We start from the raw sequence: 125,882 nt of genomic DNA on the forward strand, positions 1-125,882 counted from the left end.
CCAGTCAGGAGACCGTGTGAGGGCACGGAGAGAAAATTGGGGGGGCGAGGCCCGAAATTGTAAGGACACCAACACAGGCGACGGGAATCTGGGTTTATAGAACCAATAGTTTAAGCGAGAGGCGCTTGTTGAAAGCCACGGGGTAGTTTAACAGTTAAATGGTTAGGGTAGATTAGGAGATGTACCCCTCCGCACCATCCATCCCCTCGCTGTCGTTGTGGGCCGCTGGACCCACTTGGTGTTAAGATCGCCGAACTCTGGGGAGGCCATTCTGAGGCTTCGTTGGGCCTCGACACAGGACGTTAGCTCTCCCTTGTTCCCCTCTGAGAAGGGAACGTAGGGGTTGGGAGTAGGCTAGGTGACAGGATAGGTTAGCCGAACAAGGACGATAAAGGGGGTTAGGGGACGATTTATAGTGGGGGAGTAAAAATAAAAACAACAAAAAAATAAGTTGGGGCTAAATTGGGGTTTGACAAATTAAGGGAGTGGGTATGTACAGTGACAGGCAAAGGCGATAGGTTGGGAGGGAGACAGGTAGGTAGGTCCGAGCCCGCCTTCCGAGTGGCCAGCACCACCGCACTCCCTCCACCAACCTCCACTGAAGGGCAAGAGCTGGCCAACTTCATCGGCTGGCCGTGTTTTGCTTCAAGGCGGAGGCCGGCCAACTTCATCGGCAGCTGTGTGCTGCAAGGCCTGTGCCGGCCTGTTCATCTGCTGGCTGTTTTTCTTCGAGGCCTGTGCCGGCCAGTTCTTCTGCGGGCTGTGTTTGCCTGCAGCGGCCTTCTTCTGCGGGCTGTGTTTGCCTGCTGCCTTTGCCATGCCATGCCCACTGCCCCTGTTCACCAGCCCCCGTTCAATTTTTGCTTTGCCCCCCCTGTTCGTTTCCATGTGCGCCAGGATCTGAAAGCAACAGTTTCCAAGCTGCAAGAACTGCCCTGTTGGCAGCTACAACACGGGCCTGCAGTGGCGGCCCGTGCACCGTGTTTGTGTTCATGCATCCATTCGTTGTGCTCATTGCGTGTGCCACTTGAGCTGGCACGGAGACTGCGTTTGTGCAGCCCATGCACCGTTGTGGTTCACTGCGTTCAGTTCAAAAGGGAAGGCCTTGGACTGCGTGTGAGCAGCCAGCCACGTTCCCTGTCACCTGCATTGTTTTGAGCCAGAGACTGCATGTGGGCAGCCTGGCTCCCTGCTAACTGCTTTCTTTTTGCAGAGTTCAGTGATCCTGGGCCATGGTTTAGTGTAAAATTTGTAAGTTAAGGGTAAGATGTACTGTAAATATGAGTGCGCCCCCCGGCATGTATGTCTTAGCGCCGGCAATTTTATTTAAGTCGTCCGTGTGAGTGAGTTTGTTTAGGTAGTTACGCAGCCCTCAGGTTATTTATTTTGGGGACACGAATCCCATGAATGTCGCACTCAGGGATCCGTAGGTAAAGTGTACTAGGGGAAAACTACACATGATGGCACACGAAAATTTGACGACTCGGGACGAGTCTGTAAAAAGGGAAGGGGGTAGTGTTGTGGTTACCAGATTCGCAAACCACCATTCAGGTCCCTTAGGTGAGGTATCTCGGTAAGTGCATGTGTAGTTAGGCCCAAACCCGTTGTCTAGTGGGAATACATGTCATTTATACGTGCTGCGACTCTTCAGGATAGCCGTTTTTCTTTTACTATCTTTATTTTGGACCAATCGCCACCATCACAACCACAACAACAACCACCAACCACAACGCCGCTTCACCACAACCGCCATGACCTTTACCGTCACAACTCGCCACCATCGCATCACCGTCATCTCGCGCCACTCATGGGCACCGATGCTGGACTCGTTTAGGGCGCACGTTGAACAGCGTGTACAAAATCACGGATTTTCTGCTTCAAAAACGGATCAAAAACGACACACGCCCACTTTTTTGCCGTCCAATCGGTGAGCGAGGGGCGATTTGGCCCCACCTCCAGAACGATCGATATATGCAAATTTGTGGATCAAAAAGCCTTCACGCCCACTTTTTCTCGGGCCAATGGGGAGCGAGGTGAAAGGTCAAAGGGAGGGGGTCAAAGGCGAAGTTACGGGGGGATAAAAGGACGGTGTTCGTCAGTCAGAATGAGGGAGAGTCGCAAACGAGAGTCAGCAAGAAAGAGTCAGCAGAACGAGAAAGAAGAGTCCAGGGTCGGAGAGTCAAGAAGAGGAGAGTCGGAAGCAGAGGGTCAAGACTTCGCGGGCGGTGGAGCTGCTCGTCGTGTGCGTTGGAGTCGGAACGGAGGGGACGAGCTGTGGAGAGGCGGCGAGGGCGGACGAGGGGGTGCTCGCGTCGTGCAGGGAGCTGCACCCCTGGGAGGCCGACAGCGCGACCTGGCCGAGGTGGAGACGCTCGTCGCGGGATAATAAAGATCCTCTATACCCCGAGCATCAGCAACCCCCTCCTGTTTCCCCCCGCGCTGAGATAGTGCGACCAAGGGGGCCCCGTTCCCCCCCCCCCGCCAGGCACTGTCCACGAGGCCCGCGGGTTGCGGGGCCATCGCCGCTCCGCGTCTCATCACCAGACGGGTAGGCCCGACCCGGTCTCGGCCTCAGGCCTGCCCCATTCTTGGGGGATTTCTTTTCCTTGGTTTTGGGTATGTGTTGTCGGCGCCGTCTGTGAAGTAGAATTGTATAAGTGTTGCCGTGTGCTCGGTAGTCGGTATTAGCTCTGCACTGTGTTTTCACTTTTATGTTTGCTTTTTGTGTAAATGGAATTGTGTTTTCTTTTTTGTGTGCATTTGGTGGAATTGTATTTGTGTGCTTTCCGTTCGTCGCGAATAAATGTGCTTTATTGTTGAACTGTTCTCCCGCTTCGCTCGTCTTTTCCTCCATTGAATCCCCATCTTGCTTCACGTAAAGGGTTGGTAGTGGGCTGAATACGCCCGATAATTAATCGAACCGTCGAGGTCGACGATAACACCGCTCGGTTATTCTGATAGTACGGAACGGGTCGCTTAAGTGGCCCGTGTCCGAAGTCGACCTGCGGCGAGGTGCGATCGCCCGGTCTACCCTCCGCGTGGGTACTTAGGTAGTTCGAATTTGGCGAGCAACCCTATCCCACGCGGGGGCTGATTGGCTCGATCGCGGTGAGACCGAAAGGTCCACCCGTGACTGGTTCCCGGCGTTAGTCCGAGAGGGTCACGACTGGATTGTCCGTCCGGTGGGCGACGTGCCGCGATTCGAGTTACGTGGCCGTCCGCACGCCGGCGGGCGCGAATACCGCAACAATATATATTGGGCGTATAAAAAATAGTGTGGTAGAGAAAAACATTAGAAAGGAAACTAGAGGGGGAGCACTCGGGAGAGTGCAAAACCTTCGCCGCTAATACTACTGGGTCACTCAAGTGAACCTTATATCTTATTCATTAAATATGATGTCAACAGTGCTGACAGAGTTATAGTTCTTTTCTCCAACATTTTTTTTTTGGGGGGGGAGGGGTTGGAAATCACTTAAAACATGTAGAAATGCAAAAAAGAGAAATCGAAATTTTGTTGAAAAAAAAGTTGCAAAAAAATTGTGTGATAAAGAACCGTTGCTATGGACCCCTCCGTTGCTTAGCAACGGCCGACTACCCATGTCCACCTACCGGCTTGTCTGTCTGTATGTCTGTCCCGAGCATAGCTCCGTGGGTTTTGATCCGATCCTGATAAAATTTGGGTGGGAGGTTTATATCATGATCTCGTTGTGTTTTCCTGAGAATGGGCGTGCTGCGCCAATTATGGGCAGAGCCACGCCCCAAAAACGTGTTTTTAGGGGGAAGCCGATTTCAAGTTACATCTTCTCCGAGGGGGTTTATCGAATCTGGCAGGGGTTTCAGTGTTTGGTTAGCCCAATGGCACCTGCATAGCCCCATGGAGCTCGATTTTTCATTTTCGTCCCAAGGTCAAAAACTTAGAAAATTGCGAATTTTGACATAAAAATCATACGACCGCCCAAAGTTTGAGAGCTCGGATGACAATATTTTTTATGCATAATGTTGAGGTCATTCCCCACCTAAAGTCTTGAAATTATTTTGCTCTATCTCGAACACTTTGCCCGTGGCGCCCCCTTCAAGTTTGTTTTTACGCTGATTTCATCAAAGTATGGATAATCCGAGAAGTGCGAAATGCCATAAACCCTATATGACGTTATATTGTTCCTGGAATGTTCCAGAGGAAGTTTTGCACCAAAGGTCATAACCCTTGACCTTTGACCTTTAAAGTTCACAAAGGTCAAATTTTCAAAGTGGTGGGAATCGAACCGGGTTTTCGACCTTCTTCGACGAACCAACTCCAATAAGCTATAGCACGTATCCTGTTTCCTTATTTTAATGTCCAAAACATTGTTTTGTGACCTTTAAAGGTGATGCAAAGGTCGAATTTTGAAAGTTGTTGAACGAAACCGGGTTTTCGACATTTTGCAGCTAATAACCTGTCACTCGCACCACATCATGTTGATCATTTTTATAACTTGGTCAAACATTATCACATTGTCTTATCCTTGACTTCTGAAACAATCTACATCGTCAAATACCACTCGTGAACCATTGTCGTCTTCAGACTTGTTCGAATTATTGCCATTTTATGCAATGAATAAGTGGTTTTTGAAGTCAACCATTGCCTGATAATGCACCTCATCTACACGCATCGTCCATGTTTTCAGACCTGCTGGTTTCGGAGACATCCAATCTACCAAATACCTTGGACTCACCCACCCCCGAACCACACGCTATTGATCCACCTGCTCAATTCATGGAATTAGGAATTGTACCATGTGTTGTAATTGTATTGCTCTCACTGATTAGTTGCTGGTACTGGCCTAACTGTAACTTCAGTAAAAGGCCTCCATATTTTGTGGAAAGACAAACAAAAAGAACAAATAAGAATCATATCTCGTACAGAAGACATTAGCATGTGAAATGAATGTTAAGTAGGTCAGAGTGTAAGGATTATATTATTGAAAATGGTGCAATGATGCCACAAGCCAATAAAAATATTACCTATTTTATTTGTTTTCTGATTAAATGGACAGGTGCGTGATTTTTGATTAAGTGGTACTTCTTGTATGTTTACGTAAGTAAGTTGAGGCATTTCTAACAATGATTTCACCATCTTTCCTCAGCACGGAAGTGCAAAGTTAGCTGAAAATAAATAAATAAATAAATAATGGCAGCTGCTTTGGAACAGCTTGTGAATGAAAAATGAAGAAGAAGCAGCTAACTTTCATAATTATTACACCGATGATGGAACATTTTTCTTGACGAGAAGGGATCTTTGGAGGATGGTGAAAAGAACTGATTGCAAATTGGAACCCTGATAAATATTGCTGCCCTTTCTACATGGAAATAGCAAATGAGATGATTGTTTTTGAGTGTACATTCAACTGAGATTTCTTTATATTTCAGCATGTCATTCAGGTGTGAAGAAAAAAAAAAGGAAAGGAAAGGGTAAAATTTTGATATAACATGTAATGTATGTTATATGCTTAACCTTGATTTTGTTTCGGAGTGTTGAGAGCAGTTGAACTATGCTGTATACAATTTCGTCTAATGAAGCTTTGGAACAACTTCCACCAAAAGATGGGACGATGGGGAGAACCAAGATTTGGGTGATTGGGCATTCAACACGTGATCATGACATGACCCCCTTCCTGAGGAGATAAGATGAGCATGTTAAAGAAAAGAAAAAAAAGAAGAAAAAACTACTGAAGATAAGGTTGGACAAGCCAAACCCCGGCAAGGTAAAGATTTAACATCGCCGTTGCATGGTGTGTGCCTCGGGGAACGACCCTGACCACAATCACAAATTGCTGTCCTGCAGATGCATCATGAACAAGCTGTGGTCGCACAATGAAGGCCCTGAAGATCCATACGGCGAATCATCTGCAACGTGTGTTCAATGGTGCGGGTGGGGCTCGTGCAGCCATCACAGCTGCCTCCAACGTGCACAGGTCGCTTGGTGAATCAAATCTGATTGCATGAACCGTTGCTACGAGGACCCAAATTCTGGTTGGGCTGGGATCTCTGGGTCATATCCCGAGTCCTCTTCGTCTCCTTCAACCCAATATCATCTGCAACCAATATAATCTGACTCAAGCTCATACCTGCCAAGATCTACCTTCTCTGCAGCTCAAGGAGCGCCGAGACTGTGTTTCCCGTTGGGTGCTGCTCTATCTATACCCTGACCCGCTTATCTTCTGGCCTCGGCTAGCACGTCTTTTCGATTTGTGACACCTGCTGATAAATAGGCCATGAATTAAATGGAAGTACGCTCACTAACCTGGCTGGGATACTTTTGAAAGGGTCGTCGTGCAGCTTTCTTCTCCTATGAGCGCTTGCTGCCATTATTTGTTGAACTTGTGTGTGTGATATCTTTTCTCCTCTTGGAATGGAGTATGGTGATCATGTGTAATATAGTTTTTCTAATTTTTCCTGATAGGGGGAAAAAGGGGGGGAATGTGGAAGAAAAATAATTATAATTATGTATTTTCAATTATAATTGTTGCTGATACTTTATAAATTAAATTTTTGTATTGTAGTCGAATTGTCTGTCAGTAATGTTTCCCTTTTCCTGAGAGTCTTTTGACCTACATATTGATAAAAGGAATATCTTACTATGAAAAAAGGTCTTGCTCGCTGCATAGAAACAGGGTGACCTAGATGATAACACTGCAAACTTTTGCCATGATTGTGTCATTCCCTCCCTCCCACCCAAAGTGGTCATGCATTGCAGTTTTGAGTTCTTTTGCCAAATGCTTATCAGCTCATCCCATAGTCGTATTACCAAATGTCTCACCCTCCCATTTTTGGATGTCAAATTGTGTATAAGAGGAATTACTTTGGGCTTCTGTTTCAGTGAAGTCCATTCGAATGTTTCAGTGAATCAATGAATGTTCTTCCTCCGTAGATACGAAATTAAAGATTCTCCTTGAGAATGCTGATACAATGTGGAAATTGAGTTATTTTCCAGCACACCTTTCCAGCAGTAGTTCGGGCAGGAATTTGTAATTTGTTCATGGTGTCAGCGATAGCTCACCGACTCTTCGCGAAAGACATCGTGGGATCGTTAACATCCACAAACTAATGTCTGCAGATAGGATGCCCAGTTTTATGCCCATTTGAGGAACGGCACACACACTGATGAATCATCCTCGCTGTGAAACACTGGAATGGCAGTTTATAGCTCGGTGGAGATTCAAACCCAGGCGAGACAGCTTAGAGACGAGTGTACGTACATCTAGCCCATCCTGCCAGCCCAATGCCTGCTTGAAGCCCTTTTTACTTGCAAAATCGAAGATTTTTCAAGTGCAATATATTGGTCAGTCGATTTTGTTATTCTGTCTGTCTATCAATCACCTGCAGGTCATAATTTTAAACTGATCTTCATGAAACTTCACCACATGGTAGAGTTTGTCAGAAGGAAGAAGTCTGAGGTCAAAAGGTCAACAAATGTCATTTCTGAAATCCTCAATTTTCATCTGATTGACTTGAAATTTGAAGAGGATTTATATTTCAGGTCACTGAATTCAACCAGCCAATTATTTGAGGTCAACATAGAGCAAAAGGTCCACGTAGGCCAAAAGTCAACAAGTAAGCTGGAACTTCTAAAATCCTCAATTTTCATCCCATTGACTTGAAATTTGAAGAGGATTTGCATATCAGGTCACTGAATTCAACCACCAATTATTTTTGAGGTTGCATTTAGATTCCAATAGGCTGCATTTCTAAAATTGACAATTTTCATCCCATTGATCTGAAATTTGAAGAGGAGTTGCATATTTGGTCACTGAATTAAACCACCCATTATTTTTGAGGTCAAATTAGTATTATAGATCTTGCAAGTACTAGTACGGGCCCGTAGGGGCGGGCCCGTAGGTGAGTGCCAGTATGTGCAGCCCTCTCTCGCCCCTCTCTCTCACCCCCTCTCTCTCACCCGCCTCTCTCGCCCCCCACTCTCATCCCCCCTCTCTCGCCCCCCACTCTCACCCCCCTATATCGCCCCCTCTCTCTTGCCCCCCTCTATCCCCCTAGTATCGCCCTTCCTCTCTCCCCCTCCTCTATTGCCCCCACTCTGATCCCCCCCTCTCCCGTCCCCCTCTCTCGCAGATATTGGTCGACAGATAAATGGCCGTAACTTGGGAACTGCTCGTCCGATTAATATCAAACCTCGAAAAGGTACATCCGCGGGTTCCCAGCAATATTCCTGGCAAGTTTCAATCAGATCGGACCGTCAATCGTGCAAATAAATAAATATCAATTGTGACGTCATTCGTGATGTCGTAGCACCGTGTCTTGTCATTGGTCGACAGATAAATGGCCGTAACTTGGGAACCGATTGTCCGATTAATATCAAACCTTGAAAAGGCACATCAGCCAGTCCCCAGCAATATTCCTGGCAAGTTTCAATGAGATCGGACCATCAATCGTGCAAAATAATAATAATAATAAATAAATATTAATTGTGACGTCCTCCGTGATGTCATAGCACCGTGTCTTGTCATTGGTCGACAGATAAATGGCCGTAACTTGGGAACCGCTCGTCCGATTGATATCAAACCTCGAAAAGGCACATCCGCGGGTCCCCGGCAATATTCCTGGCAAGTTTCAATCCGATCAGACTGGCGATCGTCCGGTTATTAATAATTTGGGAAAAAAATGGCATGATAAGGTGAGAAGGTGGAACGACACTTTCAGCTGCCATATATACACCTTTTCAACACTGAAAAAGCAGTAAAATGGCCATAACTTGGGAACCGCTTGTCCGATCGATATCAAACCTCGAAAAGGCACATCCACGGGTCCCCGGCAATATTCCTGGCAAGTTTCAATCAGATCAGACCGACGGTCGTCGAGAAACGGCGGTCGCAGACAGACAGACAGACAGACAGACACACAGACAGACAGACAGACAGACAGACAGACAGACAGACAGACAGACACAAACACACACACACACACACACACACATTGCTGGAATTATAGATAGATTGTGCTCTGCACGTCGTCATCTTCTTGTTTTTTTTAGGTCATATCTCGATTCTCAGAGATGACCTTATAAAATGGGTCGTGATTTCCAGATGTCTGTTTGTCAACTTGTTGTTACTCCTCCCATTTCACCACACTGATTGTTCCGATTGACTTTTCACCCCCCCCCCCCGCCAATGGGCTGACCACATACCTCCTGAAGAGTGGTGGAGCGCCTTCAAGACCACCTACTTTGATGTTGCCGGTGGATGTCTTGGAACTTACCGGAGGGTGAAGAAGAATTTTGTCTCTCAAGGGATACTGGATACCATTGACCAGAGTCGCAAGGAAGGCTGAATGGCAGAGCTGAGCTGTTCAGTGAGATGAGGTGAAAAACTGTACGTGCACCAATGTACGAGGAATCTGTGAGGGGGTAGAGCATCACCTGTGGTCAAGTGATTCTCGTCCTGCTTACAGGGGAATTCTCGCATTTCGTTCATCCAAGCCCATCCCTCGGTGAGCTGCAATTAGAGCAGAGGATGGTGGACTCTTGACAGAGGAGTCTGAAGTGAAGGTGTGTTGAGCGGCTGTACCAGGCTGATCCAGCAGCTGAAAAGTTAGACATCAGAGGTGTTACTGCCCCTATTGCTGACCCTCCAATCAACTGTAATCCATCTTGGTTTGTGGAAACACAGGCTGCGGTGAACTGGTTGAGATGGGGTGAAGCTCCTCGGATCTGTGGCATCCATGCTGAACTTCTCGAGGTCCCCCTCCCTCCCCCCCCCACTTTTCAGTGCTTGTGTGGATTGGATTATACGGAGAAATTCTAGGAGGTCAAACTGCGGTGCATCATTTGGGAATGTTAAGATCTCTGACCTTCATTTTGCAGATGATGGAGTCATCTTTCCAGAGACTCTAGATATCTTTTTGGGGGCCCTTCAGGTGCTGAATGAGTCATCGGAATCATGGGTTTACGGGTTTCCTGGGTCAAAACTAAGATCCAGGTTTTCAATGACATCTTGGATGCTGCTATCTTGTCTGTAGCTGTTTGTGGTGAGGATGTTGAGGTCATGGAGAGATTCACTTACCTTGGCAGTGAGATTCACGTCTCTGCTGGCTGTGAGCCAGAGGTCAATAGACATCTGGGTCAGGCCTGCGGAGTCATGGATTCACTGGATCATGGGGTGTGGCACTCTCTTTACCTGTGCAGGACGACAAACGTCCGAGTCTTCAGGTCCTTGGTGCTTCCATTCTTGCTCTACAGATGTGAAACTTGGACTCTTTCCAGGGATCAGAGATGGAGACATAATTCCTTTGGTACCAGGTCTCTTCGGAGAATGCTTGGCTATCACTGGTCGGACTTTGTGTCCAACGAGTGGTTGCTGAGAGAGACACAAAAGAGATTTGTTACCTGCATAGTCTGTGAGTGTTCGCTGTAGCTGTATGGACATGTGGCTCGTTTTCCTGACGCTGATACTGCTCACCAGGTTCTCTCAACGAGGGAACCTCGTGAGTGAAAGAGTCCAATGGGCCGACCATGTGCCTCGTGGTTGTAGCAGGTTGATTGGCATCTCAAGGAGATGGGGATGGAACAGGCAACTGCCCTGGGGATGGCCAGACGAAGGCCCCTGGCATACCGGCGGAAAGTGGACGCAGTGACGTGCTGCTCCGGCACATGCTCCCATACCTGACCTGACAATGGCAAAATCAGTGAAGCGATTAAGACACGCACTGTACAAAGTTCGGTTTATTGTTGCTTTCCGTAAACAAACAAACAAACAAACAACGTATAAAATTGTTTTGTGAATTGTGTGTTTACATGTTCACAAACCAAGGCAACAGATTTTTAAAGGGCAAAAAAAAGAAAAATTACAATCACACATGGCAATGCTTGGCTGAGATATGGAGGTGTGTTTGCCATTCACAAATCTGTCCATCTGACGTCTGACTCAAGCTTCTTCACAAGTGAAGTCCCTGAGGCCTTTCTTTCCCATAAGTGAAGTCTTCCAGGTCTTGTGTACCAACATAAGATGTTTTGCGCATCAACACCCTCTGTTCCTTTTTTAAAATATCTCTTCCAAACATTATAATTCTGAAGCAAGTTAGTTGGAGTGTTTCAAGTCATTGCTGGCCAAGAAGAGTTGCATCCTTTGCCCTTTCCCATGCTCTGTCTATCCCCCAGGTTTCTGTAGGACACATGTGATCTGTAAGTAACCCACTTCAGATGAATCTCCCAAAATCTATGCTCTGCTCTCCCCCACTAATTTGTTCCTCTTCCCACTCCCACCCCCCACCTGTGGAACCAATTTCCTTAGACTGTTTAATGTCATTCCATGCAAGGTTTCAAGATAGCCATTCACCTTCTCAGTCAATCCCCCATCCATACACATTCGTTTTTGCCCTCATTAACCCTCCCGAGGCCCACCCCTTCATTTCCAAGTGATTGTGTTTTCTCATCTCTCCCTCCTTTTCGATTTTGTCCTATTGCTGTTTCTTCCTCGGTTCTCCCTTCCTCTTCTTTCAGTCCCCTTCTTGCTGTGTTTGAGCTTGTTCAATCCCAGTGTCCTTCTTCCCCATCCGCTTACTGTCCTTCTTCCCCTACGCCTAACCCATTCCCCTTCAAAATATCTCTCTACCTTACTGTTGGTGTGGTTCCCCCTTTACAATATTCTAGCCATTCCATTCAGTTGTTGTTCTAGTTCTTGTATGAGCCTCGATGTTGTGTGCAAAAAAAGAAGACACTTGGATCAGGAGACTTGGAGCACCTTTTCTTTTTAACTGTGATTGTCCACATGATATCAATCTGTGATCACGGATGCTGTTGTCAAATTACAAAACCCATAATCTCTTCCAACCGAGCTTGCCAAGAGGGAATGAAAGAGTATTGGAAGCTCTACAGATCAATTTTATTCGGAGTGATGGCTGCTGGATCGATGATGACAAATCAGATGGCTGATGAGCACCTCAACATGGGGATCTTCAATATGAACCTGAATTTATGCGGGCATGCTCCTGGCTATAAGGTCAGCACAAGTCTCAGATTTGCCTGGGTGCATGCCTTCAGATTCAAACAGCAGTTCGATGTGACCTTCATAAAGTTTCAAAGTTAAACTACGAAATTAAACAGTTTCTTAAATGGTATGGATTTCTCCTGAAGATACCAAAAATTTTGAAAAAAAACCAACACCACAAAGACACTCAATGACTGAAAACTCTCCTTTGGAAGCAAACAAACACCCAATATACTCAACAAGTCTCAGACCAAGGTCGACTGAGGAAGATCAATATCATCGAATAGGAATAGTAAGCAATAGTTATTTGGTTTCATTCAACAACCAGTACTTGGGATAATCCTTGGTGTTAACACGAACAACTAATTTTCAACTGCCACAAGGAATCAAACAAAGCAGCCTGGTCCATCAAATCCAATGATCTAGCATGCTCCAAAACGACCGAAATACACACAATAAAATCACCCGTCTGCATGAAAATAGATGCCATGTTCTTCTCACAAGCTGAAGAGTGTCGTCGATCACTGCGATGAAACCATATCTTGGGGTTGATGCCAAATGAATGAAAAGTATCCTGAGAAGGTCACTGGGACCTATATTTAATTCCTAAAGATGAGAAGGGGATTGTGAAACATTTCCTTCAAAAGGGAGTCGCACGAATCGATGGAACGCATAGGGTGGGTGCTTCAGCGGCCTCAAGCGTATCCCGAGTGTCCTACAGCACCCCGTGCTTAAAGTTGAGACTTCATTGGTGAAATTTTATTGGAATTCATGGAGACACTGTCCGTTTTTGAACTTCTGACGTCCACCACTGTCAATGGTCAGCCGGGCTGTGCAAAATAAATCTTAAAATCACGGATGAGAAGCGTCGACCTTTTCGTCGTCAAGCTGGCCATGAGACCGGGAGTACGCTGCTTAGGTGGTACCCAATATTGTTAGGTGGAAGGCACATTGGCATGAATGCAAACATCCACGTATACATTTCGCACTCGCTCTCAAACGCACGCACGCACACGAAAATTTCACTCCTTGAACACCAAAGCCCAAAAGATCACCGGTAACTGAGCAGCATGAAAAGCAGCCCTCATGGCTTGTACGTGTTCACTCGTGGTGTTATGTTTAGTATATATATGTACACACAAAACCTTACACATATAAATCTTTAAGTTATCACAAGTAAACTCTCCACTAAATCAGCACGACAACCAACCAAGCCAAAGGAGCCTTCGGAGACAGAAACGGCCAATTGTATTCAAGAAACCTCGTTTCCCTGGAAAATAACTTGCTTGTGGTCATGCTGAATCACACATGAAGATTTTATGGTCATCCAGCAGAACTTAGCACGACCCATGATAACTGGATCTCTGTGGTTATCTTCATGTCCATCTATCTCGTGTTGTTGAAAGGTAACAAACTCCCATTTCCTGGCCCTACTGTCATACTACGTATAAAGTTCAAATCCTTTTATCTTCAAAACAACTACCTTCCTGCCTGTTATACATTGACCTTTTGCATCCATATTTAATTTCCATTACATCAGCATCATATCGTGCAGCCTTTCTGGTTCCAATATCCTCCTGCTTATTTCTCCATCTCTGAGACGCATAACTTCCATCTTTAATTTATCCGAGCCTGAAGATATTTCACTTCCTCCCAAATTCACACTCCATTATTTTTTTCTCTCTTAATGTTCAGGATTCACTTGATGCACAAGAAACCACGGACGTCACACAAAAAGTGATCCAAATTGCGCAGAAAATTTGCTTTCTGCTTCCGGTCAGGCCCAGGTGTACCCAAGATGCCACTTGTGAGATTGGTGAATGCTTGGGCTAGGCGCTGTGTGGCCAGCCCCTCTGGCTGCTGGGAAAGCAAGACCTCCACCAGGGTTGAGTACTCTGTCTGGAATGCACGAAACACCAAAGAGGAACATACGTGCATCCAAAGTGAAATAGAAACAAGGAATGACTGATGGCATCAAGTATGTGTGTGAGACTTATGGCATCAACATACAAACTGTCATTTATCCATTAGAGAAAAGTATCTGCAGCCATTACCTTGAAGCCAAAATCTCTGATCGCTCTCACTGACACAATAAATTAATTAACCCATTGGACGTACTATCCCAATAGAGAGTGAAGAAGGCAGATGCCTCTGCTTTTCGGAGAACTGTTCGACCCGAGTTTACGTTGGGGATGTGTTCCTGAAAAGTGCGATGAATATCGAAATGACGGAAATCAAGGCAATTTTTATGGTTCCCAAAGAGAGGCATTGTGTTTAGTCTTGGTGTCCATGGTGTCCCGCTTTTTGGAGAATAATATTTTCAAATAATAAAATTTAAATTTTCAATTATTTAGTAATTTTTTCTTCCAATTTTCAATTATCCATAATTTAATTTTTCCATTTTATTAATTTTTCAATCATTTATTAAAGCAGTGTCCTGCTTTTTGTAAAAAAAAAACAAAAAAAAGATGTTGTTTTCATCATGAGGCAGAATTTCAAGTGCTATCAAATGGCTATGATTACAAGTTGGCTGTACCGGGAACCATCAGTGATCTCCAATCGCAGCCCTTTAGTTCTCATAAGAATAAATGGAAAAAGGGGGGACACATTCCCAACGTCACCAATTTACCAATGTCAGGTCAGATATGGGAGCATGTGCCAGAGCAGCACATCACTACGTCCACTTTCCGCCGGTACTCCAGGGGCCTCCGTCTGGCCATCCCCCAGGCAGATGGCTGGTCCATCCCCATCTCCTTGAGATGCTGATCAACCTGCTGCAACTACGAGGAACGTGGTCGGCCCATTGGCATCCTCCACTTACGAGATTCCCTTGCTGAGGGAAACTGGTGAGCAGGATCAGCGTCAGGAAAATGAGCCACATGTCCATACAGCAGCAGCTGATGCTCACGGACTATGCAGGTAACAAATCTCATTTGAGTCTCTCTCAGCAAACGCTCGTTGGACACAAAGTCCGACCAGCGATAGCTAAGGATTCTCTAAAGAGACCCTGGCACCAAAGGAATTAAGTCTCCGTCTCAGATCCCTGGTCAGATTCCAAGTCTCACATCCTGAGAGCAAGACTGGAAGCACCAAGGACCTGAAGACTTGGACTTTCGTCTTCCTGCACAGGTACTGACAGCCCCACACCCCATGATCCAGCGAATCCATGACTCCCCAGTCCCAACGCAGATGTCTGTTGACCTCTGGATCTCAGCCAGCAGAGACATGAATATCACTGCCAATGGAAGTGAATCTCTCTGTGACCTCAATATCCTCACCACAATCAGGTACAGACAAGATAGCAGAATCCAATATGTCATTGAAAGCCTGGTTCTTAGTTATGACCCAGGTAACCCGAAATCCCAGTGGCTCAGCCTCCTCATTCAGCACCTCGAGGGCCCCCAAAAGGATCTCCAGAGTTTCTGTAAAGCCGACTGCATCATCTGCGAAATCAAGGTCAGGGATCTTGACATTCCCAAACGACACACCGCAGTTTTATCTCTCTGACATCCTCCTGACAATCGGGATGCCCTCTGGAGGATTCTTCATCTTCGTGGGGTGCCACCAAAACTGATCAATCTGATGTCTGAACTCTACTCTGGTACTGAGAGTGCTGTAAAGTGTGGTGGTACCATCTCTGACTTATTTCCAGTTGTTACTGGAGTTAGTCAGGTGTGTGTACTGGCCCCACACTTTTCAGTACTTGTATGGACTGGATTCTCGGGAGGATGTCGGAGAGATCAAGCTGCGGTGCATTGTTTGGGAATGTCAAGATCTTGGACATTGATTTTGCAGATGATGCAGTCATCTTTGCGGAGACTTTAGATATCCTTTTGGGGGCCCTCGAGCTGCTGAATGAGTAGTCTGAGCTACTGGGATTATGGGTTTCTTGGGTCAAAACTAAGATCCAGGCTTTCAATGACATCTTGGATGCTGCTGTCCTGTCTGTCTCTGTTTGTGGTGAGGATGTTAAGGTCGTGGAGAGATTCACTTACCTTGGCAGTGATATTCATGTCTCTGCTGGCTGAGTCAGAGGTCAATAGACGTCTAGGGAGTCATGGATTCACTGGACCATGGGGTGTGGCGCTGCCGGTACCTGTGCGGGAGGATGAAAGTCCGAGTCTTCAGGTCCTTGGTGCTTCCAGTCTTGTTCTATGGATGCGAGACTTGGACTCTGCCCAAGGATCTGAGACGGAGACTTAATTCCTTTGGTACTGGGTCTCTTCGAAGAATCCTTGGCTATCGCTGGTCGAATTTTGTGTCCAACGAGCGGTTGCTGAGACTCGGATAAGATTTGTTACCTGCATGGTCCGTGAGCGTCAGTTGCGGCTGTATGGACATGCGGCTCGTTTTCCTGACGCTGATCCTGCTCACCAGATTCTCTCAGCAAGGGAGTCTCGTGAGTGGAGGAGGCCAATGGGCCGACCACGTGTCTCGTGGTTGCAGCAGGTTGATCGGCATCTCAAGGAGATGGGGATGGGCCTGGCTTCTGCCTGGGGGATGGCCAGGCGGAGGCCCTGGAGTACCAGTGGAAAGTAGACACAGCGACGCGTTGTACTGCCACATGCTCCCATACCTGACCTGACCTGACATCCTCCCCAGAATCCAGTTCATACAAGCGCTGAAAAGTGTGGGGGCCAGTACACCCCCCCTGATGAACTCCAGTAACAACTGGAAATAAGTTGGAGATGGTATCACCACATCTCACAGCACTCTCAGTACCAGAGTACAGTTCAGACATCAGATCGATCAGTTTTGGTGGCACCCCACGAAGACCAAGAATCCTCCAGAGGGAATCCCGATTCACTGAATCGAACGTTTTACAGAGATCAACATAGGCTGCAAGCAGCCCCTGCCGAAACTCTCATCTGCATTCGGTGAGGACCCGAAGGGCAAGGATACAGTCAATCGTTAACCTCTTTGGTGTAAAGCTTGACTGCTCTACGCGCTTGTGATCAAGCAGATGGTGGCGATCCCAATGAAGAATTATCTGAGCAAAGACCTTGCCCGGCAGTTGTTTTTTACATTGCAGGAAGTGGTTTGGGGAATATCTGGTGAAGTGTGCCAGTGCTCTGCTATTTGAGCTGTCTGGGTAACCCAACAGCGAAGCATGCAATTCTCCCACATATAGAAATTCCGCTCTCCTTCCACCACTGCTTCCGGAACACTCACTGCCATCCATAGGAGTAGCGACGGCCTGTACATGAGAGGGTGTTCCCCGCATGGGGAACGACAAATTCATGTCCGCTATTATTTCACCACAGGGGGTGTAGTAATACAATTATAACTGAACAGGCAAACACATAATATGTATTTGTGGAAAAACTACACACCTTGACCGGGAATCAAACCCAGATCCTCTGGTGAACCGTACCAGTGCTCTGCCATCTGAGCTACCTGGGCGACCCAGCAGCTGAGCACGCAATTCTCCTTCATATAGAAATGCCACTCTATGTCTGCCACTGCTTCCTGGACACTCACTGCCAACCATAGGAGTAGCGACGGCCTGTCTACGAGAGGGTAACTCTTCTTCTTCTTCCACCTCCTTCTTCAATGACCGTCAGCGTCTTTATAAATAGTACGCACCGTAGTCAGAGGAAAACTTAATAACCCGGCAACATCAACGGCATGTTCACCAGCATCCATTTAACGAATAACATCGAATTTCACTTCTAAGGTAAGACTTTTACAATGCCTCTTAGCCAATATACATTACAGTACATTACATTTCTTTATGTGCGATGCAAAGTTCTTTCGGCGATTTTGCAATCTCCCGATTTGGTACTTCAGTGATGTATTCTGTCATCTTTATCAGTCGATTAAGACTGAAAATGCTTGAAAATAAAAGGTATGGCTTTTAAGGTGACATAAAGTGCGAGTTGAGGCGATGCATGTCGGGTAGTGGTATTAATAATGTGTCGACATATTTGCGAAATGATGTAAAAAGGGGAGACGGAAATCGGTGTATTACTGTACTGGCATAAATAGCTTCTTCTTCATGAGCACCCTGACTCATTCATAAGCAGGCAACCCCCATAAACACCAACAGTAGAAACATTCATGTGACAGCACCAATGTGTACAAATAGGCGTCTGGCCACAACTACTACCTGGTGTAGGCAAATGAGTGAGTACAGAGCTTCTCCAGCGGCGGTGGCAAGGTCAGTGTCAAACTTGCTGAGCAGGACCATGTCGAACACGACCTAGCAGTGAGAGCACATAGGGGATGCCGTAAGGTCACGAGATTATGAGTAACAAAAAGTGATGGAAGTTGACATGAGCATAATGAAGATTGAGATAACAGAGGAGATCAACATTATGGGCATTATTACAGAAAAAGTGGAAACCATAATAATACCAAAGGTGAGTGAATATGGCCATACTTCAGACTCTCAAACCTTGAGGAAATGACGTGTTGCCAAGTGCAGCTGTGTGTCTTTGTCCACCATTCTACAGGCCTGATCGGCGAGGGGTGCCAGTGCCTCCAAGCAAAGTTGGGCGACGTCACTGCCGAATCTGTGTCCCTTCAATGTGAAAGATGCCAACGAATGTTTGAAGTGCGTGCAATATATTCCCCTCTCAACTCCCCCGACTCAGAAATGGCCGACCCACTTGCAATGCACAATATGACTGGATGGACTGGGTGAGCTGAACAGTTTTCTGCAAACAAGAGCCTGGATGGATGCCTTATGGTGACTATTGTATTCCAGAATTTTACTTGCAGAAAAATATTCAGCACACATGGTTAGCATCTGGAAAGTAAAAAAAAAAAAAAAATATATATATATATATATATAAATTTTTTAAAAGGTCACAAAATTAAACCTGCATCAAATCCAAATTTCAAAAATTAAAAATAATTACATCTCATCATTTAAACTAGAACAACACTTGGCAGAGTGCATACCATACACACGTCTGCCAGGCTGAACAGTTTATGTTTTGTAGCCCACTGATAGGCCGGATCTGGATCAGGACCTTAACCAAAATCTAATCGGCTTGTTCTTGTCACCTCCCCAACTCATACACCAATTTTTGTCACAACGCATCCATAACGCTTTGAGATATCATGCTATATATCGATTTTGGCCCTATCTCTCAATTGTGAAGAATCACTTCACGAAATTGAAAAATTCTTGGATCCGGAACCGGATCTTCACCAAAATTGAATCAGTTCGTCCTCGTCGCAAACCCAACTTGTCCACCAAGTTTCGTCCAAATCCATCCCTAATTTTTTTGAGATATCGTGCGTACAGTCACGCAGAGGTTGATGGAAGTAATACTTTCACATGCATGTCCTTATATAAGTAAATAAATAAATAAATCATTCATAAAGCAGGAAATGCATTGCTGAGCAATTACGTGGATGCAGCCATGTCCGATTTCATTTGGTCCCTGACTGGCTGTGCAAAGCATGTTGCATTTCCGAGCCAATCGTGAACCCACAGATGTAAGACATGGATGTTCCCAAGGAAATGGATGTGGTTCTCTTAAAATTGCAATGTCTAACCAAAGATGTTTTGTATTTTTTTGTAAAAAGATGTAAAGTGAGAAAAAACAAATTAATCATGATCAGAGCTAGCAATTCGTCGACCGAGAATTAACAGGGTCTATCTGCCATTTCATTCAAATTTAGAAGAAGTCCATGTAGAAGGGCAACAGAGGAAACTAAGTAAGATTATTTTATGTAACCTTTATATGTACCTGTTATGTAGCACACGATATGAAAATAAAATGTTATGAGATAGCGGCAATTCCACTTTGAATTTTCGATTTCATTTTTCTCAAACTTTAAAAAAGTGTAGTTGGACCCTGTTAATTCTCAGTCGACGAATTCTCAGTCTCACCAAAATCTCAAGTCGTCAACACAAACTCAAAACAAAGTCAGAAAAGGATACGTTGTCAGGCCAAGCTCCAGAGACACCATAAAACTTTTGAAGAGTTCTTCTGGCAGGCTGGCGATCTTTTCTGGGAAAAGCTCACACATGAAGGTGATGAGCTTAAAGAATTGACTGCAGAGGGAAGGGAACTGGAAACAGGTAAAATGGCAGGAGAAGAAAATGGATTTCAGTCGATCAGGCAATTGGATAACCGAGTATTACGTTAAAATATTTCTAAAACAGCTGGAGTTGAAGAAAGTGGGTTACCATGAAAAAAAAAAGAGAACGCTGGAAGATTATGCCAGGGTCAGGTGTGAAGGGTAAATGAAGTCACCTTGAGGAGGTTGTGGGTCATAAGGGGCAAAATGAGGTCTAAGCCAAAGAGGACCACGTCAGCAGCAGAAAGCTGTCCCTCTTCACTCCGCACTTGCACCTCTGCATGCAAGGTCTCCTCTTGGGAACACAACAAGGAGGGGGGTGGGGATGGCAGCAGGAAAGTATAAAAAGTCCTTTATCAGACAATCAGGGACAAATATATAATCGTAAACTATGGGGGAGGGGAGGTTTTATTGCAGCCTCTTTGTTCTTGGACGTTGATTCTGCATTACTGAAGAAGGCAGTCATCAATCTTTTTTTGCAGCTGAACCTCAATTCCATCCCTACTGCCGAAAAAAAAGTATAAGTACCCTCAAACAATTGAGGAACAAGCCGATCTGACTTCCGCTCACAATGAATTAAAGAAGTGGATTTCCTCTGAGTAATTTTGGAATCAATCTCAATTAATACAGGCACTAATAAGAACTATAATCTCAAATAATCTTACTATCCACTGAATATTAATTGAAACTAGTGCAATGGCCAAAAGAGAACCCATCGGAAGTATAATCATCCATGTCTTTCTACATTTTTGTTCCCATAAAAACATGTGCTTTCTGTTTTCTTGCTTATGATTTTAACATATTGTTATGGATTTGGAAGCCATTTGCACACAAACAGACAGCAGTCCCTAAGCTTAGTTATTTCGATAAGTACGTGTTTATAGTTAGGGTCCCGTCCTTCTGTCTAATGGGTTAATTTCATGTGTGCTGCGGGTTTCTTTTATAGTCAGGTTTTTTACATCTTTAAATCTTCCTCCCCAACAAATCAATCCTCCACCTCTCCGCACCACCGACTCCATTGCCCACATGTTTTTGGATGAAGGCCTGGGCGGAGCCTCCATCGCCTCAGATCAAGGCTCCGCTCCGAAGAAGGGCATGTAGCGTTTCCTCCAGCCAATGGGAAGCCAGAATGCCAGAAACTACAGAGTCTCTTCGGGGGGCGGGCCACTGAGATGCCCAGACACGTCCCCGTCCAATGAGGAGGCGAGTTACCTCAGGACGGACCCCTCCCACCTGACGTGAGGAATGAATAATAGTGGGGGCGATCCGGCTGGCAAGAAGAAGAAGCCTCGTTTGCCCTCGTTTTAGCTGCTGGGATCGTCTCGCTTTGCCTGCTGGCGTTCTCGTCTTGCCCGCAAGTACTCGTCTCATCTCATCCGTTCTCGTGCTGGCTGGCGTCTGTTGCGTCATTCCCGGTCCCTGGTGCTTGGTGCGGCGACGAAGGTGTGGGTTTGATTCCCCCCCCCGAACCAGCTCGTCTCGACCAGACCGCACGAGGTGGAAAGGTGCCCAACCGAACTCTTACCCTCAGCTCGCCTTCCCTCGTGAGCTGAAGGGTCAAATAAAGGCCAACCGCCCCATTTCTTTTGTGTGTGTGTGTGTGTGTGTGTGTGTGTGTGTGTGTGTGTGTGTGTGTGTGTGTGTGTGTGTGTGTGTGTGTGTGTGTGTGTGTGTGTGTGTGTGTGTGTGTGTGTGTGTGTGTGTGTGTGTGTGTGTGTGTGTGTGTGTGTGTGTGTGTGTGTGTGGCACCAGTCCTGTAAGTAGAAATTGTTAAGTGTTGATTGCTCATTGTACATAGCATTATATTTGTGATCAAGTCTGTACTGCGTCTTATTATTGTAAATAAATATCTGTTAAATGTTCCAGTTCTTTGCCTGTCATTTCTTTCATTGGCCCAGTATGGTGCGGGCTTGAGAAGTAGTAAGGCCGTTTGGGCATGTGGTGTGGCAGCCATGTTGGACTGCAACAACTACCGAGAGGTGATGCTGCTCTCAGTGCCGGGCAAAGTCTTTGATCAGATAATTATTGATAGGGTTCACCACCATCTGCTTGAGCACCAGTGCCCAAAGCAGTCAGGCTTTACACCAAAGAGGTCAACGATTGACCACATCCTTGCCCCTTCGTGTCATCACCAAACGCAAACGGGAGTTTTGGCAGGTGCTGCTTGCAGCCTTTGTTGATCTCTGCAAAGCGTGCGATGCAGTGAATCGGGTTGCCATCTGGAGGATTCTTGTTCTTCATGGGGTGCCACCAAAACTAATCAATCTGATGTCTGAACTATACTCTGGTACTGAGAGTGCTGTGAGATGTGGTGGTACCATCTCCGACTTATTTCCAGTTGTTACTGGAGTTTGTCAGGGGTGTGTACTGGCCCCTACACTTTAAAGTGCTTGGATGGACTGGATTCTGTGGGGATTTTGGAGAGATCAAGCTGTGGTGATCATGGGAAATCGCATGTCCATCGTTTAGGAATGTCAAGATCTCTGACCTTGATTTCGCAGATGATGCAGTCATTTTTGCGGAGAATCTGGATATCCTATTGGGGGCCCTTGAGGTGCTGAATGAGGAGTCGGAGCTGCTGGGATTACGGGTTTCCTGGGTCAAAATTTAGATCCAGGCTTTCAACGACATCATGGATGCTGCGATCTTGTCTGTACCTGTTTGTGGTGAGGATGTTGAGATTCACTTATCTCGGCAGTGATATTCATGTCTTTGCTGGCTGTGGGCCAGAGGTCAATAGACATCTGGGTCAGGCCTGGGGAGTCATGGATTCACTGGATCATGGGGTGTGGCACTGTCGGTACCTGTGCAGGACGACAAAAGCACGAGTCTTCAAGTCCTTGGTGTTTCCATTCTTGCTCTACGGATGTGAGACTTGGACTTTGACCAGGGATCTGAGATGGAGACTTAATTCCTTTGATACCAGGTCTCTTCGGAGAATCCTTGGCTATCGCTGTTCGGACTTTGTGTCCAACGAGCGGTTGCTGAGAGAGACTCAAATTAAATTTGTTACCTGCATAGTCCGTGAGTGTCAGCTGCGACTAAATGGACATGTGACTTGTTGTCCTAATGCTGATCCTGCTCACCAGATTCTCTCAGTGATGGAGTCTCATGAGTGGAGGAGGCCAATGGGTCTACCTCGTGTCTTGTGGTTGCAACAGGTTGAGCGGCATCTCAAGGAGATTTGGATGGGCCAGGCATCTGCCTGGGGGATGGCCAGATGGAGGCCCCTGGAGTACCGGCGGAAAGTGTATGCAGCGACAGCTGCTCGGGCGCATGCTCCATACCTGACCTGACCTGATCTGGGTTCCTTCTGATTATTCCAATGCAGGACTATACCTATTTTGTCTTCCATTTGATTTGAATTGAATTTATTTTAATCCCATTCTAAAATCAATTAAAGTCATAAAAAAACGTCATAGGTCAGGGTCAGTTGGCCAATCAAAGCGGGATTGCATCATAGTGGGACATCTTGATACCTGGTCATCACTGCCAACAATTATAAAGTGGCAGTTCTAACAAGTTCTCGCAAGGGTCTGCAATCTGATTGCTCTTTCTAGTTGTTTCTTGAAATCCCATGTCAAATTCTGAGAAGAGTGAGCACTTGGATTTGTCGATTGGGAAGGACCTCTGTCGATCTGGCACAATTACAGAGTGGAAACTCCTGAAACACATTTTATTGTGTCTGACAGTCAGACATATGTAGAGAAGTAAACAACTTACAACCCTCCTCAGTCAACTTGGAAACTGTGAGACGTATGATTTTGGTGTTGAGCTGGAAACAGCTTTGGAAAAAGTGCGAGACAAGTCATCCACTCTGCTCACTCCACAGATTGAGGGGGGTGAAAGCAACGGTTTCTTCCATTCGGAGTGGGGCAATTATAATCAACTGCTGATTGGTGTTCACAGGAACCCATATGTCAATTCATCAGCTCGGATCATGATGCCGGAGTAAAGATGACATTGAACTGCCACAAACCCAGACCTTCCCAACCATTCCAAGGAGCATCGTCTTAAACCAGATGATTGTCATCTCGAGCCTCCCTTGTCGAATGGGCCGGCCTTGCCTCCAAGTGTCGTGGACATTCTGTCCAGAGGTGATTAAAAAGAGGATGATAAGGTGGAGGATTAAGAAGATGTTGTGAATGACTGAGGAATTATTAACCTATCTTGACTGTGAAAATGACAGTGATGATGATGATGACTGAAGATCTAGTAGATATCGGTGAAACGAATAGTTTTATAAGAGCTTGATAATTTAATATTTCAGAGTGTTTATTCATTTTCATCTTCATTTCTTGTGACCTTGCAAAAGATTTATAACAAGCAATCATGATCAGCAATATTGATATTATTTTGACATTGGTGACGTAAGTCATGCAAGACAAAACAGGGACGTGAAAAATCATAAAATTGTCAAATTTTGAAGGTCTTTCTCAATTTTGATTTTGAAAATGGCCTTTAAATGTTAAAATAATGTTTCTAAACGATTTACCATAACATAATGAACTCAAAAAGTGGTATCATTTATGTTTCTACGACAACTGGTTAAAAACTTATGATTTTTAAAAATTTTCGCCGTCTCTCATGCCGAAATACAAGATGGCCACCGAATGGGCCATTTGAGGGACTTTTTTTTTCTTGGGAACATGTCAAATCTGTTAGTGGCCACCCCTTGGCAGTTTTTTTTTTAAACTGCTCTTAAATCCATGAGGGGTGCATGGGAAGCTTTCTCTCCTGCCCAACTATATATAGCATCTTATATATTATTTCCGAGTTTGTGGTTTCGTGTCGCGCTATCTTCGACTTTGTTCTGCGCTCGAGTAACGTGATATTCGGCTTACATTATCTCAAATATCATATGAGGTGCATGGTACAAAAAAAAGTAAATAAAATAGTTCTGAAACAGTGAAATCGTATTCCACTTTCTGCATTAAAGTAAAATTACTACTGATACTCTGCATCAGTTCCTTTCTCAAACACACCCACCCCAACATGTCACGCAGAGCGCGAGTTATGCTAGTGTTATGTTATACCACAGAACCATTCCAAGATGTACCTTTTGCAGCATAAATCACCAGCTTCAGTCACATGGATTGCTTACATGGAGTAAACTACAATTAATAATTATCGTCATTTTCATAAAAATTTAAAGTCAACAAATGTGTGCTGCAGTAAACCCTTGTTTTCCACGGGCGGTTACGTTTCCTCTCACCTATAAACTCATGGGTCATGAATACGGTGGCCATTCGTCCGGTTTTATGCTCCTTTGTCCATTTGTCCTCTTTGATACAAAACCGGACACCTTTATGTCCTCCATTTTCCTTTTGAGCTACCCAAGTTTTTGACATCCAATTTAACTTTTGATGGTTTGTTTTCATTGATTAAAATATTTCGCGTTTGTATTGGTCTTACAAATGCCATCAAATCTAATATTTGTCACGTTTCTTTGTGATGTCTTTAATTTAAGGTTACGGACGTTGTGTGATGCTGTTAAACACTTGCCATTTCCTAATCACGTCTTTACGTTATGACTGTTGCTTGATGCTGTTAAACGTTTGTCTTTCCAAAAAATTAGGCATTGTGGAAACTATTATGTGCTCTTGTGAAATGAAAGACTGCAGACGAGTGAGGCAAGGTATCTGAAACTTTTCAGCAAAGCCCAGATACTGTACGTGCTGCAAGCAGTACTGTACCTCCTACACCGCAGCAGCCATGCTGATTTACAAGTGCATCTTTTAAGTCGAAACTAGCAGTAAAGTCCCGGGGGGGGGGGGGGGGGGGTTAACCAATATTTTTGGTCTGAATGGATAAATGCCAGAGGCCATTAACACATAATTAGGGGCAGATAATAGAACGTTAGAGGGGATTAACCTCAGGAATAATTTAGCATGGAATTAATAATTCCAACCAGGGCCTGGCAGATTATTTATATTTGCACATTTTTAATCGGGACTTTTTAGTAAGCACTTGCTTAATGTATGCACGACCTGACATCATGTCTTAAAACTATTCAGTCACATGTAAAATGATTCAGTCACTCCACATACGGCATGCTGAGGTCAGTCCCTGGCAGCCCGACAACGTAATGCTGCTTCGCTGTGGACTGAAGACATGTTCATGGTGGAGTATTTTTTGATCTCCGGTGCCGCTATCTTTGAAAAGACCTTGCAGGGCACCCTTTATTGTGTGCTCATTGCCATTTCGATTAGATTTTATTTCCTGTATTGTGCATTTTCATTAAATCGGATCAGGAATGTGCTTCATTTATTTATTTCTCTGTCAGCTTTTGCGTCTGTCAATCTTTCGTCCCGGGATTCTCAGTTTTCGTCGTCATGTGTCTTCTTTAAATAAACTACACTAAGACCCTGCTTGAAGTCGCCCCGATTAACGTCGTTTTGTTAGAGCGTCGTTTGAAAATCATCACCGTCTCCAGTATAAAACCTGTTTTTCCTACATGCGTCATGACTGCTTTTAAATTGTATCTCTTAAGTTTTACATGCACCACATGACCTGAGGGCAAAAGCAGTGTGACCACTCCTCATTTTCATAAATGCCAAGGTGAGCCAATGAAAACAGCCAAGAATTCACAAGGTTTCGGAAAAGCGATGATAATAGAAAACCTATATGCCAAGAAAACCTATAGAAAACCAAGACGCCAAGGTGAACAACGAATAGCCAAGATCTTGTGAAAAAAGTCAAGGAGTGGTCACACCGGGCAAAAGTATATGCACTGCAAATCAAATTGCTTGTTATCGGTTCCCTCAAGTCATATTTTATAATGAATATGTAAAGCAGCAGAGTCCAACTCTCGGGGCAAGATACACTCTTCAGGAATGTTACTTCTGGGATATTTAACGATTGGCTTTTAACGAAAATAAAAAAGGTGCACAAATACATCTCAGTAAAGCAAACACATCTCAGCGACATGAATACATCATGCAATGCAAAATTTAAAAAAACTTCAAAAAAAAACACATCGCATAATTTGAGTGACGCTACATCCGGCGTTCTATTTCCCTTCATCTCCCAGCACCCCTCGCTGTCATGGTGTTATCGTGCTTGCTTTTTATCTGTTGCAAAGCGATTGCAGTGATAAATACGGTGTCAAAACGCCCAGCTGTATCTGTGTCTCATAAAAGCACAACACTGGAGCTAAAAATGAAGTTGATAAGGCGCTTTAATTCAGGTGATCGGGCCGTGGATATTGCACGTGATATGGCACTTGCTCCGACCACCGTGAGAGCGATTTTTAAACTTGCTGACAAAATTAGAGCTCGTGGACAAAATGTGACGCATTGACTGCAACTAAGGCGACATGTAGTAGAAGCAGTGCGATGGGAGAGACTGTTGTCTGTGTGGATTGAGAACCAAAACGAGCGGAATATGCCCTGAGCTAGCTGGTTATTATGGAAAAGGCTAAAAGTTTGTTTGAAAAATTAAACAACAAGAAGGTGATAGTTCGACGGTGGAGAATTTTACAGCAAGCAGAGGTTGGTTCGAGCGTTTTAAGCGTCGCAGAAACCTGCACAGTGTCAAGATTACTGGCGAGACTGCGAGTGCTGACATGCAGACAGCAGATGACTTCTCTCCCAACCTGCAGGTGATAACAGAACGCCACAATTACACCACACAGTTTGTTTTCAACGTAGATGAAACGGGGCTTTTCTGGAAGCGGATGCCATCCCGCACCTTTATTGCAAGTGAAGAAAAGAGTGCTTCAGGATTTAAGGCCGCCAAAGATCGCCCTACACTCTTGCTTGGAGGTAATGCGGAAAGAGATTTTAAATTAAAGCCCTTGCTCGTTTACCATTCTAAAACACCACGAGCAATGAAGGGTTTCTGCAAGACTACCATGCCTGTAATGTGGCGGTCAAACCGCAAGGCTTGGATGACTAGGGACATTTTACAGACCTGGTTTGTGCATGATTTTTCTCCAGGAGTGAAAACTTATTGTGAAAAACATAACTTTGAAGAGAAAGTGCCATTACTGTTGGACAATGCACCTGGTCACCCAGTCGACCTCGACTCCTCATCAACTGGAATCAAAGTTGAAGTTGTGTTTCTTCCTCCAAACACAACTTCTCTCCTACAGCCGATGGATCAGGGCACCATCGCAGCATTCAAAGCTTACTACCTGCGACACACCTTTTCTCAGCTAATCCGTGACACCGGTAGCAAAGACAGCCGATTAATTTGAGGCTTCTGGCAGTCTTTTAACATCATGAAAGCCACTGAAAATATCGCTGAGGCCTGGAGAGAAGTCACAGACCACTGCATGAATGGTGTTTGGAGGAAGGTTTGGCTGGAGTGCATCAAGGACTTCATAGGATTCAAACCCGAGCTACCCACACTGCACAATGAAATAGTCGAGACGGCCAATGAAGTGGGATTCCATGAAGTCACCGCAGGAGATGTCGAGGAGTTGCTGAACTCTCGTGGGGAGAATTTGACCAATGAGGACCTGATAGAGCTCGACCAACAACAGACTGAAGAAGCAACAGAAGAGGACCAATCAGAGAGGGTTTTAATGTGTAAAATTATTTCAAACATCCTGAATAAAGTTAATGAGGCTCTAGATCTTGCATATAAAAATGATCCTGACTGAGCGCAGCACTGCAGTGAAAAGAATGGCGTTGAATGCTTTTTCATGCTACAATGAGCTCTACAAGGAGAAGAAGAAGATGACCAGACAACTTTCTCTTGATTCATTCCTCAAAACAGCCTGAACCTGCACCAGACTCTGAGGGTGACATGGATAACCCCACTACCTCTCCCTCCCCCGAGCATCTCCGACCGACCACACTGATAACACATCAGAGCAAAGGCATTCAGTGGCATCAACACGACTGACATTAGCTCTGAGATAAGACCAGTGAGTGTTAAATTAACTTTGTTTTTGTTCATTTATTTACGACCTGTGGAATGTTTTTCAGATACAGTATGTATTATTTTAGCATCTATATACTGGATATTCATCGGCATTATGTTTTCGACGATGCGAACGGAAGTTATAATTGCAATTATAACGTTGACAGAACGCATCACCCCCCATTAATACATGCAAGTCCATGAGAAATGAGACCCCGCTTAACATCGTGTTCTTCTGGAACGCATCTACAACGCTAAGTGAGGTATACCTGTATTCCACAAAAGCTGTCATTGTGGTGACCTGTCTTTGCAGATTTTGCACATGAGAAACCATTTCAGCATGGCTCAAATGGTAAATCTTTGTGGGAGGTTATAAATGGTGACGTTCTCTTCAAGGGGCCGACATAATGAACAATTCTGACCAAGGGTTGCTTGCTGGCAGATTCTTTCTTTTCGTGAAATTTTCTCGATTTTCCACAAGTTTCAAGGACTTGGCCAAGTGTTTTAGGACTTTCAAGTACTGGAAATGCTTTTTTTTATTTTTCCAGGGATTTCAAATATTTTCCATGACTGTGCTAACTCTGTTATCAACGTTACATGACATACTCATGATATTAAACTTCAATCAGGGTTCACGGAAGAAAAAAGAAAAAAAAAAAATCAAAAAATTCAAGAAACAAGCTGTGCAGCAAGTAATTAATTATACCATGATAAATTAAAGGCTATGTGTCTTGGCCCACAACTCCACCACAACGGCTCGTCGTCCTTTCCTCACCAGCAGTGTCACTGAAGTCGATGAACTCCTTCGACAGGAGGTTTGTGAGAAGCTCAAGAATGAGAAGCAAATCTTGATGCCTTTCCTCCTCTTCCTGCTGTTCTTGTGGCATGGCCCCACGTACGCAGCTACGGCCATGGGCCGCAAAAACTCTCAACAGGTGAAGGCAACTCTCGTACAGTTTCAAGGCACGTGACTTTGGAGGATCAAAAAGTCGAAGTACAAAAATCAGAGAAAGGATAAAGAAAAAACAAAAAAAAAAATCAGTTTGAGACTGCACACAAGCCAAATAAAGCAACGCATCGTTGGTATTTAGTCTGAATTTTGCTGAAACAACAACAAAACAAGTAATAACGGTCACAAAAGACAAACCAAGAAGAACATGCAAAGCTCGCCCACATCCTCTTTGTATTAGGGATTCTTCTTCTTCTTCCGTATGCTAAACATAATGAAAACGGCTTCAAAAAATTTTTAACAATGTTAGGTGACCTTGACCTTTTGATCAAAAAATATATATATATATATATATATATATATATATATATATATATATATATATATATATATATATATATCAGTTTCTAGCTTTTGATTGATGAATCAATTAAGTGACGCAATATGTAAATTCTGAAAATTTCAGGTCAATCGGATGAAAAGTGACAATTTTATGTGACGTTGACTTTTTGACAAAAATATTAATGTCTTCTCCATATTTTCAGAATAAGACTTCGTTGAAAAAAAATTTATGACAAAAGCTCAAATGGTGAAAAGTTAGAGCCTGGACACACACACACACACACACACACACACACACACACACACACACACACACACACACACACGCACACACACACACACACACACACACACACGCAGACACACACACACACACACACACACACACACACACACACACAATTGCAAAAGCACGTCCCCTGCGCAAAAAAGGGGGAACAAAAAAAAGAAAGTAGAATTTGACACGAATGCTTCAATGGATATGCCCTCCACCCACGTTGGATGTTAACCCACCGTTATTGTTAATTGAATCCAAAATCGAATCGGTTCATCTTTGTGAAAATTTTGGTTGAAATCCATTCTGTGGTTCACAAGTTGTTGTGGAAACAAAGATTTTCAATTAAAAGTCACATGACCATATTATACATTGGACCTTTTGAACCCCAAATCTAATCAGTTCATCTTTGTATTATCATTCATACTTTTGCCAAATTTTGGAGGAATCCATTCAGTTGTTCAAAAGTTATTGCGGTAATGGAAATGTGCCACGCGTGCATGCACAGACGGATGCATAGCCGGACGAACAATCCAAAAACAAAACGCCTCCGGCGCCTTTGGCTGCAGAAGCATAAACAAGGAAAGATTAAGACTCTAAACCTCACCTCATTTAGATAACAGAGCTGCCGATGAGCAACCTCAACAAACAATTCCAAAATGAGGTTGGAAATGGCCGGCCAGGAGAGTCCCAAAGACTCCAGGAAGAGAGGCCCATTTTGGAGCCAGCCAAGTACCATGTTGAAGAGTTGTCCTGCCGACTCTGTGGTTGAGGCCTCCGCGAGACCGCATGTGCACTCCAGTGCCAGCGAGAGGCGGGAGCGCACCCTTTCGTCTGTGCAAAGTTGTGAGCGAGAGGCTGACAAGTCTTGTCGCTCGTGATCCAAGGGTTCCAAAACCTGGTGGGGTTAGACAGACTTTAGAATAAAGCGTTACGGATGGAGAAGCTCGGCTCCTTTTATACATAAATGATGAGTATACGTGGCCAAAATACTGACACCACTGCACTTCTCTCAAATAATTCACCATTTCTTCCAGAAAATTGTTGAAAATAACAAAATGTTTTCGTGTCCACATATGTATTTCTTTGGTTAACAGTGGATGAAAACAAAAAAAAAGATGAAAAATTACTAAATCTTAGCTTATTCCACACAGAAATTCTAAAATGGCCCGGACAATATTATTGGCACCCTTTGGAAGTTGTTGAAAATCATTAAATTTCAAGCAGGTGATTCTCCTATACTTTGGAAGTGAACTCACCTGTGGTGAGTTGCAGGTGCCTGCAATATAAAAAAAAAAAATCACTCATCCAACGAGTTGGAATAAAGAAAAGGAGTCACTCTGCTGTTTTGGGTCACTGTGTGTTCCGCAATGAGCATGGAAAAAAGAAAGAAAACCAGATAAATGTCTGAGGAGGTCAGACACATGATTTTAGCCAAGCATGGACAATTTCAAGGCCACAAATCCATCTCCAGAAAACTTGATGTTCCTGTGTACACCGTACGGAATGTTATCAGGAAGTTTAAGGCCCATGGCACTGTAGCCAAACCTCCCAGGACGTGGCCGCAAGAGAAAACTTGATCGAAGATTGCAGCGAAGGATTGTTTGAATGGTGGAGAAAGCACCTCGATCAACTGCTAAGCAGATTCAAGCTGATCTTCAGACACAAGGCAGGACAGTTTCAGCTCGCACCATCCGTCGTCAACTCAATGAAAGGGGGTTCTATGGTAGGAGACTCAGGAGGACCCCACTGCTGAAAGAGAGACAAAAGAACCCTGACTGGAGTTTGGCAAAGCACACCTGAACAAGCCAAAATCCTTTTGAGAGAATGTCCTGTGGACAGATGAGACCAAATTAGAGTTTTTGGTAAAGCACATCCTCTGTTTACAGAAAACAAAATGAAGCCTTCAAAGACAAGAACAGCTTCCCAAAAGTCAAACATGGAGGAGGTTCAGTGATATCTTGGTGTTGCTGTGCTGCCTCTGGCACTGGGTGACTTGAATGTGTGCATGGCATCGTGAAATCAGGAGATCACCAAGGCATTTTGGAGCGCAATGTTCAACCCAGTGTCAGAAAGCTGGGTCGCAGTCAAAAGTCATGGGTCTTGCAGCAGGACGATGACCCCAAACGCACTTCAAAAAGCACTCAGGAATGGTTCAAGACAAAATGCTGGCCTGCTCTGAAGTGGCCAGCAATGAGTCCAGATCTAAATCCCATTGAACACCTGTGGGGAGATCTGAAAACAGCAGTTGGGACAAGGTACCTTTCAAATCCCAGAGAACTGAAGCAGTTTGCACAAGAAGAATGGGCCGCACTGCCAGTAGAGAGGGTTCGGAAGCTCATCCATGGCTACAGGAAGTGATTGACTGCAGTTATTTTGTCAAAAGGCTGTGCTTCCAAATATCAAGTCCAGCGTGTCAATAAGTTTGTCAATGCCATTTATTTTATATTTTCTGATTCAAAAGGACATATTAAGCTCTGAATCAAAAACAAAGGTTCTGTAAAATTAACACTTAAATAAAGAATTGTGGAGACCAAATACTTTTGTCAATTGCAACTTATTTTTAGAGAAAATTGTAACTTATTTGAAAAAAGAGTAAGGGTGTCAAAACTTTTGGCCACGACTGCACATTCACGATACGTGCATTGCTTTAAGGTAATTTTCAGCTTGGACACAAACCTATCCCAAAGGAGTGGTAGGTCAAGCTCAAGATCATGTTGTGGTACAATGGGCACAGCCTCACTCTCCCTGCTCTGCCTCACTCCCCCTGGTCTCCTCTCCAGCCTCACTCTCCCTGCTCTGTCTGCGATCTGCCCAATGCTGCCCATATTTCCACAGGGTGCTCAAAGTCTGCCAGCAACCCCTTTCTGGTAAAACTACCAAAATCAAGAATCACTGCTCACCTTCATTCTTTCATTCCTCTTTTCTCCCACCTTTGCAACAAACTCCCACACTCTCTTCAATCCCACTCTTCCTGCCAGGTCTTCAAAACAGCTGTTCTCCACCATCTTATCTTTCCCCATTAAAAACCAAGATCTTTTCAACCTCCGTTTATGCAACCCAAACCCATCTCCTTCAAATTCCCTGCTTTCCTTCCAAAAAGTCCCTGAAGTCTGAGAACCTGAAAATCACTGTTGTGTCCATCTTGTTTACCCTGTGTACCCCACCCCATCCCTCTCCCTTCCACAGATCTCCTAATGTCTCTGTTCCCCACTGATTCGTGCTTCCCTCTCCCACCCATCTTGTCTCCTGCTCCCCCTTGTTATACGTTCTGTGTTGGCTCTGCTCCCGAGCCTCGATATTGTGTATAATTTTACAAAACCATCAGTATAACATTGTTCCCTTTGTTGGATTTGGCCTGAGAGAGTGTAAAGAGAAAGCGCAGACAGAGTACCAAGGTCCAGTAGCGCTGAGAAGCATTTTGATCCATGGGAGCAAAGCCAGCAAGGGCAAGACCTTTGAAAAGGCTGCGCTGAGCACCAGCAGGTAGCGACAGAGACTTGTAGCTCTCTGCCAACCGCCAAATCACATTGCTTTCAACTAGAAGGGATGCCCTGCCGGGGGAGAGGAGGAATATTTGAACAAAAGGAGTGAGAAGGTTGAGAAATCATTGAAAGAATGAAAAAGGATGAATAAAAACGATGTAAATATTCAGGAGACATAGGAAAATGAAGGGGCAGGATGGGAGATGTGCGTAGAATAAGAGGATAAATAAGACACAGAGAAGACAGAGAAGAAGAAGAATAAGAAGAAGAAGAAGAAGAAGAAACAAGAAGAAAGAAAGAAGAAGAAGAAACAAGAAGAAAGAAGAAGAAGAAACAAGAAGAAAGAAGAAGAAGAAACAAGAGAGAGAAGAAGAAGAAGAAGAAACAAGAAGAAGAAGAAGAAACAAGAAGAAGAAATAAAAAACAAGAAGAAAGAAGAATAATAAACAAGAAGAAGAAGAATAAGAAACAAGAAGAAACAAGAAGAAACAAGAAGAAACAAGAAGAAAGAAGAAGCAGAAGAAACTGAAGAAACAGAAGAAGAAGAAACAGAAGAAACAGAAGAAGAAGAAACAGACGAAGACGAAGACGAAGACGAAGAAGAAAAAGAAAAAGAAAAAGAAAAAGAAAAAGAAAAAGAAAAAGAAAAAGAAAAAGAAGAGGAAGAGGAAGAGGAAGAGGAAGAGGAAGAGGAAGAGGAAGAGGAAGAGGAAGAGGAAGAGGAAGAGGAAGAGGAAGAGGAAGAGGAAGAGGAAGAGGAAGAGGAAGAGGAAGAGGAAGAAGAAGAAGAACACAAAGAAGAATATTCATCAAAAGAAAAACTGTTTGTAGTTTTGTGAATAATGAATATAATCTGAAATGCAGAATGTATCAGGTTAAACTCCTGCAAGGCCCCAGTGACAGCAAAAGTTAGGAGAAGCACGATTATGTCACAAAGAGGGATAAGGAAGCAAATCCATATGAATATTAGGAGGGCACTCGGTAGAGTACATACCTCCGTCACACAATGCCTGATCCACGAGAACATATCGGACTAAATAAATTTTTGAACTAGAGGGGGAGCACTCGGGAGAGTGCAAAACCTCCGCCGCCAATACTGCTGAGTCACTCAAGTGAACCTTATATCTTATTCATTAAATATGTCAACAGTGCTGACAGAGTTATCGTTCTTTTCTCCATTTTTTTTTGGGGGGGGGGGGGGTGTTGGAAATCACTTAAAACATGTAGAAATGCAAAAAAAAGAAATCCAAATTTTGTTGAAAAAAAAGTTGCAAAAATTTTTTTTTTGGGGGGGGGAGTTTGGAAATCACTTAAAATATGTAGAAATGCAAAAAAAAAAATTTTCTCTAACAATTTTTTTTTTTGGGGGGGTTGGAAATCACTTAAAACATGTAGAAATGCAAAAAAAACATTCTCTAACAATTTTTTTTTGGGGGGGGGGACCAAGTCCAAAATTTAATGGCATGATCCTTGGACCATACCTAACCCCCCCCACCAAGTTTCGTCGAAATCCGTCGAGGAGTTTTTCCGTAATACTTTTCACAAACAAACAAACAAACAAGCAGTCATAGACTGGTACTTACGAAATCGTCAACTTGACCTCTGACCTTGTCTAATAAATGCTGTCTCTAGAGAAGGTAGCGACGCAAACCAGAAGTTTCTACGATGATTCTGTACCAAACCATCAAAAATCGTAACGTTGACCGAAGCAAAAATCTCCATTTCTCCACACAATTATTTTATATTATTTTATCAAAGTCACAAAACCGTAATATATTCGGCCATCCACCAATAATCTTTACATAATCTGACGGCTTTGCGAGTCAGGCATGTGACGATAACCTTTCTTGGGATAAAAAATGACTTTTAAACACCATCTTTATCGAAAACACTGTCAGCGCGCACACACAAAACCTTTATGTGATCAACGCCGCCTGTGATCAAGTGCACTGCACCACGTGACGACCTGTGACGCGCGAGTGAAATATTTTTTATACAATCTTAAAACGTCTCCAAAACATCCGATTTTTATCAGAATTTCGACAACCGAGTTTTAAGCGTCCTAAGCGATCGCAAAAACCGAAGACAAAATTAAAATCGGAGTTAAAACGAACTCGTAACGTCGAGCAAAGCAAAAATCTCCATTTCTCCACGCAATTATTCAATATTATTTTATCAAAGTCACCAAACCGTAATATTCGGCCATCCACCAACAATCTTTCCATAATCTGATGGTTCAGCGAGTCAGACATGCGACCATAACCTTTATTGGGATAAAAAATGACTTTTAAACACCATCTTTATCAAAAACACAGTCAGCGCGCACACGCAAAACCTGTACGTGACTCAACGATGCGTCTGCTCGAGCGCACTGCATCATGGGATGACCCGTGATGCGTCGAGTGAAATATTTTTTATACAATCTTAAAATGTCTCCAAAACATCCGATTTTTACCAGAATTTTGACAACGGAGTTTTAAGCGTCCTAAGCGATCGCAAAAACCGAAGACAAAATTAAAATTGAAGTTAAAACGAACTCGTAACGTCGAGCGAAGCAAAAATACTCCATTTCTCCACATTAATTTACGGAATTATGTTTGACCTCACTGTGACCTTGACCTTTGACCGATTTTGACCAAAATCTAATCAGCGCTTGCCATCACCCTCCTGAATCACGTGGTGTAATTTGACCTTGGTAGCTTCTTCCGTTCTCGAGTTGTCGTGCCTACAAACAAACAAACAAACACACGAACAAACAAACAAGCAGACATAGACTGGTACTTACGAAATCGTCAACTTGACATCTGACCTTGTCGAATAAAAGCTGTCTCTAGAGAAGGTAGCGACGCAAACCAGAAGTTTCTATGATGATTCTGTACCAAACCATCAAAAATCGAATGTTTTGGATGTTTGACCTCACTGTGACCTTGACCTTTGACGGATTTTGACCAAAATCTAATCAGCGCTAGCCATCACCCTCCTGAAATTTTTTTTAAAAATGACCGTTTTTACAGCCATTTTTCCCTGCTGTGCAGGGGTTTGGCTTTTTTTCTTGAGGCAATGTTTTATGGCCGGATGTCCTTCCTGACGCCAACCCTGGTCGCCTCTTACGACACACAGGGATATGGTACACCTATTCTAACCGGGGCATACACCGGGACCAGTACACTGGCACTCATTTCGCCGACCTCGGAAGGATGACAGGCTGAGTCAACCCCCTGGTGTATTAATTCAGTGGCTCAACGGGGTTTGAACTCAGGAGCTTTTGGATCCCAAGCCGCTGCCCTAACCACTGCGCCAACACCAGGCTCATCACCCTCCTGAATCACGTGGTGTAATTTGACATTGGTAGCTTATTGTGTTCTCGAGTTATCGTGCCTACAAACAAACACACAAACAGACACACACACACACACACACACACACACACACACACCCACACACACACACACACACACACACACACACACACACACACACACACACACACACACACACACACACACACACACACACACACACACACACACACACACAAACAAACACACAAACAGAGGATGGAAGTCATCAATATACTTACGAAATCTTTAGATTTCGTAAGTAACAAGCAGTCATAGACTGGTACTTACGAAATCGTCAACTTGACCTCTGACCTTTTCTAATAAAAGCTGTCTCTTGAGAAGGTAGCAACGCAAACCAGAAGTTTCTACGGTGATTCTGTACCAAACCATCAAAAATCGAATGTTTTGGATCTTTGACCTCACTTTGACCTTTGACCGATTTTGACCAAAATCTAATCAGCGCTAGCCACCACCCTCCTGAATCACGTGGTGTAATTTGACATTGGAAGCTTCTTCCGTTCTCGAGTTATCATTTTTTGGATGTTTGACCTCACTGTGACCTTGACCTTTGACCGATTTTGACCAAAATCTAATCAGCACGAGCCATCACCCTCCTGAATCACGTGGTGTAATTTGACATTGGTAGCTTCTTCCGTTCTCGAGTTATCGTGCCTACAAACAAACAAACAAACAAACAGAAATGGAAGTCATCAATATACTTACGAAATCTTTAGATTTCGTAAGTAACAAACAAACAGAAAGGGGTGAAAACAGTAACCTCCATCCATCTTTGAAGATGGCGGAGGTTAAATATCATGCTACACATAATTTTGGCCCAATCTCCCAATGGTGAAGAATCACTTTAAAAATCAAATAATTCTCGTATTCATATCTGGATTCAGATCTTCACCCAAATCAAATACATTTGTCGTGGTCACACACTCAACCTGTCCACTAAGTTTTATTCTGAATCCGTCCACAACTTTTTGAGCTATCGTGCTGTATATTGTTTTTGGCCCGATCTCTCAATGGTGAAGATTCACTCAAAAAAATTCTATTCATCGGATCCGGATCTTGATCTTCACCAAAATCTAATCAGTTTGTCCTTGTCACACAACCAACCTGCCCACCAAATTTCATCCGGATCCGTCCACAACTTTTTGAGATAACCTGCACACAAACAGACAGACAGGCAGACAGGGGTGAAAACAAAATCTCCTTCCACCTTCAGTGACAGAGGTGGTGATGATGTAAAATAGGATTATGATGCATTTGTTGCCTTAATGAAGAGTGCAGAATGCACATCCTGCCAGGTTACCTTCATTCCTGGATTTCAGACGACCTTCATTCCTTCACTCACACAGTCAATATGATGCTTTCAATGGAACCATCTACAAGTTCTCCAAGGCAGTCTTTGACACAGTCTTGTTACTCATCTTCAAAACCGACCTCTCTGATGCTCTGGAAAACCCTTTATTCCTTTTTGCAGACATCTCCACATTGTGTGGTACAGAACGTCTCTGTCTGTCTCTGTCTGTCTCTCTCTCCCAATCTGGGGTCGATTACATGGCGGTCTGACAAGTGGAACATGTCTTCAATCCTGGCCAATTTCACAATCTCACCCTATTGCTCAGAAAGATTGTCAAGCTAACCAACCTGTCTACTTTCATGGTCAGCCACTGGAACAGGTTCTGTCTCTTGAACTTCTAGGCCTCACCATAAGCCATGACCTCTCCTGGTCAAACCATAGACCAAAGCTGGCGTCCAAAATGAGCCGCAGAGTGGGCATCCTCCATCGATCCAAGTCTGCACTTGGAAAATTAGAACTACTCACAGCACACAAGCACTTTATATATAGCTCAATGGAGTACTGCTCTCCACCATGGTCTGGGACCACAACATCACATCTTTCTTTCCTGGATTACGTGAAATCTAAAGCTTTCAACATGATTGGAATCTCCTGCGATGATGGCAGGATTTGCACTCCGGCCAACGTAAAACCCTCAATTCCACAAAACGTACTAAAAGCACAGAGAAATCTAAAAACCCACTCCGTGGGAGTACCTCCTGTGCAGCTTCCCTCCGCAAGGAAGCTCATCAGATGGTGGGATTGGGGCAAAGCCTTCGGGAACCCCACTCTTTGATGACAGGAAGAAAACCATGGGGGCAACCTTCCTGGGTCAGATTGCGGTAGTGTGTGTCGGGGTGATGCTGAGGTGTCGTCCACCATGCGGCGGTCTCCTTGGGTTAACCTGAGGCGATCCCTTCGGGTGGGTGCCTGGAATGTCCTATCATGAAGACAGGATGATCACCTGTCTCTGTTATCATCTGAGCTCAAGAGTTTGGACATCGGTATTGCAACACTCTCTGAGGTTCGGAGACTGTATTACGGCGAGATCATGGCCAGTGGTTACACCTACTATTGGTCTGGTTGCTCTGATGGCTAGCATGCTCAAGAAGTTGCTGTAGCTGTGTCCAATAAGCTGACTCCAACAATAATTGAGGTAACACCAGTCAACGAGCGTATTATGAGACAAAGGATTCGTCACTCCTTGGGTGTCATTTCCATGGTCTCTGTATAATCTCCGACTGAGGCGAGTGATCTCACCATGAAGGACGCATTCTACGCCACGCTCGAGTCTGTGATTGATCAGTGCCCCAGGCGAAACACTCTTCTCCTCTTGAGGGATTTCAATGCATCGACTGGAACCGATAGGGATGGTTATAAGACATGTGTTAGTCCCCATGGGTCTGGAACTGTGAACCTGAATAGCACTAACTTCCTTAACTTTCCAAGAAGTCATGGACATAGGGTGGCTAGTTCATGTTTTCAGCACCCACTGGCTCATTGCTGGACTTGGTATTCCAACGCTGGTGGTGCGGCAAAGGAGAATGACTATGTGCTCGGTGATGGTCACTGGAGGATAATCCAGAACTGCAGGGTATACCAGAGTTCTCATTTCCTCAATACCGACCACAGGCTTGTAGTAGCAACTCTGAAGTTTCAGCTTAAATCCAGAAGAATGGTACCATCCAAGCCAAGGCTGGATGTTGGCAAGCTCAAGGATGAGAGGGTAGCTGAGGAGTTTGTGAACAAGCTGAGTGGAGATTTTGGGGGTCTGGGTGCTTTCAGGAATCCTAAAAAGTTGTGGAGTGCCTTCAAGACCACCATGCTTGATGTTGCCGTTGAATGTCTTGGAACTCATCGGAGGGCGAAGAAGAATTTTATCGTGCAAGGGACACTAGATACCAATGAACAGGGTTACAGGACTAGGCTGAATAGCAGTGCAGAGCTGTTCAGGGAGCTGAGGCATAAAACTGGACGTGCACTAAGGGTTGACAAGGAGGCCCATGTGCGAGGAATCTGTGAGGGGGTAGAGCATCACCTGTGTTCAAGTGATTCTTGTCTGGCTTACAGGGGAATTCACACATTGCGGTCTTCCAAGCCCATCCCTTGGTGCGAGACAGTGAGAGTGGAGGGTCATAGGCTCTTGACAGTGGAGTTTGAGGTGAAGGCCCACTGGGCGGGTTACTTTGAGTGGCTGTACCGAGCTAATCCACCAGCTGTTGAGTTGGATGTCACGGGTGTTACTATCTCGATTGCTGACCCTCAAATCAACTGTGATCCACTTTCGTTTGGGGAAACACAGGCTGCGATGAACCGGTTGAAATATGGTAATGCTCCTGGGGACTGTGGCATCCATGCTGAACTTCTCAAGGTGGAAATGCTGTCCTGGTGTCGTTGCATCAAGTTCTGTGCTCTGCCTGGAACACAGGCATCATCCCAACTGACTAGAAGAGGAGCCTTGTTGTCCCTCTCTGGAAAGGGAAGGATGATCGCCATGAATGCAACACCAACCGAGGGTGAGACGCTACTCTCGGTGCAGGTAAGGTCTTTGCTCGGATAATTCTTGATAGGGTTCGCTACCATCGGCTTGAGCATCAGCATCCAGAGCAGACAGGCTTTACACCAAAGACATCAACGATTGACCGTTTCCTTGCTTTTCGGGTCTTCACCGAAAGCAGTCAAGAGTTTTGGCAGGGGCTGCTTGCACCCAGTGTTGATCTCTGCAAAGCATTCGATTCAGTGAATCGGGATGCCCTCTGGAGGATTCTTCGTCTTCGTGCGGTGCCACCAAGACTGATCAATCTGATGTCTGAACTACACTCTGGCACTGAGAGTGCTGTGAGATGTGGTGAAACCATCTCTGACTTATTTGCAGTTGTTACTGGAGTTCATCAAGGGGTGTCTACTGGCCCCCACACTTTTCAACACTTGTATGGACTGGTTTCTGGGGAGGATGTTGGAGAGATTAAGCTGTGATGCATTGGTTGGAAATGTCAAGATCACCGACTTGATTTCGCAGATGATGCAGTCATCTTTGCGGAGACTCCAGATATGATTTTGGTGGCCCTCAAGGTGCTGAATGAAGAGTCGGAGCTGCTGGGATTATAGGTTTCCTGGGTAAAAACTAAGATCCAGGCTTTCAATAACATCTTGGATGCTGCTGTCTTGTCTGTACCTGATTGTGGTGAGGAGGTTGAGGTCACAGAGAGATTCACTAACCTTGGCATTGATATTCATGTCTCTGCTGGCTGTGAGTCAGAAGTCAATAGACGCCTCGCTCAGGCCTGGGGAGTCATGGATATACTGGTTCATGGGGTGTGGTGTGGCGGGTACCTGTGCAGGACGACGAAAGTCTGAGTCTTTCGGTCCTTGGTGTTTCCAGTCTTGCTCTACGGATGTGAGACTTTGTCTCTGACCAGGGATCTGAGACTGCCATCTGAGATCTCAGACTGATCTGAGACTCTGACCAGGGATCTGAGATTCGGAGAATCCTTGGCTATCGCTGGTCAGTCTTTGTGTCCAACCAGCGGTTGCTGAGAGAGACTCAAATGAGATTTGCTACCTGTATAGTCCATGAGCATCAACTGTGGCTGTATGGACATGTGGCTCATTTTCCTGACGCTGATCCTGCTCACCAGATTCTCTCAGCAAGGGAGCGTCATTCGTGGAGGAGGCCAATGAGCTGACCACATGCCTCAGGGTTGCAGCAGCTTGATCACCATCTCAAGGAGATGGGGATGGGCCTGGCATCTGCCTGGGGGATGGCCAGACGGAGGCCCCTGGATTACCGGCGGAAAGTGGACGCAGTGACGCGCTACTCTGGCGGATGCTCCCATACTTGATCTGACCTGCGATGAGGCTGAAGCACAATTATATGTTACTTTCATATTGCAGGCAGGATGGTGGTCTGTTTAAAAAAAATTTTTTTTAACCGCCTCTTCTCGCTCTGTTCTCTCCTCCAACCCTCCCAATCTAATCTAAAATGCACATGTTCTTCCAGTCAACCAATCCTGGTTAAACTTTGAAAACCTCGGTTGACTGCTCACGTCAATTCTTTGTTTCTTGCTTCCCCCATCGATGGAACCGCTTTCCAAAGAAAGGCAGTTCTTTCCCACTCTTCCCTGCAGAGCTTCAAACAGGAAGTGCACTGCCACATTGTCATCCCCCCTCCTGTAGAATGATCTTTCTTACCCCAATGAATGCTTCTTGGTCGAACCCTCTTGCCAATTGGTTTCAGTGTTTACTCTCATCCCCTACTTTCTTCTTGTTCATTAACTTGGGGATTGTGCCCAATTGTTGCCCTGCTAACCCATTATATCAGTTCAACCTTGCTCTTCCATAAGCCTCCCTCTTGTAAAGAGAGAGAAAGAGAAAGAGATAGAGAATATCGTGTAAAGATGAAACCAGTGAGGGTGTTGTACAATTCCTTCCAGCATTTCTCCCGTTTTAATGGGGGTTAAGGCTCAGGGAGGAACTACATAGCACAGGATGAGAAGCCAACACACTGACAATGGTGCAAGGGAACAGGAAGACAAAGAGAACTGCTGCATTTGAAGATTGGGTGGGACTCAGTGTGGAAGTGATGCTGCAGAGATTGTGCTGACAAGTGGTTCACTTCTGGTTCTGAGTTTTGAGATGACGACTGGCTCTTTCAGGGGTCTCTGCAGACTTTCTCAAAGTTGAGTTTCCGATCGTTATGTGTCGTGTTTTGACTTTATTTTGTTCCCTTCATGTTTACTGTGTGTTCCCCAGTTCGGTTTTGTTTCAAAATTTGTGATATTTTGTGAGTTTTCGTCGATCTTGTCATATCGGGTTTCCTTGATGCCTCCCCATCTTTCCTGTCTCGGTGGACAATCAAATTTATTTGTATTTTCTCCCTAATACCATCAGTTCATATTTTCTCAACTTTTCTAACCACCCCCTTCTATCCCTCCCAACTCCACCCTCTGTTTCTTGCCTTAAAATAAAATAAAAATGTAAAGATAAAAAACAAAACCGTTTTCCCCTCCATACCTTTCCCCCACATATCCAGAAGTACCGCCTCTCCTTACTCCTTCTGCAATCATACCATCTTCCTTCCATTTCAGCCGACCCACATTCACCATATACCTTCACGATTTCTTTCTTACCCATTACCTAATCTTCCCTGATCTTCAAAAATCCATAAAAATAAAAAAATAATTTTCTTCATGATATCCTTTCTAACTGTACAACTCCTGCAACCATGTGTTTCTCTACTCCTTCCTGTAACTTTTCATGGACCCACCAGTTTTCCTCTGCCTTTGCCAATCAAAATTCACCATTCACTTCACGATTTTTATTCAACCTTTCCTTTACCTAATTTTATGCAATTTTTATCAAAAATAATAATAATAATAATAATAATCTATCTATAATTCCAGCAATCTGTGTGTGTGTGTGTATGTGTGTGTGTGTGGGTGTGTGTCTGTGACTGTGACGGCTGTTTCTCGACAACCACTGGTCCGATCTGATTGAAACTTGCCAGGTATATTGCTAGGGACCTGGGGATGTGCCTTTTCAAGGTTTGATATTAATCGGACAAGTGCTTCCCAAGTTATGGCCATTTATTTACCAAACCAATGACAAGACACGTTGTTGCGTGGGCGTGGCCGATGGGGGAAGGGAAGCTCAGCCGCATTCCCCATTACAGGTTACAACGTACGGGCTTCCGGAGAGTGATGACTTCGTGTATTCTAATAATTTCTCGATTTCTTATGCGCATTTATAGATAAGCACAATGCCCCAAGTTATGATCGTTTTCATATTAGACGGTGCATAAATTTCGGTAACATCAGAGTGAGCTGGTGTGCTCCGAACCAGGAAGTAATTTTTTTTTTGTTCCTCTCTTCTCTTCTCTTTTTGTTTTTCCTTGTGACGACATTGCGAAAAGGCAAAATACGTTGGCGCTAATTGAATAATTGGCCATTAAAACTAAATTGCGAATAATCATAACTGCGATATGCGAACTTCCGGGCAACGCACGTACGGGCACGCGAGAGCGAAGAAACGGCCTGTGTGGTTGTTGTTTCTTGCTCACGGTTTGAATATTTATTTATTAATTTTTTTATAAAAAAATTTAAATTTTTTACAGGCACGTACTATTGATAATAATAATAGTAGTAAAAACAAATAAAAACGGTCTCTTATCATGCTTCAACTTCCTCTTTCACACAACATGTGGTCCTCATTACTGTATCATAATTCACTACTCTTTTTCCATTTCAACAGACTGCTTTCAATTCCACCCTTCCTTCATCTCGTGTCTAAAAAGTCCAACTGTTTCAACGTTTCTTTTCTCCATTCTCTTAATTCTCCAGTATTGCATTCCTCACATAATCTCTGACCGAAAAAAAACAAAAAACAAACCCAGTTTGTAATGCATGTTCGTTTTCCATCAATCGTCCTCTTTTTTTTTTTTTCCAACTTCGGTGCCAATTCACCACACTTACTTAAATCTACCAACTCCTAACCCCTCACCTGTTATCTTCTTACCCCTCCCATCTTGCCCCTTATTCTACCTCCGCTCTAAGCACCTCTTCACTGTCTTCTGCTTCAGTATCAGCTCCTCCTCTGTTGTCCCAAACTGTGTGGTGTTCTCACATCTGTGGGCTCCATTCTAACCCAACAGATATCTCCCTCTCTCAATCAGTACACTCATCACAACAAACATGCTCCTCCTTTCCTCTCATCTCACCTCTCCCTCTTCCCAACCCATCAAATCTTGTACCTCCCCCTGCCCACTCCCTTCTTCACCATACCACCACAAAGTCTCATCTTACCCCTCTCCCTACCTCTCCCATCACCTTCCTGTTTCCTTGGCCGTGCATGTTCTTATCGTCTCAGCACCCTCTCAAAGCAACCTTCACAATCTCCTCCCCTCCAAGCTTCCCTTTCACCTTTCTCAACCCCCCCCACCTCACCTTCTCCCTCAACTCTCCCCCTTCAATCACCCCCTCACTCCCCCTTTTCAAAGTCCCCCCCTCACATGCACAAAGCTGCCTCCTTCTCCTGCCCTCTCTCCTCCATCTTATCATTCTACCTCCTTGAATCGTCAACTGCCTTCCACCCCCTCTCTTATAACTCCCCACTGTACCTCAACCCAGCACCATTGAGCCTTTTCTCCTCCTCATCCAGCCCTCTCCTCAAGATCTTCAGCAATCCCCCACACTCTCTTTCAACAACTCTCCTTACCTTCGCACCTCCTCCCTCATCCTACCCCCCCTTCCCCTCCCATGCACCCAAAGCCTCCTCTCCTCCCCCTTCATTAACAGTGTGGTACTCAAATACCCGGGGCCTTCGTTCAACCTGACATCTTTCCATACAGGTTGCCACTGACAAACCAGACATGATCGACTTAACAGAAACTTTCCTCCTTGAAGACGTCTCTGACACCCTCGTATATCTCCCTGGTTACTCCCTCCTCCGGTATGATAAATCCAAGCCTCGTCCTGATGGAGGAGTTGCTCTCTTCATGAAAGACTATTCCTCACTCTCCATAAACTACTCTTACTCCCCGACACCTCCAGGAATACCTCTGGCTACTGCTTCCCCTCCAGTCCCACCTCAGGTTTATGTGTGTTGTCCTGTCCATCAAACAGTGATGACTCCATTTACACCGCGCTTGCCAAAAACATGGACCAACTTTGATCTTCTCATCCCAACTCTCTCTTCCTCATATGTGGTGACTTCAATTGCCATCATGCCAGTTGGTTGGGTGTGGTACCTCCCTCACCTGCCATGGCACTTCAGCAAAAGACTTCTGCGACTCATTGGGACTGACACAATTGGTCAACTTCCCGACCCGGATCTCAACCAATGGTACTCCATCTGTTCTGGATATGATTTTGACCAATTTCCCTGAAAATATATTTTGTTCTTCCTCTGTTCCAATCGGTTCATCTGACCACGTCCTTGTCAAAGTGGACATCTCTCTGGCTGTTATTAGAGAAACATCTCAGCGCCGTTGAGTCTGGCATTTCACTCTGGCTGACTGGCAGGGTATTGAAGCAGCCACCAAACCTTGAGACTGGTCTCCAATCTCTACTTTCTCCAACAGCAACTTGTCCTGGGAATTCTTTCAAAGAAACTTGCTCTCCCTCATGCACAGATTTATCCCCTCTCATCTTCAGTTGTCCTACCCTTCCTCCCACCCATGGTACACTGAAGCTTGTGGTGAGGCAGTTGTCCTGAAACAACTTGCCTTTGCCTTATGGAAAGCAAGTCCAACTGAGGGTAATCTCAGTTCCTTCCATAAAGTGTGTCTACCCTCAAAGACAGCCAGAAAAGAACATCTTTCTAATCTCAAGTCTGAATTCTCAAATCTCTCTCCCACCACCAAATCCTGGTGGCATCTAGTTAAGTCTGTTTCTGGTGTTTGTTCCCCCTCCATTCCCTCCCTTACTTGAAATGGCCGCACAGCTAACACTGCAGGTGAAAAGGCTGAATGCGTAAACTCCGTGTTTGCTTCTAAATCTTGTGTCCCAAACCCATCGCTTTCTGTACCCACCTAACCCAGTGGCACCCACCTGTCCATAGACTCTGTGTCCTTTTCTCCTGACAAAGTGTGGAGCTTGCTGTCAAACCTTGACTCAGATTCTGCAACCGGTACAGACGGCATCAGCCCACGTGTCCTAAAAATCTGCTCTTCTGCTCTTGCTCACTCACACTCACACTCACACTCACACTCACACTCACACTCACACTCACACTCACACTCACACTCACACTCACACTCACACTCACACTCTCTCTCTCTCTCTCTCTCTCTCTCTCTCTCTCTCTTATATTCACCCTCATTTGCTCAAGGACATCTGCCATCTGCTTGACAATCAGCAAATATTACCGCTCTGCATAAAAAAGGTGCAAAAACAGAACCCTGCAACTACAGAGCAATCAGCCTTCCCACAATCATCAGCAAGGTGATGGAATCCACCATCGCTTCAGACTTTAAATCCTTCCTCTTATTCAATGGCTTGATTTCCAGTCATCAATTTGGATTCAGACCAGGTCACTCTACCCTGGATATGCTGCTTCTGCTCTCCCAACAATGGATAGAGGTCCTCAATGCCACATATGAAATCAAAGCAGTCTTCCTCAACAAATCGAGTGCTTTTGATACGGTCTGGCACCCTGCCCTGCTCACCAAACTCTCTTCCTACGGTCTGCAAGGCCATCTCCACTCATGGCTTGCAGACTTCCTCTCCTGATGCAGTCAACGTGTGGCCCTAAATGGAGTTCTTTCATCCCCTCTTCCTGTCCAGGGTCGAGTTCCACAAGGCAGCATTCTGGGCCGTGTTCTTTCTCTGGTTTTCATCAATGATCTCTCTGACTCTGGAAAATCCTCTTTATCTCCTCGTTGATGACTCCACCCTCTGCTGTACCATCTTTCATCCCTCAGATTGGCAAGCAGCAGCTTCTTCGCTCGCTACAGATCTGGATCAAATCACAAACAGGTCCAACATGTCGTTCAATCCTGACAAATCACACTCTCACTATGTCTCTCCGAAAGGACCGTGTGGAACTCCCCTCCACCCCCCCCACCCCACCATCTACTTTCTCAACAATCCTGTTGAAGAAGTCCTTTCATTGAAGCTTCTGTGTCTCACTATCTGCCATGATCTTTCCTGGCAAAGTCATATTTCCAGACTGGTCTTCAAAGCCAGTCGCAAACTGGGCATCCTCCATTGTGTAAAGTCCTTCCTCAACCCACCTGAGCTCCTGACCACATACAAAGCTTTCGTCTGCAGCCTGATGGAGTACTGCTCTCCGCTCTGGGCTGGTCTTCCTGCTTCTCATCTTTCTCGGCTTCACGCTGTAGAAACCAAGGCATTTCGGATCATTGGCATCTCTCACGGTGAGAATGAGTCTTTGGGCCTCTCATTCTCTCACCGCAGGCAGGTTGGTGGTCTTTCTGCCTTCTACCGTCTCCCCTCCAGTCTCGCCCCCCCCTCTTCTGTCTGCGATATCCCCCCCCCCCCATATTTCCGCACGGCACTCAAGGTCCGCCAGCAACCCCCTTCTGGGAAAACTACCAAAATCACGAATCACTGCTCAACTTCACTCTCTCATTCCTCTTTTTTCCCACCTTTGGAACAAACTCCCACACTCTCTCCAATCCCACTCTTCCCTCCAGGCCTTCAAAACAGCTGTTCACCACCACCTCGTATCTTTCCCCATCCAAAACCATGATCTTTTCTACCACCGTTAATCCACCCCAAACTCAACTCCTTCAAATTCCCTGCTTTCCTTCCCAAAACTTCCCTGTCATGTAAGGTCCTGAAAGTCCCTATGGTGTCCATCTTGTTTACCCCGTGTACCCTGCACCATCCCTCTCCCTTCCACAGATCTCCTAATGTCTGTTCCCCACTGTTTTGTCCTTCCCTCTCCCACCCCTCTCATCTCCTGCTCTCCTGCCCCCCTTGTTGTGCGTTCTGTGTGTTAGCTCTCACATGAGCCTCGACATTTCCAAAAAAAAGACGCAGAAAAGAAAACGGGGGGGGGGGGGTCACAGTGACAAATATCAACAAGCACATTAGATCTCTTTGAAGCTTCCTCTGAGGAATTAAACCATCCAGGCCTGTCTCAAAGTCATACATATCAACTATGTTCTGCTCACTGGGCCTAACCTGCCATGGTGCTCTGCCAGAACAACGAGCAATTTTGCAGAGTCAAAGGCAAGGTCAGCCTCAGAAGCCCAGGCCTCGAGATTGCACACCACCTTTTCAACCAGGAAGTGAACCAGCCATCGTGCAGCCTCTGCACCAGCACCAAATGCACTCGAGAGTGCAATGCTCACCTACACAGAAACAAGCATTCACTATTCGGTGCACCATGACTCAGTATTCCACAGGACCTGCAATCTCAATCAATTGGCACTCACAAAGACAAATCGTCAATGCAAATGATAAGATCACATGCCTGGTGGTAATTCTTCTCCTCGAGCAACAGGTAGGCCTTTGCCCAACGCTGGCAGCACCATACAGCATCACGTGCCACCTGCGGACTCAGCATAGCAGTGAGTCCTCCTCGAACCGCTCTGCTCTGCACTTCTGCCACCCTCAGAATCACTGCCAAAAGCCTGAGTGTCAGAATGGTAGTGGGGTGGGGAAGCGAGGGAGGATGAAGAGAGAGAATAACAAAGACCATTAACATTAGCAACCTCATATCTCATTGACACCTTCTCACCAGTACCTTCACTCTGTTCTACTACTCCAATTTCCAACTGTATGTTCCTAACCTGTCTTGTCTATTTCTATTTTTATATCTATTTCTACTCAACCATGCTCATTCATCTTTAAAGTACAAAGCAATTTAAATCCCAAAGTCACATCTAAATGACCATCTCCACTCTAATTGCACGATTCTCCCACTTGTGGAATCAAATGTCTTCTGTGCCAACTTCTCCAATGCCTTAAAGCAAATCTTAATCTTTCACCCTCTGTGCCCACCCTGCACATTCACGGCATGGCAAGACAAGTTGAGGCTGTCAAGCCACACCATGGGAGGGGGTCTCCGCTGGGGGAGGGGGCACGGGGAAAGGGGAGTTTTCAACTCATAGTCCAGTTCAGCCATTGTGCACTTTATGATACAAGTACGAAACTTGGCACAATTATATTAGACCTCGTGTGGATTATTTTGAGGATTAGAGGCAATCAAAATTTGGCTCTTGTCAGCCTTAGTGGCCATATTTCCTTTATGGAAATAGTGGCCTTAGTGACTCAAATTTGACCAATGGCTCCCTATTAACCCTAGTCCGGCAGATATGGGAATGGATTGTGCCTTTGATGATACAAGCATGAGCTTTGGCACACTGTTAGAGCATGCCCTGAGGAAGATATTTAGCTGCAGGGCCATCGCAGAATTGTCCTGTGGCCAAAATGGCGGCCATTTTCCAAAATGGCCACCACCGGTTGTTATTTTACCAGTAGCTCAGGTTCTAGACTACCGAGGATATTGATTCTGGTGGCTAATCGTAAATTTTCAAGGATGAGGAATGCAGTGGTACTATTTACATGCTATAACTACTTCAACAACTACCTAACTACATATATCTAGCTTTCAGGGAAATAAATATAGTAATATTATAAACGCATTTAATATTGGTGGAGTTATACATGTACATGTTTTGAAACTGTGACATATTCATGAGAGTACAATGCAGTCTTCACAATGTTTCCTTTATAATATTTGGTAGTTTATTTATATGAGCACACAGTTCACGAGATTATGCTGTATCTTGCAAAACAATAGTGCATGTCCCATTGTTGTTTGGCATGTCAGTGGTGAGGGCAAGTCGACGACAGTCCTTCCATTATTAACCAGGCAAGGCCTTCCATGGTAATATTACAGGTTTTCAATGAAATGTAATATTAGTTTTGAGAACACAGTCCACCACAGTGGCAAAGGGCAGTGCACTGAAGTGCTGCCTTGACACATTTGCATTGTCCTCTGCACCCCTTTTTGCATCCACAGCGTATGAGTTCTCGACAGGCCTGGGTCACTTCTGGCAGTGTGGTCCAGTGAACTTCCCATCCACCTGTGTCCTTCTTCTTCCACCTCCAGTCACCTGGGGATGGGAGTTCTGGGACTGCAACCATCATCTGTCCCCAGCAGTGACCAGCTTGGTAGGCAGCCCTCTTTGTGTGCTGAATCAGTGCTGCTTGTGTTGGAGGGAGTCCTTCAATGTCTCTACCTTTCTGGGTGAACAGCTGATTGCATGCCTGATTGACTGATTCCAGGCTGCTAGTGCGATCATAGAGCAATACCCCAAATCGCTCCAGAAACTCCATCCAGTTGTCCATGGTGTCTGGGGTGGCAGCCAAGGCACAGAAGGCTCCAGTGACATCATCAAAGGCTAGATGATCAAAGCTCTGGCTTGATGAACTGCATCATTGTCAGCATCGTGCTCACATGCTTTCCCTAATGCAGCACCAACATCCTCATCGCACACGAGCACAACATCACAACCTTGCTTGTGAGCATCCATGTCTGGGAAGTAACCCAGTATTCTGTTCTTGAGTTTAGTGGAGTGTACACGCCCTGTCACATGTGTCCCCAGTTGTTCCAGTCTGGTACTGTACAGATTCACCAAGTCTGTTAGCTTGAACACTGGTGCAACCATATTGTCCATACGCACTTCCTCAATAAAGGCGACAAGTCCAGCGAATGCAATTCCATGGTTAACAGTCTACATTAGATTCTAGTGCCTTTGTGTCCCTCGCTTTATTGTACAGAGAGGCAAGACACTGAGCATGGTACTTAGCCTGTTGGGCAATGAGATCTCCAACACTGAGTTTTGATAGGAGGTGTTTGTCCTTTAGTTTGAGGGCACATTGCCTCACACGAATGTCAAGTTCGAATGTTGATGCATTACGCAAAGCATCTCTTAATGCAGATTTGCCACAGAAGAAGCATGTCTCTGTTGAATGAGTTTCACGGTCAATGCTCTGACGGGTGAACTTGTGGGTTTCTGGGTCATCATCGTGGTGTGTTTTCCTCTTTCCAGCCCTCTGAAGTTTTGTTTTGTTATACTGCAGTCTGCAGGAGTCATGCCATTTGGCTTTTTGAACCCGGAATGCTGCCTCGATGCCCTGACCCTCATCCAGTTGTGAGTTTTAGTGTTCTTGGCAGGCAACTGATCTTGTCGAATGCTACAAGATGCTCAGCTATGGTCCTGTATCCTGCCCCATCTGTGCCACGTGCTGAATTATATGGACATGTCAGCATCTCATCTGTGTCTTCCTGACACAAAACACATTTGTTCCAGTCAGTGGTCGGGCACTGTTTACCTGATGAGCTTGGCTCATCAGGGTCCACCACCTTGTTTAGTTTGGCCATTGTCCCTATGCACTATGCTACTTTAGAACAGTATCTACTCGTTATAATATGAGAACAATATGTACTAGTTATACCACCACCACTCTACCATAAGCTGAAATCTCCAGGAAAATATGTTGGCTGCTACCATAGTCACAGTCCAGGTCAACTGAAAGCATACAGATATACATGAAGATTAGGCGTTGTTAGTAGGTGTACACAAGTACACAAAAGCTGTACTAACAACATAGATGATATTATCATTGTGACGTTATTATGATGTTCTGTGTGAATATGCAGCAAAATATATGAATACACATAAACATAATTATGAGGTCAGCACACAACTCATGGGCTGATTCTGAAATTCCGGAAAATGTGCATAACTCCGCTAATATTTGATGGTTTTACTATTATTTAATCCCCTGATTGTTAGATATATGTAGTTTGGTAGTTGCTAGCATGTTATAAATAGTACCACTGCATTCCTCATCCTTGAAAATGTACGATTAGCCACCAGAATCAATATCCTAGCTGGTCGAGAACCTGAGAAACTGGTAAAATAACAACCGGTGGCAGCCATTTTGGCCAAAGGACAATTCTGCGATGGGCCTACAGCTAAATATCTTCCTTAGGGCATGATCTAACAATGTGCCAAAGTTCATGCTTGTATCATCAAAGGCACAATTCCCCCAAATATTTCACTTATCTGCCCGACTACCCAGAGTATTGCAGAAGTGACCTCAGTGCTGAATTTGATAACCTCCTCAAGTCCAACATTCATGCACCAGCTGTCGTCCATTAAGAAATTTATCATAATCGGAAGACCTCTATCCACAAAAAAAAAATGTTAGCACCAAATTTTGAGCAATATGTAGTCAAACACCATGAAATATATTATGAACATAAACACAAGCTAGTTTCTTGCAAAAGAGAACCAATCTGTGACCGACAGTGGTACTTTTGGGGATCAAAACCATGAAAATTGACCAAAACTCAATTTCGAGAAATTCATTAAAATTTTAATACGACAAGAATTTCAAGATACTGTATTCATTGGAACTCTCTGGCTTACAGAACATAAATGAGCTATATCACATGACCCACAGTTAACACCCTTAACTGGTCACATTTATCAAGTTGTACAAACACACAATGACAAACCTCACTTTTCTCGCTCGCAGTGGGTAGACTACAGTGAATACAGTCATTTACACGTCTTTGTCAGAACCGCCACATTTGCAGAGCGTTGTGCAGCGCAGCTGTTCTTTGGCCCATCGGCACTGTTCTCTGCAGCCTTTGGTACAGCCACACTCAATCACAGCATGGCAAGCTGTACCAGCGGGCAGTCGTGTCATCCAGTTGATCCGCCACTCAATCAGATCCGTCTTATTACTCCAGATGATGTCTGTTGGGCTGGACAGGTGTGGTGCCTTTCCTGGAGATTAATGTCTACCTTCAGAACAAGCTGCCAGAAATAGAAGTTGGGACTCTCTTCTGCTCTCTGTTTGCACCACTCTTCAAAAGGAATTACAGCATCTGGTAGAGAGATTTGGTACTCAGAGTAAGCTTGTTGTCAGAGCTTGTACACTGCGCAGGCCATCACTTGATGTGCTCGAGTTGTCCTTTTCACATGGGCTGCTTTCAAGAATGAGTCAGCGGTTCCTGATGTGGTTACGTCAGCTTGTGGGAGTACCGGCGTCCAGCCGGTCATCCCAACATGACTACAAAGGAGTGCTTTATGCAAAGTGATCCTGATGTGCAGACTGCCCAACATGACTACAAAGGAGTTTTTGTAGTATGTTTCTGACCAGGTCCCTTGAATTTCTTTCGCAAGTTTCAGCAATGGCTGATCATATGCAATCACGGGAACTTGTCCGGGATTGAGAACTGCTACTGCCATTTTTTTGCCACATCCATGGAGTGCCGAATCATTGCAACTGATTGAGTCATCAGGGAATAGAGGCAGTAGCGCAGTGACAGCGATGGGAGTGCGCTGCATGTTCTCTTCTGGTTCATTTTTGTTGGCATAAGCCACCCATGATATGTGCAATTCCTTGTCTGCTTCTGAGTCCTCATCAACGGCATGTCCAACATAATCACACCACCTATTCCCTTCTGCAACTGTTTCGATCATCAGACTACAGGACGACTGAACTAGACCAGGTAGTTCTGGGACAGGAAGGTCCTTCTTACAGCTGGGGGTACACGTGTATAACTGTTGGGCAGTTTATCGACCTTCTTACTTGATCTACTGAGAACCACATGCGTTTGTTGTTGAGTCTCCAGGTTCCAAGAATCAGGATGTTGTAACAATGATATACCAGTCCCATGAAATGCTCCATGTGCACTCGTTGCTGTGATATCATGGTCAATGTTAGTGACAGCTGATGTAAATACATCGATGTTGATTCTCTCTCTCAAAGTGGTTGACTGTTAGGGTTAGGGTTAGGGACTCTCTCTCTCTCACTCTCTCTCTCTCACTCTCTCTCTCTCACTCTCACTCTCTCACTCTCACTCTCTCTCACTCTCTCTCTCTCACTCTCTCTCTCTCACACTCTCTCTCTCTCACACTCTCTCTCACACTCACTCACTCTCTCTCACACTCTCTCTCACACTCTCTCTCTCTCTCTCTCTCTCTCTCTCTCTCTCTCTCTCTCTCTCTCACACTCACTCACTCTCTCTCACACTCTCTCTCACACTCACTCACTCTCTCACACTCTCTCTCTCTCTCTCTCTCTCTCTCTCTCTCTCTCTCTCTCTCTCTCTCTCTCTCTCTCTCTCTCATTCCAACACTCTCAAAGTGGTTGACAGCAGCATTACCGAGGTCAGCAGATATGGCAAGCACACGATCATAGGATGCGGCCAGTCCTAGCCTGCAGTGTGTGTTCACGAGATATTTGGATCATATCTTAGAGTGTACCAATGTCCCAAGGAAAAGTGGCAGTGGAGTCTCCCGCTGTTCTGCGTGTCTGGTGTCAGAAGATGTTTGATGGCGCCTCACACAACTGTTATACGTCAGTAACTGTGACAGGAATAAGCTTGCCTGAGACAAGTAATTAGCTTGATTTTTGACGTTTGTTCTGTACAAGATCATAGTGATGAGCGCAAGCAGTGAGTGAGCCACAGATTTCTCCAGACAGTCCTCTGTGAAAGAGCCATTAAAAGGTGATGGTTTCATCTGACATATCTCTACATATGACCGAACCACAGCTTCGCTATCATCATCCAGCTGACATGCTCTGCTGAAAGATTTGCCAACATTTGGAGTATTCACTAGTAGCACGCCGCTACCCTCTCTGTGCATTTTATTCTGGGTTTTAATACATACAATGGAATATTTTTCGAGTCAAACCTGCATCCGCATCATCTCCCGAATAACATCGTCGTATATTAACTTTCACTCTTCATTATCTTGACCTCAAAATGATCTCTAAATGACCTCCAAGGTTCACAAAGGTCAATATTGATGTTATACCCATAGTCCTTGGGTTTAATTCGTGGTGATTTCTACTTTAAATAATCAATAAAATACTATTGTAAGTGACTGCTCATATTCTCAGAAGAATAAGGTCTTCATGGTGGCCATTTCGAAAATATAACAGCCAAAGCCGACAACGCAACTGAGGAGTGCCTTCAATCACCAAACTGGTCTCCATGATGTGTAGAATGTGTGTGCCAAGTTTCATGCTTGCATCATAAAATGTATGATCCTATGCTATAAGTGATCTGCTGGACGATCAGCTTTTAAAAAGCATCAGTCTTGGACAGAACTTTTTGCCTCAATGATGGCTTAATTAACAAGACAAGGAGAGGAAATTTGGACCATACTCTGTGGAGAGTGTTGGGGCTGCTTAAGCAGTCTCCTTGGCTATTGGGCACAATCCTGGATGGGTCGCCACTCCGACACAGGATACCAGTATGCTGACATTTATTTTGCCGACATCGGAAGGATGACAGGCCGAGTTAACCCCACCTGGAGTGGTATTAATTCAACAGCTGAGCGGGATTTGAACTCAGGACCCGAGGATCCAAAGCCCACCACCCGAACCATTAAGCCAACACCAGGCATAACAAGACAAGAGTCAAGGCAAAACTGTTAAAATAATAGTTTAATTAACCTTTAAAAGGCAAGATTGCTGACCACCTGGATACTATTTGACTCCACAATGCATGAATGGTACTTCGACAAAAGTTTGGAGTGTGTGCGTCTGTGCATGTGCGTGTGTGTGGGAATGTGGTGTGGTTGTGCATAAGGTGGGGGGAAGGCAGTGTCAGAAGATAAGGAGTAAGAGATGTCTTCTCCTCATCCTATTTTTGGCTGCTCTTAGAGCACCCTTATTCTGGACATTTCCATCTGTCTGTCTGTCCGCAAAACTTTGGTCAAGCCTAGGGGCTAAACCACTCAACCGATTCCAATGAAATTTGGTAGGTAGGACCAATATTTCTGGAAATCGTGTGCTTTCGAATATGGGACCCCGGGCCCTAGCAACGGCCCTTTAAAGTGGTCAAAAAATCGAAAAAAAAAAATCGAAAAATCGAAGCTTAGAGTTCTGTGTGCAATCTATCGAGCTCCCTTCATGCCAAGTTGCAGCCCTAACAAAAAATATTTGTAGGAGGAGATAGGTTTTGGGCGAGTACATGTCGAACATTTCAGAAATGGTTAATTGCGAATATCTTAAAGAGAAAGAGTCTGAGTTTGATGAAACTTGGGTGAAATGTGTACAATGTGGCTAGCATGTACACAAAAATGAATGGTTGCTATGCACACCTCCGTTGCTTAAGGCCCAGTCACACCTTCACGTTTTAGCCAGCTTATGCCGATTTTTGAAAAATTTGTCTGAAACGCTGGCACACGTCGAATACGTTATGGGTAAGTTTTGGAAACATTGAGAGCACGCTGAAAAACACTGCCATACGTCGTAGTACGCTGGCTTTCATCGTTGTACTTTGTGGTTGTCCTCAAATTTTAGCATGCTTTAAATTTTACGACTGATGCCAGCGTATGACTCACAAGTTCCGCTACACTGGCCATAAGTTGTAGGCACGTTATGCGATCGTTGACACACGCCGACACACGTTAATTGTAAGTTAATCATAAGTCGAAACACGTCGAGGTAATGTTTAGCGTACCCGAAACTTATTTCTAACCTATGAGTAACGTGTTGTAGGCACGTTACGCGATCGTTGACACACGTCGACACATGTTACTTGTAAGGTACTCATAAGTCGAAACACGTCAATGTAATGGTTAGCGTCAGTGTTCCAGACTCCCTGGTTTTTTTTTTTGTTGTTCATCGGTATGATGGTGATGTTGGCACTTCGATTTCTAGTGCGGTTATGATTTAAATCGTTGAGCGGCAGCCTATTAATTATATTATATTATAACCTCACTAGAAATCGAAGTGTCAACATCACCGTTATACCGAAGAAAAAAAAACCGGGGAGTCTGGAACACTGACGCTAACCATTACATTGACGTGCTTCGACTTATGAGTAACTTACAAGTAACTTTTGTCGACGTGTACCAACGATCGCATATCGTGTGTACAACTTATTCCCATCGCATGCGGAACATGTGAGGCATACGGCAAGTACGTCGTAAAGTTTAACATGTTTAAAAGTACAAGACGTACTCCACTTACTACGACGTATGATAGCGTACTTTAGCGTTCTATTCATGTATACCAAACTTACCCATACCGTATTCGACGTGCACCAGCGTTTTAGACGCATTTTTCAGAGGTCGGCATATGCTGGCAAGATCGCCAAGGTGTGACTGCGATGTTGACACTTCCATTTCTCCGGCGATTATGATTTGAATCATTGTGCGGCAGCCTTTTAATAGGCTACGCCACGTGATCGTCGGCGATACGTGCAGCGCGCTATGCATAAGTTAGACCATCGTTGGGCATAGGTTGTGAACGCCGACAACAGGCTAAGCATTCATTGGTATAAGTTATCTATAAGACAACGAAACGTTCTGTGTCCGTTACTAATATGTTATGCATACAACCAACTCGTCATGAATACGTCCGAATCTTTAAAAAAAACATCAAAAATTCAGCGTAAGCCAGCGTTTTACATACATTTTGATACGTTGCCATTGCTGGCTAAAACGTCAAGGTGTGACTGTGCCTTTAGCAACAGCTAAAATACTTTATCGTACATCGTACACTTATTGTGGACTGTACAAAAAAATCAATACCTGCGAAACTGGACCTCCGAGGGACCTGTTTTTTTTGTGCCCAAGGAGAATGTCTTACAGCATCATATAAAAAAAATAAAATCTTTCGCAAATAGATAAATGGAATTACCAGGGCTGCCATTTGTTAGAGTCTCTTTCGAAACATGCCTGAAATTTCACAAGGCGGGTTTCTTGGCGTAAACTAAGAGGGCTGTGATAATCATATTTATTGTGCTAAATTGATTGATAGCATGTACATGAATATCGGCTAGTCGCGTCGGCCAGCTTTCCATCTAGAACGAGCAGCCATGTCGCCTACTGGCTTGTTTTCATATTATCCTCTTCCATTCAATTACATTCCTTCCCCTTGCCCCACCGTCATCCCTCCTCCCCATTCTACTCATCCACCGCTCATCACTCAAGGGGTGAACTGAGAGGCCGGTGTGTGTGTGAGGGGCTTTGGCTCAGTTGACGGCTATAGTATGCTTTAAATATTTGCACTTCTGAAGCTTTGTAATTCGACAAAATCTCCAGTTGGTTGTAATTTCATGGTTATTTTTCTTCTTCAAATTATTGCAGTCCTTGTACGTTCTGAACAAAGACGTACGGAGACACAGAGATCCTCACCTGATAATACCATCAGCATTCTCATAGCCTGGTATATCCTTTAGATCCTGAGCTGGTGATCCCAGAAGTCTGAGACTTGCTGACATGTCAATGTTTTCCTGGGATATCGAGAACTCCATCATCTCCCGTGGGATTGTAGCTGTCTCACCCTCCACCTCATTCGTCAGCACATGTCCTGCTCACAGGCATAGCACAAATACGTCATTTTTAGACTCATAAAGGCATTAAGTGAGCCACTTCCCATTCATCTGCTTCAATAATAACACTTACAAGGGTAGATCTTAGTGCTAGGAATGTTACCAAACTCAAATGTCACTGTACCATGTCATTTCCAAAGGAGGTTAACCAGAAATTATCAAAATCTCGTGTCAAGTATTCTCATAATGGCCAAAAGAGCTGTTTGTTGACCTGAGCCCACGATGGCCACTTCAAATGCAAGTTGTGGGATGGTTTGAACAATCCTGCATCCGCATGCCCTGTTTCAAGAGATTATACTTTTAATTAAATTCCAACAATAAATTATGATTAATATTACATGTGTGATGGTTAATTGAATAGACATGAACCTCAGACATAAAATAAATAACTTCACCGAACATGATAAATGCAAACAAGACAAAGATTAAATTCTGTTCCACTTCTGATAAATGTAATGCTGAAATACAAGAACAGCTTTTAGAAAGTTTATTTACCCGTAATTACCATACGTGGGTAACGTGGTCAAAACTTTCACCATTAAAGTCAACCAAACTTCCTGATTCTTACTTCGGACTCGAAGAATGGTGGAATTGTATGGGAGTTTATGGAACAACTTTAGATAAACAATGACATAGTTCACACAGCCATGGAAGACCAAAATTCTAAGAGTTTTCCAGGACAAAAACATTGTTTTCCAAGACTTATAATACAAATGTTTTGTGTAACAAGTGAATGGAATGAACCACAAGAATATGAATGCAACCTTGCTTGTTATTGAAATATTCAATGGAATAACAGACAACACTGTATATGTACACCTACAGACAAAATATACCAGCTTAGCATGTTATGTTATACCACAAAACCATTCCAGGTTGTACCTTTTGCAGGATTAATCACCAGCTTCTGTCCCATAAATTGCTTACATGGAGTAACCTACAATAAATAATTATCCTTATTTTCATAAATTTTTGAAATCAACAAATTTATGCTCTCCACATACGAGGTGGATATTCAGACTACAGTGAATCCTTTTCTTACGTGGGGTGGGGAGGGGGGGGGGTTACGTTTCCTCTCACCGAAAACTCACCCGTCAGGTACTGGAGCGGTTTACCAGAAACACCCTGACTCATGGTGCAAAACAGGAGCATTTACTACCCCTTATGTTTTCTGCGCGTATCTTTACTTGGTGGATACTGGACTCGTTAACGCCATAATATCTGCCCATGCAGTGAGTCGCACACTCTCGCCTCGACCAACTTATCCAAAACCTCCACTTTCTGTGTTAAAGACATCACTTTCCTCGACCTGTTTGCACTTGGTTCACGACAAACAACAGTTTTCCTCTTGGGAGCCATAATTAAAAATTATGAAAGGCAACAATAACCAAAAACAAAAGGAATTGATGACGATTACATGGCATGCAGTGTTGACTCAGAGATAGAGGTACAGTACTGTACTGTACGCACTGCGTGTCTCAGTTATGAGCTACACCATAGCAGCGCTGCTGATCTACAATTATTATTTCATATGCAGCCTATGGCTGCTAGTTGCATCATTGCTGGGAGCGTGGCTGTGCCATTGACGCGGTGCCTCTCGTTTCCAGGAAGCTGGTAATCATTTTGCTGACCTCAGAAGGATGGCAGGCTGTGTCAACCAACCTGATGTTATTTAATGGGAAAAACAGGGGCTCATACTGAAAATCCTAAGCTCAAGCCAGCTACCGTAACCTTTAAGCCAACACCAGGCTTGATCTACGATTATTTGCATAAAATTGAAGCTGGACAAAGTCCCAGGGGTCCTCAAATATATTTTGTCTGAATGGATGAACTGCAGAGGCGATTAAAACATAATTAGGCACAGATAGAATAGTGGGGGATTAAGTCAGGAATAATTTTGCAGCTAATCCATTAACAGGGGATTAGGATAAGTTCTTTATTTGGACTGATTGGAATGAGAAAATTTCAGTGCAAGGCTTTAATGGTAAATCCCTGGGGGAAGTTAAAACTGCTAAAAGTCTCTTTTTGCGGTGGAATTAACAATTCTGATGGGTGGGAAGGGGGGTGGAGGGTGGCAGATTATTTATATTTGCACAATTTTCTTGAATTTCCAAGAGTTTCAAGTACTTGAACAAGCTTTCCAGGATTTTCCAACACTGGAAAATGCTTTTTTTCTTTTTGCAGGAATATCAAGGAGTTTCATGGACTGTGCGAACACTGCATAAGGAACTACTTCTTCCGAGATAACATTGTGGCATTAACTACCGTGAAATGAGTTACCAGCAACAAGCAAGAGCCAGTGGATATCCTCGTAGAGGTTGACAAGATGGGTTTGATCAACACCCGAAGGTGATGCTCGATGCAGACTCTCATTCATCTCACCAATGCGCTCTTCCAGCAATCTGGTGGCAGGAAAAACAGGTTTCACACATCACACACAAAGGGTGCAAGACACTTCAATTGAACTTATGTTATGAAATTATTTCAGTGGATCAAATGAGTGAGGTCACTCTCAATAACTCCACAAAACCAAGTGAGGGCTTTCTCATCAGATACTTATCAAACGAAGCAAAATAAAGCTTAAAAGCAAAAACATTTATAATCAATATCTGAGCTATGGAAGGAATTCCACCGAGTTGGCTCAGTGGAAAACAAATATGAGAGGCATCCGGATTGACCTTGTTAACAGTGGGATGCAGAGAGGGGCAGCCATTCGACCAAGCATGCCAACAGATGCAAGCTGGTCAGCAAAGAAATCACGATCATCCTCCTGCACATCATTTATCTCTTCCTTGTCGGGACAGGCCACACCATTTGCTGTCTGCAAATCAGAAGAGGTGGGACAGAGAAGAGTAAATGGTTCGGAAGTTACTTAAACAAATAAAGTGTCTGAATTAGAGAAAATTTTACACTCCCGAAGGTGAATTGACGACCTCATTTATGATAATCCACAGGAGAGCTTTTTGGATACACGATGTGAGTTTTGTGGGATTATTGAACTTCAATTAACAAAATCAATAATTCCTTCCCTTTATATATTTTTAAACCATTATGATCAGCAATTATTACTCTCTGCACACCAGGTTCCGGGTCCCTGCTGGTGCAGACAGGTGGCACTGCACAAAGGAGCGAAAGATCAGGGATGCTGGTTCAGACACAAAATCCTTGCACAGTTGCTTGTTATCTTGCAGGAGATTGAGCCACGAGTCAAGCAGACGCTCATACGCATACATGTAAACTCGGTCATCCCTGTCCATCTGACACAGACAAAGAAAGCAGGCAAGAAAGAGTAGAGAACTTTCCTCAATAAATTCGAGCAGCGCACACGCACACACACACACACACACACACACACACACACACACACACACACACACACACACACACACACACACACACACACACACACACACACACACACACACACACACACACACACGCCTCACCGCTTCTTCTAAAGCAGCATTCCGTCCAAAAGAGCAAGTGAGCATGGTGAGGCAGGAGAGGAGTGAGGAGAGGAGAGGCGAGGGCAGTGTCGTGACAGCAGTTCGAGGAAACATGGTAAAGACGTTAAATATCACATTGGAAATCCCAACAGCTTCGTGGTCCTCCATCTCCACACTGCCCAGTCAACATGAAAAAAACACACCCAGACAGGATGAGGTTCGAGGAATCATCGCTGAAAAACGGGGATTCTTGTGGTACATGATCAGAATTTATAAATCGGGCCTTTGTAATGACAATGCTGCGTGTATGTGTGTGTGTGTGTGTGTGTGTGTGTGTGTGTGTGTGTGTGTGTGTGTGTGTGTGTGTATGTGTGTGTGTGTGTGTGTGTGTGTGTGTGTCTGTGTGTGTGTGTGTGTGTGTGTGTGTGTGTGTGTGTGTGTGTGTGTGTGTGTGTGTGTGTGTGTGTGTGTGTGTGTGTGTGTGTGTGTGTGTGTGTGTGTGTGTGTGTGTGTGTGTGTGTGACAAATTATAAACAAAACAACAGGGAAAAAATATATATATATACATATATATATATATATACATATATGTATATATATATACACACACACACACACACACACACACACACACACACACACACACACACACACACACACACACACACACACACACACACACACACACACACACACACACACACACACACACACACACACACGTATATGTATTGTTGCGGTTCTCGGAACCACATGCATCCAACATAAAGTGGTCCCAAGACAGTTATTCCATTAATATACGTGTAGACAGTCCCTTCCCTTTTGTCTAGCGGGCGAACAGGGGCGTGCATTGCGATGATCTCACAGCTAGGTTTGCTTATCTCATTTTTTTTCTTCATTTCATCCTGACTCTTCTTTTCTGATTATTCCTGGGGTGAATCTGAGCCATGTGCGCCCTTTGCTGTGAGATGGGTCCTCGCGGAGGCCGGCGCGTGCGGCGCCGCTGCGAGGAAACGATAGCGTGTGAGCATTAACAGTGCAGAGCCCCAATTCCCAAGCGAGCCCTCAACCCAACGTGTGCAGCGAGTCATACAGTGCCCTTGGCAGTTCGGGCTTATCAACTCGAGCTTCCGATGATCTGGGGAAGATTGTCGGTTGCATTAAAAAGGCATACAAATGAATATCTCTCAAGAGGCTGCACGAATGGTGTTTTTCACAACACAGGAAACAAAGCCGCTCCGTGGTGCGGTACCAGACAGTTGGCGCGTCATCTCTGGCCTCAGCAGCACGTGTAGAGACCATGTTCGTGATTCCTCTGACACGGGATTCAACGGGTATTGCCCACGCTGCACAAAACGCGTACGGAGGCAGACAAAGGCGACTCCACGCCACGTTGGGTGGGATGCGAGTGTGCGAAGAAAAAGCGGCGCTTTCCTTTTCGACCAAATATCTGACGCATATTGGTGTTCGCCGCGCGCACACGCTAGTAGAGTCGTGCGGACGTGAGTGCCAGCCACGTGCATAATGGCCAAACCACGCGCACTGTATGAAATGTGCTCAAAGGCAGACACGAGCGGGCATGCGGGACCCTCGGCCGGTCGCCAGGGCATGGCCCGGGAGTTTTTGCAGGACGATTCGTGCGCCAATTTCAGTGTGGTCGATTGGTGTCATATCGTGGAGTCGGAGCGGAATATTTTCGCTGTCTGAGATGACCTCGCCAGAAATGGAGTGGTGCGGTTTCCGGCCAAAGTTAGCGGGCTGCAGGAGGGGTCGGGGCCAATCGGAGCGCCCGATTCAGGTGATGAAGCTTCGCTTCGGGTTGCCCCCCCCCCCGCCCCGTGCTGCAAGTCCTCTAAAGGTCGGAGCGGTCCCTCTGCCTTTCTCTCTTGCTCTCGTCTCTCTGCATGACCTGCCTCCTGCTGCCTGGACTCTGCCTCTTCGTCTCCGCCCACACGAAGTTGATCCCACCCGCCTACCTGGTCCCGCCTACCACTCCATCCACACACTCTGGACTCCGCCCCTTCTCCACTGAAGCCCCTCCTTCCCGGACACGGTCTCCATACGTGCTGCTGAAGCCAGAGACGACGCGCCAGAGACTGTCGGGTACCGCACCACGGAACATTCCCCCCCCCCGAAACGTATTGGTGGTACGTTCGTGCAATCAAGTACAAAGGTACCGAGATCGTAGCCTCAACCACTCTCCCTTCTTGTTTCCATACCTTCTCTTCATCGGGTTTTCTGTGTCTGTCCTGGCACCTGTCCACTTAAAGGCCCGGTCACACCTTGACGTTTTAGCCAACGTATGCCGATTTTTGAATTTTTTTTCTAAAACGCTGGCACACGTTGAATACGTTATGGGTAAGTTTTGATAACATTGAGAGCACGCTGGCATACGTCGTAGTACGTTGCCATACGTCGTTGTACGTTGGCTTTAAACGTTGTACTTTTTGGTTGTCCTCAAATTTTTTCATGCTTGAAATTTCACGACGTATGCCGGCGTATGACTCACACGTTCCGCTACGCTGGCCACAAGTTGTATGCACGGTCTGCGATCGTTGACAGACGTCAACACATGCTACTTGTAAGTTAATCATAAGTTGAGACACGCCAAGGTAATGTTTAGCGTACCCGAAACTTATTTCTAACCTATGATTAACGTGTTGTTGGCACGTTACGCGATCGTTGCCACACATCGACAGACGTTACTTTTAAGTTACTCATAGGCTGAAAGACGTCGGTATAATGGATCGTCCTTGCATCAGCGTCCACGGCCACGGCCAGGACACTTATTTGCAGCATTCTTCAAACTTTTCTTCGGCATGACGAGGATGTTCACACTTCGATGTCTAGCTTGGCTATGATTCCAATTGTCCATCGGCAGCGTCTATTTAAAATAGTCGAGTTTGAGCGTTTTAACACGTTCAGAAGAAACGCTTCAAATTTCCAAACCCCAGCGTCAAAAAACAAAGGCGGGTGACAGCAATTTAAATCGTTCATTGTAAACAATGAAAATAGCTGAGTGGTACCGTTTAAAAGTCGTTGAGTGTAAAAAAAAATCCAATTGTTGAGCGCAAACGTCTACTTTCAATAGTGGGGTTTGAGCGATTTAGCACGTTCAATAGAAACGATTAAAATTTCCGAGCGCCAGCGTCAAAAAACAAAGGCGAGTGACAGCAATTTAAATCGTTCATTGTAAACAATGAAACTAGCTGAGTGGTACCGTTTAAAAGTCGTTGAGTGTAAAAAAAAATCCAATTGTTGAGCGCAAGCGTCTACTTTCAATAGTGGAGATGCAACCATTTAAATCGTTGAGTTTATCATTTAAATCGTTAAACGCAAGGACGATCCATCATAACCCACACCCTCCCCCTCATGCTCACCTACTATTGCCAACATGAACAAACTACTACTAATACTAATACTGATACTGATACTGTTACTGCTGACATGGACATCGACTCAAAAAGGACTCGAAAACACTGTTGGGTTCCCCTTTTATGAGCAGCATTTTTATATACCAATTCCCAAAACCGCTGGGAACACGTCTTTATATGGCAGTTGTAAGCTGGAAACACGTTCATTTTTTTTGTCGACCGGAAGACGTCATTGGAATACGTCTACATACGCCGATGTGTGTTGGGACTACGTAAAGAATTGGTTCAAGGCACGTCAAACATAAGTTAGAAATAAGTTTCGCGTAAACAAGACATTACCGCGACGTGTTTCGACTTATGAGTAGCTTATAAGTAGCCTTTGTGGACGTGTGTAAGCGTCCACATATCGTGTGTAAAACTTATCCCCATCGCATGCGGAACGTGTGTCATACGCCGAGTACGTCGTAAAATTTTGAACATGTTTAAAATTTCTTGACGTACTCTACTTACTACGACGTATGATAGCGTACTTTAGCGTTGTACTCACGTATACCAAACTTACTCATACCGTATTTGACGTGCCCCAACGTTTTAGACACATTTTTCTTAGGTCGGCATACGCTGGCAAGATCGCCAAGGTGTGACCGCGATGTTGACACTTCCATTTCTACGGCAGTTATGATTCGAATCGTTGTGCGTCAGCCTTTTAATAGGCTACGTCAGGACATCGTCGGCGATGCGTGCAACGCGCTATGCCTAAGTTAGACTTTCGTTGGGCATCGGTTGTGTAGGCCGACAACAGGTTCAGCATTCATTGGTATAAGTTATCTATAACACAATGAAACGTTCTGTGTCCGTTACCAATGCGTTATACATAAGACCAAGTCGCTATGAATACGTCTGAATCTTTAAAAAAAAACATCAAAAGTTCAACGTAAGCCAGTGTTTTAGATACATTTTAATACGTTGCCATCGCTGGCTAAAACGTCAAGGTGTGACCGGGCCTTAAGTAAGAGTGCAGAAGATCGTTATTGTTATCATTATTATTGGTTCACGAGCACCAGCCAGAGTGACCACTATATTCGTTATGTCTGTGTGTCTGTCTATCTGTCTGTCTGTCTGTGTCTGTCTGTCATAACTCCATGGACTTTGATCCGATCTTGATGAAACTTGGTTATGTGTTCGATATCAATATCAAGTTGTGTTTTCCTGGATGAGGGCGTGCTAAGCCCATTGTGGGCGGAGTCACACCCAAAAAATAGCCATTTTAGGGAGTAGTCAGATTAAAAATCTATCTTCTCCAAGGGAATTGACTGAATGGAATGGGTTCTTCGGTATTTGAATAGCAAAATGAATTATCTAAAACTTGTCGTCTGATTTTTCATTTTCGTCCGAAGGTCAAGGTCACAAAGGTCAAAAACTTAGAAAATTGCGAATTTTGATATAAAAATCATACGACCGCCCAAACATTGAGAGCTAGGATGACAATGTTTTTTATGCATAATCTTGAGGTCATTCCCCACCTCAAGTCTTGAAACCATTTTGCTCTATCTCGAACACGTTGCCCGTGGCACCCCCTTCAAGTTTGTTTTTACGCTGATTTCATCAAAGTATGGATAATCCGAGGAGTGCGAAATGCCATATATCCTATTGTATATATATATTGTTCCTTTATATTGTTCCTGGAATGTTCCTGGACGTTATATTGTTCCTGGAATGTTCCAGAGGAAGTTTTGCACCAAAGGTCATAATCCTTGACCTTTGATCTTTAAAGGCCACAAAGGTCAAATTTTCAAAGTTGTGGGAATCGAACCGGGTTTTCGACCTTCTTCAACAAACTAACTCCAATAAGCTATAGCACGTATCTTGTTTCCTTATTTTAATGTCCACAACATTGTTTTATGACCTTTAAAGGTTATGCAAAGGTCAAATTTTGAAAGGTGTTGAACGAAACCGAGTTTTCGACATTTTGCAGCTAATAACCTGTCACCCGTACCACATCATGTTGATCATTTTTATAACTTGGTCAAAAATTATCATATTGTCTCATCCTTGACTTCTGAAACAATCTACATCGTGAAATACCACTCGTGAACCATTGTCGTCTTCAGACTTGTTATTATTTTCGCGTTAAGTCTGCTCTGTCTCCGCTTTCGTAAGTTTCTTGTTTATTTGCAGCACCACACACCCCAATAAATCTTGATCGTGTCACATAGATTTCCTCGCCCATTGTAATAAATGATTATCAGAAATGTTCCCAGCTCGTTTTTGTGGTTACTTTCATTGATCCAGCATGGTCCGAATCCTAGTTTAGCCAGGACTTTATTCCCAACGATCCATTCCTTTTAGCCGGTACGTCCTTGGCAGTGTCACTCGGCTGCATCCGATCCGGTAGAGTGATCCGATCCGGTAGAGTGATCCGGTTCGGACAAGGCGTACCGAGGGCATGTTCCCCGGTAATTAAATCACGTGATTAATTAGGTAACCCGATTAACCCATAGACAGGAGGACCCTAGGTCACGCGGTTGAGTTATTGGCGTCCACGGAAGGTTAAGCGACCCCCCACCCCACCATATCACGGAATTATCCGTGTGCGACGGCCTACAATTCCGGGGAGTGGGAATTGTAGGCCGTCGCACACGGAATTCTCGGTGGGAGCCGAGATAGCTTCCCTCACCTCGAGGTCTTCTCATCAGACCCCCGGCCCGCAACAGTTTGGTGTCAGGAGTGGTACGGACGCCTAAAAATTTTCGGGATTCGAACCCGCAACAATTTGGTATCTGGAATGGGATTCGAGCCAGGGGTGTGTTTAGCAACCCCCCCCCTCTCCCCCCGAAATTAAGAGCAGGATTCAAATTTTAGTTAATTATATCGGTACGGACCATGGCAGACCAAGAAGAGCTTGTTCAGGTGGGTTCTGAAACAATGTTAGAGGAATCCATGGCTCAGGACAATACCTTTCAGGCAGATCATTCCCTTCAGCCATACCCAGAGATAACATTGGGGGCAACTGCGACAGTGCTTGAGGACCCCCTGCATCAAATTCCCCTCACGGAGGACCTAGCGATCCCTATCGGAGTCACACCTGATCACAGCAGATCGGCTCCGCCAAAGCCATTGGACACGAACCAGTTTATGGAGATAATGAAACATATGTTGGAGCGGATTGACCTTGGGCGAATCCAACAGAGGAGTGATATGCAAACACTGAGAGGTGATATGAAAAAAATGGATTGGAATATGCAAACACTGAAGGCGGGTCAGGAGGAAATGAAGGCGGAGCTGGAAAAGGTCACCTTCACTCTTTCATTCCTCTTTTTTCCCACCTTTGGAATAAACTCCCTCACTCTATTCATTCCCATTCTTCCCTCCAGGCCTTCAAAACAGCTGCTCACCACCACCTCTTATCACCCCCCCCCCATCCAAATCCTCGATCTTTTCTACGCCCGATATTCCACCAAAGCCCACCTCCTTCAAATTCCCTGCTTTCCTTCCTGAAAGTCCCTGTAATGCCCATCTTCTATTCCCCATGTTCCCCGTCCCATCCCTCTCCCTTCCACAGATCTCCAAATGTCTCTGTCCTCCACTGTTTTGTCCTTCCCACTCCCTCCCCTCTTGTCTCATGCCCCCCTTGATGTGCGTTGTGTGTTAGCTCTCATATGAGCCTCGACAAGGTATACAAAAAAAAGAAAAAAAAAAAGGTAAAGGCGGGGCAGCGAAGCTCAGGCCCCCCTAACAAACGGACTTAAACGTGGTCAGACGGATGGAAAACCCGTCATTCTTGTTACAAAACAGCTAAAATTGAAGAAAAAGCGACCGAAATTGAAACCAACACAGTAATTACGGTCGCAAAAGCAAAAATAACCGAAACCAACACGTTTATTCTACACGCAAGAACGGTTGTGATGGACACAAGAACGTTCAATCCCGAAATAAAACGGTGGGGAATCGAAGCAACATCGCTTATTTCCGTCGCGAAACGGCGGAGACCGAAGCAAAAGCGATTCATTCCGGTTACCATAACGTGGAAAACATGGCGGCTTGAAAAGTTCTTGAAGTTATGGAAAGTTAACTTTAACGTAGTCTGCCTTGAATATATCATGTCTGTTAATGAAAACCCGTTTGTGGTACGGGATATTATACAAGCAGCGATAAATGCGCCCTCTTGACTTAATGTATGGCTGACATTTCGTGAAATTCGTGCCCCCGTGCTGCAGCGATCAGTGACGATTGATCGTTTATATTTGCAAGAGGTACGTTTGATAATAATAATAAGTTGCAAATTCCAATAAAATAACAGTTAATATGAAGTAAAAACTGTAAAAATATCCCATACACGATCCCCTATGTTGAACTGGGCATACACAACTAGCGATCCTACACTCGGGGGCTCGAAATACAGGCAAACCAAACATTATTATCACAACAAAATTCAGTTTAATAAATTGTTAAAACTACATCAGGTTCTACCCACTATATAGTATCTATATTAAATTTATGTTCGAGGCACAAGCACTAAAAATTTACATTCCGTAACAGGTCGTTCTACTGCATCCGCCATCTTGCTCGCACTACAGTAACCGGAATGAACCGCTTTTGTTTCAGTCTCGGACTATTCGCGACGGAAATAACCGTTCATGCTTCTGTTCCCCACCATTCTATTTCGGGATTTTGTGTGCTTGTTTCCGTTACAACCGTTTTTGTTTCCGTCACGACCGTTCTTGTGTGTAGAAAAAACGTGTTGGTTACCATTATATTTGCTATTACGACCGTAATTACTGTGTTGGTTTCAATTTCGGTCGCTTTTTCTTCAATTTCAGCTGTTTTTGTAACAAGAATGACGGGTTTTCCTTCTGTCTGACCACATTTGCGTCCGTTTGTTAGGGGGGCCTGAAGCTTGAACGTTGGGCTGGCAGAGGTAAAGTCGAAATGAAAAACATGGACCAGAATTTTACAAATGGGATCAGGACTGTACGTGGGGAAATGACCGAGTTGAGGGGAGTGTGGGACGTGTTCGCACCGCGATGACGAGCAAAACGGCGGCGGTTGGGAGAGAAACATGTGGACACGGACAGGTAGAGACAAAGAACCAGGAATTGGGCACCGCAAAAGAGGTAACAGTTTTACCAAGAGACGAGGAACGGCTGTGTGCGAGTGATGTCAGCGGGGATCTCGCGGCACGAAGGGCAGGTTTATAAAGCACGGTTGTTCACATGGGGGATAGCCTGAAAGCGAGCATTTAATGCGATTAGAGGGGTGAAGTTACGCCCTCATGTATCGGCCAAACGGAAAGGACGAGTGCGCTGTCGACCGCCGCCATGGAGGCGTAAGGCTCGCCAGGACTGGCCACGAGTAGACGAAGCCCGGCCAGGATGTAGCGATCATCCTCGCTCTGGCACAAAGGAGCATTACTTCGGGGAAGGTTTAGCGTTAGATAGACCGGCCTCATGAGGGCATGAGCAGTCCTCCATGAGGCCTGGTAACACGAGTTAGGGGGAATTTAGGTTAGCAATTAGAAATGGATTGAGAACAAGAACAGACATGGAACATGTAGTGGGGACGTAGATTAGCTACGTAGAGTTAAATGGAACGTGCATTTGAGTAAGGGATGACGGGGAGCATGAGTTAGTTAGGGGGGCGTAGCTTGTAGAGTGTTGGAGTGAATTGGAAAAAAAAATATGATGAGGGAATGTGGGTCAGCAGGCCCAAGTGTGAATGGAGTGAATGTGGAATGCATGGTGCGAATGAATGATTGGGGGGAGGAGTGAATCCCAACCAAGGGAACCCGGGGTTAGTGTCGTAATAGTTAGCGGGTTAGTTAAATTTACCAAAAGGATGTCCTTTGGTTGTTGGTGTTGAACGAAGGCACGAAACCTTTTGCAGGGTGCAGGAGACTATTGACCGGCTGGGAGCGTGACTGGTGAAATATGCGTACTGAGTAGAGGGCACCGAAGTAGTCGGCCAGAGTAGGCCATGGGTCCAAGAGACCGAGTTAGTGTAATGGGCAAGGGTACCCAGGGGAAAGGGACCCAGAGCGCCAAAATGACATGTGGGCATCGACAGAGAAATGCCAGGAAGGGCATTTCCCACATTCATAAGGAGTAGTTCGGCTCGGAGACAGCCTCAGCGACCCGGGGGTGCCGAAGATCGAGTTCGGCAGGTGGGTAGACCTGCCAGTGGAGCCACGCTGCCCAGCCACAAAATTGTGCGAGAGCACGGGGGAAAATTTGCGGGCCAGGCCCAAATTAATAACGAACACCAACACAGGCGACGGGAATCGTGGTTGCTGGAACCAATAGTTTCAAGAGACAGGCGTGTTGAAAAGCCCTTTGTAGATCAAAGTTTAATAAATGGTAGGATAGATCGGAAACGTGTACACCTTCGCACCATCCATCTTTTCATTGTTCGTAGGCTGCTGGACTCATCTTGGAAATGCTGAAACCTGTGGGAGCTATTCTGAGGCTGCATTGGGCCTCGAGACAGACTCACTTGTCTCTTCCTCAATCCTCATAAAAGGGATCTTGGGGATTGGGAAGAGATAGTTAGGACAGCTTAGCCGAACACAGACAATAAGGGGTTTAGGGACACACATAATTAAAAATAAAATTAAAAAAGGTCTAAATGTTGTTAATTTTTTTTTTTGTTTCAATCTAATGGGGGTGGGTATGGACAAGGACAGGCATAGGCAATAGGTTGGGGGGAGACAGTAGGGTAGGATTGAACCCATCTTCAGACCGGCCAAAGCCACCACACTCCCACAACCTCACGAGGCCACACCGAGGCCGGCCAGCTTCATGTGCCGACCTGTTGTACTGCACCTTACTTGGTCGGAATTTGCCTCGACTCCATTTGCCATACCTGCCCATGCCTTTATTTGCCTTGCCATATCACTCAACCTTACCATGTGCCCCAGGACCATCTGTGTTGAAGTGTTTGCAAGGACTGCTCTGCAGGCAGCCGCGTTACTGGGGACGGCAATTTGTGCAGACCGGACATCTCCTTGTGTATAATGGCCATTTCAAATGGACTGTGGGACGGCGTGTGGCCTGCCGTGTTAGGGTGAGTTGCCTCCAGCAGCCAGGAAAAGGAAGAAAACAAAACAAACAAAAAACCAACAAACAAAGGAACATTGAGAGTCCTGAAGACGCCTGATCATTGATTGCCTGCTGCTGTACTCATCCACGAATGTTGCCTTTATTGTCTTCCCTTAAGTCACAGGTCCTGGGCCATGGGTAATGAAAGTATTAGAAATGTATATAGTTCTAGCCCACCTGTTTGTTTGTTTCCTTCAAATTTCCGGCAATGTAGATAAGTTGTCCGTATGAGTCTGTTCGTTTAGTTACGCAACGCACGAGGTTATTTATTTTTGGGACATGTATTTGAAATGTCGCACTCAGGGATCCGTAGATAAGATGTACAAGCGGAAACGACACCTGCATGCCACACGAATGTTAATGACTCGGGTCGAGTCGAGCAAAAGGGAGGGGGGTAGTGTTGCGGTTCTCGGAACCGCATGAATCCAACAGATAGTGGTCCCAAGACAGTTATTCCATTAATATACGTGTAGATAGTCCCTTCCCTTTTGTCTAGCAGGACAACAGGGGCGTGCGTTGCGATGATCTCATAGCTAGGTTTGCTTTCATCATTTTTTCTTCAATTCGTCCCGACTCTTCTTTTCTGATTATTCCTGGGGTGAATCTGAGCCACGTGCGCCCTTCGCTGTGAGATGTGTCCTCGCGGAGACTGGCGCGTGTGGCGCCGCTGCGAGGAAACGATGGCGCGCAAGCATTAACAGCGCAGAGCCCCCGTTCCCAAGCGAGCCCTCAACCCAACGTGTGCGGCAAGTCATACAGTGCACTTGGCAGTTTGGGATTATCAACTCGAGCTTCCAATAATCTGGGGAAGATTGCCGGTTGCATTAAAAAGACATACAAATGAATATCTCTAAAGAGGCTGCACGATTGGTGTTTTTCACAACACAGAAAATACATAGACCCTATGCTACGCGGTTGAAATATTGGCGACCACGGTTGGTTAAACGAACCGCCGGCTTGCGGAGTTATCCGAGCGACGGTCTACAATTCTGGGGAGTTTGGTGGGAGATGACGCAAACCTCCCCCACCTAGTGGTCGTTCTCGCCACCGATCCCCGGCCCACAACAATATAATTCAATATGGCTGCTAATTATCTTCAAAAGGTGTGTTTTAATTCACCCAAACACCCAATTTTCAGTTCTACACTTCCTTGGAGTTTTCTTCGTGTGCATGCATTCCGCCAATTACTTATGCCAAGTTTCAGATTGTTAGGTTTCATGGTTTTGGAGTTATGGAGACACACACATGCACGTACGTGTGTGTGTGTGTGTGTGTCTGTCTGTGTGTACGTGTGTGTGTGTGTATATATATATATATATATATATATATATATATATATATATATATATATATATATATATATATATATATTGTTGTGGTTACCAAATTCGCAAACCACCATTCAGGTCCCTTAGGTGAGGTATCTCGGCAAGTATATGTGTAGTTAGGCCCAAACCCGTTGTCTAGTGGGAATACATGTCATTTATGCGAGCTGCGACTCTTCAGGATAGCCGTTTTTCTTTTACTATCTTTATTTTGGACCAACCGCCATGATCACAACCACAACATCAACCACCAACCACAACACCGCTTCACCACAACCGCCACGACCTTCACGTCACACCTCGCAACCGTAGCATCGCCACCGTTCTTGCCCCGCTGTGGGTACCGGTGTTGGACTCGTGCAGGGCGCACGTTGAACAGCGTGTACAAAATCACGGATTTTGTGCTTCAAAAACGGATCAAAAACGACACACGCCCACTTTTTGCCGTCCAATCGGTGAGCGAGGGACGATTTGGCCCCGCCTCCAGGACGATCGATATATGCAAATTTGTGGATCAAGAAGCCTTCACGCCCACTTTTTCTCAGGCCAATGGGGAGCGAGGTGAAAGGTCAAAGGGAGGGGGTCAAAGGCGAAGTTACGGGGGGATAAAAGGACGGTGTTCGTCAGTCGAAAGAAGGAGAACGAGAACGAAAAAGGAGAACGAGAACGAGAAGGAGTCAGAACGAGAAGGAGTCAAAACAAAAAGGAGAACGAGAACGAGAAGGAGTCGGAACGGAGGGGACGAGTGTGGAAGTCTGGAGCCCGAAGCCTGCAGTGGCTGGAGAAGCTGAAGAGAGTCGGACGAGGGGGTGCTCGCGTCGGTGCCAGGAGCTGCACGCCCGAGGGAGGCCGGCAGCGCGACCTGGCCGAGGTGGAGACGCACACCAGGGATAATAAAGATCCTCTATACCCCGAGCATCAGCAACCCCCTCCTGTTTCCCCCCGCGCTGAGATAGTGCGACCAAGGGGGCCCCGTTCCCACCCCCTACCAGACACCGTCCACGAGGCCCGCGGGTTGCGGGGCCATCGCCGCTCCGCGTCTCATCACCAGACGGGTAGGCCCGACCCGGTCTCGGCCTCAGGCCTGCCTCATTCTTGAGGGTATTTCTTTTCCTTGGTTTTGGGTATGTGTTGTCGGCGCCGTCTGTGAAGTAGAATTGTATAAGTGTTGCCGTGTGCTCGGTAGTCGGTATTAGCTCTGCACTGTGTTTTCACTTTTATATTTGCTTTTTGTGTAAATGGAAGTGTTTTCTTTTTTTTGTGTGCATTTGGTGGAATTGAATTTGTGTGCTTCCCGTGTGCCGCGAATAAATGTGCTTTATTGTTGAACTGTTTCCCGCTTCGCTTCGTCATTTCTTTCTTTGAATCCTCATCTTGCTTCACGTAAAGGGTTGGTAGTGGGCTGAGTACGCCCGATAATTAATCGAACCGTCGAGGTCGACGATAACACCGCTCGGTTATTCTGATAGTACGGAACGGGTCGCTTAAGTGGCCCGTGTCCGAAGTCGACCTGCGGCGAGGTGCGATCGCCCGGTCTACCCTCCGCGTGGGTACTTAGGTAGTTCGAATTTGGCGAGCAACCCTATCCCACGCGGGGGCTGATTGGCTCGATCGCGGTGAGACCGAAAGGTCCACCCGTGACTGGTTCCCGGCGTTAGTCCGAGAGGGTCACGACTGGATTGTCCGTCCGGTGGGCGACGTGCCGCGATTCGAGTTACGTGGCCGTCAGCACGCCGGCGGGCGCGAAATCCGCAACAATATATATATATATATATATATATATATATATATATATATATATATATATATATATATATATATATATATATATATATATATATATTTTGGAATTATCCAGATTTCCTCAAAATCTATCAATTTGCCTCAACAAGAATCTACAGTTTAAATGTTCTGACTTTCAGCGAAGTGAAGACGTCTTATTGTATTGTGTTCAGAGTTCAGTGAGCTGGTTCATTTGCTTTGAGGATGGATCTTCAGTCCACGGCTCAGAGGCCTTGAAAAGAGCCAAAAAACCAATGATTGTGGTGGGGGGTTAGGATAGCTTGATGACGGTCAAGTTGATTTTCAATTGTGCTCACCCTTAACCCAGTAATATAAATTTAAAGTTTGAACTAAACAATTAAACCTTCATCTCACTTTACGTTTAGTAAATGCTTGCTGCCTCAACCAAACTAAACCTTGTTCTGCCACTCCACCAATGTGCTTGTTAAGCCTCATTACAGGAGAAAGATGTACAAATAAGCTGATCAACAATTTGCAATGAGAAATGGAAAAACATGAGGCTTTTTGCAGAGAAAACTCACTGCTCAATGGTTGATACAAGGCCTTTGATGAAATGGGAAAGGAACCCCGATTGGGCTTTGTCATCGGAGAAAATGGGACCGTGCAACGAGGCAAGCTGTGCCAAGCATTGCAGAGAGTCCCTGGCCATGTTGGGATCCGTGCGAACCTGCTGGTGCACCTGTGAACCACAATGCATGGAGTTAACCACAAAGGACATCTTGGCACCATCCACAATCTATGGAAGTTAAGCAAAACAGTTCGGTAAGGCCAGATAATAAAAAGGCTGCTCCAAATATCCTACAATTTAATAAAAATCTGCACAAAGATCGCAATATATAACGCCATGCTGATGGGTCACAGCTGAGTGCTCACGGCTCTTTGCGACATCACCATGGTTGAAGGGCATCATGTCACCCCATGGAGGAACAAAAGAAAGGCAAGTTAAACCTGCAGTGCCCTTCTCGCCACATGAGGAATGTAAGCCGACACACGACGTGTTTTCGAAAAGAGAGAACAGCTTTCCTGAGCAAGCGCTAAAGAAGGAACAAAGTGTTTCTGACAGCTGACTTCATCGTTGTCCAAACAATTTGTGCCAAGGCCAACGTACTGCATTGAGGATTTCCGACAGCTTGTGCCAACATGGATGTTTGGCGTGCCTTTGCTTCACCCGGACACCCCTTCCCCGATCGCAAATGGTTTTTGTATTCTGCTACCATCCACCAGCTCGACTCTTATGGGGCCTTTACAAAGGTGGGCAGGAAAAAGGTGAGTGAGCGATGGGTGGTGAAGGGGTGAGAGAGATTCGGCAGAGCAGAGAGACTGGGGCCTGGTTAGGACATGCAAAAGGTGGTTGGAGGAAGGAGTCATATATTTTTTGTTTGTATACAAAGTCGAGGCTCGTGGAGGAGCTACAACGAGAGAGAGATAGAGATAGAGATAGAGATAGAGATAGAGATAGAGATAGAGATAGAGATAGAGATAGAGATAGAGATAGAGATAGAGATAGAGATAGAGATAGAGATAGAGATAGACATAGACATAGACATAGACATAGACATAGACATAGACATAGACATAGACATAGACATAGACATAGACATAGACATAGACATAGACATAGACATAGAGATAGAGATAGAGATAGAGATAGAGATAGAGATAGAGATAGAGATAGAGATAGAGATAGAGATAGAGATAGAGAGAGAGAGAGAGAGAGAGAGATGGTGACCAACAGTAGGGTTGAGGGACAAAATAGAGGGAGACTAATACATAAAGAATGGGGGAACAAAGAGGGATATGGAAGGATGTTTTGGAGTTTTGTTTCATTAAAGATGAAAGAAGCACAAAGATGGAAAAGCCATTCAGTAATTATGACACAATCTGAAAGGTTGGGGGGGGGGTGAAAGCTGAGGAGCTCAGGTTGAAGGAAGCAAAGACAAGGAAATAAATAAGGGGGGAGTGGGGTTGAGGGAAGTGTAGTGGGAGAAAATCTAAGGGCAAAACCAAAAGCAGCAAGGGAGGAAAGGGATGGGGGTGAGATAAGGGGTTGTAAGTGAAGAAAAGATAAAAGGGAAGATATTGTAAAGATATTAGAAACACCAAAGGGAAGTGTTGAGATGTATATTAATAGCACATTGGACACATGGGCACGTGGGTAAATGTAAACCAGAAAGAAAAAAATTGAATGGGTGGGGAGGGGGGGGGGTTCAGGGTCATGTTTGTGCAGTTGCTCAGCCACGCGTACTGGAAATTAACCTTTTGATCCATGAATCTAAGTACTGTGCTGTACTACAAAATGGAATCCGTACGCATGGAATGTAGCGACAGGTCGAAGCGAGCAAACGGAGAAGTAAAGACGTGTCAATTTCCTGGGCCTGAACTTTGAACAGCAATGTGTGTCTGTATTTCATGATTTCATGAATGGAAAAGGAACAATTAAAAATTTGATGTGGGAGCGGGGGTTAGAGGGTTGGGGGGGGAGGGGAGGAGGGGGTGAGAGTGATTAGCGGTTAGGGTGGTGGTTTGGGATCCGAGGTTCCTGAGTTCAAGTCCTGTTTTCCACACAGCACATACACCAAAACACACACACAACACGCACAACACACACAGAACGTCAACCGCGCCACACACATACACAACACATTATACACAGCACATACATCACCACACATACGACACAGAACATACAACACCCAACATACACTACACACAGCACGTACACCAAACCACACACACACTACACACAGCACGTAAACCAAACCACACACACACTACACATACAATGCATCACACACACTACACACAGCACATACACCACAACACATACAACACACAGCACGTACACCAAACCACACACACACACTACACACAGCACATACACCAAACCACACACACACTACACACAGCACGTAAACCAAACCACACACACACTACACATACAATGCATCACACACACTACACACAGCACATACACCACAACACATATTACACATAGCACGTACACCAAACCACACACACACACTACACACAGCACGTAAACCAAACCACACACACACTACACATACAATGCATCACACACACTACACACAGCACATACACCACAACACATACTACACACAGAACGTACAACACCCAACATACACTACACACACCATGTACAACGCACCACACACAGAAAGTAAACTGCACCATACACATGACAGCGCACACACCACACTACACACTACACACACACACACACACACACACACACACACACACACACACACACACACACACACACACACACACACACACACACACACACACACACACACACACACACACACACACACACACACACACACACACACACACACACACACACGACACACAGCGGCACAACACATTACATACAACACAGTGTACAGCACATGCAGCCTGCACACACGCTACACCATGTATACAGATGATAGAGTAAAGGAATAAAGAACAAATGAAAAACAACAGAAAACGAACGGGATTCAGTCGTGCATAGCTCTGCCAGGCTGAACAGTTTACGTTGCGTATCCCACCGATAGGCAGGATCCACATCCGGACCTGAACCGAAATCTAATTGGCTTGTTCGCGTCACCTCCCCAACTTATCCACCAAGCTTCGGCCAAATCCATCCACAACATTTTGAGAGATTGTATGATATAGGTTCTCGTTTTTGGCCCCATCTCTCAATGGTGAAGAATCACTTGAAAAATTGCAAATTCTCCGAACCTTGATCTTCACCAAAATCAGATCATTTCGTCCTTGTCACACACACACCTAGCCTGTCCACGAAGTTTGATCCAAATCTGTCCACAACTTTGTGAAATATCATGCTCACAGACAGGCAAGCAAGCAGTGGTGAAAACAATCTCCGTCCACCTTCGGTGGCGGAGGTAATAAGCTAAAAATTGATGTCAGATGGATGAATTAAACTGGGAAATCTTTGTAAATAACTAAGCAAACATTAATTGTTAATTTCTCGTTTTGTTTCTCATTCCAATTAATTCATCAGAGATTAAAAAAAACAAAAAAAACAAAGACGGTGGATCGACCACGTACACTTTTGGCTGCACCAGTCATCTCGAGCGAAAGTCTAACCTTAGCGACACAGGAATGATCAACGGCGAACAATCAAGTAAAGATGTACAGGCCGAGTAAGAGCGGAATCACCTTGAAGAACAGGTCGATGACACGTGGGTTGAGAAGCATCTCACGCCAGCCGTCCGTCGGCTTGAGCATCACGTCCTGCGCAGACTCCAGGAGTGCCGTGTAGTGTCTGCCCAGTGTGCGAGTCAAGGAAGCAGAGTCTCGTTCCGTGACGGGGGGGAATGGAATCCGATTAGGGGTCGTAAGGAGTGAGGGCGGGGTGGAGAAGACGGGGGTGCCCAAAAGGATGCTTTAAAGCAGCTGCTGCCTTAAGGGCCACCTTGAGGATCACATGTTCAAACTTTTTGATCAGAATCCCTCTTTTGTACGAAAAGCCGCTTCAAAACTTCCAACTCCCTTCAATAAATCACATCACTATTGCACAACTTGCCACCACAACCTATCAAACGGCAATATCTGTGTTCGATAAACAAAGTTTTACAACAGACGAGTTTGAAAATCAACCCAAACCCTACACCGCTCGGCTTAGTGGGAGCGAAAACTTCACATTCAGAAATACAGTTCGATTATGACGACTGAATTCCAGCCTTCATGTCCTTGGCAAACTAGAAATTGTAAAATAACGAAAATTGTATTTTACAAAGTCCATGAGATGGAATGAAAGGCACAGATGGCTAAAGCTTTATTTATTTATTTATTTATTTTACCCCAAGGGCACCTTGCGTGGGGGAGGGGGGGCGGTGGGGGGGGGGAGAGGGGGAATAAACGGTGGGGTGGAAGCGAGCAGCATGAGGGCTGTGCACAACGCGTGCCTAGGGTCTCAAGTTGCATTAAAATTATCATTGGAAGGCCATCTATTTATCTTTTACGCTGCACTTTAGGGATCCACCTGTTGATCCGATTATCAGCAAACACAAACTCAAAATCGTAATCCTGCGGTCAACACCCACACACAAGAAAGGCCGGTGCGTCGGTTGGGTCGAGCTTGTGGCACCCTTGGAAACGGGACTCGTGTTGCCCCCAAGGAGAGGAAAGAATATCGTTTGTGGGAAGGAAGTTCCAGCTAAGCATTTGGTTTGCAAGGCAGATGAAGTGACGGAAGACGGCAGACTGCTGGGAGGTCACACTCTGTGACTGGCAGAGGCCTTGAAGAACCTCGACGGTGGTAAGGAAGATTTGGCGAAGCTCCGATTCCTATGAAACAGGAGGAAAAGTGGTAAAAAGAGGGTTATTTAGGAGGAGAGAAAGGAGGGAGGTAAAAAGGTGATTACAATTTGCAAGAGTAGTGAGGTTAATTATATCTTTCACGTCATGTTCTTCCCTCAGCCTTGATACTCAAGAGGAGATAAACTTGATCAATTAAGTATGTGGGTGGGGGGGTGGGGGTAAAGGGATGGTGGTGAGCGAGGGGAAATAACAAAGGCAAGAAGAAAAAGAATGTGGATAAGGGAGTGAGTAATTCATGGGAAAAGCAGGTGAGAGGAGGTGAGGTAGCTAAAGAGGAGGGATGCTTTGCATCTTCGGTTTTACCTTTGGTGTGATGCAGTGTTTTAGATAACTGTGGGGTTGCGTGGATGGGATGGGTGAGTGGGCAAGCGGAGTAAGTTATGAAGCAAGAGGAGAAGTTGGAAGAATGATAGATCGGGGAAACAGACAACGAGAAGGGCACTCGGTAGAGCGCACACCTCCGCCACGCGATGCCTGCTCCACGAGAACGTATCGTGCCCAATACATTTTTGAAATACTATTTAATACATCGTTTTTCGCCCTTTCTCTCAATGGTGAAGAATCATGTTAAAAATTAAATAATTCTCGTATCCAGATCCGGATCCGGATCTTCACCAAAATCGAATCAATTTGTCCTCGTCACACACCCAATCTGTCCACCAAGTTTAATCCGAATCCGTTCACAACTTTTTTGAGATATCCTTATCCTGCACAGAGACGAACAAACAGACAGAAAGGGGTGAAAACATCACCTCCTTCACCTTCGGTGGTGGAGGTAATCAACGACGATGTGGAAGTGGAGAGTTAATGTGCCATGCATGACATCTCGACTGCCAACGAACAATCGTGATGTATGACTCCATCCATCACACCATTCTTAACAAAGGTAAACCACCGGAGCAATGCCATAAACTACCTGCAGTTCAGCACAGCTCGAGACAACCCGGCAAACTGAGATTTCACGGTCACCAACGGACGGCAATGGAAAGGCAGCGGCAATGATGGAAAGATAAACTTCCAGGTCATACAGACAAGAGACAACACGGGACAAATAGACAGACAATGAAAGATGGCCAAAAAGTACCAATTTGAAGATGGCCAGCAGTCGACGAATGTAGGGATCTGCACAATGTTCCATCCTGTGAAGAGGACGACCGACCCGAGCCTGTACCCTTCCCAGGTTCAGAACAGTGTGGATGGGGTACGAGGGTCTGGGCTTTTATTTCGGTCCAAATGCAGCCCGACCAGAGATAACCCCCACTCCCATTATCCTCACCCTCTCTCCTCACACTTGGAGCAAAGCTACTCCTTCCGAGCCCTTTCACCCAGGGCTTCCAATGGATGTCGCTTCAGCATTGTACAGGTTCAAATGATCAACTTCAAATTCGAATTCGGTAGAAAGACAAAAATCACCGGCCCCGGGGGCGGGGGGGGGTTCTGCGTTCACATTTGCGTACAACGCCAATTCCTCTTTTTTGCACCGACGTTGCAGCTTAGTGTCCACATCGATTCGAACTAGGTACTCAGACTTGAGTGCGAAATTGTGTCAAACTGACAAGTGAACAGAAAAAGTCATCAAGCAAGTAAACAGTATGCTTAACCTTTGCCTGTAAAGCGACCGTAAGGAGAGCAAAGAAACAATCTTGGAGCACGTGACAACCATTGGATCATCAATTGATCTTCCTTCTGCTGTTCAGGCTTCGCTTCTATTTAAAACTTTAGTCTCTCTAGTAATGGCTTAGTCATCAACAAGAGAAAACCACAAACATGCTAAAATAACCGTGCGGCCGAAACGTGCCCACAATTATGTCGAAGCAACACCTTTGCCATTCAATCCACAACTCAGGTTTGGTTAAACCTCATGGAATCAGTGATGGAGATCTAAACACCAGTAGTCCAATCAAACGGAAACGACCTGGATGAGGTTCTCAACAATCATCAGCAAGTTGAGGGCTCAATGGCAGCCTCCGATTGAATGTTTAAACTCGTGGCTCAATCGGCAGAGAGGATGTGGATTTGCCAAACCTCACTGTGCCTTTGCATGGTGAACAAACTGCCTTTCACTCTCACGGCCAATTCAGCCAATATCGAGCCACTTCCCAGCTACGAGCACGACACATGACCAATGACACTCGGTTGAGCACGTGCATCTATCTGCCAGGCTGAACAGTGTACGTTTTGTATCCCAGTGATAGGTCGGATCTGCATCCAGATCTGCACCAAAATCGAATCGATTCGTCCTCGTCACACACACACTCAACCTGTCCACCAAATTTCATCAGATTCTGTCCACAACTTTTTGAGATACCCTTGCTCACAGTCAGACAAAGAAACAGAGAGCTTGGGGTGAAAACATAACCTCCTTCCACCTTCAGTGCCGGAGGTAATTACGGTTGGGGTACATCATCATCGACCGCAGTGCAGCAGTCACGCATCCACAAAGCTTCATCCCAGTCCAAGCGAAATATTTACCACCAGCTATCCCAAGATGATAGCCAGACACAATGCCATGGGCTACACCAGCTATTCTTGTCATGGCTGAGGGCCAGAGTGTTTGTTTGATAAGGTGTGCCTGTAACATTGGTCATTTATCCATCTTGTCTCTCCATCTCACTCCCCCTCCATTCTCCAGCCCGCTTCTGCCATCTCAATAGATTTGCTGTACATTCTGACATCATTATTTCACTCGCATTCCTCCATCCACATTCTCTTTAATTCACTTTTTCCACAAAAAATGAGTAGCCGTACAGTGTTCCAGATTAAATGAAATGACATGACACCACACAAGTATCTTTAACGAACGTTTGATGACATATGTAACACAGGTACCATGACAAAGAGCAAAGTCAAAAGCGTTTTTTGTCTTGTTGCATTTTTTTTATCCACAGGTGGCACATTTCGATGGACACATTGGCGGACTGTAAGCTAACTGTGAGGCAGACAACCAAACGTGGTGAATGCTTCACAGAGACCAAGCTGGTCGGAACAGTATAAAGAATGTTCAGGATGGAGTCGAATACCCCATGGGCCCCAAACTGAGTCCATCGCTCAGTTTGTTTGGCAATTTCGGAAAAGGAAGGCAGGGTGTGGACAAATTCATTTTCAGAAACACGGGTCCACACTTCCTCAACGACAAGGTCCACACGAAGGCACCCAGGACTATCGACGGACTCAAAACAGCAATCCGGGATTGCACACATTGTATTCACCGATACATGGTTTCCCAAAGTTATGGACAATGTGGATACAGTTATACACAAGCTAAGCTTAATCGGAATGGTGCTCGTGTTGAATATATCCTGACATCAAACAAAACTTCACTTTCCTTTGTAAAGTGGTACCAGTTTAATGCTCGTCTCATTAACAGTTTTTTTTTTTTTTTTTTTTTTTTGTATACCTTGGTCGAGGCTCGTATGAGAGCTAACACACAACTCACAGCAAGGAGGCATGAGACAAGAGGGGCGGGAGTGGAAGGGACAAAACAGTGGGGAACAGACACATTAGGTGAACTGTGGAAGGGAGAGGGATGGGGATGGGATGGGGAACATGGCGAAGAGAAGATGTACATTTCAGGGACTTTCAGGAAGGAAAGTAGGAGAAATGAAGGAAGTGGGCTTGGGTGGATTATCGGGGGTAGAAAAGATCGAGGATTTGGATGGGGGAAGATAAGAGGTGGTGGTGAACAGCAGTTTTGAAAGCCTGGAGGGAAGAATGGGAAAGAATAGAGTGAGGAAGTTTATTCCAAAGGCGGGAAAAAAGAGGAATGAAAGAGTGAAGATGAGCAGTGATTCGTGATTTTGGTAGTTTTACCAGAAGGGGGTTGTTGGTGGACCTTGAGCGCCCTGTGGAAATGTGGTGGGGACAAATCGCAGAGAGAGCAGGGGGGGCAAGGCTGGAGAGGAGTCGGTAGAAGACAGAAAGACCACCGACCAACCTGCGGTGATTGAGTGAGAGGCCCAAAGACTCAGCTTCATTGCGGGAGATGCCGATGATCTTAAATGCCCTGGTTTCGACAGCGTTAAGCCGAGAAAGGTGGGAGGCAGGAGCACCAGCCCAGAGGGGAGAGCAGTACTCCATCAGGCTACGGACAAAAGCTTTGTAAGTGGTCAGGAGCTCAAGAGGGCCGAGGAAGGACTTAGCACGACGGAGGATTCCCAGTCGGCGACTGGCTTTTGAGGCGAGGTTGGAAATGTGACTTTCCCAGGAAAGGTCATGGCAGATAGTGAGACCTAGAAGCTTGAAAGAAAAGACTTCTTCCAGAGGATTGTTGAGAAAGTGGATGGGGGTTTTGTAAACGGTCCTTTCGAAGAGACATAGTGAGAGTGTGAGATTTGTGTGGATTGAAAGACATGTTCCACGTGTTGGACCAGTTTGTGATTTTATCCAGATCTGCAGTGAGTGAAGAAGCTGCTGCTTGCCGGTCTGAGGGATGACAGATGGTACGGCAGAGGGTGGAGTCGTCGGCAAAGAGAAATAGAGGATTTTCCAGAGAGTCCGAGAGATCATTGATGAAAACCAGAAAAAGAACAGGGCCCAGAACGCTACCTTGAGGAACTCCAGCCTGCACAGGAAGAGGGGATGAAAGAACTCCATTTAGGGCCACACGTTGACTGCGACAGGAGAGGAAGTCTGCGAGCCATGAGTGGAGATGGCCTTGAATACCATGGGAAGAGAGTTTGGTGAGTAGGGCAGGGTGTCAGACTGTGTCAAAAGCACGTGATATGTCCAGGGATACGGCTCGGATTTCCTGTCTGGCATTGAGGACCTCCATCCATTGATGGGAGAGCAGAAGCAGCATATCCAGGGTAGAGTGACCTGGTCTGAAACCAAATTGATGATTGGAAATCAAGCCATTGGAGAAGAGGAAGGATTTCATATCTGAGGCGATGATGGATTCCATCACCTTGCTGATGATTGGGAGAAGGCTGATTGGTCTGTAGTTATAGGGATCTGTTTTTGCACCTTTTTTATGCAGGGCGGTGATGTTAGCAGATTTCCAAGCAGATGGCAGATGACCTTGGGCAAATGAGAGGGTGAATAGAACAGAGAGAGGGTGAGCAAGAGCAGAAGAGCAGGCTTTGAGGACACGTGGGCTGATGCCGTCTGGACCGGTTGCAGAATCTGACTCGAGGTTTGAAAGCAAGCTCTCCACCTTGTCAGGAGAAAAGGATACAGAGTCCAGGGACAGTTGGGTACGACTGGGTAAAGTGGGTAGAGATAGTGATGGGTTTAGGACACAAGATTTAGCTGCAAACACCGAGTTTAGACATTCAGCTTTATCACGTGTGGAATCAGCAGTGCGGCCATTTGAGGTAAGGGAGGGGATGGAGGGGGAACATACACCAGAAACAGATTTGATTAGACAAATCTGTTTAGACAAATTAGACAAATTTGATTTGGGTTGTTCCGAATAAGTGAATAAAATCAGGTCCTTTGATCGAGAACACACTGTATAAACTGCACAAAGGATCTGGACCTAAAACCTCCAACCACTCCCCCCAGCCCTTGTGACAACTCTTCAAGCACGGTCCATGCCAGTTCGGTGTAAACAATACTTCTTATAAATGTATAATAATGTAAACACAGATACAACTAGAACGGCACTGGGTAGAGAGCATAACTATGCCAGGATGAACAGTTTAGGTTTTGTATCCCACTGAAACACCAGATCGGCATCCGGACCTTAACCAAAATCTATCTCGCAATGGTGAAGAATCCCATGAAAAATTAAAATAATTATCGGATCTGGATCCGGATCCTCAAAAATATTGAATCAACTCTTCCTTGTCACACAACCAACCTGCCCATCAAGTTTTGTCTGAATCTGTCCACAACTTTTTGAGATATCGTGCTATGTATTGCTTGTGGCCCGATCTCTCAATGGTGAAGGATAATTAAAAAAAAAAAATTCTCGAATCTGGATCTGGATCTGGATCTTCAACAAAATCCAATCAATTCATCCTGGCCACACACCCAACTTGTCCACCAAATTTCGTCTAAATTGGTCGACAACTTTTTGACAATTCCTGCTCACAGACAAACAAACAAACAAACAAACAGGGCTGAACACATAACCGCCGCCCACCTTTGGTGGCGGAGGTAATGAGAAAAGGATGATGGGTAATGTGGTTCACATGGTAAAAAGCAAGAGAAGAAAGATCTTCATGGTGAGCAAAAAGGATAAGTTTGTTACTGTGCTAAAGTGGTTATGGGGAGGAGAAGGCAAAGAGATGGGGATGTGTGGGCCATCTACAATACTTTGTAATAGTTGAACCACAGAGAAATCAATTCCCACAGGACATTGCCATGTACCCAGGACTCAAAAAAAGGGCAATGTGCCATTGTCACACGGAAAGGTCACATAAGCACCAGTCCTGTAAAGCATTGTTTCCACATCAATGGCTTCATCAGCAAGACAAAATGGTCAACATGAAACTTGTAAACATTAAAAAAAAAAAAAAAACACTGACCTAAAGCCAAATCAGAACGTGGATGTAAGGTTGCTGAGAATGGAAAAACCTTTACTGGCAGAGGATGATAGAAAGAAGCTGAAGTAGAAACAATAGCAAACAAAACAAATGCTAAAAGAAGAAAGGCCAGCAAAGGCAAATGTGGTTTAGAGCCACGACACATCACAAGCACGATGAGCGGATCAATTATCGAAGGAGGCCTGATTCAGACGGGAGAAAACCTCAACCAAAACAAAGAAGGCAAGAGAGGAGAGAGAGAGAGAGAGAGAGAGAGAGAGAGAGAGAGGAGCACACCTGGAAGGCACGCTTACACGTTGCGTGTCTTTCTAATCCCAACCCAAGGCTGCTCATCTTGCTCGAGCTGGAGAACTCTGTGAGCAGTGCAGACAGGATGGAGTACGCCAAAGTCTGCTGTGTGAGAGAGCGAGGGGACAGTAAGTACAGGTAAAAATCTGAGTGAGTTTAACGTTTATATTCAACAAGTGAAAGGGAAATAAACCTTGGGTTTCACCAGTACAAGGCCAAAAGGCCAAAGGTTTACCAAGCTATCCAATCAAATTGTACACAAGGTTAGCAAAACTCCAAATCAAGAATAATTAACATAGCAGCTTAAAAAAGCCCGAATCTCGACACGGATAACATTCAGTAAATGTTTGGATATTAATCCCTGAAACCAAGGAGATTAGGAGCGGGAGGTCATGTGTTCACAGGTTGGAAATGTTAAGTTGGTAAAAGTGCAATATAAAGGATTTTGAGAAATTCTTATTCTTATTATCCAAATATTATTCCGGAATGCAAACACTTTTTAATAGGTTAGTAGATCATATGGAATAGGTGAAGACTGTTCATTTAATTAAGACGTAAGCTTTGGATCTGACGAGTTTCCATGACGTCACATGTGTAGGGTAAAAACTCAAAAGGAAGTGACGTCATTGGAAACTCGCGACTTCACGGAAACTCGTAATTGGACATCTGCGGGGCAAAGGTGACATCATTGGAAACTCGTGCACCAATATTGACGAGTTTCCGGGACGCCACATCTGCGGGGCGCACTCACAAGGACGTGACGTCATTGGAAACTCGTCAATACAAAAAAGTCCTCTGATGAGAAGTGTCGGATAACTGTTACATTAACCTCAACGTTCCACACCTATTGTGCGAAAAACAAAAATTGTGCAAGTGTCATTTTGTTCAGCATCAGAAGCTTTAGAGATGAAGGATCCACAGAGGGGATGCAGCGCTGAACCAGCGGGAGCGTATTGAATGAATGAATGATGAATGAATGTCTTTTTGTTTACCAATGCGATTCAAGTTTCATGGGATAAAGCATCGCAGTGTGATATTCACAAAGTGAGGTGCGACTTGACTTAGATTGACAGAGACGCTGGACCAATTCATCTTTCTGAAACAGTGAACCAATACCCATGTTAGAGTTAGTACATATCTATACAGTATACCGGCAGGACAAAAACATTGAGAGACATCAGAGTACTTTTACAAGAATTACATGGGAAACTAGAATGGCACACGGTGGAACGCATATTCGGATTTGGATCTTCATCAAAATCTACACAATTTGTCACTGTCACACACCCAACCTGCCCGACAAATTTCATCCAAATCCATCAACAATTTTTTTCAGATATCATGCACACAAACAAACCAACCAACAAACAAACAAACAAAGAAAGACAGGAGTGAAAACATAACCTCCATCAATCACAGATGGCGGATGTAACTAGAAGGGCACTCTGGAGAGCGCATAATGTCGCCTCGTGCATTCATTCTAAACAAAAAATAACATCGTTAACTGAACACGCTACTATTATGGTCCACTGCTATAATGGCCCATGTGTCCGTATCATCCATGTACCGTAATATACCACATACAATGCCATTATCCATACCTTTATTAATTATCGATCGATTTAATTATTTGGACATTAAATGACCACTTTCGTGCAGAAGGCCAAATTGCATCAATGAAGGTGAATATGAAAAAAAAAAAATCAAACTTCAGTATATTCCTCATGGCTGATTGATCATATGTATGAGGTTTTGCATCGATCTGTTAAGCGGTTCTGGAGAAGAATATTTTTTCGTTTTTATTTTCAATCCAATATGGCCACCAGACCACTTGAATGATGACATCATAAATTTAATTTTTCACTCACATCGGGTCGATCAGGTATATGAAGTTTCAAATTTTCTGGAAAAGGATTTCGATTCAATCAATGAGGGCTGGAATACCACTTTTTGATTATGTCATCGTTATCACCATGTATTGTTGCGGGGCCGGGACGTCGGCCGACGAGCTCGACCACCAGATGGAGCAGTAGAGTCGGCTCGACCAATCGCCCGGAATTCAGATCGTCGCCCCGGATAAATCCGGAGTCGACGGGTCCTTTGTTTTGGACTGTTAAGGGTCAATATTTACACCACGTGGTACAGGGTTATTTGCCAAATCTTCAAAATACCTAGAGATCACGTGGCGATCTACCGAGTCTTCACACCCTCGATGGAACTCGTACGGAAACGAGCCGCTTGGCGCGCTCATTCCGTGTGCGATTCCGAGCGGTTTAATCGCCAAGAACCGTCGGTCCCGATTGTCCCGTTACAACGGCCATGGCAGTGGCCTTGCTAATTTTCCCCAGCACGTGACACACTCAGTCAATGAAGGAATTGACACGAACGAGCTGAAAACATTTAACAAATGGGGGTTTATTTATACAACAATAATGGGGGGAAATTAGGGAAGCACGTAAGAACAGAATTAAACCGAATAAAACAAGGCAATGATATAGTGAGAAAGCACTTATACAATTCACTACTTACTGACTTGCGCCACAAACACACATACGCACACACCCAAAATGGTCGGACCAGGTGGTCTTTATTGACCTATCTTGGACTTGCCCGCCTCGTGCGGTCTTCAAGGACCAGGTCCTCGGGGCCGAACTGGACCCCCAGCATGATCCGGACGACCCAAGCGAGCGAAGTCGGCAGGCGAAGGCTGGCGGGAGAAGACCCTCCGCGCGCAGACACTTTCGAGAACCAGCGGAGAACGACAGGACAACGTGCCACACCCAGAACCAACTCGCGCGAACGCGCAGACCGCGCCTATAATTATACCCCCCGCCTCGGAGGAGGGGGGGGCGCCTCCTCACGACCCTCCCTCTCTCACTGGCTGGTTTTGGCACGCAAAGTCGCTCTTCGTTTCTCTCACTTGCCAAAACGGGCGGCAAGCCCCTTGATTGGCCCAGGGGCATGGTGACGTCACGCGGCCCCCTTTCCTCCTGTCGCGGGCCCGGATTGGCTGAGTGGCGGTCACCCCACCCGCTGCACGGCGATTGGTCGAGGGTCGCTTTGCGGCTCCTTCCCGAACTCCGCCTTCTTCCAAAGGACCGCCCCTCACACAGTCGGGGAAGTTGAGCAACATGTTTCTGCAGGGGCTCCGCCCACCCCTGATGTCGGCCAGAGTGAGGTGAAGGAAGCGAAGTGAAGGTGAGGGTGATGCGGTGTCGTCGGCAGTGATGTCGGTGGTGTAAAAATACACGAAAAGAAAACCTGACTATTAAAATAACTCCACAGCGCAGGAACATTTAATTACCCATTAGACAGGTCGGGACCCTAACTGGCAACATGTACTTACCGATATAATTGATCTAAAGGACCTGTATGTTGTGTGCTCATGCCTTCCAGATTCGCAACAATATACCCCATGTGGAGTTGAGGACATATGCCAAGTATCAATTTTTTTTGTTGTTGAGCGGATTCAGATATGACTTCCAAGTTTTTTGTTTTAAGCCAATATGGCTGTCACACAATGTGACCTATGACGTCAAAGTTATCAATAAAATATTCCAAATGGGGAGTCCCCCCTTTGATTAAAGTTTCACATTGATTGGACAAGTGGTTGCATTGAAAAATAATTTTTAACTTAAAATATACAGACGTGGACAGACACAAAAAAACACAACACACCATGGAGGTGAGGGGTGGGAGGTGGCATGTTTTGCCGCCTCCCCTTGCCGGAGATAGATGGGACCGAATACCACACCGAATACAACTTTGACGGGAGTAAAGACCGCAACAAGGGCAGCAGCTTTGGTGGTACGGAGGACTGTGTCTACACGTCCTCTGTTCCGGATTCAGGACGCGTCCGGAGACAAACACCGCCCAAACATAACCACTGTCCGGATATGTCCAGAGACAGAGACACAAAGAGACAGAGAGACAGAGAGACAAAATTTGGCTCGGAAATTTAGAAAACACGTAAATACGGCAAACAGCTCTGAAATCGGGTGTTATTTCACAATAACTCGCTCAGGGTGACGGAGCACGAACCACTCGCTCAGGGCGACGGAGCACGAACCACTCGCTCAGGGCGACGGAGCACGGACCACTCGCTCAGGGCGACGGAGCACGGACCACTCGCTCAGGGCAAAGGAGCACGGACCACTCGCTCAGGGCAAAGGAGCACGGACCACTCGCTCAGGGCGAAGGAGCACGGACCACTCGCTCAGGGCGAAGGAGCACGGACCACTCGCTCAGGGCGAAGGAGCACGGACCACTCGCTCAGGGCGACGGAGCACGAACCACTCGCTCAGGGCGATGGGGCACGAATCACTCGCTCAGGGTGAGGGGCACGAACCACTCGCTCAGGGCGACGCGGTACGAACCACTCGCTCAGGGCGACGGGTCACGAACCACTCACTCAGGGCGACGGGGCACAAACCACATGCTCAGGGCGACGGAGCACGAACCACTCGCTCAGGGCGACGGAGCACGGACCACTCGCTCAGGGCGACGGAGCACGGACCACTCGCTCAGGGCGACGGAGCACGGACCACTCGCTCAGGGCGACGGAGCACGGACCACTCGCTCAGGGCGACGGAGCACGGACCACTCGCTCAGGGCGACGGAGCACGGACCACTCGCTCAGGGCGACGGAGCACGGACCACTCGCTCAGGGCGACGGAGCACGGACCACTCGCTCAGGGCGACGGAGCACGGACCACTCGCTCAGGGCGAAGGAGCACGGACCACTCGCTCAGGGCGACGGAGCACGGACCACTCGCTCAGGGCGACGGAGCACGGACCACTCGTTCAGGGTGACGGAGCACGAACCACTCGCTCAGGGCGACGGAGCACGAACCACTCGCTCAGGGCGACGGAGCACGAACCACTCGCTCAGGGCGACGGAGCACGAACCACTCGCTCAGGACGACGGAGCACGAACCACTCACTCAGGGATACGGAGCACGAATCACTCACTCAAGTCATAGGAACACAAACCACTCTCTCACAGTGATGTGGCGGGCAAAAGCGTCCGCAGTGAGTGAAGGATTCGCTAAGGATGACGTAGCACGGTACCGCTATCGACTGAGGCGTTCGGCAAGTGGATTCAGCACTCATGCAAGCACTCCCATGAAATGGTTGAGAAGAAACGGTCAGCCATGCGATCGCTGCATATCATGTAGGATCCCTTTAACTTTGAAGCCAGTCTTTACCACGCACACATCAGTTAATGAAATAAAATGAATTCGGTCAAGTAATGACTTTATCCACAAAAGAGTTGCAGCTTAATGCAGAACAACCCTGGAGACATCGCAAAGTTCAATCGCCCGTAAAATACACATTGCAGATAATTCACCATTTTGCCTGCTCATGTGTGCACGCCACCGGGTGCATCGGTTCGGGGTTCGCCAAACGTGATAACTTTATTTTAAAACGTCCGTTTTCACCAGATATGATTTGTTTCCCTGCAGAGCATTTCACGAGGCCTCCGAAAGTATACACACAGATCTGGCAGACACTATGGATAGGCAGTTCCTCTGGAGGACAGGGCATGAGGTCGATCAATGAATGCATTAAATCATATCGCTCCATGAAGCTCGTTAATTTTGGCACGTTCCTAAATTTTTGGTTCACTTGATATAATTCTCCAAACAGTGAAAAATGGAAAGTTTAATGCTTTGGAAGTTCCACATTTTCTTGTGCATCTATGGGGAAGGAGGGAACATTACCTTGTGGCACATGATATAAACATTGCAGATAATCCGCCATCTTGCCTGTTCGTCTGTTCACGCGTCACGTGTGGTGCATCAGTTCGGAGGTCCGCACAAACATTATAACTGTTTTAAAACGTCCATTTTTCACCAGATTTGCTTTGACTCCCTGCAGAGCACCTTGCGAAACCTCCAAAAATATACACCGATCTGGCAGGTGCTGTGGATAGGCAGTCCCTCTGGGGGAACAGGGCATGAGGTCCAGCAGAGAATGCATTAAATCATATCGCTCAATGAAGCTGGTTGATTTTGGCACGTTCCTAAATGTTTTGTTCTATCAATATAATTCTCCAAACAGTAGAAAAAGTTAAGTTTAATGCTTTGTCGAAATTTCACATTTTCTTGTGTATTTATGGAGAAGGAGGGAACATAACCTTGCTTGCGTGAAGTAAATAGGTATATCAGCTTAGTTATAAGACTCGTTTATTTCTTTAAATTATTAGATTTCACAACAGATTTGTCACTCATTTAGTCTGGACGATATCCGATCCTCAAAACCGAAATAATATTTTGATGATATACTTTAATTAGTCCGTGAGAGTAGATAGTGGAAAATCGCATCATATAATGCAGGAAATTGCTCCAAGCTCCTAATTTGAAAACTATCATATTTACAAAAGTGATTTATCCAGCGATTTGTAGAAATGATGAACAGGCATTCGATAATATGAGTGAGGAAAGTAAAAAAAAAAAACTTTATCGTTAAGAAATCGATGCGGCCATATCCAAGTCAAGGCATGGTTGAACAGGCCAAAAAACACATGGCTGCTTCAGACACCAGCAAAGTTACCTAGGAAACGCCTTAAGATTTCAGAGAGCGAGATGGCCAAGGATCGCCTGATAAAGGATATAATTAAATAAGGTCGTTAATTACCTTCAAATCGGGTGTTTTAATTAATGCAAACACCCAATTTTTACTCATGCACTTCCGTGGAGTATTCTTAGTAAGCATGCAAAGTTTCAGGCTGCTACGTTTTATGGTTTTGTAGTTATGGACAGACACGCGCACGCACGCACGCACGCACGCACGCACGCACGCACACACACGGGAGCCAGGGGCATCAAACTCATGTAAATGAGGTACCAATGTTGCACCCCATGGGATGTTGGGACCCACAGCACTAACTCTCAAACTGACCGTCTGCCGGGATCTGGTAGGTGGGTGTGGCCCCCAGGGCCTTTATAGTGACCCCTGAAAAAGGGTCTAGATCATGTATTCTAGGTACCGGCTGAAACCAATTCAGAATCGTGCGTTATGATTCCACGAATATGAAGTGACACGTGACAGCATTTTGAGTGGTGGAACCCCCCCCCGGCAGACGCCCTTAAAGGGACCCTGAAAAAGGGTCTCGATCATGTTTTCTAGGTACCGGCTGAAACCAATTCAGAATCATACTCTGGGTTCCCCAGAGTACGAAATGACCCATGACAGACGTTTTGAGTGGTGGAACCCCCCGGCAGACGCCTTTAAAGGAACCACTTTTGTGACCCCTGAAAAGGGGTCTAGATCATGTATTCTAGGTACTGGCTGAAACCAATTCAGAATTATAGTCTGGGTTTCCCTGAGTACGAAATGACCCAGGACAGACGTTTTGAGTGGTGGAAAAAAACCCGGCAGACGCCATTAAAGGAACCACTTAGTGTGACCCCTGACGTCATGGGGGAGTTGAGGTGCCTTTTTTGCCAACACCCCGTCACGTAAATCATGGATCCGCTCCTGTGAAACCAAGTCTATATTGCTAAAACTGTTTCCTACACCTAAAAGTGCCGACAGATGTTTGTTTAAACAAGCAAAGTCTAGTTGGTGTGTCTTTGATTAAAGACCGGGTTTCGGAGACTGCAGTTCAGCCTTGATTGTAGACACCTCGCCGTGCTCGTTGCATGTCGTTGCTTGGCAACTGAAAGTGGCACGCTTCTAAAAATACGACGGTGACCTTGGCCTCCACCCGGCCTTTAACGGCATGCCCACATAAATACAACATACGACATACGATACATACGACAGATCGTCTATCAAGGAAATTGATCGGTGGTTACGGGGCGCAGAGGATCTTCCGTTTGTCATCAGCGGCCCCTTACAAGTATCTTGACAAAGTGGCCAGTAATTGCTGAAGAATAGTAACTTCAAAGACCAATTGGCTGCGTTTGTCCTCGAAGAATGGGGAAAGAATCAATATGGCCCGATTCTTGGGGGAAAGATATTGATTGTGTCGCACGGTGGAAACTGCTGTCGCTACATCTACAATGCACAGAACGAGTGTATCGCTGTCGATCGTCCAAGCCACCTTCAAGGGAAACACGAAGAAGCGGATACTCTGATCGCGTTTCATGCCAGTAGTGTTGCTGGATGTATTGTGGTCAGAGCATCAGATACAGATGTAATGGCCATCCTTATTCATATGCTGGGAAGACATGTAGAGAGCGGTACGCAGGGACCAACAGTGATCATGGACTGTGGCGTTGCCAACAATCGCCGATACATCGATCTGAATCAAATCGTAAAGGGTTTGGAAGCCATGCAACCTGGACTGTCATTGGCAATCATTGCCATCCACGTCTTCATTGGAACAGACTTCACGACGGCATTCTACCGTAAGGGAAAGGTTGGGCCGTTGGAGATCCTCATGAAGGACAGTTCCGGCCGGTTCATCAAGGCATTCCAAAACATCAGTACCGCAGACAAACCAGATGAGCCTACTCTACAGGAGTACACCTGCGTAGTGTACGGACAGAGCGGTCAGGTCGACATCAATGAGGCGAGACATGCCAAATTACTGCAAATGACAGACAAGATCAATCATGTCAGTAAAGCTTGCACTGTTCTACTCTGGTTTACTTTATTGCCCGTAGAAGTATTTTGTAACTGACCCTGTATCTGATTCATCGGAGTGACACGTTTCATGCATTCTTTTTCTGCAGGATACGCCGCTGGTGAACGTGAAGCAGATCGACTGCGCCCTCCTACCACCCTGCCAGAAAAGTCTGGCAGAGAAGATTGCACGCACCAACTACGTCAGCATGCTGTGGGGTCGTGCCACGACGGCAAATCCGGCACAGGGCCTGGATCCTCTGGACTACGGATGGCGACGAGAGGGTGAATGTCTCATTCCAGAATGGTTTTCGGGACCCGAAGTGCCAGTCGATCTCTTTCGAGCCAACACCAACGTCAGCGACTCCATCACTACTGCCGACACTGTAGATAACGATGTTTCGGAAGACGACACCGACAATGAGCCATGGAGCGAGGAAGATAGCGAGACAGATTGATTCGACGATAGTTTGCAATAACCGAGAATTTACAGAGACAGTGCGGCGATAGTTAACAGATACAGCAGTGTGCTACATATTATAAGTCATAGTTAACAGAGGTAGCAGTGTGCTATGTATTATAAGTGAGAGTTGACAGAAACAGCAGCGCGCTATGTATCCTATGTGAAAGTAGAGACAGCACTGTGCTGTATTATAAGTTGATAGATACAGCTGTGAGCTATGTATTATAAGTGAGAGTTAATATAGACAGCAGTGAGCGATGTATTATAAGTGAGAGTTGATCTAGACAGCAGTGAGCTATGTATTATAAGTGAGAGTTGATAGACAGACAGCAGTGAGCTATGTATTATAAGTGAGAGTTGATATAGACAGCAGTGAGCTATTAAATTAGGTGAGAGTTTACAGAGACAGTAGTGGACTGTGAGTGAGTGTTGTCGACAGAGAGACTAGCGTGTTATATGTGATGAGACCAGCGCAGTAGAAAACGGTTTAGACAAAGCTACGTATATTTGCATGACTTGAGAGTTGTCATAAACAGTTACAGCAAAGATATTGTTGCGAATTCGCGCCCGCCGGCGTGCGAGCAGCCACGTAACTCGAATCGCGGCACGTCGCCCACCGGACGGACAATTCCGTCGTGACCCTCTCGGACTAACGCCGGGAACTAGTCACGGGTGGGCCTTTCGGCCTCACCACGATCGTGACAATCGGCCCCCCGCGTGGGATAGGGTTGTTCGCCAAATTCGACCTACCTAAGTACCCACACGGAGGGTAGACTGGGCGATCGCACCTCGCCGCAGGTCGACTTCGGACACGGGCCACTTTAAGCGACCCGTTCCGTACTATCGGGATAACCGAGCGGTGTTATCGTCAACCTCGACGGTTCCGATTAATTGTCAGGCGTATTTAGCCCACGACCAACCTTTTACGTGAAGTAAGATGGAGATTCAATTAAAGAAAAGACGAAGCGAAACGGGAAAAACAGGTCAACATAAGGCACATTTATTCCGTGGCAAACGGAAAGCACACATATACAATTACAACAATTATGCACCAAAAGCAAATGTAACAAAAGGAACACAACAATTATGCACCAAAAGCAATTGCAACAAAAGAAACACAATGCAGATCTACTACTGACTATGCGAGCACACGGCAACACTTACACAGTTTTACTTTACAGACGGCGCCGACAACACATATACTCAAAATCAAAAGAAAAGGGCCACCCTCAACGACGAGGGGGCAGACGGGCCTGGGGCCGAGACCGCGTGGAGCCTACCCGTCTTGTGATGAGCCGCAAAATGGCGGCGGTGCCCCGACTCCGCGCTCCTTCGCGGGTTTCGTTGGCACTGCTTGGAATGGGGTGGGAACGGGGCCCCCCTCTTCGCACTATCTCAGCGCGGGGGGAAACAGGGGGGTTGTTGATGCTCTGGGGAAAGAGGATAGCTGGCTTGCTTGGGTCCCGCGACGAGCGACTCCACTGCGCCCTCGACCGCGTTCCCGGCTTCTCCTCTCTGCAGCTCCCCGAAAGACTCCGAACCCCGACAGACCGACTCTCCTCCAGACCCGTCTTGACTGCTGCTGCCACACTTCACCGCCGCCGCCACAATGCGCCCGAGCCCGGAACAGAAACTCTTCTCTCTCTCGATTCGCCCCGCGCTCGGCGCTTTATAGTCAGCAGGAGAAACCATATGCAGATTTTCGGATCAGGATCGGCTTGGGGGCGGAGCCACGCTCGCCCATTGGACGGAGGAAAAGTGGGCGTGAATCATTCCTGATTCTCGAATTTGCATATATCGATTCTACTCCGACGCGCCTGGAGGCGGGGCCAAATCGCCCCGCGCTCGCTGATAGGACGGAACAGAAGTGGGCGTGAATCATTCCTGATCCGACTTCCCCGGAAAGGCCGCTTTTGCACCCGCTGCTCGGCGCGCGCCCTGTACGAGTCCAGGATCGGCGCCCACAAGCGGTGCGGGAATGGCGGCAGAAGGAGGAGAGGTGAAGGTGGTGGAGGGTTATTGTGGTGGTCCCTGGCCACGGTGACGCTTGGAATGGCGGTGATGCGATGATTGCGAGAGCGAGTTGTGACGGTAAAGGTCGTGGCTGTTGGCGTTGTTGTTGTTGTTGTTGTTGTTGTTGTTGTTGTTGTTGTGAAGCGGCGTTGTGGTTGGTGGTTGTTGTGTGATGGCGGTTGAGACGTGGTTGGCTCAAAATAAAGATAGAACAGAAAAACGGCTATCTTAAAGGGTCGCAGCCCGAATGAATGACATTTATTCCCTTTAAACAACGGGTTTGGGCTAACTACACATGTACTTACAGAGATACCTCACCTACGGGACCTGAATGGTGGTTTGCAAATTTCCTCAACCACAACAATATAAATAGCCCATACACCCATAAAGTTACACATTCTCAAGTAATCGTAATTGTTTACAAAAAACTAATATGGGAATTCATTCAAAATCCGCGATATTTCGTTGCATATTTCTGCTAATTTACTTCGATAGGGTACGAGGTGTTATTGCTATTCAGTGGTTTGAGTATTTTTTATTTCGCGGATGTGCCCCTTTAACTGGCAGCAGACAGTTACAGAATGCAGTCGATTTGCAATATGCTTATATCCTGTATTGATAGTTTACTAGAGAGGATGTGCTATGTCCTTTGATTACCGAGTGGTTCTCCCACCGAAAACGTCTGCCATGGGACATTTCGTGTCACCCCAACGCTTCTCAATTGGCACAATATAGTGATCTAGAGCACCTGCTCAGGGGTGGGCGTCTGCCAGGGGGTGTCCACGACTCAAAACGTCTGTCCTGGGTCATTTCCTACTCAGGGAAACCCAGACTATGATTCTGAATTGGTTTCAGCCGGTACCGAGAATACATGATCGAGACCCCTTTTCAGGGGTCACAAAAGTGGTTCCTTTAAGGGCATCTGCCAGGGGGTTTCCACCACTCAAAACGTCTGTCATGGGTCATTTCGTACTCAGGGGAACCCAGACTATGATTCTGAATTGGTTTCAGCCGGTACCTAGAAAACATGATCGAGACCCTTTTTCAGGGTCCCTTTAAGGGCGTCTGCCGGGGGAGTTTCCACCACTCAAAACGTCTGTCACGTGTCACTTCATATTCGTGGAATCACAACGCACGATTCTGAATTGGTTTCAGCCGGTACCTAGAATACATGATCTTGACCATTTTTCAGCGGTCACTATAAAGGCCCTGGGGTCCACACCCACTACCAGATCCTGGCAGACGGTCAGTTTGAGAGTTAGTGCTGTGGGTCCCAACATCCCATGGGGTGCAACATTGGTACCTCGTTCACATGTTCGATGCCCCTGGCTGCGGGTCTAACACACACACACACACACACACACACACACACACACACACACACACACACACACACACACACACACACACACACACACACACACACACACACACACACACACACACACACACACGTAGATATATACACTACATAGCCCAAAGTATGTGGACACCTGCTCGTTCAACAACTTCCAAAATCATTGGCATTAATATGGAGTCGGTTCCCCTTTTGCTGCTACAACAGCCTCCACTCTTCTGAGAAGGCTTTCCACTGGATGTTGGAACATTTCTGCGGGAATTTGCTTCCATTCAGCCAAAAGAGCATTGGTGAAATCGGGCACTGATGTTGTGCGATGAGGTCTTGCTCGCAATCGGCGTTCGAATTCATCCCAAATGTGTTCGATGGGGTTGAGGTCAGGGCTCTGTGCAGGCCGGTCAAGTTCTTCCGCACCGATCTCGCCAAACCATTTCTGTATTGACGTCGCATTGTGAATGGGGGCATGTCATGCTGAAACAGGAAATCGCCTTCCCCAAACTGTTGCCACAAAGTTGGAAGCACAGAATCGTCTAGAATATCATTGTATGCTGTAGCGTTAAAATTTCCCTTCACTGGATCTAAGGGGCCGAGCACAAACCATGATAAACAATCCCAGACCATTATTCCTCCTCAACCAAACTTTACAGTTGGCACTATGCATTCGGGCAGGTAGCGTTCTCCTGGCATCCGCCAAACCCAGATTCGTCCGTTGGACTGCCAGATGGTGAAGCGTGATTCATCACTCCAGAGAACGCGTTTCCACTGCTCCAGAGTCCAATAGAGGTGAGCTTCACACCATTCCAGCCAACACTTGGCATTGCGCATGGTGATCTGAGGCTTGTGCGTGACTGCTCGGCCATGAAAACCCATTTCATGAAGCTCTCGAAAAACAGTGTTTGTGCCGACGTTACTTCCATTCAGTTTGGAACTCAGTGGTGAGTGTTGCAACGGACGACAGACAATTTTTTTTCCATGCTACGCGCTTCAGCACTCAGCGGTCACATTCTGTGAGCTTGTGTGGCCTACCACGTTACAGCTGAGCTGTTGTTGCTCATAGACGTTTCCACTTCACAATAACAGCACTTACAGTTGACTGGGGCAGCTCCAGCAGGACAGAAATTTTACGAACTGACTTGTTGGAAAGGTGGCATCTCATGATGGTGCCACGTTGAAAGTCACTGAGCTCTTTAGTGCAGCCTATTCCACTGCCAATGTTTGTCTATGGAGATTGCATTGCTGTGTGCTTTATTTTATACACCTTTCAGCAATGGGCATGGCTGAAATAGCCGAATCCACTAATTAGAAGAGGTGACCGCATATTTTTGGCGATGTAGTGTATTTCTAGTGGATTTGTGGCCCTGAAAAGGGCTGTTTGGGTTTGATGAAGCTTTTCAGTTAAACCAAGGAAATCCTCGTCAATGCTTTCCTCGTCAAAGACAGCACGTAACTCCTCCGAATCAGGGTAGAGTAAGTCCACGTCACTGTCCACATGATTTGCAGCCTTCTCCTCCCAAACGATGTCATCCTCTTGTGCTGTCCATGTTGTTGGAGGTGCAGCGTTTCAGAAATGCTCGCTTGATGATGTCCGACGGTATCTCCTCCCACACATTGACGATCCAGCCGCAGATCATCGAAAGGTCGACCTTTCTCATCCTCCCACTCTTGGTGTAGGTCTTCTCCCCACTCATTATCCAGTCGGACCAGCAGCGACGTAGCCCGTGTTTGTACAGCTGATTCATGGACACATCGAGGGGCTGCAGGAGTGATGTCATCACACCTGGGATGATGACTAGATTGGTGTTGGTCCGACGGAGCAGCGCTTTGGTGTCATCGGTCTTGTGACAACTGAATGTATCCAGGACTGGCATGCTCCGTCGTAAGGAGAGATCGCCATCCGGCCGACCACTCCAGACCGTGTGCACCCAGTCCTGGACCAGTAGAAATTATGTGTGTGAATTTCCACTCACGCCAGCAGTCTCCCAATCAACATAATGCTCAGCCAACATAGCGACGGGTGTAATCGTGAAAGTTCAACCAAGATGCATGTGGCCAATGTTCCTCGGCATCCAGGTCGAAAATCCCGGCGAGAAACATGTCACGAAATGTTGATTTTCAATTGATGAAAATACCAAGTCCAGGAAATAGGAAAGTTCGTCTGCGATGGTTCCACCACGATGCAGCTCATGTTTCTCAAAATCTGGGTCAAATACTGTTACGGATTTGGAAGTTTACTGCACTCAACATACAGGTCCTAGAGCTCAGTTATTTCGATAAATGAATGTGGATAGATAGCTCCCCTTTCCCTAATCTAATGGGTGAATAAATGTAAATGTGCTGCGAGTTACTTTGATAGTCAGGGTTTTCTTTTATTTTACACCACCAACGATAACAACACCAATGATAACACCACCAACGATAACACCAACGATGACAACAACAACGATGACAACACCAACGATAACTACAACACCAACGAAAACCATCTGCTCCCGGCAATCTCCGTGCGCTCGCTGAAATGCGGGTGTGTTCAGAATGCATTCACGAACTGAATTCCATTCCCTAATATGGACATGAATCGGCTCGCTTGGGCACTCCAAGAAATGGGATGCGACAGCCCCCACCCAACGATGAGCGAACTGAATTCCATTCCCTAATATGGGCATGAATTGGCTCGCTTAGGCACTCCAAGAAATGGGATGCGACAGCCCTCACCAACGGCGAACGAGTCACGCCAGAAACGAGCCGCGCCCGAGAGGGATAAGAAGGAAACGGAGAGACAGAAGTGGGCTCTTCTGGGTTCTTGTTCTGGGTTCTTGGTTGGTGGTTGTTCGGAAAGCACAGAAGGTGGTTGGTGGTTCTTCGGTTGGATCGACTCAGCGGATTGTGAAGGATTGGCGCCTCGTCTTCACCAGCGCGTGTTCTGGAGCACGAAAGGATCCACCGGAGCTCGGCAGGCTGATCGCGGCTCGCCGGTGTCTGGATTTGGCTCGCCTCTCGCTGGTGCCTGGAGCGAATCAGCTCGAAGACCACACGAGGTGGACAGGTCCGAGGCAGGTTCTGGTCTGCAGCTCGCCTCTCCATCCGAGCTCGAGGCCTTAATAAAGACCACTTTGGGTCCGATTCTTTTGGGTGTGTGCGTGTGTGTGTTTGTGGCGCCAGTCTGCTCAGTAATGAATTGTTAAGTGCCTTGCTGTACATACGTGCTTATCAATATTCGGATAACTCTGCTCTTACGTGCTCCCCTCATTCCCCTATTGTTAATAAATATCCCCATTTGTGAAATGTATCAGCTCGTTCGTGTCCTTTCCTCCATTGGCTAAGCGTGCTGCGTGTTGGAAAATTAGCAAGGCCATTGTGCCGCCATAAGGGGACATTTGGACCGACGGATCTCGGTAACCATCCGCTCGGGTCACACACGGTTCGAGTACGCTAGCGGCTCGTTCCGTACGGGTGCGTCGAGGGTGTGGAGACTCGGTAAATCGCCACGAGGATATCTAGGTATTTTGAAAATTGGCAAATAACCCTGTACCAAGTGGTAGAAATATTGATGCTTCACGGTCCGATAAGGGACCTGTACTTTTCGGAGTTTTTTCCTGAAAAGATACGATCTAAATTCCGGGTGATCGGCAGAGCCGACTCTACTGCTCCACCTGGCGGTCGTGCTCGCAGCCGACGCCCGGCCTGCAACAATACAAAGGCGTGCAAAGTAAGAAAGGTTGTCTGGTCGACACGAGTAATCCGCGGGAAGCAAGTTTGGAACCGCTGATAGAAACGAAGGAAAACGAAAAGAACCAGGAAGAACGAAAAGAACCAAAGGAAGTCAAAAGACCGAGCAGCACTGGTACTTCTTAAAGCTTCACCGTCCCACGTGGCTCCTCGCTCTTGTGCCATTCTTCTTCTTCCTTTTAAAATCCATTTCCTGCCCTTGTATAGAAAAGTACTCAGGGTTGATTGGTTGTTCCTAATTTTAAACCATGCCCCCTATCAAGCATTTCCTCATACAGCGTCAGCATGTAAGGAACAAGCTTGATGGATTAATTCTTTCTGCACCGGATGTTCATGTTGAAAATGATGCATGTAAAAAGATAGTCACCACTACAAGTCCCTCGTCTATCCACCCCTCTGCTGCACACGATCTACAGGGTGCCCCACAGAAAACCAGGAAATTTGAGATTTTGAGATTTATTTTGCCGAATTTTACCATATCAATAAACTAACATATAATAAAGTGTATCTTTGTTTGACACTACATCTCAGTTTACTTTTGTTTTGTTTGAAAATAAAGTGCATCCTTGTTTTACACTACATCTAAGTTTACTTTTGTTTTGTTTTAAATAAACTGTACCAAATTTCCTGGTTTTTTGTTGGGCACTCTGTATGACATGATGCTGGCTGGAAACTTGTCTTTGGGCAGTGTCTTCCTCTTGAACATGACATTCGAGGGAAGCTTTCCACGCAAGTTTATTTGAGGTGGGTGCTCCATTATTGGACTCTAGCTATTGTGAATAATTATTTTGACGTGAGACCAGGTATTCTCTTTCTTCTTCTTTTGTGTTTAATGGCATTTTCAGAGCTGCGAGGCGCTATATACACCACACACCTACCTAAACTCTGTGTGTCTCCGGACATTTCCAAGCATGACATATTTAATTTCCGCACACTGTTAATAAAACGCTGTACAAATTCTTAACCTGAACCTATTTTCAAAATTTCAATGGTGTAATTGAGCTTAACAGCAGTTCCAACTGCTACAAAAGTGTTCACTTGGAATATAATGGAAATTCAGCATTTATCGTTTTTAAGACCGATATTTTTCCAATACCTGTGTATTAACCTCACACCAACTTTTACCTTTTTTGCCGATAAAAAAGTGCGGTTTATTACACTGGAAAATACGGTATATATATTTTGAGTCTAAAATGTCGCCACTCATATCAAACGAACCGTCAACTAGAATTTCTCTCCAAGGAACCATAATTACATCTCATCCGATTTTGCGTCCTTTCCATGCTGAAGAAAACACTCGGTCATCACAGGTTCAAAGAACTGAAGGGCACAAGTCATATTTGTCATCAGTTGGAAGTTGCCGATTAGTTCTGATTAGATTCAGCAAACGTGGTAGGCAAATTTGGCAAAAGAAATGCTTTCATTAAGACAGAAAGTTAAATATTTGGGATGAACTGCAACTACAATAGATACACGACACTAGCCTTGCACTGGTGTGGAGATTTTGGTTATAGGAAAACGAAACCGCATCCTAAGCCTGTTAATTGAAATCTCTCGTGTGGTATGCATCGCAATGATGACAGTACAAACACTTTCACCATTCTCTCAACAGAAATCATGCAGGAATCAAAAACATCCCACAATCACAGTGAGAAACAACCCCACACAACCACAAATCCTTATCCTCTCATTACCATGGCCAAATCACCGCTGGCGACGAGCTGCCCAACCTCGGTGAGAACTGGCTGGCATGCTGGTCCTGATCCACTGTCCACAGCAGAACGCTTGACTATCACCGCAACAGCCTGCAAAGCCTGCTCCCTCACAAAACGCTGCAACCTGAAGCACAAACATAATTACAGCAATTTCATATTGAGCAGTTGAAACAACAATACTTCCTAATATGATATGCTGTCATTGTTTGTTGTAGTGTAGAGTGTAAGAGTGCAATTGTTGGAGTGAAGGAACGAGTGCAAAGGTGAAGCATTTTATAATAATTACCCAAATAGGGACTCAACAGAACTCAGGCAAAGTGAAAGGACCGTGGAATGGAAAGCACATACGTGGGTCTTTGTAGGACGTAATTGAGTAGGAATGTACGCAGGGACTCCACAGTGACGCGATCGAGCAAGGACCAATCCCGGACCACCGCCTGCATGAGCGCCGTCATCGTTTGGAAGATAACATAATCCTCATGGCTGGTCTCTGGAAGAACAAAGGTGGTAGTGAGGAGACAACTCGGCGATTTAAATAATGCAAAAAACAAGTCTTGGAGCATCGCCTTCTACGTTACCAATTAAACAAGGTCAAGTCAGGTATGGGAGCATGCGCCAGAGCAGCACGTCGCTGAGTCCACTTTCTGCCAGTACTCCAGGGGCCTCGGAGTGACCATCCCCCAAGCAGATGCCAGGCCCATTCCCATCTCCTTGAGATTCCGAGCAACCTGCTGCAACCACGAGGCATGTGGTCGGCCCATTGGCCTCCTCCACTCACGAGACTCCCACGATGAAAGAATCTGGTGAGCAGGATCAGCGTCAGGAAAACGAGCCACATGTCCATACAGCCGCAGCTGACGCTCACGGACTATGCAGGTAAGAAATCTCATTTGAGTCTCTCTCAGCAACTGCTCGTTGGACATAAAGTCCGACCAGCGATAGCCAAGGATTCTCCGAAGAGACATGGTACCAAAGGAATTAAGTCTCCATCTCAGATCCTTGGTCAGAGTCCAAGTCTCGCATCCATAGCACAAGACTGGAAGCACCAAGGACCTGAAGACTCGGACTTTCATCCTCCTGCACAGGTACCGGCAGCGCCACACCCCATTATCCAGTAAATCCATGACTGCCCAGTCCCGACCAAGATGTCTATCGACCTCTGACTCACAGCCAGCAGAGACATGAATATCACTGCCAAGGTAAGTGAATCTCTCCACGACCTCAACATCCTCACCACAAACATTAAACAAGCCTTTGCATTAATAATATCAAAATGACAAATCAAAGTTCTCAATTTGTAAAAGGAAAATGAAGGACTCTTCAAATACAAACAAAACAAGAAAAAGAGCAATCAGAGATTGCAGACCCTCGCCAGGACTTGTTTTGTGCGGTGTTTGCGTAGTTTTGTGTGGTGTTTGCGTAGTTTTGTGTGGTGTATTTTGTGTGGCGTTTGTGTAATGCGTTACGTAATTAATAAAAGACATAATTAGAACTGCCACTTTATAACTGCTGGCAGTGATGACTGGGTACCAAGACATCCCGCTTTGATTGGACACCTGACCCTGACCCATGACGTTTTTTATTATTATTATTCAATTTAATTCAGAATGGGATTAAAATAAATCCAATTCAAATCAAATGGAAGACCAAATATGTTATGTACAGTCCTGCATCGGAGTAATCAGAAAGAACCCGAACAAGCAAAAAAAAGATGAAGTCATCATGAGGAACCTGAATAAGATTCACATTTCAGCTGCTACTCCTCTACCCTCAAATCGACCCAAGCACAGCCAAATGAGCCTAAATAATAAAAAATAATAATTATAATAAAAAACTCAGATCAAAAAATTAAATAATTCTGGCTGCCAGACCATGTTTCCAATCAAGTTGAAATTTAAAACATGTATTCCCCATCAATACGAGATCACAATTGTAAAGTTTCACGTTGATTGATCAAGTGGTTCCAAAGAAAACATTGTTTAACATTTTTTCTTAAATCCAATATGGCTGCCACACCATGTGACATAAATTATTCCACAACAACCTTGCAAACACATGCCTTAGGGAACATTTGTGTAAAGTTTCCCCTCGATCTGTCCAGCTGTTCTGGAAAAGAAATTTTTTTTATATGGTTTAGGGTAAATCCAATATGACTGCCAAACCAAGTGACCTTCGACTGAATGTGTGTGAACCTTTTGTTCCTCATGGAGAGGTGGTCATGTGTAAAGTTTTGCCTCGATCTGTTCAGCCATTTCGAAGAAGTTATTTGAAGGTTTGAAAAATATATAATAATATGGCTGCTGAATCACGTGACCAATGATGTCATCAAAAAAATTTTTGTGGACCATTTTATCCCGAGATGACCCTCAAAAATTTTCATACTGATCTGATGTAGCTTTCTACATATGCAATTATGACGTCACAACGAAGGCACCTATGACGTCATAAAAAAAATCACTCATTCCCCATGAGGAGTTCTTGTTTTGTGTTGTTTCAATTCTTTCCTTGGTGTGGTTTCAGCGATACAGAGGTCCAACGTTTTTCTTTTTTTCCAGCATGGCCGCCACACCACGTGACCTATGACATCATAATTATCATTACAACATTCTACATGAGTAGTCACACCAATGGTGAAAATTTCATCTCAATCCGCCAAGCGGTTGTGGGGGAAAACACAAAAGTTCTGTGCGGACAAACAGACAAACAAACGGACCCAAATGTTTTGTGTGGTGTGTTGTTTGGTGTTTGTGTAGTTTTGTGTGGTGTAGTTTGAGTGGCGTTTGTGTACTGGTGTGTTACGTAATTAATAATAAGAGACATAACTCGAAATTCTGCCATTTTATAACTGCTGGCAGTGATGACCGGCGTACCAAGACGTCCCGCTTTGATGCAACCCCGCTTTGATCGGACACCTGACCCTGTCCCATGACCTTTCATTGGGTCGTTTCATGACCCTCTCCTTCGGCGAGGGTGAAAACATTCTGCTGGTCAAAGGAATTCTCAACTGGCAGGAACGGCCTGCTCGGGTTACTTTACCAAGCCAGCAGGGAAAGCCTCGATTATGGCGACACGTTTCTGTAAGTACCAAGAATGTGCTTGCATATGGCGAAGGGGGTCTTCGTCTGACGGAAGGACAGGAACACCTGCTCGGCATGCTGTCTTTGTTCATGTGAGACAACAGACGGTGGGGCCTGTGGCAGACAGAAAGTGGGATAATCAGTGACAGCATTCTTATTGTATATTTTTTTAAAGAAGTAGAAAAAAACAAAAAACATTTTCTTTCAATTCAAGATGGGATCTCAAAACACCTTTCAGAGCAGTTTGAGATGTTATTCTTTAAAGCAGAGTGCTGTACAGGAATTGGTATTGGACGGTAAGAGACTTGTAAGGTATAACAGTAACTTCATAAAACCACTTCATTGCAATAACCGGCTGACAGGATGGCCGAGAGACACGCACACTCACCTCTAAGCCGTCTATCCTGGGTTTGAATCCCGACCCAGTTATAAACTGTCATCCCGTTGTTTCACAGGTTGGGCGATTCATCAGCGGGTGTGCCGTCCTTCGGATGGACGTTAGGGCCCTGTCACACCTTGACGTTTTAGCCAGCAATGGCAACCTCTAAAAATGTATGTAAAACGTTGGCGTAAGCTGAAATTTTGATGTTTTTTTTAAGTATTGGGCGTATTCATTACGTGTTGGTCGGATGCATAACATATTAGTCATGGGCACAGAACGTTTCGTTGTGTTATTGATAACTTTTACCAACGAATGCTTAGCCTGTTGTCGGCGTTCACAACCTACGCCCAACGATAGTTTAACTTATGCATAGCGCGCTAAACGTATCGCCGGCGAACTCGTGGCGTAGCCTGTTAAGAACCTGCCGGACGCCGATTTAAATCATAACCGCCTGAGAATTTGAAGTGTCAACATCACAGTCACACCTTGACGATTTTGCCAGCATATGCCGGCCTATGAAAAATGTGTCTAAAACGCTAGGCGCACGTCAAATACGGTATAGGTAAGTTGTGTATACGTTAAGAGTAGGCTGGAAAACAATGAAGTACGCTATCATATTACGTGGTACGTGTAATACGTCGTGAAATCTCAAGCATGCTGAAAATTTTACGACGTACTCGGCGTATGGCTAACACGTTCCGCATGCGTTGTCATATGTTCCTGGCACGCTCCGCGATCATTTACACACGAAGGACACATGTTACTTGTAGGTTACTCATAAGTCGAAACACATTAAGGTAATATTTAACATACCCGCAACCTAATTTTCAACCAATGGGTAACGTCCTTTTAACCTATGAGTAGCGTGCTCTGAACCTATGTTTAACATGCTTGAAACCGATGAGTAACGTGCATTGAACCTATTTGTAACTTGCCTTGAACCAATGACTAGCGTGCTATGAACCTATGAGTAACGTGCGTTTAACCTATGTGTAGCATGCTTTGAATCGAAGTATAACGTGCTTCTAACCTTTGAGTAACATGCCATGAACCTATTTGTAACGTATCTAAAACGCACATTGTCGTATGTAGACAAATTAGATTGACGTCTTCCAGACGACCACAGCACTTACTGAACGTGTTTCTAACTTACATCTACCGTATAATGGTGTATTGGCAGCATTAAGGGGAATTGGTATATACAAATGGGCTTCACAAGAAGAACCCATCATTGTTCCAGACTCCATGTTGAGTAGATGTCAATGCCAGTAGTATCAGTAGTAGTCATACTATTAGTAGTAGTTGGTGTGCGTGACAGTAGTAATAGTAATAGTAGTTGTAGTAGTAGCATTGGTGGTAGTAGTATGTCTATGTCAGTAGTAGTATGTGAGCGTGATGGGGAGGGTGTGAGTGATGATGGATCCTCTTATCGTCCACGAATTGGAGACTACTTTGCACCATTGTTCGATGTTCTTTTCGGCCAATTTTTTTTCCTCATTCCCACGATGAAATATTTCTTTGTTTTACTTTTTAAAGTATTAAAAACGACTTTGACAAATGCATAATGTACTAGTAATGAACACAGAACGCTTCGATAACTTATAGACAAGTTATACCAACGATTGTTTATCGTGTTTTAGTCGTCCACAACCAATGCCCAACGATAGTCTAGCGTATGCATAGCGTAATAATTCCCAAGCACGTTATTCATCTAGGTTATAAATAAGTCACGGGTACCCTAAACATTCCTTTGATGTGTTTCAACGTAATAGGAACTTTCAAGTAGCGTGTTGCGAAGTGTGAACAACATTCGTGTAGCGTGCTTACAAAACGTTACTCATAGGTTAGAAATAAGTTTCGGGTACGCGAATGTTACCTCTACGTGTTTCGACTTATGAGTAACATACAATTAACGTGTGTCAACGATCGCATAACGTGCCTACAACTTATGGCCAGCGTAGCGGAACGTGCGAGCCAAACGCCGAGTACGTCGTAAAATTTCAAGCATGCAAAATTTTTTGGACAACCAAAAAGTACAACGTTTTAAACCAGCGTAATACGACCTATGGTAGTGCTTTTTCAGCATGCACCTTACGTACATATAGCGAACCCATAACGTATTCGACGTGTGCCAGCGTTTGAGACAAATTTTTCATAAATCGGCATACGCTGGCTAAATCGTCAAGGTGTGACAGCCCCTTTAAACTTCCCATCTGCCAGCATTCGTTGGCGTACGTTAAAGGTCACATGGTGTCCTTCACGGAGAGTCGGCGACCTAACGCCGGCACCCTGAACAAATTCCAAATTCCTGTTCTAACCTAAAGAGGGCACTGCATCAGCGCTACAGCAGCCCTCAACCAATGATGCTACCCTGAAAACCTTGAGCTGCATACGAACAAACGAAGAAGAAGAATTACAACAATCATGGTGAAGCATTACAACAGACAGAGGTAATTAATGTTGTAAAGTATCACTTGCATTCAATGACAGTCAACCTGATCAAAGCAAGGTAAGACGGTGAGTCAATTCAAGATCATATATTTTTTTTTTCGAGGGAACGACCATTTGGTACATTCCATGAATGAGGGAGTTTGAAGAATTTTGTATTTTTTTTTAAATCACAATTACCAAGTGCAGGTCAAGAGGTTGTCTTTTCTTTAAATACAGGCATCGAGGCTCAACAAAGAGGGTGACGAGGGACAAAAAGAATCGACAGACAAAGAAGGACATGAAGGGAAAGCGGTAAAAAGACAATAAACTGATACCCCAGAGCACAAGGACAGCAACTGCAGAATGGAGGGGACAGGGTCTCACCAAGTTTATTACCTCTGCCACCAAAGGTGAAGGAAGTTATGTTTTCACCCCTTCTGTCTGTTTGTCTGTGTGCAGGATATCTCAAAAAGTTGTGGACGGATCCAGATGAAATTTTATGGACAGGTCGAGTGTGACAAGGATGAACTCATTAGATTTTGGTGAAGATCCAAATCCGGATCTGGATACGAGAATTATTTGATTTTTAAAGTGATTCTTCACCATTGAGAGATAGGGCCAAAAACGACATGGTACTGTATGGCATGATATTTCAAAAATGTATTGGGCCCGATATGTTTTCGTGGATCAGGCATTGCATAGCGGAGGAGCGTGCTGTACCAAGTGGCCTTCTAGTTTACAATGATCCAAGGTTCATCATGGAGCTTGTACATAATTCAAATGCAACACAAATACCTTAAAGGTCCCATGACACTCAAAAGTTTCTGGCTATTTTATATATTAACTTGACCTTCCGAGTGAAGAAATCACCCATGTTTCTTTTTTTAAATCAACAATGGGATAATTAGACCAATATTTCGAACATTTGTAGTGCTTTTCACAACTTGCTATGCCCCACCCATCAAAAAAGTTGAGTTCAGCGAACCGCACGTCATGTGACCGTTGACGTCATCTCCAGAACGCGACTCGCTCAGAGTCGATCGATTAGACGTCGCGCGCCGTATAAAGTACGTACAAATGCATTGTGCACATGCGTTTGCTATCCCACTGATCGTCTTAATTCCTGTGATTGTTTCGTGGAAAAGAAATTCTGCTTCTGAGCCGTGTATGCACAACAATCACGAGGCAATTATTTATCCCTTCACTACCCCGTCGTAGTCGTGTACAAATCCAATACATGTATGCACAATAAAGGGCTATACCATGTCCACAAAATATAAAATGTGACTGTTGAACCTTTCCATTAAAAAGAAACTTACAGGGACATTCAAGTAAAATACAAAATAATTAATATTGCATCATTTAAAGGCACAAGGAGGTAATTTTAAAATCAAACAATGTGAAAAACCTGCACCCACATTTTGCAGCTTATTGAATTGTTTGTTGAAACCAGCCTGCTGGGATCGGTACGATTCCACATTACATGCAAGCCAGGTATGGCTGCACTCGACATACATGGGTTTATTCTAAAGTGAAGGTACTGCTTCCATTGGCATGCTATTCATTAACATTTAGCCAAAATGCTGTAATAAATGAACAGGGAAAAATATGTTGGCACAACTATGAAAGACAAATTTATCTGTCCTATTACACGGCCTCATAGCCTCGGGACTCTTACGCATTGACTTATACATTGTGTGCATGCTAATACAAGTTACTTGTCAACTCTAGAGTCGAGACTGGTCCGATAAGTCAGTCGTCTGTCCGACTAGTCCGATAAATCTGACGTGCTGAAGCTTTCTTTTATTATTCTCTTTTCTTCATAGTTTTCTACTGGCGCTACATGACGACAGTAGGAATAAAATAAATAAAAATGCAACAGAACGTCAGATTTATTTGACTACTCCAGACAAATGTGTCGCAAGGTGTGTTCTGCACACAAGTTTTCATCGTATCCGGACAGCGAGATTGCTTCATTTTATGCGCGGAGAGATACGGCCGATGACATGGGCTGGTCTTGCTTGCGATTCATTTGCCGCGGAGCAACATGTCCGCTGCGCTGCTCTGGTCACGTCACCTCACTAAAATATTTCTGATATCGAGCAGTATGCAAGTACAATTTACATGATTGAATTACGAATCGGATTTAGTCAAACCAGTTGTTATTGCCAAGTCTTCCTTCGATGTCCTCCCGATCATCATGAACTCCGGGAATTTCATCGCCAGTTTCCTCTGCTTGTCCTGCTTCAGGCTCGAACTGGTAAGGCCGTATTTCATTTCCAGCTGCCTGAACTTCACCTCCTGCGACTACATTATCCAACAATTCTCCATCTGATTCAGACCAAAATCCTACATTTCTCTCACACTCACTGTTGCTACCAGACAAATCAAAATCCATGTCATCCATTATTCAAAACCAAATGTTTGATTTTTTTAAAGCAGAAATGAACGAAGTGTTTGATTTGATCAAGCTGTTAAATTTCAGCTCTCTACCCACCTGCAAGGTACGAAATATTTATATGGGTGAGAATGAGCAGCTAGAAAAACCTTATTACAATATAGCAGAGGCATATTGTAGCTGGGACCCAAGGGGACCCAAGCCGGGACTTGGCTTGGCGGTCAGGGTTACTGGCTTGGGATCTTCGGGTTCTGAGATCGAGCCTTCTCCGTTGAATTAACACCAGGTGGAGTTGACTCAGCCTGTCATCTTTCCGAGGTTGGCAAAATGAGTACCAGCGCACTGGTAACAGAAGCATTGCATCAGCGGCACAGCCACGCCCTAGGCTAATGATGCTACCCGCAGCCTTGTGCTGCACACGGAGCAGCAGCAGAGGTAGCAACACCTCATGCCAATGGCCAAGAGGATTCAAATGGGATGCAATATGATAGGGTGACAACTGGTGGGGCTAATTCTGTCGATGGACAGACAGAAAATACAAATATATACATTACATATATATTGTTGCAGATTCAGCAGTGGCAGGATTCGGACGAGTGAAGTCAATCACTGTCCGTAACCAGTTTGGGTTTTCACACCCTTCTCTTGACAGCCAAATGTTAAGGATTTGGCGTCACTTAACCACCGCCGTCTCCGGGGTGATAACGCCGGATGGTTCGGCAAAATTCTCGGGTTACGCGCCTCAGATCACGATACCAAAATACGCTTGTGCCTTGCCAGCTGGGGGAATAGCCCCCGGCTACAGACTGGATTTGTCAGAGACCGAGCGGAGTCTCCCAGTCCGTAGCCCGTTTGGGTTTGATATTCAAATCGAGCGGATCGTTCCTCGGCGCGGCACGAATTAATGCAAGGCGGCAACTTCATACAAATCAGCCAGATTTATTGGGGACACATCAGGAAACACAACACAAGCAAAGCATTCACGACAATGTTATAATTAATCTATAACCCGTTCTTAACTAGGGAGCTACGGATTACAGGTTTCAAAGGGAACCCTAACGAGATAAACCTTTAACAACATGCAGACAAGACATGGACAGCATGCAGACAAGACACAGAGGACTTGGTGATGCTTCATGGATGAGAGAAAAAGTGTCGGAGGCACGAATGTGGCTCGTGACAAGCCGATGTCTACGGATTCGAGCGCCCAAGCTCAAACACGCCGCGTGGCAAAATGGCGCTCGTCTATGTGTCGCAGCCCTCACGCATGCAGCCTCGGTGCGTTCAGACCCCGCGAGGTCGACTGCACCAGAGCGAAAGATCCACGGTGGTATGCTCCAGCTGGCTTTCACAAGGTCCTGTTCACCAGACAAGGCCAAATCGAGGTGTTGGGCTCCGCAGGCGGATCGACAAACGTGTCGAGGACATCCTCTTAAGAGTCGATCGCCGACTCGATGTGCAGGCAGCCTCTCCCTCTGTCAAAATGGCAGACTCGACGTGCAGGCAGCCTCTCCCCCTGCCAAAATGGCAGACTCGGCGCGCTCAGGTTCACCACCGCCTTCCCGAAGCTCGCCCGCCTCAAAGCCGACTGCTGACTCACACACAGCCAGTTTCATTCAGCCGATCGCGCCACACCGGCGCTCACAGTCCCACCTTTTGCCGATCGCAGACTCGGCGCTCTCAGTTTTACCACCTTTTCCCGGCGATCCACGCCTCAAAGCCCACTGGCTCCTCCCTTCACTTTCACTTCCTTCTCAAGGCCATTCCCCCTCAGAGCGCTGGGCGGGGACTATTGTCCGGAGAGAGGAAGCAAGAAGAAGAACCTCTCGGTCCACCACCAATGTACGAACAATGAACAGCCTCTTACACCTCCCGACATACATGTAACGTCCATTTACCAAACTACCTGGCTAAACATGCATTTAATGGGGGATCTGGGCTAATCCTATATTTAATAACACACTAAGGGCCATTTCCACAACAATATATATATATATATATATATATATATATATATATATATATATATATATATATATATATATATATATATATATATATATATATATGGATATGTTTCTTTTCTCTAACTATTTGGTCATTTGTTGTCGTAATGGATGCGGAGGGACAGTAAATGGACAAATAGACATGTAGGGAGAATACACAGAAACGTAAGCAGGAAGGGACAGACTGATGGACAGAAAGACACACAGGTAAAGAAAGACATTAATGGGACATTTTCACAAAAGCGGGTCAGTTAACGGTAAAGACTGTCCGATAATTTTTATCAAGCATATATTGCCCAGTCAGTGCAGAGGCCTTACGGTAATCCTGCATTGCTGACATCATTTGAACATTTTTCTCGGCCTGATAAGGGGTTCAAACACTATTTCGAGAATATCAAAGAAAGTTGTTTTTTGAGTTTGTTCTTTACCGTTACCTGACCCGCTTTTGTGAAAATGTCCCTAATGTTCCAAAATAAAGTTGTAATTATCTTTCCTCGCACTCCCCCACTCGTTACTTGCCCACACCCCCCCACTCGTTACTCGCACACCCCCCACTCGTAACTTGCCTCCCCCCACTCCCTACTCGTCCCCCACTCCCTACTCGCCCCACTCTACTCGCCCCACTCCCTACTCGCCCCCACTCCCTACTCGCCCCCACACTCCCAATTAGTTACTCGCCCCCACACTCCCCCACTCGTTACTCGCCTCCCCACATTACTCCCCCTCCCCCACTCGTTACTCCCCCTCCCCCACTCGTTACTCCCCCCTCCCCCACTAGTTACTCCCCTTCCCCCACTCGTTACTCCCCCTCCCCCACTCGTTACTCCCCCTCCCCCACTCGTTACTCCCCCTCCCCCACTAGTTACTCCCCCCTCCCCCCACTCGTTACTCCCCCTCCCCCACTCGTTACTCCCCCTCCCCCCACTCCCTACTCGCCCCCCACTCCCTACTCGCCCCCACTCCCTACTCGCCCCCCACACTCCCAATTCGTTACTCGCCCCCACACTCCCCCACTCGTTACTCGCCTCCCCACATTACTCCCCCTCCCCCACTCGTTACTCCCCCTCCCCCACTCGTTACTCCCCCTCCCCCACTAGTTACTCCCCTCTCCCCCACTAGTTACTCCCCTTCCCCCACTCGTTACTCCCCCTCCCCCACTAGTTACTCCCCCTCCCCCACTCATTACTCCCCCTCCCCACTCGTTACTCCCCCTCCCCCACTCGTTACTCCCCCTCCCCCACTCGTTACTCCCCCCTCCCCCACTCATTACTCCCCCTCCCCCACTCATTACTCCCCCTCCCCACTCGTTACCCCCCGTTACTCCCCTCCCCCCACTCATTACTCCCCCTCCCCACAGGTTACCCCCCGTTTCTCCCCCCCCCACTTGCTATTCGCCCCCCACCTCCTCACTCCCCTACTCGTTATAACTCGGACGGGGTTCAAACGACCAACCTCCCAGACTAAGATCGAACACTCGAACCATGACACCACCTCGGCCGGTTAGTAAGTACTAAGTGTGATGTTTAACGTGAAGTCGATTCATATCACACTTGATGAACCCAATAATCGCCAAGACAATGAAACCCACCCCCACCCCCATCGATACTGTAAATAAACTGAAGAAACGAGATCCTTGTCCATTTCATCACGATAAATAAATCCCGATGGACACGGAGCGTCGGATTTCATCTTTGAATCGGACTCGACTGAGAACGAATCGATCATGTTGATATTTAATGGATATTTTCTTTAAAAAATAGTCAGAACTACAGATCAACACAATGTACTTGATTTTCTCTTCACGAATTATCTCAAACAGGCCCACCATTAACACTTTAGCAGCCGCCTCAAGCTGCCCCACCACGTCCACCACGCTGGGCGCCGCCATGTCTGAACGTCACTTCCGGTATGACGTCACGGGCACGACGTGAAATCGATTTATTAATCATTATTATCAAATGGAACCAAATAGAAAACATTCATCGACGATATTGAAATGTTATTCGGTTAAGAACTCGTGGACACATCCGAAATACATTAATAAGCAAGTCAGAGAATTTGAAGTACAGTACTGCACACTGTACAAGGAATCTTTGCATAAAGGAGGTTATTTGGTCCGTTGTGACTGCGAGTGCGATTGATGCAAAACTCGGCACGACACCGCCGTGGTCTCCCATATTCTCGAGATCATGTACGAGACGGTTCTCATGTCACGCGAACATCGACAAACGAAATGCTGACCAGCGTCACCAGACAGTTGTGCTTCGAGATGCAGCGCCCCCTGCAGGCACCACACGGTTGTGCTTCGAGATGCAGCGCCCCCTGCAGGCACCACACGGTTGTGCTTCGAGATGCAGCGCCCCCTGCAGGCACCACACGGTTGTGCTTCGAGATGCAGCGCCCCCTGCAGGCACCACACGGTTGTGCTTCGAGATGCAGCGCCCCCTGCAGGCACCACACGGTTGTGCTTCGAGATGCAGTGCGCCCTGCAGGCACCACACGGTTGTGCTTCGAGATGCAGCGCCCCCTGCAGGCACCACACGGTTGTGCTTCGAGATGCAGCGCCCCCTGCAGGCACCACACGGTTGTGCTTCGAGATGCAGCGCCCCCTGCAGGCACCACACGGTTGTGCTTCGAGATGCAGCGCCCCCTGCAGGCACTTATCAGGTGAGCAACGAGAATGAATTTTCGACTCCGCAGAGGAGATTCATCATCGGATAGCTTGGACACGAGCGTGGAGGATGGCCGACAGGTACACGCACACCTGCCTCTGAACCGTCTAGGTGGGGTTCGAATCCCGACGCACCTATAAACGGTCATCGTTCGTTGGTTCGTTGGTAGTGAACGTTGATGCTTGGAAACATGTCATGGTCCAATGACACAGGTGATTCCAAAGTAATTGAGGATCCATTTGCCTTCGGTCTTGGAATCAGAAGAGTGGAGAAAGAGGGAGAAACCGAGAAGAGAGTCATGGAGCATAGTTACCGGGTGTGGGGGAAAAGGGAGCCATTGAACATGAGAGATGTAATGGGGATATAAAAAGATGAGGAGTACACACACACACACACACACACACACACACACACACACACACACACACACACACACACACACACACACACACACACACACACACACACACACACACACACACACACACACACACACACACACACACAGCTGGATTTAGAGAGGGACCAACGGGACATTGGTCCAGGGCCCAAACTTCAGGGAGGCACGAAAAATATTCCATTTATTTATTTATTTATTTAACTTGTATTATTTATTCCCTTGTTGACTCAAAGGTGGCAGAGCCAGGGAAGTGGTATCTGGGGGTCACATCTCCTGTTGTTATGTAAGGCTGGCAATTCGACTTTCCCCATCCGGTTTGTGATAAATTTGTGTTAATGTTCCATCACAATCATTTTGTAAATTCCATATCACTTTATTAAACTCTAATTGAGAATTACCTCCACCAACCAAAGGTGGGCGGAGGTTATGTTGTCACCTCTGTCTATTTGGTGATGAACAAAATATCTCAAAAAGATGTGGACGGATTCGGACGAAATTTAGTGGAGAGCTTGGGTATACGGCAAGGACGAAATGATTCGATTTTGGTGAAGATCCAGATCCGGATATCTCTCTCTCTCTCTCTCTCTCTCTCTCTCTCTCTCTCTCTCTCTCTCTCTCTCTCTCTCTCTCTCTCTCTCTCTCTCTCTCTCTCTCTCTCTCTCTCTCTCTCTCTGTCCCATCCTTGCTCTTCCCCCTCCCAATACAGTGCAGTACCCTCCTCCCACATCTCCTCTCCTCTCTCTTCTTTGTCCAGGTTCTGTGAGGCCGTCGTCCAAGATCTCTCCTCTATTCAGCATCCGAGTGGGATCTCTTCACAAGCCAGCGCCGAGTGGAGAGGGTGGAGCAGCTCAGTTTTGGCTGCATTCAGCAGTCAATATTCACATGTACAGACCTCTCACACATTTCCCTTAAGTCTTTCTCTCATGCATCTTTTTCTCCCATCTATGTCTCATCCACAGAGGATGCACAAGCTAAGAGAGCAGAACTGATTCGCACCTCTCACACCTTCCTCTTTCATCATGCTGCACGACGCGCTGAACTGCATTTGCACCTCCCACTCCCACACTGTGGACAACCTCAGTTTTCCTCTCTCCTCCCCCTTCCTAAGCGATTAGGTTGCGCCCGTCTGTCGACCCTGCCAGGTACAACGAGGTCTCTCCACCAAACTGTCTCTCCTCTTTCTGGGCTCCCTATAATTTCCGTGTGTGTGTGTGTGTGTGTGTGTGTGTGTGTGTGTGTGTGTGTGTGTGACGGCGGCTGTTATGTGTAACATCAGCTAAGATTGTATAAGTTTACCAGGGTAACTCTGCACTGAATCTATGTCTTCCTGTGTAAATAAAGGCATTTCTTTTGTCACATACACAAATTCCTTGCTTTTTGCCGACTGCACATGATTGTTGTGCCCCATAATTTTCCTCGCCTATTATAGTAAATTTGCTTTGTTACAAATGTACCCAGTTCGTTTTTGTTTTTTTCCTCGATTGGTCCAGCATGGTCCACACATTAGCCTAGCCGGGAAGTTTATACCCCAAGAATATGCTTATTAGCCAGTGTGTACTTGGCAGCTCTGCTCGGCTGCACCTGATAAAGTAAGTTTAACACGAGCATTGAGGGCACGATTCCCCAATAAGGCGACAGCATGTTCACAGTTAAATGGTGGTCAGACGGATGACACTGGGTCACATAGTTGTTATTGGCATTCTTGATGGATTGGTAACTTGCCATGACACAAACTTATTCATGGGTGATGCCCTCAATTCCCAGTGGAGAAACCAGGGATATCCCCCCTCCAGTGTGTGATTTGGAAGGAATTGGATCTCCCGTCCGAAATGTGTAAGCACACACCCCCTCGTATGTATGCATGTGTACACGAGCAAATGCCACCCGTTGCTTCGCTGAAGGGGATATTAAAGGGACAGAGTGAATCGGATGGAGGGGGAGCGATGGGTGGGAGAAGGGATGTTAAGGCAGACATGCGGTGGAGCACTAATTATGATTCATACTGCATCATCCAAATGATTCTGCAGAGAAGAGGAGTGAAGATGGAAACAAAATAATGTCTGAAATCCATTTTCTACCTGTCATACCATAAACACGATCCAGAGACAAACACCGTCCAGACATAACCACCGTCTGGATATCTCCAGAGAGGGGAGATGCGGGAGGAGGGTACTGCACTGTATTGGGAGGGGGAAGAGCAAGGATGGGACAGAGGGACAGAGGGACAGAGGGACAGAGAGAGAGAGAGAGAGAGAGAGAGAGAGAGAGAGAGAGAGAGAGAGAGAGAGAGAGAGAGAGAGAGAGAGAGAGAGAGAGAGAGAGAGAGAGAGAGAGAGAGAGAGAGAGAGAGAGAGAGAGAGAGAGAGAGAGAGAGAGAGAGAGAGAGAGAGAGAGAGAGAGAGAGAGAGAGAGAGAGATTACTCCCTATTATAGAGCCTGAGTGAGGGAGGAGCCAAAAATCGGATCACATGATCCTGGAGGCGTTTCCGAGCTCCACCATTGGTTCATAGCAGTCACCCCCACACCGTAGCCATGCCCTGCCAGGCTTCAAAATCAGAAATGGCTTCAGTTACCCTTCAGCCTGGCCATGCGATGGAGCTCTGTAATTCAATTAACACTGGGCGAGGGCCTTTGGGAGCGTTATCCATCCCCGAACGTGCGCTGGACTCCACTTGAGCATGGTTATTTAGCGAAATCCCGGAGCTACCCGCACATCCTCGAATGAACCCCAGCGCATGCTCGCACTGCAAGTTACACACCGAAACACCTCGACTCTTAATGTACTCGTTCGATTGGCACCCTCATAGACTGTGGTGACCGTCCAGGGAGGTTGATGGCAGTTGCGGCGGTTGCAGGGTGGGGGAGGGGTGAGGTTTGTGTTATGGCGTTTGTGGTGAAGGTATTTGATGTAAGTTGTTGTGCGGCTATTTGGAAGGCATTTGGAGGGGTTGTGGTTCACGTTGTAGCATTGTGAGAAGCATCGTAGGAGTCTGAGGGGGGATGGCAGTTGAGTTTGGCACGCCATTTAAACGGAAAATGGCATGCATATGCAAATGAGTTTCCTCTGTTGTCCTCTCGCCGCTCCTGGTATTGTTACCATTCTGCATGCATGCTGCATGGTTTGTGTATGAGATAAAGGGAAGTAAAGAGATGAAATAAATGAAAGAATAAAGGATTGAAGACCTTAATAAAGCCCAACGCAACACATCTTTCCCATTTGCCCGCGAGACATATGGAAAGGGATAACTAAACAAAGAGTCAGTGATGAGAAAGAGCTTTATGTATTACTAGTAGGGTGTACTTACACATAAGTGAAAGCAGAAGAACCGTGCTTCCCAATTGTCTCGGGTTGCTCACCTGCATTTAATTTTACATTCATTTATATTTTCATTCATGGATGTTGTCCGACGATTCCGTGATTTTTTTTCCCGCTATCACGGCTTCTCGATGTACAACAGGTCAGGTCAGGTATGGGAGCATGCACCGGAGCAGCACGTCACTGCATCCACTTTCTGCCGGTACTCCAGAGGCCAACGTCTGGCCATCCTCCTGGCAGATGCCTGGCCCATCCCCATCTCCTTGAGATGCTGATGAACCTGCTGCAACCACGAGGCATGAGGTCGGCCCATTGGCCTCCTCCACCCATGGGGCTCCCTCGCTGAGAGAATCTGATGAGCAGGATCAGCATTAGGAAAACGAGCCACATGTCCAAACAGCCGCAGCTGACACTCACGGACAATGCAGGGAACAAATCTCATTTGAGTCTCTCTCAGCAACCGCTCGTTGGACACAGTCTGACCAGCGATAGCCAAGGATTCTCCGAAAAGACCTGGTGCCTAAGGACTTATGTCTACGTCTCAGATCCCTGGTCAGAGTCCAAGTCTCACATCCGAAGAGCAAGACTGGAAGCACCAAGGACCTGAAAACTTGAAGTTTCGTCCTCCTGCACAGGAACCGACAGCGCCGCACCCCATGATCCAGTGAATCCATGACTCCCAAGGCACGACCCAGACGTCTATTGACGTCTGGCTCACAGCCAGTAAAGACATGAATATCACTGCCAAGGGAAGTGAATCTCTCCGTGACCTCAACATCCACAGCATAAACAGGTACAAACAAAATAGCAGCATCCAAGATGTCATTGAAAGCCTGGATTTTAGTTTTGGCCCAAGAAACCCGTAATCCTAGCAGCTCCGACTCCTCATTCAGCACCACAAGGGCCCCAATAAGGATATCCAGAGTGCCCACAAATATGACTGCATCATCTGTGAAATCAACATCAGAGTTCTTGACATTCCTAAACGATGCACCACAGCTTGATCTCTCAGACATCCTCCCCAGAATCCAGTCCCTACGAGTGCTGAAAAGTGTGGGGGCCAGTACACACCCCTAACAAACTCCAGTAACAAATGGAAATAAGTCAGAGATGGTACCACCACATCTCACAGCACTCTCAGTACCAGAGTATAGTTCAAACATCAGATTGATCAGTTTGGGTGGCACCCCATGAAGACCAAGAATCCTCCAGAGGGCATCTTGATTCACTGAATTGAATGCTTTGCTGAGATCAACATCGGCTGCAAGCAGCCCCTGAAGAAACTCTCACCTGCGTTTGGTTAGGAGAGCAAGGATACGGACAATCGTTGACCTCTTTGGTGTAAAGCCTGACTGCTCTGGAGGCTGGTGCTCAAGCAGATGGTGGCGAACCCGATCAAGAATTTTCCGAGCAAAAACCTTGCCCGGCACTGAGAGCAGCATCTTCTCTCGATAGTTGTTGCAGTCTTGGTGATACCCTTCCCTTTCCATAGAGGAACAACAAGGCCCCTCTTCCAATCAGTTGGGATGATGCCTGTGTTCCAGGCAGAGCAGAGAACTGTGTGCAATGACATTAGTCCAGCATTTTCACCAACCTTGAGAATTCAGCATGGATACCACAGATCCCAGGAGCTTTACCCCCTTCAACTGGTTCACCACAGTCTGTGTTTCCACAAACGAAGGTGGTTCACAGTTGTTTGGTGGGTCAGCATCATTCAGATAGGGATACTTACACCCCTGATGTCCAACTCAACAGCTGCTGGGTCAGCCTGGTACAGCCACTCAAAGTAACCTGCCCAGCAGGCCTTCACTTCGGACTGCTCTGTCAAGAGCCCACCACCCTCTGCTCCAACTGCAGTACACCGAGGGATGGGCTTGGAGGAACAGAATGCGCAAATTCCGCTGTAAGCAGGACAAGAATCACTTGATCACAGGTGATGCTCTACCCCCTCACAGATTCCTCACACATAGACCTCCTTGTGCACCCTCAGTGCACGTAGTTTTCTGCCCAAACTCCCTGAACAGCATCATAAAGTCTTTTATGATGTTTACCATAAAGTCTGTCCCTGCGACTCTGGTCAATGGTAATCAGTGTCCCTTGAGAGACAAAATTCTTCTTCGCCTCACAGTGAGTTCCAAGACATCCACCGACAACATCAAGAACGGTGGTCTTGAAGGCACTCCAAAACTCTTCATGATTCCCCAAAGCACCCAGACCCCCCAAATCCCCACTCAGCCTGTTCGCAAACTCCTCCAGCTACCCTCTCATCCTTGAGCTTTCCAACTTCCAGCCTTAGCTGGGATGGTACCATTATCCCGGATTTAAGCTGCAACTTCAGAGTTGCTACAACAAGCTTGTGGTTGGTATTGAGGAACTGAGCACTCCGGTGAACCCTGCAGTTCTGGATCATCCTCCAGTGACCATGAATGAGCACATGTTCAGTGTCCTTTGCCACACCACCATGTCCATCGACACACAAAATTTCTGCTTTCGACATCACTCAGAAGGTACCGATCTTTAATACAAGTCAGTGAGTCAGTGGTTACAAAGAGCTTTATACATGACTAGCAGGGTGTGCTTACACTTTGTGTAAGCATACGAACCGTGCTTCCCCATTGTCTTGGGTTGCTCACCTGCATTTGTTTATTTTCATCAATTTATATTTTTATTTACGGAGGCTTTCCGACAGTTCTGTGATTTTTCCTGGTGTATCG

At 45.7% G+C, this 125,882-nt stretch overlaps 1 protein-coding gene and 1 long non-coding RNA gene across 4 annotated transcripts; one reads left to right on the forward strand and one right to left on the reverse strand.

The window, feature by feature from the left end:
- Nucleotides 1–10,693: 10,693 nt before the first annotated feature.
- Nucleotides 10,694–118,693, reverse strand: XPO4 (exportin 4). Of its 3 annotated transcripts, none has more exons than XM_085857503.1 (23): nucleotides 118,606–118,693; nucleotides 109,573–109,678; nucleotides 106,836–106,977; nucleotides 106,467–106,611; nucleotides 88,628–88,741; nucleotides 81,677–81,830; nucleotides 80,700–80,812; nucleotides 77,033–77,190; nucleotides 62,916–63,090; nucleotides 62,550–62,726; nucleotides 62,148–62,290; nucleotides 61,750–61,871; nucleotides 59,273–59,447; nucleotides 49,561–49,720; nucleotides 49,269–49,438; nucleotides 33,843–34,002; nucleotides 31,056–31,346; nucleotides 29,659–29,854; nucleotides 20,189–20,307; nucleotides 19,873–20,003; nucleotides 18,373–18,490; nucleotides 18,085–18,177; nucleotides 10,694–13,874 (listed from the first exon to the last, which is right to left on the reverse strand). In XM_085857503.1, exons 1-23 carry the CDS (start codon nucleotides 118,666–118,668, stop codon nucleotides 13,674–13,676), a joined length of 3,426 nt encoding a protein of 1,141 aa, XP_085713629.1. In that variant the 5' UTR covers nucleotides 118,669–118,693; the 3' UTR covers nucleotides 10,694–13,673. The 3 variants fall into 3 exon arrangements, with proteins under 3 accessions (XP_085713629.1, XP_085713628.1, XP_085713630.1); XM_085857502.1 differs by having other exon boundaries at nucleotides 88,628–88,744; XM_085857504.1 differs by lacking the exons at nucleotides 88,628–88,741; nucleotides 106,467–106,611; nucleotides 106,836–106,977; nucleotides 109,573–109,678; nucleotides 118,606–118,693 and adding an exon at nucleotides 82,948–83,101.
- Nucleotides 118,694–118,758: 65 nt separating this feature from the next.
- Nucleotides 118,759–121,218, forward strand: LOC147011426 (uncharacterized). Its single transcript, XR_015051843.1, has 2 exons — nucleotides 118,759–119,447; nucleotides 120,607–121,218. It is a non-coding gene; the product is annotated as an uncharacterized LOC147011426 (long non-coding RNA).
- The last annotated feature ends 4,664 nt before the right edge of the window (nucleotides 121,219–125,882 follow it).

The sequence above is a fragment of the Eptatretus burgeri genome, chromosome 15 (genome assembly GCF_056783735.1).
Source record: "Eptatretus burgeri isolate ZD-2024b chromosome 15, Ebu_testis_v1, whole genome shotgun sequence".
NCBI lineage: Eukaryota > Metazoa > Chordata > Myxini > Myxiniformes > Myxinidae > Eptatretus > Eptatretus burgeri.

Excerpts from the sequence above, each read along its gene's own strand:
- XPO4 (XM_085857502.1), bottom strand. The coding sequence starts at position 118,668 with ATGGCGGCGCCCAGCGTGGTGGACGTGGTGGGGCAGCTTGAGGCGGCT. Across the intron at positions 106,978-109,572 it reads CATATGCAAGCACATTCTTG|AGACCAGCCATGAGGATTAT; the intron begins GTACTTACAGAA and ends TTGTTCTTCCAG. Across the intron at positions 63,091-77,032 it reads CTTGTATCAACCATTGAGCA|TGTGGAGATGGAGGACCACG; the intron begins GTGAGTTTTCTC and ends TTGACTGGGCAG.